Consider the following 128,616-nt stretch of genomic DNA (forward strand, 5'->3'; position numbering starts at 1 on the left):
AACTTTCCAATGAAAGGAATGTCAACAGTGATACCATCCCTCGGGACCCTTGGCCAGAACTGAGCCAAGCCAAAGAGAGGTTGGTCAGAGACTTGGGTGCTTCAAGACCCAAGGTCTGTGGGGAAGAGAAGAGAAGTGAGGTAGGGCGTGGCACATTGCAGTTTCCCATGACAACCCAGGAGCACTCATTCTTCCAGGAGGCACCCCCATCCCCCACCCCTCCCCACCCAACTGAAGTAGGTTTCATAGATAATGGATCTGCCTTTGTAAGCCATTCATGCATTTGTTGCCATATTCTCAGAGAAATGGGCCCAGGCTACGTGTAGAGTAATTGGTGGCTTTTCAGCACATTTCTGTAAGAGTAGAGGGAGGAAATAAAGGGCTGGTGACATAATATACTTCAGGTTCCAGACAAATATTCTGCAACATTAAATCGGAGCTGTTTTACCATGACAGTTGTAAGGGTTAAGTGTTCCCAAAAAAGGACGATATTTATGCCTTTAATTTGCCATCCATAAGGCTATAATTCATATCTTAAAGCATAAGCATCTTTGGCAGAATGAACCCTTTAACAAGCACCCTTTCACAATCAAGTGTAGGTTTCCCTCTGTCATTTGGGTTTCTAGAGTTCCCTGGGTTTTTTTTGTTTCTTCCCCTTTCCCATATAGAGAAGCCAATAACAAATGCATTATATCATAGCTGAGTGAACAAATGCTCTTCATTCCTCCAACCTCCCCATGGAAATCACCAATGAGCATCATGATGAAACGAATGTTCATATCAGGTGCAATTACGCAAGATGTTTGATGGTGCCTGGAAAATACATTTCTATGATAGCCATTAACACACAGCGATGCTAGTAAGGGTCACAACTATTTACACCAATTGTACCAGAATGCTCATTATAGAACCTTGATGTTGCAGGTGATAGTGTCTGTATATGTTTGAATTTACCAACCAGGCAACACATTTGTTGGAAGTGTGAAGCTCAATCCAACATGCAGCTCCAAACTTCACGAGAGCCCTGAAAGGCAATCAGCTGGCCTGACAGTTCCTCACCTCTTACTCTTCAAAATGATATGAGGTCAGAAAAATGTACCAGTGCCACAAGTATAACCTTAAGCTAGTAGCAGCAAGAATAAATGAAAACTTAACCAAGCTTAAAATTTGCAATCTTTCTTTGTTCACCAGCATGTTACACTTAAACTTTTAACACTACTAATCCTTGTTGCATGCAGGATGTGTGTGATCTATACATACATGATTTTCATTTCTCTATGCTAGCCAACAGAACCCATGCTGATTCTCAAATGGGATATAATTAATAATATTTAATAATTGGACTAATTATGTATAAATTATTTCCATTGACTGATTGGGAACAAATGGCCTAATACGTTTTATGACCAGTGCTCACTGGTTTATCCTTTTCAAGGTCGCAGGCTAAGAAAACTGAAAGTTAGGAGCCCAAGCCACATTGCTGGGAGCCAGAATTAACTTTAGAACTTTAGTCTTTATAAAAGACTCACTGAGAGTCCAAGGCATTGCTTTGTATTTGTGATAAACGTGATGTAGTTCAACTGGAAATGTCAGGCAAAGAGTGAATAAACAAAATAAAACATAACATCACTAAACATGTCATGTTTTGATGGCTACTGCCTTCTGGGAAGGTCAGTAGCTACTATGTTACCATGTTATGCCAAAGTCCGTAAATTGGAAGCTTTAGGAATTGCGGAAGTTGTTGGGTCGAGTTCACCACGACAGGTTGTCGAGATCTCAGTCAGCTTTACTTATACGGAAGATCATTGTATTCAATTCAAAATGGATGCCGTGTCTTTTATGCGTGGCAATTTGTGGTTCTTGGAAGGAAAACACAGGTTTTCAATACAGTAAATCAAAAGAACAACTTCTAAGGAACACTCGGCTGCTTGAAAAGAGGAAATCAGTGATTTCCTAGCGAAGAAATTCCTGTTCCAGATTTTGTGTCAAGGCGAAACATGTGCCATCGTAAACAAGATCGGCAAATCATCATGCGAGCTGAAGACGTTCTAAGAAATTTTTGCACGCTCCTGGGAATCCACTCTACAGAATACTATAGGTTTGAATGTGAATTTTATCGTGCTTTCTGTTAAATCGATCAATTTGTGATATTTTAAATAGCTTTCGCAAAATTGTCGAGAAACATACTTCGTTTAAAAGAGTCGAGAGATTGAGCTTTAGTGACTCGCTGTTTGCTTGGATCGGTCGCCTTCATTTGAGGAGAAAATTGAACGAATTTGCTTTTCTAGCGTGAGCACAGGTCTGTCTGAATAACTTTTTCAATTAAGAAAGCTTATTGTCTGTTTATATTGTGGATTGATTCACGGAATTTCTTCACCACGCAATAGCCAAACCATATCTATTACTGTCCCCTGTGTATTAAAGTGTAAGCAAACCAAAATCCTCCAGCGCATACCAAATTCGCCCATGTGACAACACGATCAAATTAAGCTGCACAATTTTGGCACTGACTGGAGCTGTTTATAAACCCCTCTGAATTTTATAAAACATTGCTTTTTTGCTGCAATATTCTACAAAAAACAAAGCAGTAGCCACATGCAGTCATAGACTGCCTTTTATCTAACCATGAAGTGCATATCAGATAATGATGAATTTTGATGAACGGGAGATTTGTGCAAACAATTTTCTACCCAAATTCCCTTATTTCCTGGGCTTTCTGTGACAGACGTTTCAGCTTTTTTACTGGTAACACGATCTGGGTGCATGATTGATCGAAACACACACCTGTGAAATCCAACACAATCATTTTTGCTATGTTTCTTTTCACTAGAACACCATTTTCCTTTGGTAGACTAGGTACAGTTACTTTCATAGTTTTCTCCAACACATCACAATCATCATCAAACACAAGTACAACAGATTTTGCTGACGATGCACAATCACAAACATTGCACTTGTCAACGAGCCAAACTACACGATTATATGTAAAAAACTAGCATTAATAAGACGTAAAAAGTGGAGCAATTGCTTTCCATTTTGCTTTGTTGAGAATATGTCAATTTGTCCATCTGGTATCATTGAATATCTTTCTTTTTCTTAATTTTTCACACCAACCCATTCCGAAAACGTTCAATATCTTTAAGTGTGGGGCTACCGCAAATGGCATGTGTATTTGTATGCAGAATCAGCATACTAGACAACATTTCTTGTCACTTTAATTCAGTCACGCCTTCTAAGCACAATGGTAATGCAACATTGACTTGCTTGAGCATCAAAAACCATCATTTAGTCACCAATGAGGAGCCTCTTCAAACCACAAGGTAAACAACAAATGGTGTCTTTGGTGTTATCACTCCAGAAATCACGCTTCAATTACATTTTGTCTCAGAAATTCAACTTACTTCAATTCTTGAATTTTAGGTATCCCTCACTGCAATATAACTAGCTTAAATTCATAAAAACAAGCAAAGGCTTCCTGTTCAATCCATATTTGACTGCTTTGTGTGCGCTCGCTATTTTTAGAGAGTAAACGTGAGATTCACTGTTTTGTTTTCTTAAAAAAATTAGTACATGAACAACAATAGTGCAAAGTAATTACCACCTTTGATGCTTTGAAATTGATGACTGAAAACGGACTTGAAATATTACTTGTTTGTGAAAATTATTCTAGGTTTAGCCCACAAATAAAAATTATGTAATATGTATGTCTTCTGCCAAAACGTTTTCCCCACAGATCAAAGTACGGGATATATAATTGTATTTGCTTTAAATGGTGTTAACTGTGCAACATAAGCTTGTACTGGTAAAATGAAAGCAATTGCCTTCTGAAAAAAGAAATAGGTGTTACATTGAAAGAGACAGTTCCAAATAATTCATCAAGGATTGCAAGCCTGAAAATGTACAATCTGCACTGAAACACCAGAAAGAGTTGAATGCTTAATACTTAATGAAAGGAAATGTCAAAGCAAGAATGTACTTGTCAACACTGCATTTGTAAATTAGGCAAAACAATACAATAATTGAATGAACCTTCTTGAGTTAGAGACCCACATGAATTGTTCTTTTGACTTCCTATTAAGCAAAACTTGCTATGCCTAGACTGGCTCTCTAAAGACACTTGATTTTGCAGTCTCCCCTTTTCTGGGAAAACAAATTGACAAGCAAACTGTGTCTGCGGCAGTGGCTCCTGTGAGATTTTTGAGTTTTCCCAAATAAACCGAAATGCACAGTAAAGAAAGAAAAATCTTAGACTTCTTAAATTAACTTCTGTTTACATTTGAATCGTTAGACAAACATTTTCTGATATAAAAAGTACAAGACTACATGCATTTATCAAGTATTGACAAGAAGTAACCTTGTAAATGTAAATTGCTAAAATTTCATGCATATTGATGTAATCCGCTTGTATACCAAAATAATTGAATTTCAACAGGTTATGGAAATTAGTCAATGTTTACACGACAGCACTTCCCAAACACAGCTACGAATAATTAGCAAAGACAGAATAAATGACAAAAAGCTGCCCAGTCAAAAGATTTCTTGCATTTGCTTTCAGAAGCAAAAACTTTCAAACACACACAATAAAATCTTCTTATCAAGTCCTCTTTTTCAGCGATTGGGTATTCTTGAGTGTTATTTCTTTCCATTTTGAACTCTGAAAAGATGTATGTTACATAGGCGAAAAACGTTATTGAAAATTCATTACCAGTGTGGCAAGGTGCCATTTTCTGTTTGTGTAATCCCACCCCATAAGACTCACAAATGTTTGCACAGAAGACACATTCTGATTGGTTTAATTGTCTTCTTAATGATTTACACCTAAAAAAAACAAAATTTTTGTGTTTTTCTTGCTAAACATACAGTATGCATGGTGCTGCTGGTTTTGTGCATTAAGGAGCATAATAATTCTTCCTGTACTACATCCCATGTTGAACACCTCTAACATTTTCCAGTGACAGCCCTTATCACATGGGAAGTATGCAATACTTCTTTAAAATAATAAAAAAATTATACTTGCTTAGTATTCCTGACTCTCTAAAGGCATCTGGTCTGCTACTGAAGAAACAGAACAGAATACATATTGGTGACAGCTTTCACTGAAAAAAAAAGAAAAAAACAGGATTATAATTATTATTATACACGTAGTATATCTGTTCTAGGAGGCTCAAAATAAAATGTCAAATCCTCAGAATTTCTTTAGCTAGTTTTTTTTGCTCTCCATACAAATATTGAAACACAGCCTCATGTTAATTTGCAAAATTATGACTACATTTTCCAGACATTTTCCACTCCACATTATTGTGTTTCTGCAGCATTTGCTGTTGAAACAATGTAAAAAATGTTTTTTCTTTTGTAATAAGCCACGCTCATTTCGATGGAATACAGACGAGTCTTATTTGAAATTGTTGAATATGAAGATTGTCTTCACAGAGAAATTGCACAACAGTGGGCAAGCAAATGAAGGAGAATATTCCATTTGAAGGGGGAGGGGCCGTGGGGGGAGGTTCCCCCACTTTCTGTAAAAATCATATCCTATAACATCCCTGGACCAGGCTATTATAGGCGCATATACTTCGAAGCTATTGACTTGATAGTAAATGCCATTGACCTGCGTTTTAACCAGCCAGGCTATATCATGTATGTAGCAAATGCAAAAATAGTTGTGGTTACACTAGCCTTTTTAACAGCATTTTATTATAAAAACATCGTGCAGGAAGCGAACTGTGTAATTACATTATATAAGAATAAACCTAATAAGATTACAGGTTGTCAACTTGATCGGGACTGGGCATCAAATTTTAAAATTATTTTAAATTTACATTTTCAAATTTCACCGAATTTACAGCCTACAATATTTATTTCTATATGATAAAAAGTTCACTACATATAATCAATAATGTTGGAAAATATCCAGCTAGAGACCATGAGCTTTTGAGCACATGTGGGGGAAGAAACTTTTCTTAAAGCGCCCTGTTTTACACTTCATCAGCGATGGCCTATCATTAAAGCGTAGGGAGCGGCTGTGCATGCGTGCCCGAGTCAGTGGTATAAGTTGGTGAAGGCATGACCTGGGATCCTTGATCTTTTCAAGGCTTTAACACACAAGAAATCTCGTTGTGCGCACAGAGTCGTGCAGCCAGACAGCTTCAAAGCGTCTTCGAAGCGGGAGGCAGGAAAGATGATCAATGCGTAACGCGCGTTTTTGCACACTCTCAATTCTTTCTGAGAGCTGGACAGAGAGAGGAATGCCACACAGGGCAACAGTACTCCAGTACCGACCTAATTAGTGCAATGCAAACTCGAAGGAGATTGTGTGGAGGTGTGCCACTGCGCCTTAGCACCCGTAATATATAGAGTCGTTTGGAAGCTTTGCCTACTATTTCGTTGACATATGAATCCCATTTTAGGTTACTTTGAATAGTGACTCCCAAAACTTTGTGGGCATCAACAGTTTCAAGTGCATTGCCAGTCACAGCTAGATCTGGAGGAAAATGCTCAATATGGCGGCAAAAATGGAAAGTCAGCTCCTTACATTTCTTTCACCCATAGGTAACTAGCATTTTCCCACAGGTAAGGATGTTTTTGTGTGTAACGGCTTTTATCAGACTGAAACTGCTTTTGGGTTATTTCCATGGACACATCAAAGGGGACCAAAGAACTTCCAAAGACAGTTCCTGAACTGAAAAGTATGGTTTTTTCTGCTCTCTGAGGTGGCTTCGCCAATCATCATGAAAAAGGTAGCTAACCCAGGAAATTGCCTGCTATCCTCTGAGTTGACCTCTGATATGCTTGGCTAATTTTGGGCTTACTGGTAGCACAAGGTGACTTGGCACAGTTTTGTGCATAACCATGAGTACTTTTTTCTTTATTTTCACGAGTTCTCTCTTCAGACTATCAGTTATGAAGTTGCTCAAGTTGTAATCTTTTCTTTATCTGTTTATAGGAATGCTAGTCAAAACGAAGATTTCTACTACAACGGGTATTTCCTTGCAGCAAGAAACCAAACAAGGGACAGGGAAACCATACCGGTAATCCCCTGTATGATGTTGGCAGAGCTCAAAATCAGCCTCTACCGCACTATCCAGCAATGCTTAATCCCTACGCGATATACCAGAACCTGTTGCCTGGTACTAGCAATCACCTTCAGTTTGAACCAGACAGGGACAGTACTAGTCCAAGTCCAACAAGTGAAACCTCGCACAGAAGTGACCATCCCAACAAGCGCAGTAGCAGAAGCGCTTTCTTCGCTGTCTTCTCGCAAAAAACTGTTAGATTGCTATATTTATGGAAGACTGTCGAATAATTAGCAGGAGAATCACTGAAATCAAGCTTAAAGATCTTGGTTCGTGTCATCCATGTTGATCTGTACGTTTCTGCCAAACTGCATAGTCAGTGTGAAATCATTTCTAATTATATTTTACCCTGAGGGAAGTTCTCTTACTGTGTAACCGCATCTCCAAGGGTAACATGAAACTTGAGCTAAACCGAACCCAAGGCCTCAAACCCAAGGTGTGTGTGACCACAACTAACGCAGTCTTTTTGTGGCTACTGCCTACTGGGAAGGCGTAGCCACTACGCTATCATGTTGGTAAGTCTGTAAATCGGAAGCGTTCGGAATTGTAGAATTTTACACAAAGTTGGGTTGAGTTCACCACAACAGGTTGACGATACCTCAGACGGATTTCAAAATGGCTGCCGCGTCTCTCATGCATGAATTTTCAAGGTGGCAGTTTGTAGTTCTTGGAAGGAAAACACAGGTTTTCAATACCGTAAATCAAAAGAACTACTTCTAAGGAACACTCGGCTGCTTAAAAAAAGGAAATCGGTGAGTTCATAGTAAAGAAATTCCTGTTCAAGATTGTATCAAAGCGAAACATGTGCGATTGCAAACAAGATCTGCAAATCATCATGAGCAGTACACATTCTTGGAAATTTTTGTGTTCTCCTGGGAATCCACTTTACAAAATACTACAGGTTTGAGTGTAAATTTTACCGTGCTTTATTGTAAATTGAGCGATTTGTCATATTTCAAATAGCTTTGGCGAAATTTTTGAAAAAGGTACCCAGTTTAATTGTTGAGAAATTGTGCTTTAGTGACTTGCAGTTCACTTAGATCGCCTTCACATAGTTTCACTCGAGGTGAAAAATGAATGAATTTGCTTGTCAGGCGTGAACACAGGTCTGTCTCAATAACTTTTTCAATTAAGGAAGCTTATTGTCTGTTTATGTGTGTCTTGATTCATGGAATTTCTTCACCATGCGATCTTATGAAAACCATGGGAGAGCTAAACTATATCTTTCTATTACTGTCCCTAAGTAAACAAACCGCAATCCTCCAACGCATACCAAATTCGCCTATATGACAACACGATCAAATTACGCTGCACAATTTTGGCACTGACTAGAGCTGTTCATTTACCCCTCTGAATTTTATACAACATTATTTACATTTGTCACTAGAATTATGCAGCTAAAATATAAGATACCATACTGGTTAAAAATGAGTTGATAGCCTCTACTCCAGCCTCACAAAAACGTAGTATCACAATCAGCGCTCCAAGCTACGACTGGTTTCCTCACCATAGTGAGTAGAAAAAAAAATTGGCAACTAAAATTATCACAAAGGTCTCCAATTTGGCGAGTGTTGCGGTGTTGAAATAATAAAGCACCAAGAAGTCTCTGTATTGTGAACAGGCCCTAAAGGAGATGAACTGGTATGGTCTTTGCATTACATAGCTAGGTTTTCCCTAAACCACAGGTATTTCAGAATGATATTCAAACCCGGAGAGGTTTGCATGCCTTGATTTGTTAACAACCTCTCAATAAATATAATGAAACCTTCAAACCAACTTACCACAGTTATAGGATTGCTCCAGTCCACAAAGTGAAAATTGTTTCATATCTGATGTAAGCTTACACTGTAAAGCTTAAGTTTGGTTCCTGATTCCTAGATGATCCTGGATAGCAGTCTGTAGATAGAGTTCATGGGAAGTTCATCACAAAGTTTAGTCTTTCTCTGCAAACTAAAATGGATTTAACGCCAAAAATAAATTTCCAACTAGGCTTAAGCTTATATAAGTGACGTCGAAACAAAACTGCGCTCAAAACGAAACAAATTTAAAAAACAGCACGTAAACGGCGATAAAACTGCACAGTGCAGAGGCTGTTCGGTCACAGAACTTCAAGATAATCAAAGTCACATGTACCTGTGAGTGTCCAAGAAGTGTTTGAAAGAAACAATGGAATAAGGTTATGGCCGATGAATAAAAAGAACATGCAAAATCACGGAAAAGAACGGCACATCACAAGCAACTACCATCAAACAACAACAGCAAAGATTCCCGCGTTTTACACAAGGCCAGGCTACTACGCTAGGCAAACTGACGTGACGTCACTCGACTCGAAATAAGCATCTTCGGTTCGTTTTCGGGTCATTTTCGGGAAATAAATATGGCGGGAAAATAGCAGAACATCCAGAACACTCGACTCGAAATAAGCATCTTCGGTTCGTTTTCGGGTCATTTTCGGGAAATAAATATGGCGGGAAAATAGCAGAACATCCAGAATTGTGTACATTTCGTGTAGTGGTTTATCTGGTAAGTTTAAAAAAAGATCATTTACTTCTTTTTCGAGTCCTTTGCCTTTATTTACTACAAACTATGACAGATTTAATATATACCAAATTGATAGGAATTGTTGCCATGTACTCAAACATGTGCATGTATATAATAGACTTTTCAATTCTTTTCAAGAGGGATGATTGGCTTGACTCTGAGACTCACACCTAAGGGGTGAGAGTCGGCAGGTGAATAATTTTAGTCATGTTTCAAAAACTAATGGAAATATATGAACATTCTTTTTTTTTTTCTGGAGGTGTGTAGATTGACTAATTTTGTGATGGGAATAAATGAGCCTGTAGAACCATAAAAGTGTTCTGTTGGTTTGTCCAAAACTAATGTAGTAATTAAATTAGCAAAGTGCATCCAATAAATTCTGGCGCCCTTTAAGAAGGTGTCAGTAGAGTACTTGTCCTGTTTCTAAATTATTTGTTAAAGTTTTTGGTCCCAATGAACCAATTTCAATATACTAAAATTCATACTTGGCTCTGAGGCTTCAGGGAATAAAACAGAAGAAATCACATTGAGGTCCATGGATCAAAAAGTAATTCCTTTTATTTATTACCCATAGCCTCCGAATTAAGTTTGAATTTTCTTATATTAAAATTGACCTATTGTGTGGCTCTTAACTATCGTTTTCCTGGAGGCTTCACTAGCCTTGCCATGAATTGACTATCGTTTGGAACTATCAAATGAGATGTATTTACCATTTAAGAGTCTATCTGATACTTTCATGGCTCTAAACTGTGAGCAGTTTATTTATTTTAAGTTTTGCTGCAGCTTCCTTGCACTTGTCACAATTCTAGTTTCTGCTGGAGTTAACTGCCCATGCTAGTATCTACAATTTTCTGGTTCCATTCATGAATTCTTGGCTTTTTTGGTGGTACTGAAGATTTCAAATCATTGCTCTTAGTCTCATTCTTTATTTTTATCTTCATTCTCGCTTGCCTTGATGGAAGGGGCTCCATTAAGGACGGTGCCTACTATTGTTACTGCGCATACGTTCTGCGCATCTCGAGATACTCGGGTTTCCTATGGGTGGTGCCTGCTAATACAGGAATATTTTTGCGCGGTTTAAAACTATGCGGAGAAACCAGAACTTAGCAAACGCTTTTGGTATCTCGAAAGAAAATTGGGGGTAACCATGCATTTTTAAGAGATAATTAAGCTTCAATTTAGAAAAAAAATCCCATACATTGCTTCATATTTTGGTGCTTTTCGGAGATATTATTGCTTAATTATCTCTGAAAAATGCGTGGCTACCCCCAATTTTCGTTTTGGATTCCAATAGGCCTTCTTAAGATCTGCTTTTCCTGCATAGTCATAAACCGCACAAAAATACTTCGATATTAGTAGGCACCGTCCTTAACAGGGACATGAACTTTGCAGTGCTTGTTCATCATTGAAGCAAATGACCCAAAATGTTTTGCAAATCGCTGTTGCTTGGGGCACACGGGCAGTGAAAGATGCTCCTTACTACTTGATGAGTCTTTTCTTTTGGCTTGGTCAGTGCATTTTGCTTGTGTAACATTTTCCTTTTCATCAGTGGCCTGGAAAAGTGAAACTCATTTAATGCTCACGCAAGGGAACTGTTCAGTTCTTTAAGTGCAGTTAAATTTTCCACATTATATGTCAGTGACAGGAGGGCTTGTAACCTTTCCCTGCAGGAAGTTGCTTCTTTTCTGCTCTGCATCTGTTGGTCATGTTTGTGTTCATTCATTTTTTGTTGTGTGGGTGCTTCTTCATGTAACAGATCTCTCTTATCATCATCTGCTGTGTTAATGTCCTTTTTTTGTATTTCATTAAGTTACATGTAGGAAAGACATGTGTCGTATCAAACCTCATGAATGAATTTCACAGATTTTTTAGCAAATGACTCCCACTGCTATTCTGGACAGTGTTTAAGCACTGCAAAAAAAAAATGCTTATATGGTAGGCCTGTCCAGCTTAAGTCCAAGCAGCTGCATTTTGGCAAGCCAAACCACATGATCAGTCTCAATTTTTAGTGAACTGTGCATGTGCTGCATGAAACTGTCTTAATTCTAAAAACAACAAAGACAAAAATTATGTTAAACAGCTGGGATTTGTGTAACCTGAATTTCTCTATAAGCTGAGCAAATTAAAGTTTTTACCTACATCCTGTAGACTAGCTGAGTGTTTCATAATTTTAAAAATAACTTTATAATATACATGAGACAAATAAAAGACTGCTAGTTTTGTTTTCCTTAAACCATTCATTATTTTTTTATCGATTTTCTGTTTTTACGGAGATCAAGGGCAGATGATTAAAACTGGCATCAAGAATAAGCTCAACAAGTAAGCTCAAAAATGAAAGCTAAGACAAAGTAGTCAGATCAAATAAACAGTAGTTGAACGCTGTACATGTAAGTGTTCAGGGAGAACCTCCCATCTAACAAAACTACTACAGATACATTGTAGACAAATATGGGGCTATGTCATGGTGATTTTTGAGTGTTTTGAACAAAACTGTGCTGAAACTGAAACTAAGTACAATCAACTCCCTTTATTGCAGACACCCTCGGGACCACGAGTTAGTGTCCTTAATAGCCAGAGTCCATAATAGCAGGAATTCGTTTCAGTCAACATCTGCAATTTATTTTTGCCAGGGACTTAACTGCTGTCTGTATCACTGGGGTGTCCATAATAGCAAGTTGTCTGCAAGGCAAGAGTTGACTGTACCTATTCCTGTCCATGATTTGCCCCTCTTAAATTTCAAGAGAAAGGCGTCAAGTGATTTTATCAGTTTTCAATTTTTATCAATTTTTTGAAGACATAAGAGAATGACTTGAAAAAATTGGCCACTTTTACAACTCTTTTCTATCTTTGCCATCTGTTGCCAGACCTGTAAATAGTTTAAAAGCACAGTGTACATTAGTGTTGTAATTTTTAACAAAAACTGGACCCTTTACTTTAAGGCTTGCATCTGTGAAAGTGCATCTAGACTTATTAATGTGTTACTTGAAGTTGACATAAGAACAGTCCTCCCTTCTGTTAAGCTTCCTCAATTTGTATTTTCATCAAGTGTTCATTTCTTAATTGTGTTTGGAAAGCAAAGCCTACATATGATGTGAAATCATGCTCAATTAAGCATGAGCTAGCTGATCAAAAAACTACATAAACAATCACAACTTATTTTCAATTACAGTGACCAACTTGTTATTTTATGGTCAAAAAGAAGAAAATGAAGTCAGTCTTACACAACATGATGTATTGAATTGTAAAGTTTATCTGAACTTTGGTTACAGGTTTAATCTTCGTGTAATTACTTTCAGGTTCTCCCAAACAACATCAACCATTAATTTTCCTCAGTGACATGAATCATTCGAATGCGTTGTGACAGCATACCTGGGTATATGTTGTGGTTCAACTTTATTTTGGTTTAAATTTTATCTTTCTTTGTTCTTGGTTATGGTGATGTATCGTATGATAATGAGCTTGAAACAATGGAAAATAAAATTTAAACCAGGGATCATATTGAACCACAGTATACACCACATAAGCTTTGCTCAAAATGGCAATGCAACTACAGTCGAACCTCCATGTGCGACCACTTCTCATAAGTGACAAGCTCCCATAAGCGACCACCTATCAAAAACGCCATATTTTTCCCAGTCAAAGCCCTAAAGTTGGAACCTCCGCGACCAATTTTTGAGCTGATGGCATTATAATTTGTCATTGTTTTTAACCTCTTGTAAGCTACCACTTGACACATGGTCTGATTTCCATGTCCTCTGTATGTACAGTACTATGCTACTCCCCAGAGTTTACAAGGAACCTTTAGTGGCGACCTTGCACTGCTCGTATTGGAACTAGGAAAATGCATGTATTCAATTCCCTTTGAATAAGTAGATAGGTCAGACCTGTTCCCGGTAGAGTCCCCTTCTGGTTTGACTCTCGTAAGCGACCACTAAATCTTGGCATGTTGGGTGGTCGCTTACGGGAGGTTCAACTGTAAAATTATTGTCAGGTTCCGCTTGGTCAACATTACAGGATGGTGTACCAGCCATTACCGTTGCTGAAGGGAATGATAGACAAAATAGACATTACCTCTATTTAAAGAGCGTTTTCCACTTTCGGGACTAATACACAAACTGTAATTTTCACCATCCCTCCAACAACTGCCATGTGGACTATTAACGTACTTCTCCTAACTCAAACACCGGTTGTAAACTTATACGTGTATGTAGTAACTGAAGGGAGATTTTTAAAATACTTTTTTTTCTGAAATAGCAGCAAAACTGGAGGTATAATTGGATGAAGCACCACAGAAGACACGTGAGAAGAAGTAGAGGCAGATTATGAAGGACATGATGAAAAATATAAAGGTTTGTTGAAGCAAAGTGAAATTGAATGCCCAGCGTCAGGTTGAAGTAAATCCATCATACCATTAGAGAATCACTGGTTGTAAACCATTTACACTTTTAAAAACAGATTTGAAACATGTTCAAAAGGCATGAAAGCGTTTGAAACGAGTTTTAACCATGCCCATCCAAAACGTTTGTAAATGCGTCTGGAACGTGTCCTGAATGCTCTAAATGTTTTATATGCAACAAGTTTAAATGTGTTTGGAATGCATTTTGAAAATTGTCCGAAACTCATCCAAAACTACTTTTAAACGGAAGTCACATATTTTATCCTTATTTTACGCACAAGTTTAAAACTTGTTTGAGATACATTTGGAAAGCGGTTAAACACGTCCAAAAAAAAAAAGGAAAAGGAGCAGGAAATATAATTGAACTGTCATAAATAAATGTAATTTGTGCACAATATTCCCCTGGGGAACGCAGACAGGTTATTTGGCCCTTCTGATGCAAATCTATTTAGTAGACTATTCACAGTCCCCCTATTTTTCTGTGGGATTCTCAAGACTGGTACGCTTTGATGGAGCTGACGCCATCTTGGTTTGTAAAAGCGAGCGCGACCTGGAGAGAGTGTCTTAACTACCAAGGGGAGGGGAGCGGAGTTGTAGTAGCCATATCAAGTTAGGATTCCCATATAGACAAATTTGTATTTCCTACCATGTTTGCCTGACTGCCCATGATCATTACATAATGAAAAGTTGTCTCTTAGAAAAAGTTGTTCACAACAATTCCTTTGGTCATAAGCTGAGAAACCAATCTTTGTGAAACCTGCAAAAAAGTTACAGAATATATTAAAATCACTTTTTCACTCATGAAGTTATACAAAAATAAAATACATAAAAATACTGTAGAATTTGTTAACAAAGACTCCCCTCCCTAACCAAAATATTAGCCGTCGCCCCACTTCCCAAATCTTGGATGATAAAATCCTTCCAATAATCTCCCCCCCTCCCCCCTAGCTCCCCCAAAATGTAATAGTAACCATGGACTGCCATTGTGACATTGTGCTTCAAGCTGCTTTTATTACTTACCCAACAATTCCCTCTACTGGCCCAGGGCTTTATTCAGAATTTTACAGTAAAAAAATAAGAACACTTAAATGACATGAAAGAAACTCAATTCCCTGGCTACACAATTGCATAGACTGAACCCAAGTTTCTTCTAGCTATTTTATGATTTGTCTAAGGTAAAGGAATTGAGGTAGGGGCAAACACTGGAAGCCAATCTTTGAATCAAAGATGTTGTAGGAGCCCAGGCTGTGAAATGTGAGAGGTCCTAGGCAAATGCTGGAACCCCTTGCATTTCAAAAGGTTAGTTGCCATCAGTTCCTTGGGTGGCACGGACTACTGAGAATCTGTTTGACAATGGTCCAGACTTTTACTGCAAAAATGAACTATGGCCAGAACCTTCAAACAGTGAATGGCATTATTGCTCCCCAACAGAGTTCTAAATCAAACTAATGATCAAAAAAACAAAACATTTTCTTGTTGAGGACACAATCGGCCATAATCTTTTGAGGCCTGCCTTTTATCGTAACTTTTAATCTTTTGAACAAGGATGCATAAATTATTTAAAGGTTAATTGATCAACAATACATTTATACATACTTTATTGTTACCTCCCCAATGGGGCTTTTCAGCTGAGAGGTTGAGAAGTCTTAATTTGAAAAGTTTTAATTTGCATCTGTTCCCATTCTTCTATTAGTAACCTATGTGCCTAGTTGCTGTACCTTGTTAGATGTATAAAATTTTCAAAAAGCACTCGGTATCCTGTACCACCACAGTTAGCAGAATGGACCTCCCTTATCACAACCAGAGCTGATTTTATGGCTCGTAGTGGCTCAAGGCTACATCCTGAGCTGAGAAGGATGGGAAGTGCTTACTTGTTTACAATCATTATAATAAGCACACATGGCCATGTAACTACTTACTCTATTGCAGCTCTTGATCCTGAGAAGTTTTAATTTGCATTTTGAGGACAGAAATAATTTAATACTGTCATCAGTGACATAGTAGCACCAGCTAACATCCAACTCTGTCAAGCGACAACACTTCTGAGCTAAACTAGTAATGCTCTTGTCTGTTATCCCATAGCAGCTGCTCACATGCAATTCTTGAAGGTTTGAACATCGCTCACTCAAGGCTATTATGCCTGCATCAGAAATCTGAAGTTAAAATAGCAATTCATGTAGTGGAAGTATAACCAAAAGCTCTTTCAAGTACCAATGATCACCTGAACAGTCAATTAACAGTGTTTTTCATCAAAAATGTTACATGTTATGATGTGATTATGAATTCTGCAGAAAGGAGTGAGAGTACAAATTCAGTAATCAGATTTAAGTACCGTATTTATTTGATTAACCACCCAACTTTGAATAAGCGCCCACCTCGAATAAACGCCCACCCTGAAAGCCTAAAATGTTAATCGCCCACCCTTGAATTAGCGCCCACCCCACCCCCATCCCAACAAAAAACATTTCTGTACTAGCCCAGCGTGGAGGAAGATGAGCATCAGTTGCGTTCCCAAATTGCTTTTATTTACAGTAGTCAATGAACTTTTATATTGTTTATGCTAGATTTTGCACTTTGTTTTGTCTTGTTGAAGCGAAATAGACTTGTTATCCCTTGTTTTGTTATTCTACAAAAATGCCCTCGCTTGCTGAAAATGTTGGGAAAAAATAAGTGCCCACTCTCATGGGCCCAAAACTAAATAAGCGCCCAGGGCGGTTAACCGAATAAATATGGTATATGGATAAGGGAGGAAAATTCTTTTTACGTGATTACTGTAAGTAACCTGACACAAAAATCGCTGAAAATTGATTGCTAAAAAGCTCATTATGCTGGAAAAAATGTCACTTCTACATGTGTTTCTTGCTGAAGCTCCATAGGTATCATGTGAAATGGCTTTCTGAATGGGTGGACATGCCTTTTCCCATCATATAGTTCCAGAAAATATCCATAACTCCACCCCCCCCCCCCCCCCCACAGAAGGGATTTGAAATTGCAGGGTGGGAGGGGTAAGGGTTAGGGACTCTCAAAGACCAAAAAATTAATGTTTTGAATTTATCAAGCTAAGCTGGAATTTCCAGAGGAGTATGGGGTCTTGGAAAAAATTTCTCCTGTGGAAGGAGTATGGCTGTTTTCCTGGAACTACACAGTCATTATAAAACACCCCATCATATGTTAATAAGTTACAATGCTACAGTTAATATTTAAACATGATCACTAGGCTAATTTACTAAGAATTTTACGTCTATTTTAATATAGTGACAGTTTAATGTAATGAAATTCTTCAAAATTCAGATCTACATTTAACCCAAAAAATCTGCCCACCCTAATCAAATTACCAACTTGACGGTGTAGACCAAATGACTGGGGTATGCCCTAGGTTGAAGGTTCAAATTGATTGGCGCATAACATGGGGACTAGAATTCAAACTAGAATCTGTAGTTTTTGCAATGATCATTAAATGATTATTTGTCTAATACAGCACCTTAAAACAGCTGCTGAGATCCACCTCAGCTAAATATCTACAGTGCTGCGCTACTGTTTCCAGTGCAACATCAGTGACCCCTTTACACTTGCTTGCTGTGAGTACATTCAGCTTACTGCAGTTCTGAGCAATCACAAATAGGTTCTCTTCAGTCACACTCGGCCAACATGCATCCAGGTGAAGAACTTGCAAATTACTGACATATCTTAGCACGTTCTTTAACCCATCCTCTGTCAGGATAGACTCGTAAGGGACAAAATCCAAACGACCCACGCTCCTCAGGTATTGATTCACGCGAACTTTCCATGTTTTAGATACACGTCGACACAAACAAAGACATGGCAAATCTAGCCCATGAAGAATCTTGAAAATAATCTCTGTTGGGAAAACTTGAAGCAGATCAAGTCTCGTTTCATTACAAAGACGAGTATCCACCATACTTAAGTCCATAGGAGCAAATTCTTATATCAGCTGACTGTTTTTGGTTGCTTTTGGTGCATAGTCTGCCGCCATGGGAGAGTCTTCATTGAATACGGAGACGTATTTAGTTAAAGCCTCCACATTTTTACAACAATAACGGGCCACACAATGCCGTCAGGTTGCAAAAATTTCCCTTCTCGTCGTAGATCCAAGAGTTTGAGTGCGTTTCTCAACGTCAAGCACACAAAGTAACAGGCGATCACCGTACAGCGGAAAAAGACTGGGCGTAAAACTAGCACCCAGTACTGTGCTCGCTTGAAGTGAAGGAAGAAGTCTCAAAACGCCAAAAAAGTAATTCGGTTCCGAGGTTTGTTTTCTATCGATGCTCAAAGTGTTTCTTAATCTTACAAAGTTTTCAACGTGTTAACGTTCAAATTAAATCAAAAGTGAAAATTTTAAGTGGTTTTCGAACTTTCAAACCGAAAAAACCAAAATACAAACATATTTTTTTTCCTTATTTTCTCAAAAATATGCGCAACTTTTGCAAAAAAAAAAAATAATAATAATCTTTGATAATAATTCGGGTAACTTTTGTCGTTTTTTTTTTTTGGGGGGGGGGGGAGGGGCTTCTTTTGAGGAAATTTGGAGCAAATTGTGGCTTTTTCACATTTTAAAAATGTTCAGACGTGATTTCTAAGCTAATAACCTTGCCGGACGGTCACTGCCAATTAGAATTTATGAAGTTGAAGAAATAGACGCCATGTAATTATATTAAATAATAATAATAATAATAATAATAATAATAATAATAATAATAATAATGATGATAACAATAATAATAATAATAATAATAATAATAATAATAATAATACGTAGAAGAAGAGATTTGTTAAACAATTAATTGACAAGTTTAAAAAATGCGACGACGTTTCAACGTTCGCTTAACATACGTCATTATCAAATTAAACCTGTCTTTCAGACTAAGAAGATTGGCCAAGTTCTCGCTCTAAAAGAGAAGAAGCCCCCTATTGTCAACAATCAATGCGTGTTCTACAAATTTGAATGTGATCCGTGCGACGCAGATTATGTCCAGTACACCACCCGACATTACACCAGCGCATCAACGAACACAAATATTCTGCGATCAGGAGGCACCTTTAGCAACATGGTCTATCGAAGACTGATTTGGATGACAAACGATTCTCTGTTCTGAAGAAATGCAGATCAAAGTTTGATTGCCTAATTTTTGAAATGTTGTAAGTTTTAAATACTCAGAAAGACTCTATTCGCGCCAAACTCTTTACGTGACTCTGCGTGTGAATACCTTATTGCATTATCTTCATATATTTTTGCTTTTTATTTGCGTCTCTTAGGAGTTGTTTTTACATTTATAGTCGTTTCTACTTGTGGTGTAAACGCGATCTTGGTAATTCTACCTTTTTAAGAACAAAGGTCGTATCTTCGTTTGTCTGGGCGGCTGCAAATACAAGGGCTAAGGTGTCTGGATATCGGGCATTAGGGAATAAAATGTGCATGGCACGCTTCTGGACCATTTCTAACTTGATTCTTAGGTATTCCGGGAGGCTGCTACTCTAAGCGACACAGCCGTAGTCGAGCACTGATCTAATGAGTGAAAAGTATATACTTCTTTTTGCCGAAAAGCTTACAGCTTATTATGGTGACGGCTGTTGGCTTACTGCTTTCAAGAAGTATTACATCTAAGACTTGAGATTAAAGTGTACATTCGTTTATTATTAGTTGTTGATTTATATGGTCATCCAAGGAACAAGAAAGCTGTAAACACGTTCTTATCTGTTTTCAAACTCTTTCCTTTTTTCAAGTTCGCAGGATAAATTTCCTCAACATCAAACTAGCAACTTTTACATCAAAATAAGCTAATAATTCGCAAAATGCCTCCGGCAGAACTTAAAAATTGAAGAGGTGAAACAAAACTACTAGCAGACAAACGACAAGTTTTCATGCATGTCCGTGGGAGTGAAAATGAAAGAAGGAATTTTTTACTTTATTTTGAAGTACGTATCTTGAATAAAATCCAGAAACGAATCCAAATGTTTCAACTCAGTGTCGGTCACAGTCAAATGCGTCCCCCACTGTTTTATATCCCGGCATCAGTAACTGAGGCTTTGTTTATAGCCAAGAAACCGGCTGCAGTTTTAATTTACGAATGTGAGAAGGTATAATTTTTTAATTTTTTTTTCCTGGTTAGAAAGTCCACCCATGTAGCCGGTTGTTGTTTTGCTTCTTCCTTTGCATAGCCACGGAACTTGATTACAGGCAGCAAAAAGCTCTTTTTCCAATTCAACTTGAGCAAGAAAACAGTGAAAGCTGACAGAGCTCAATATGGAGGTTGCGAAAACTGCGTAACAACCATTAGCAGCATCATAACTTTCCACAACTGTTTAGACTTTCTGCAACAAATAACTGAGCTTTAGACATTTTTCGGGTACTATTTGAACCATATCATACTGGCAAAAGAGACACGGAAAGCAGCCGAGAAAAAAGTCACTTATATACGTTAAAAAAAGCCGTACTTACGTGTCTGAGTACAAGTGGAAGCTTCAGTTTCATCCATTCAACTGTAGTAACGCACGCACCGCCACCGTTTTGGCGCCCTTTTGACTTTACTGTGAGAGTCATGTGATCAATATGCCGCTTATTCCAACTTTCCCCGTCTATGGCGCAATTTGTTTTTGGCACAACACATGGGGACAAGCCAGGGGCGGGGGGGAACACTCCATAGCGCCTGGCACTTTTTTTGTATCTGAATCATCCAACAAAAGTTGACGTCACATCCGGTCAAATTGGCGCCCAGCAGCCTCTCTCGGCGAAGTCGAATGATGGCGTCTGGGTCGGGCCTGATTTCTTCGGATTTTTGAGCCATCAGTATCAGGAATTGTGAACTGTGGATATGAAAGATGTTGTAAAGATATTGCTTCGACTTCATGAGCAAGGGTTTTCCAAAGGAGTCATTTTTTCTATTGTTTTGACGGAAAATACGAGACAGCTAAGCGTCGTGTCATGGCGAAAATTTCACACTCTCAAAACGAGTGGTGTTCAGACTTTTGGCTCTTGTGGCTTCTGATCGTTCGAAAGCTGAAATTTTAATAGCCTATCCCGAGTGCAACATAATGGAGGAGACATCGTCAGTCATAGTTTGCCGTGTTAACATCGGGAACCTAATTATCTCTCGACGTGAAGTGTTGGAAGCCTGTATCATTGAAGCTGTTCCAATTGTTTTCGTTGTAAGAGACTCGTAATCTTCCAGGTGAGTAAATGTAGTTATCTTCATTTCCAGTTCTTTGCTGCCGACGTGAGTACCTTTACATGTGGGCTTTAGAGTAATAAGTCGGTTTTGTGCTTCGTAGTTCTTTAATAAAGACGCAAGTGACGTTCAATTAATAAATAGCTATAGTAATTCTCTTATCTGAAATGCATTTCATATCATGTTGTCCTGCCAGTGCAGGCTTGAGGAGGGGCTTGAGTCAGAAAATGTATCTGTGTAGCCTGGTTCATATTCAATTGCTAGTGTGAGACAGTTGTTAAAGTTATTGATGTCAAGCCATCTTAAACAATAAATTAAATAGCATTATTGCGAATGACATTATTTCTCAAGTATTGAAAGAAACAACCCCTTCATCCTTTACCTGATCTGCACTCTCACCACTTGCCGGGTGCTCATGGGTTAAGGCTTTTTATACATTTGCACTATAATTATGCACCTGTGACATCAAATTGTGGTAAGAACAAACAGTATGCCACAAGCCACAGACAAGTGGCATGACTGATGTTCTTACCTTGTTTTGAAGTCCTCTTTGGGTTATCAAAGGACACCTGGAAGGCCAAATGGACTTTGAAAACTCTTTATGGCTGACAATGTCATTTGTACATCATATAATTATTTACCAGTTATTTCAGTTATGTTAGTTGGTGCCAAATATTTAAGGGTGGGGAATTGTCCCTTTCTCTGTGTCCAAGGTTGGGGAGGAGAACTTAAAGTAAAAAATATATATATATCTTTGCAAATTCCTGGAGGTTATCTATCAGCAGTAATTGGCCCATACATTAAGTTCAAATAACATTGTCTCCTTTGAACCAATGAAATTCAAAGTTCATTTTGACAAGGAATATTGAATTCTGTTCAATTCAATGAAAAATCAAAAGTTCAATAACCACACAGTCAGTTCAAAAACCACACATCAGTTCAGTGACAGTTGACCTCAATTGTAAGAATAACTATAGGGGAAAGGTTTTTTATTCCAATGGGACAGATAAGAGGAGAGGGGAGGGGAGAGGGTTTTACGGGAGCGTGGTCCATATTTGGAGTAGGCAGAAAGTACAAGTGAAACTAATAAGTATTCATGTATTACAAATAATGGTAACAGGCTTACATGCATTTAAAAATCTATTGCCCACTTATCCATTGTTTGTCTTTGTAATCATATTTGGCAACAGCTGTCCAATAATGTAGCTTTTCTTGGACATAGTTCCACTTCCTTCTTGTCAATGATGCAGATTAGTGGTCCGTTGGTAAATTTGTAAAAATCTAGAAGTCCTATGGTTCATTGAAAATCAAAAAGTCAAATAACCATACCAAAAGTTCAAAAAACACACATCAGTTCAGTGACAGTAGACCTATGTAAGAAAAACTATAGGTGATGTGTTTTCAACTTTCTCTTCTTCATGCTTGTCAAGGATGCAAATGAGATTTCATATTAGTTCAATTCAAAGAAGGCTTAAAAATTCAATCACCACACCAAAACAACAAACCTCCCACCCCTCCCCCCCCCCCACCCCACCAAAAAAGGGAGGATTATATAAATGTATATATTTGTTAACCACCTGGGTGATAGCAGACCTCAAAATTAAGAAAATTTACTGGTGTGGGTGTTTTTAGTTCAATGGGTCTTGCAGGTAGGGAAAGGGAAGGAAGTGGACAAATATGTTTGCATTATATTAATAGGGTTTATAAGTTATATTACCATAGTTTAGAATTTTCCTTACCTACATGAAATTTTTAGGGATTTAATGTTTTTAATTTTTCTTTTAATTATTTTATTTTTATAGATTTAAACAAAAACTCAAAAGGAAAGAGACCGGCAAATCCCCCTGAGACGGCAAGAAAGGAAACAGACAGCGAACGGAAGAAAGCAACAAGACTGGAACAAACTGTGTTGCCCAAAAAGTTAGCAGAAGACAAGGAGGAGCTTGTAAAAAGGGAAACAGGGATTGTGGCACTTGAGAGAAGAGTCAAGAGACAAGAAGAGTCAGTTAAAAAGTAAAGCGAACAAATTAAAAAAAAATAAAACAGTAATGGAGGCCCAGTGGGTGGCTGCACAGCTAAGGCATATGGCTGGTCAGCTTGACAGCTTGGCTGACCAAATTTTGGATCATAGGAATACGTCAATGTAATCAAACATGATGCTGTACACCAATGTGAAAATTATTGTCAGCAGACATTTATTAGAATTTGACACAGTAAATTATAATAAAATACACTGTAGCTAAGTGGCCATTGCAGTTACTCCCGGTCTTGTCGCATTCTTCCTTTCGCTGTCTGTTTCCTTTCTTGCCGTCTTAGGGGGATTTGCCGGCCTCTTTCTTTTTGAGTTTTTGATTAAATCTCTAAAATAAAATAATTAAAACGAAAAATTAAAAACATTAAATCCCTAATAATTTCATGTAGGTAAGGAAAATTCTAAACTATGGTAATGTAATATAACTTATAAACCTTATTAATATAATGCAAACATATTTGTTTGGAATTGGAATTTTGTATAAACTTAGATACTATGTCTCTATGAATACGCTTAAACAACTATACTATACGCTCATATATCCGTATCGAAATTACGGGTCAATGAGCTGGGGTACTGCATGCCAAACAAAATTAAAAAAGATAAAAATAAGCCATATTACTGCCTTCACTGCATCTTCTATGCACACAAAAGAGATAATGCAACATTTTACTCTATTCGAAATCCTTAAGCTAGAGAACATTTTTAAGTTGAAAATTGGTTCCCTTGCGCATAAATTACAATACAATAAAAAATCACCCCCTGCACTCCATGATCTTGTTTCCCTAGCTTCTGATATCCATAAATATAATACCAGATTTGCCACTAGTCAAAACCTGTACAGACCATTTTCTAGAACTAATTATGGTTTAGCACGGTTTAGAGTAGTGGCATCACAAACCTGGGAAACAATTCCAATGGACGTTAAGTGTCTGCGCCACAATGTTTTTAAGAAGAAATACAAACTTTTTCTACTTGATAGCCAAACATTGATAATATTAAAAAAAATTAACGTGTACTATATAGTTATATATTTGCTATAAACACTTTTTTCCTTACTGTTGTATTTTCATCTCCCAAGCCTAATTTAATTAGCAGAGCTCTTCAACCAGTATTATAAATTCTACTTTCCCCTATTTTATTTAATTGCACGAAGGTATTTTACAGTAACTGTCCAAATCTCGGCACGCTGATTGGCTGTAATGCGCGCGCTTTTTCAACGAAAAAAAATTGCCAATTCCGCTCATACTTTTTCCATGTTATTGTAAAAAACAAATTGGCAGCAGTTTTCTATGGTCTATACTCTTATAGACCATAAAATGACGCCATAAAATGTCCAAAACTTGGCAGTGAAATCACTCGCCTGTGGCTCATGGTTCCACTTGGGTTTTGAACATTGTTTGATGTCATTTTATTGTCTATGAGAGTATAGACCATAGAAAACTGATGTCGATTTGTTAAGTGGCCAACACGAAAGCCTCGCTCCTTTGACCACTACGCACTTCTTCCGTAGAAGGTAAAATCCTTCAATTAAGTGCTCTGCACGTTTCATTTTTTCTTACTATAAAATATATTGTATTTCGTTGTAATGAGTGTGAATAAAATTGAATTGAATTCAATTGAATTGTCCACTTCCTTCCCTTTCCCTACCTGCAAGACCCATTGAACTAAACACACCCACACCAGTAAATTTTCTTTATTTTGAGGTCTGCTATCACCCAGGTGGTTAATAAAATAATATATATACATTTATATAATCCCCCCCTTTTTTTGGCAGGGCGGGGGGGGGGGGAGGGGTGGGAGGTTTGTTGTTTTGGTGTGGTGATTGAATTTTTAAGCCTTCTTTGAATTGAACGAATATGAAATTTACAAGCAGGCCTCTCATTTGCATCCTTGACAAGCATGAACAAGAGAAAATTGAAAACAAATCACCTATAGTTTTTGTTACATTGGTCTACTGTCACTGAATTGATGTGTGGTTTTTGAACTGATTGTGTGGTTATTGAACTTTTGATTTTTCATTAAATTGAACAGAACTCAATATTCCTTGTCAAAATGAACTTTGAATTTCATTGGTTCAAAGGAGACAATGTTATTTGAACTTATTGTATGGGTCAATTACCGCTGATAGATAACCTCCAGGAATTTGCAAATATATATATATATTTTTTTACTTTATTTTCTTCTCCCCAACCTTGGACACAGAGAAAAAGACAATTCCCCACCCTTAAATATTTGGCACCAACTAACATAACTGAAGTAACTGGTAAATAATTATATGATTTACAAATGACATTGTCAGTCATAAAGAGTTTTCAAAGTCCATTTGGCCTTCCATGTGTCCTTTGAAAACCCAAAGAGGACTTCAAAACAAGGTAAGAACATCAGTCATGCCACTTGTCTGTGGCTTGTGGCATACTGTTTGTTCTTACCACAGTTTGATGTCACAGGTGCATAATTATAGTGCAAATGTATAAAAAGCCTTAACCCATGAGCACCCAAGTGGTGAGAGTGCAGATGAGGTAAAGGGTGAAGGGATTGTTTCTTTCAATACTTGAGAAATGATGTCATTCGCAATAATGCTATTTAATTTATTGTTTAAGATGGCTTGACATCAATAACTTTAACAACTGTCTCACACTAGCAATTGAATATGAAACAGGCTACACAGATACATTTTCTGACTCAAGCCCCTCCTCAAGCCTGCACTAGCAGGACAACATGATATGAAATGCATTTCAGATAAGAGAATTACTATAGCTGTTTATTAATTGAACGTCCCTTGCGTCTTTATTAAAGAACTACGAAGCACAAAACCGACTTATTACTCTAAAGCCCACATGTAAAGGTACTCACGTCGGCAGAAAAGAACTGGAAATGAAGATAACTACATTTACTCACCTGGAAGATTACGAGTCTCTTACAACGAAGACAATTGGAACAGCTTCAATGATACAGGCTTCCAACACTTCACGTCGAGAGATAATTAGGTTCCCGATGTTAACACGGCAAACTATGACTGACGATGTCTCCTCCATTATGTTGCACTCGGGATAGGCTATTAAAATTTCAGCTTTCGAACGATCAGAAGCCACAAGAGCCAAAAGTCTGAACACCACTCGTTTTGAGAGTGTGAAATTTTCGCCATGACACGACGCTTAGCTGTCTCGTATTTTCCGTCAAAACAATAGAAAAAATGACTCCTTTGGAAAACCCTTGCTCATGAAGTCGAAGCAATATCTTTACAACGTCTTTCATATCCACAGTTCACAATTCCTGATACTGATGGCTCAAAAATCCGAAGAAATCACGCCCGACCCAGACGCCATCATTCGACTTCGCCGAGAGAGGCTGCAGGGCGTCAATTTGACCGGATGTGACGTCAAGTTTTGTTGGATGATTCTGGTACGAAAATTTGAGGAGTCTTCTCCCCCGCCCCTGGGACAAGCCCACAAGTCAAAATGGCATCTCGTTACGGTCTCCATCCCTGATTATAGCTCCTAGACTTACAATACAATATGATTTTGTAAGCTAGTAATTTACCTCTTCCACACGCGTGGTGCCCAAATCAACTGGAACGGACTAATACTCATCTCCAAGGGTTTCAAATTTTATGTTTCGGTCCAGGCTCGATTGACGTTTACCGACCACGCGGTACTTTGTCGAGTTTTCTTTGGAACTCTGTCTCTTTCTCTTTGCTCAGTTTCGTTCACTGTGGTAGGCTTTTGAAAACGTGCACTTTTATCGAATTCATCCCCTAAGCAACCCAAGCACTCGGATATTTCTACGCTCTCAAAAGCAAGTAACTCTTGAGTGGCAAGGACGGCCTCAAGTTCCTCGAGCTCTGTATACTGGCTCATAGCCGGAGCAAATGAGCCATCAAAACAACAAAGAATAAACAAAGTTCCAAAGAAAGAAAAGCATTGTTATTCATAAAATTCTACCAAGATTACGGCGACATCCAAAACAAAACAACAACGTGATTGCCAAGTGTGAATGGCACAATTGAAATACGCAAATAAATAGAATCCGTGCATAAAATATGGTTTCTTCGCGGATGTGACCATGTTCTAAGACGGTTAGACAATGAACGCTCGTGTCCCATGGGATATAGCGTCCCTAGCATTAGATAGAAATGCCACTCGAGATACTCCCCCTGGCCTTCTATCTATGCTCAAGGTACTATATCCCATAGGACACTCGCGTTCATTGTCTAACCCTTACATCTGAGCGGTTCGGAGTTGCAATCATGCCCGAGAAATATTGCGGTGAAGTGCAAATAGTGCTTTTTGGTTTCCTCTCTACCCAATCCAGCTTCAACACCTGAAGGCAAAACCGGGCAACACCCAATTTCAGTACAAAATTTCACCGTTTCTAAATCTGTGCCCTGGTTTGTGTCCAAAAACCATGTATCATCCGTTGGACGACACTACCTACATAGCTTATGGGTAGAAGTCCGACTAAATGTCCTTGCAACCAGTGATCTCGTGTATACCTTGAGTCCCTGTACAAGGCCCTCTTCCGATAAAATGAAATACGCGTAGAATTAACAAATCGATGGCAGTTTTCTATGGTCTATTTAACAATTAGACGGCGAGCTCGAGGTTTCTATCGCCCCTCGCCAACTATCAAAGGCGATTGAAACCGAGAGCGAGCCGTCTAATTGTTTTAGCATACCTCAGTGATCGATCTATCAGTCAAGCAAAAAAATATTTTTATTTCATTAATTTTGATATATTTGTCCAATGATGCATGCTAAATCGCGCGCGCTCTGACAAACTGCCGTCTATCGATCGATAGACGGCATCTGTGTAGCCAATCAGATCGCGCGTTACGCGATAGTCGGTCACTGAGGTATGCTAAACTCTTATAGACCATAAAATGACGTCAAAAAATGTTCAAAACTCAAGTGGAACCACGAGCCGCAGGCGAGTGGTTTCACTGCCAAGTTTTGGACATTTTATGGCGTCATTTTATGGTCTGTAAGAGTATAAACCATAGAAAACTGCCGTCGATTTGTTTTTTATAATAACATGGAAAAAGTGCGAGCGGAATTGACTATTTTTTTCGTTGAGAAAGCGCGCGCGTTACATCTGACGTCATTTTTGTTGTCTGTACTCTTATAGACAATAGCTACGAGCCAATCAGCGCGCGGGAATTTGGCCAGTTATTGTAAAAACCGCGTTGCATGGGGCTCGTTGCATGTATGTTATCCCACCAGGAGCCATAATCGGGATCCCTAATTATGGCTCCTGATCTACCTATGATGCAATTTCCCCGTCGAAAAACCAAGCTTTGACCCCTAGGTCCCAGGCTATCCCTTCTCAAATCAAGGATTTTGACTCAAGTGCTAAGAAAACGTCAGTTATATTTTGATGTCTCAACAACGATTAAAGTTTTTAAGCACACTGAAGACAATGTCATTGAATCATTATTAAAATCACTTTAATTCGCAACACACAATCGTAAAACAACGTGCAGAAAATAGTCCCTGACAAATCAATGTTGTTGTTTGCTAGCTGACAGATGTTAGCTGTATAAAAACTATGATTTTAGAAACCTTAAATCAAGCTGAAATTGTCATAACTCTGCTGTTGCTCGCGAGGAATGAACAAATAATATATAAAATTTAAACATTTTTTTACTATTTCAGCCGAGTTCTACAACGCCAGGATCAAACTTGAAATCTGCTTTATCCCCATGAAAAGAAGTTGGCAACGCGGTTATAGGCCTCGGTAGCCAAGGACGAGTAGTCTTCTTCATTATCATGATGTATGTCGACTGTGTGAGCATACGCCTGAGCTGCATGGGTATCCTGTGCAGGCTCAGTGTTTTGCGCAACCTGTGCTCTCATTGGTTGCACTCCAGTCTGCATCTGATCGGCATATGACGCATAGATTAACTCGTCCGTGTCTTGTGCTGTGGTACTGCCGCCTGAATTATTAAAACCTGAAAAAAATATATATCTTGTATGTAATTATGTAATGCTACCCCAAGTGATTGTACTACCGAACGCATGGAGGGCTGCGACCTCGAGTTAGCTTTGAGGTTCCGACACAACTTCAAAGAGCAACGTTGATGGGAGTAGCTCTCAAAACATCAGCTGTTTCATTTACAGGTATTTGGAGACAATGGTTGTTTAAAAGGCTTAGTTCCAGTTTACTAACTCTTAGCTGATATGAAAACAAGGGTTCCTATTTATCCGCTGTCTAAACTGTCTAATCCACCTACGATGTTTTACGATGAACTGCAAGTTGATATAACAACCGGATTTAGGGCAGCCTAGGTATAAATGAAAAAGAAAGGGACAGGTTTTCTCGTTGTAACTAATTTTTTACCAGGTTCCTATTGAAAACATTGTTCAAGATTGACGGGCTATCCTGTTAAAATAAAAGATAAAAGAGCTGTCAATCTAAGAATCAATCTGGGGTCAGGAATAAAACCCGAGCGTCTCGAGATGCGCAAAACATATGCGCAGTAACAAAAGTAGGCACCATCCTTAATCGGGCTTTAAACAACTCAGACCGGGAAAAGACCGAGAAAAGTAATACATTATGCACTTTTTCAAAATTATTTTTTTAAAGTAATATTACCTCTATCAAACTGTGGTGCATTGTAGTTTGTATTTGCCCCTTTGTTTCTCTCATTGCTCATGGAGCTACCCCATGATCCAGAATAGCCGGTGTTCTCTATTGTGTCGTAGATGTTCTCATCATTGCTTATGCTTCCTTGAAGATTTGTTTGCTGAGCAGTGTTGTAGTTATGTTGATCACTGTCATATCCATGGCTATAGCTCTCACTGTGCCTACCTCCATCGTAGTCACTTCCCGCATTACTGTATTGCCGCTGCCCTGTGTGCTCGTAGTTGCTTTCCCCATAATGCATCTCAGCATCTGAAGTTCAAAGTGCATCGTTCTTACAACGCTGTTAGCCTGGTTATCGTAAGCTTTAACTTTTAAAATCAATTTATTTAACCCCTCGGAGAAGAAGTTTGTTAAACTTTGTTTGCCCTACACATTTTTAATTTACTTATCTCAAATGTAATCTTAATTTAGCAGAAAAGAAATTTCTCTAAAGAAGACAAATTGTGCATTATCCTCGCTCAGTGTTAAAAGGCATCTACCGACTGAGCTCTGGTGAAAAAACTGAAAAGGCACTTCGCAGTTTGATTAATTCTTCATTTTGCACTTTTAATGAATGGCCGTAGCTCATTTTCCCGATTGTCTGTGGTCGTTTACTCTACGGAGAGGAGGAAAAGCGTGCACCGTGAGATTGTGCTAACCGTATATAGCCTAGCACGCTGCCTCCTCGCGTCGGTTCCATAAAACGAGCCCAGTTATTAATGCTAAGTCAGTTTCAATCAAAAGTGAATAAATAGTACCATTCGTAAAGGGACAGTAGACTGAGCAAAGCACATGAATGCGCGTGAAAGTCTCTTGCACATTTGAAAGCATATTACGCTTCCGAAGTCTTACGATGCCATGGCTAAATAGACCACATCCTTGCTTTTTCGAGTAAAAAACTAGAGACGCATGTCTTAATTTTCTTGATAGCATGGAAATGCAACACGCTTAACAGTCGCGCGTCGCGGTTTCTTTCAGCTGGATGGAGAGCGGAAATGCTATTTTTTTAGGTTCTCTTTGATACTATCTAAAGCGAATTGCTTGTCAACTGGCAAAACTATCGTTTCATATAAACCGAGGCCTGCGACTTACAGTGGTGTTCCGGAGGTTGTGTCGATTCCTGATGATGACGCTGGGCACTTTTCTTTCCATGTTTCATCCCAGTGTCGTAGTCTGGCATCTCGTCTGGACTGGAATCCCCATCTGAATGCCAACTCCACAGAGAAGCCGTTCGTCCACCGCTAGAAAAGCACGTTAATACATTTAAGTGATAAAATGGATCAATGAAGTCTTACCAACTTACTGACCCTTGTTTCTCGTAGGCGGAAGCGATGTACGGAGAGAAGTTGTCCCGGTAAGGGGGGTCACCCTGTTTTCCGTACCAACTCTTACAAAACGTTTATATGAGAAAAACGTTTTTCCCGGCTGACCGAGTCAAAGCCTTCTTAATGATTCAAAACCCCAGCACGGTTCTTTCCTTTGGATTTCTTTATTTATTTCGCTTACTGTGGTCACTGTTTATTAAATTTATCATCTCTGATAATAACTGTAGCCCCATGCAATTATAAAGCGCGGGACTTAACGCGTTTATATGAAAAAAAGTTGTCCCGCTTAGCCGCGTCACCCTGGTATTGCAATAGGATAACTCACCCGGATGAAACAGGACAAGTTTGATATTCACATGTAAACAGTTGGTAAAGCTTTGTAAGGAAATATGTATGTAAAGTTTTGTCATGGGGTGTTGGTCCATGATCTCCGTGACCTTTTCAGAAAGAAAGGTTGTGAACTCTGAATAAATTTATAGATACAACTAGCATATCCACTGTCTTCTCTTTATCCTTTGGGATCTTGGTTTTTTTTTTCATAATTTAGTCTCCGTTCACTCGACTGAGCATTACAAGTCAATGTACAACGTGCTGAACTCAGCTGTCAGTTTAGGCAAGCTTACCTGCCCCCGTTCTTTTCCGGATTATGGATGTGAATTTCCCTGGTAATTTCTTCGACTTTTTTCTTTTTCCTGCAATAAAGTGGTACAAATTTTACTACAAATAAGACGACTTAAGCGCTTTTTAAGACTGCAAACATGTACTTCTATAATGGCTGAAAATGGCAGCGAAGTATATGCTGTAAGCGCCGCACCACTTGTCAGATTTTGAATCAAAACATGGCTAAATAATAATATTTCACATCAGTTTTGACGACAAAACGGTTTATGCATATTGACATCAATTCAACTTATGCCAGTGAAGATCTCTGCCCCAAAACGCGATATTGTTTACGATGGAATCCCCAGGGGGGGGGGGGGGGGGTACTCGGGTATATTAGTGACGGGGACGTGCGAAGACCTTTTTTGGGTTTGAAATTCTCGGCTTGGGACTTTTTTTGGGTTTGAAATTTTCTGGTGGACTTTTTTTGCCCTTAAGATTTTGGCGAGGACTTTTTTGGGGGTTGATGAAAATCGTGCCCTACCATTCTTGATTGTACGCAAAACGACTTAAATGACTGCACTCTGCCTAAAGTTTTGTGACAAATGCACGAGGAATGAATAAAGTCGGACGCATGAAATATCTCGCATTCTCTTGGTGTTTTGTACTTTTATTGTTTTTGATGCTTAAAAAATTTGGACTTTTTTGGGGTTACGTTTTTGGCTGCTGGACTTTTTTTGGGTTTTCCTTAGTGTGACGGACTTTTTTTGGGTTTCAAAATTGGGCCTCATTCGCACCTCCCCGTAACTAGTTTACCCGAGTACCCCCCCTGGGATGGAATCTTGCTTGTTGATCTAGGTCGACGTGTAGGTCAACACACAGCATTGAACTTACTTGAGGGATAAGTATTCACACTTGTAGACTTGTTGTGGTGAATGTACACACAAAGGCAAAGTTTAAAACAAGGGGACGCTGGCCAGCAACGAAGCGACTAAAAATGTTTGTTTTCTTCGAATAAGGCAGCTCAAACGAAGTAGTAGGGTCTTGTTTTTGTATAAGCCCCACCCACGAGTTTGGCAAGAGATGCCTCCTAATACTGCAATGTTTTCGCACCGTTTATGACAATGTGGCAAAAGCAGAAATAAGCAAGGGCAGTTGGAATAAAAAAACGGGGTAACCACGTATTTTTAAGAGATAAGTAAGCAACAATTATTGTAAAAAGCGTTAAATAGTAGCATTTTTTTGTTCAAATTGAAGCTTGATTATCTCTGAAAACTGCATGGTTACCCTAAATTTTCTTTTTGTCTTCAAAAGCCCTTCTGCATCTACAAAGATAATTTGCAACGGGATAAACACCTCACCGAGAATACAAAAGGAAAAAAATAGAACTAACGAACTAAAAGGCACTGTCTAAACTAAGGGGCTGTTTACATGGAGGGAGGAAGATCCTAGCACTAGGAAGATCCTATAGAGGGCGGATCATTCTCTATTCAGCTTACATGCAAAAAGTTGTACTTGGCCCTAGCGCTAGGGTCTTCCTATAGCTAGAGATAGGGTCTTCCTAGCTGAGAGATGGGAAGATCCTAGCACCATGTAAACTACTTTCGCTCGGAAGATCCTAGTACTAGGGACAAAAAAAATCGAACATAGCGGTAGCCGGGCGTTCAGCTGCTCAAGGCCGACAGTTAGGCCTTCTTTTCCTTCTCCACTTAGTAACCACTTCGGCCGAAATTTTCTGCATGTAAAGCAAACGAAACGTTTTTCCGCCTTCACGGATCTTCCTACTGCTAGGATCTTCCTCCCTCCATGTAAACAGCCCCTAACTAAACCACTGTCGGGATAAAAAAGAAGTGAGACAAATCTTGAATGTTTAGACCTTCGTTTCCCGTACAGTCATAAAACGCGCAAAATATATTTGAATTAGTAGGCATCTCCCTTGAGAAATTAAATTTTCTCGTACCATCCCGAGATACGCAGATCGTATGAAGACCATGAGCGGTAGCAAACAGAGGCAACGTCCATAAGAAAATGGGTAGTGGTCCGATCGAGATTTCAAGTTATTCCTAGGAACAATGATCAACACTCACTCCTTAGGAGCTCCTCCTGATCCGGCTGCACAAGCAATGGCGATGATAAGAATGATGACAAGCACAGTAGGAATCCCTAACAATCCGTATTTCTTTAACCATTGTTGAATAAGTCCTTCATCTGAAAAGTGAAAATCTCTTGATATTTCACTTGGAACTGTTTAAAACGAACAAGGGTACACGGTAGCGAGAGCTAACTTTAGGGAGGAGCAAAAGAAGTCGCGACAAGAACGCATGCTCCTCGTTATGCTGTGTCTCAATCTTTTCAAATTTATTAAGACTTTGATTGCATCTACTCAAAGATACCTGGCTAAGGGAATAGGAGACTTAACTTTAACCAGGAGACATTGCTTTAAACCGTTAATAAGTAATACACATTTTTGATTGCTAGTCATTTGTTCTAACTATCTCGAAACTATCAATTACTCTCTCGGTGTTTTGTTTGGTTTAGAACAGACTTACTCACAGTTAAGCAGGTGAATTGTGTTTCTTTCAATGCTAGTCACTGATTCATCTTCCATGTCGTGAAGGTTTGGCGGGAAAATTTGACGAAGATTTGAACAACCGTTGCCTTGTAAATGTTTCCCGCCCGTCTCAAGTCACAAGGGAAAGCCCTGGGAACTAGGTTGAGATTTGAACTCAACCCAAGTTAAAAAAGTTCGTGCATTTATTACGTGATTTCAACGTTTCAATTCACGTGACAAAACTTTAAATTCAATCTCTAGAGCAAGATGGACAGCTGAAAGCTAGTGTGTTGAGTTTTAAGTCCTTAGGAGAGAACTCATTTTGAATTGAAGAAATGAATCGTTTGTTTCTGTTGTAGTTGATCATGCCTAATGCGTCTCCGTGCAAGAAAAAACTTCAACCTGTAATTTCCCCTTATTTTATTTCATACCTTGTGTTTCATGCCCTTCCTTTAGAATCATCTCGGTATTATTTCGTTTAACTGTAAGTGACGAGTAACAACACATTAAATAACACGCAAACAGACACTTTGGAAGTTGCTAGAGCTAAACATATCAAATTTTCAACATCTATGTTCCACTAAGCTCTGGTTAAGTAAGTGTTTAGCGCGCGATGACATCGAATGGCAACTGATCACAGTCAATCTCAACATATGCCGCCAACAAGGTACAAGATACTTAAATCCTCTCTTGTCGAACTGAAGCCGAGTCTTTGTGCTGTACTCGAACCTGACTACAATTCTTTGTTGAAAGCTCGAAACTCACCGTAAAACATAACCTGGACTCCTTTTACTGAACATCCTTTGGAATTGCACGCTGAAACACTGTAAGTACCTGAGTCATCCTCAGCAAAAGGCGGGTCTACTGACAGCTGCCGACCTATGTCAAATGTCTTGTACCTACTACCGATCATAAGCTCACGATCGTCCTTCTTCCACTGCATCTTGATAGGTTGAAGTCCTTTGACTGAGAAACTCAATTCCAAGGGTTTGGTTTCATTGACGTGTACACGCAGTGGGGACTTTTGTTTAAAGTAAAGATAGGGTTTGCTTTCAGTCAATTTCATGGCAGCTGTCTTTTCCATTGGCTTCTGAGCCCGGAAAAACGAATCGAGAGCGTTCGGTTGTCCTAGAAAAAAACAAAGACGAGATAAATTACAATAAGTACTTGGGTGTTTTACTAGCAGTCGTTGCAGACATAGCCCGGCTGAGGTACGCCAAAAGGACACCTGTGGAATAGTACAAAGTGCTTTAGAGGATAAATTCTCTGTATTTCGGGGTAAGAATTATTTCTTTTGCACAGAACGGGAGGCCCGAGTCTTTTGGCCCCATCCACGTCCATCCCCCGTCCGCTCAAGCAGTAGTGCCTGTTATAATAGTATTACTACGAAGTTTGAGCTCAATGCATCGGCTACAGTGTTACACGGGCAATACGGTCATGGATACAAACACACAGCTAGTTTTATTTACATACTTACGCGGGATAAGAATAATTTCTGCCATTTGCAACACAGCATTTTGAAGTTGCTTGTCTTTAACCAAGCATGTGTAAGTGCCATTATTCTGCTGTGTGACGTTGATTATGGTAAAAATCTGTTTTTTTTGTACGACTTTCTTTCCATCAGGTGCCAGATAAAATGGTGGCACTGGACTATGGTGAAATTCGAGCGCCGTGTAATACGCGGGTTCCACAGTTGAGCAATCTATTGTAACATTCTCTCCCTCGAAAACCTTGTAGGAAATGAAAGTGTTGTCTTTAAATCTTAACGAAGAGCTGCTGGCAGATCCTGCAAATGATGAAAGGACAGTGAGTAAAGAAATAATTAATTATTTAATTATTTCAGGCAAACGTCTAAGAGCTAGTGATTATCGTCCTCAAGAGTGTAAAGCAAACGTTCTCTTTCAAGGTCGTAGATTTTTGAAATTCTTTACCCAGAAATATCAGACGATCTAAACTCTATTCTGTTTCAAAAAATGATTAATTAACTCCACTCTAAATAATTAAAGAAAAAAAATCTCTGTGAGCTCATGAATTGAACAGGTGAATGAAATGATATTTCGTGTTGTGTCTAGATTTATTTGCTTTTTTCGTTTTCATACCTAGAGTATGAGTAGCAGTTGTTCGCTAATGTAGCAAAGAAACATCGCTGTGGCCGTCACTTTTACGCGCTTTTTTTTTCTTCAATCTTTGGACAGTGTTTGCTGGGTAGGTGTACGTCCCAGGATCGACTCCCGGAGGGGGCATAGACTGTGTTCATTTATTCTTCATTCTCTGTTTTTTTGTTTTTTTTTTTGACTGAGAGGTAATATATTACCGTATTTATCGAACTGAAAACAACATTAACCGTAATGTAGCGTTCTCCAGTTTCAGTATTTAAATATTTATCTGAAGTCCACACTTTGGTTTAATCGTTCGAGAGCTTGTGCAGTTCATCGAATTGAGATCCTCAAAATCCCCAATATCCTCTTCTTCACTTCCCCAATATCCTCGAGTGTTCTTTAGGCTATTTCTTTTAACTTCGTCAGACCCCTTGGCTCACTATTTTTTGTTCAGAAATCATCATTGCGGTGAGGAATATTTAAGAAAAGCGTTTAATTAAGAATGTAAACAAACAAGTTAAATCCCTTCACGGTCTACACAGAGCTCGATCACTTCGCAAAATACAGATCTTTAAATTTAGAGACTCCGCAATTCTGATGTTTTATTCCTCTTTTATTAGCTTATCACACGCAGAAATCTGAATGGTGTGGTGCTTGATAGCTCCAATTCTACAAGTTTATTCACCGTTTCTATTCGTTTCGTTTCGTTTCGGAAAATACAGTAAGCCCTCATATGTTTGAACGATGAACACGCAGTTCCGCGTGTCGAAGTTGAACTTTTGGAAAAATACAGTTATGTAAGCCCTCATAATTATGTTTGAACGTTGAACGCGCAGTTCCGCTACTTCTGGAAAATATCTGTCCTGAAAAGGAAAGTTGTGCCATACTTTCGGCAAATGGAAGGATTTATCAGACAACACCTCTACTAACTGTTTTCTGTCCAGAATAATTTATTTGTTGTGGTGATTTTTGTCCCGTTATGCCTGATGATGGTGGATACATAATACGTAGACTGATGAATGATTTGTGATTTTGATTAAATTCCGATGAAATAAATATAAAGTTTACAGCCCATCGAGCGACCGATGGAACGATCGAGTGAGTCCCTGCTCGGTTGATAACGATAACTCGTTCATTGTGCATGCGAAATTCACGTGTTAAAAATGAAGTACCAAGTCGTGTCATTGCACGTTTGAAATCATGTGAGGATATCTCCCTCGTATGAGGCTGGTGGCATCTGGAGGTCTACTTATTATCCTTATTTATATTATTTCATGTCATAATAAATGATAATCACTAAATAATTGTAATTATTAATAACAGCAATAATTGTAATTATAATTGTAATTAATTGTTGGTTCCGAGGGTTTTTCTCCAGGTACTCCGGTTTTCCTCCCTCCACAAAAACCAACATTTCAAAATTCCAATTCGACCTGGAAAAAGTGAAGAGAAGAGCCACTCCGTGGATTCCACTGAAATTCCCATTTATTATTATTTTATTCATTAAACTTTTCTACTTTTCTTGTAATTTCTCTTGTATGGCAAAACTAATAAGTAAATAAATAAATAAATAAATAAATAGCGGCGAAGAGTTTCAGCGCAACTGAAGTTTTTTTTTTCGTTCTTCAGTTATGACGATCAGTAAAGTTATGATCTTAGAGGAGCCAACTTATTTATTCAGTAGGAAAACAAACCCAGTTGACAAGGTATTTAGGACGAGCGATCATACAACCAAAATATTTAATCTCCCAGGAACCGATCCTTACCTGAACAACACAAAATAACGCATCCAGCCACAATAACAATGAAAACGAATCTTTCGAACAAGCTTCTTGCCATCACTCACTCCGTCGTGAACATTCCATGTGGCTACACAATCTACCCCATTTCAAATTGTACGAAATATTTCCTGAAATAAGCGACAAAGTTATTTTCGCTTCGACTGTATCAACAATATTCCCATTTCATTGTGAGGTCATTCGCGTCGGTTCCTTCGATTCCTACGCGCGTGCAACATGAGCGCGCGGAGAAAGAAGGCTTTTGCTGCCCAACCAAGGCGAGGCAGCAATAGGACATTTTCACTATGGCGCCAAACAACTACGAAAATCCTTCAGTTTTTTGTTTCCTTGTGCAAATAAGAGTTATTGTTCTTTGTTTTCCACTGAGATTACAATAATTGTATTTGCAAAGCAAATCGAAATGAATTCTGGTAGTTGTAGTGCAATGACTCCATCACGAAAAAGGCCTATTCTTTAACATTTGTCCTGCGAAATCGCGCCGAACATTGCCTGATACTAAGCCGACGAGGCCGTAGGCTCAGTTTGCTAAAATCAGGGGATATTCCGCAAGATTTAGCAGGATAATTGTTGTATTATTCAACACATTGATAACAAAGCACAGTTTAGTTGCAACAAAGCTGGAGACGATCTATAGACGATCTATATTTTGTCAATTTTTCGGCGCCTCGACACACGAAATTACGTATATCGCAGGATATCTGTTGACTAGGAACAACGAATATTCAGTGCACCATGACCACATTTGGGCAGTGTTAAAATGTGTTGAATAATAAATGTGATGCTATATAAAAAAAAAAATAAATAACATAAAGTAATAATAATAATAATAATAATAATAATAATAATAATAATAATAATAATAATAATAATAATAATGATAATAATAAAGAAAACAAAAGACTTTTATTTACAATTCATCAAATATTTACAGAGCAAAAGCGATACAATTACAAAAGCAGATTTCAAGGGCATGTCGACCTATTAATCTCGTGTCACAGATTTGTGAAATGAATCCTGAATGAGTATAATGGAACGAATCAACTATAAATATAACGGAATAGGCCTTATCACGGTTTTCGACGCCATTTTAACGAGTAGGCAAACACGCGTCTGAAATAACAGTGTTTGTATGGGAATCCGATGTCAAATAATTTTCATAAAACATCGCTTCTGAAAAATTCATGAATTGGAAACTTTTGGCACTAGGAAAACGATTTTAAGAAAAAAATTGGAGGGATGTAGCTGTGCCTGAAAGCGTCCAGTCGAGTTCTGAACTTTCCATACATTTGTCTTTAAAGCGAACCAGCCGTGAACTGCTATTAAAGAATAGTTCGCGGGAAAAAAAATACGGGGAAATGTATGGAAAGTTCAAAACACGACTGGGCGCTTTCTGGCACAGCTACATCCCTCCAATTTTTTTCTTAAAATCCTTTCCCCAGGTCCAAAAGTTTCCAATTTATGATTTTTTCAGAAGTGATGTTTTATGAAAATTATTTGACATCGGATTCCCATACAAACACTGTTATTTCAGACGTGTTTGCCTACTCGTCAAAATGGCGTCGAAAACCGTGATAAGGCCTATTTGTTAAAAAAGTTAAATGAAATTCGGCATTTCAAAATCAGCTCCACTTGACTGAAAAAACATAAAAATAAAAAAATATATAAAATAAAATAAAATAAGCATCTCTCAAATGGCCTCTTCTGCAATTTCAGTGTCAATGTCCGCGTTCTTGATGTCGCGTTGAATTCTTCGTATTGCCATAGGACCTCTAATAATGATGGTGATAAATTTTATTACTGTGTCAAAGCCTTCAAGCAATTTTTATACACTCTAATATAATTTCCTATGCTTCCTGTGCTAGAAACTTATCACCCATATCATTAATTTATTTTCTTCCATAAAATGCGAACGAATTATACCAGGAGCCATAATGAGGGATCCTGGACATCCTGATTATGCATTTCACCAAGAAGGCCCCTCTACCTCCCGCAAAGGAAGCTGTCTTGGCGGGAAACAAAGAATGCTTAGGTCAGCGGTACCTACCTACCGAAAGTGAAAGAGAGTGTTGTGGAAACAGGCGGAAGAAGGGAAAATCACCGAGAAATATCTCCAATCAAAACCGCTACGCTCGACAGAAAGTGAAAGAATGTGATCAGTAATGTAATGTTTCCAAAAAGGAGTTTTTGACGCCTCTGTGGAAGACCGGAACATCGTTATAAATTCGCGATTTTAGTTCTTGTTTGTTCTTCAATCACCGGGAAGACGAAAAAGTGTTTTGCGAATTTACGACTGTTTCTTCCCTGAAAATGGAAGAGGAAGTCGCGGAAACGGAATATTGTTCCAACTGGTAAGTTTTTTCACGGTATTTAATCGTCAGTGGTTAAGATCTAGTCAATCCCCAAAATACAAGAGCATAGAGTTTTGATGTTTTGAAATGCCGTTAAATTCTTGCTTGGTTAAGAAACTGCAGTGTCATATTTTGATTTAGTTTCTTTGTTATTTATTAAGTTCTTATTTAATTCTCTCAGTAAGACTTGTCTCCTGTGCGATTATTTATTAGGAAAAAGTTTAATCTTTGTGCTTATAACTGAGACCATGCATTGTTTCGCAAGAATTGATAGCAATCAGTTAAAAGTAGTTAAAGTGAGAGCGTCCGATATTTGTCATATTTAGGTCGAATAATTTTCAAACACTTTATTTTTGTCAAATGAAGCTTGTGTCCGATGATCTCACATCCTTTCTTTAAAATGTTTCTGTTTTGTTCTCACAGAGGTGTGTGGCTTGGTTAGACTTATTACATATTAATAATTACTCTGAATATTCAGTGGTTGGTACACCCTTGTACATCTGCCCTATTTATTAGCACCACATTTTTAAGATATCTTTCCTTTGTTGATTGTCTTACCGGTTAGTCAATGGAAATAAACTTATAGTATCTACTGTATTTCACTGTGTTGAAAAATGTGTAATTCTTTAGTCCCTGTTGACCTGGGATCAAATATTCTAAACCTCAGCAGGGTCCTTTTTCCTTCCTTCTTTTTTTTTCCAAGCTATCTTTTCATTTTTTTGAAGGTGAATTAGACTTGGATAAAAAAACCCTTTTGCTTCATCCGGAATATCCTTCTCACTGGCTACATTTTATGTAAATAAACCCAGAAAATTGATCACTGAGCTTATGAGGACATAAACAGCATTGGAAAAAGTTGTAAATATACTGGAGGCTCTCAAACATTTACTGCACCTTTCAATAACATGTGAACTCTGATTTTTGAAACCAATAATTAATAATTTGTGTGTTGCACTGCCGTCATTCAAAAGTACTGTGACGCAGATAACAGACTGACCACAAAAAGACAGAAATTTTCAAAGTGGATTAAAATCCACCGATCATGTGCCATTGCGATGTGATGTTTTGACCCTATTCAGCCAAATTTTTTTCTAAGAGACCTGCTGCACCAATTGATGGCAGAGAGAAACACAATAGTTGTCTAAGTCGTGGTCTTCATGTGTAAGACACAGTAATGAGCTCATTAAAATGTAGACTTTGGCTCCATACTGGGGTTATGTTAGTCCATATGCTATGTAAGATGGCTATTCTTGTTCTTGTCCTTGTTCTGGCTTACTTTAGAAGATGAGGTCATTAACCCATCCCCACATGTTTTTCAGTATTTCACAAAATTAGCAAATTGGTAATAATACAACCCCATATGCAGTAAAAATAGACAACTTACAGGATAAAAAACAACACTCCTTTGATCTAGAATATATAGTCAGAATCTCTAAAATTATAATATTGAATAAAATGCACTAGTTGTAAATTAAAAATTTCCAAAAAAAACAAACTTGGAAGTAAAAATTTTGAAAATTGAGCCTTGCATCACAGGGGCAATTATTTTATCTGCTTGCAGGGACACATATTTGTTTACATAAGATTGCGTAGTTACAACTTTTCATCAATTAAAATGTACAGAAAAACAGACAAAATTTTTTGCTAAATGAAACAATTATTCAGATAAGCCTTTGTTCACACTTGAAAAGCGAACGCACACAAGTTTTGATTTGATGCGAGCAACATGCAAGCGATTTGAAAGAATTGCAAGTTGATTTTGACTCAAATTAATCCACTCATTCTCAAAAGTTTTTCTATAACTATTAGAAATACACGTACAAAGAATCAGTCAATTAGAAATTAGCATCTCAGTGCAAATTCACAATTAAACCTGTAACTTTTGTGAGGTAAATTCCCAGAAACCCTCAAATATTTTGAACAAAGACTGCAGGTGTAGTGATGATTAATGCAATGGCCAATTGCTCTTTGCTTTGGAAAAAAAAAAAAAAAAAACCACAGCTTTAATGCACATTTTGTTGCCACAATGGAGAACAAACAGCTGTTTTTTACAGCTTCTTGGAAGTCAGGCAAAAGCATCAGCTACATAATTTATACACTCTTGTTTTTATTAGAACATCTAATTTTGAACATTCTTCTTGTTTGGCAATTTTAGCCTGGAAATGTTCTTAAGACGTTGTTAAGTTACCTGTTATAGTCACACGAGACCAGGGACCTATCAAAGAGCATTATTTGCTGTAATGTGGTATCACGTTACCTGTGATATGCTTGTGCAGCTTATTATAGTGCTACGTACAAGATATCGTGCCGGCCAAGTCTTGGCATTTGGGATAATTATAATGACTGTATTACACAAAAGGTTTTACATTTATTTTATTTTACCCGTATTCAACTGCCTGGGGTGTTCAAGAATTTACACATGTATGTCTGTTTAAATAATATTGATGACACTAAAATTTATCCAATCATCGCATGGGAAATTTGATTAGAAGTTATTACAAAAGGTTGTTTAAATTAATTAACTATTATTTTTTATTTTATGATTAATTTTATGTTGTTTAAAACAGCCGGAGAGACATTCCAGCTGCCAACTTTGTGATGCACGTTACTCACTGCCAAAGGAATCTTACCTTATGTAAGAAGTGTGGTGAACCTGTGCCAACCTCACAACAGGACGAGCACTTTGATGAATACCATGTTGAGGTAAATCATCGTTTGTTAAATTGTAAAGTATTCAACTTCAAGTTTAATAAATATTATTGCAGGTTGAACCTTGAGATGAATAAATAAAGAAATGGTCTTAAGTAAAAAGAAATCTGAGTGCTCCCAGCTAGGATCAAACTCATTACATAACCTTCCAGGTGCTGGTAGGTAATGCTGTACCAACCCAGCTAGCACTGACTGCTCTTGACTAGCACTAGAACAGCTTGGTCATAGAATATCCAATCAGCGCCTTTAAGGTCATTTAGGTTTGACTCCCAGAATATTTTCTCATTGTTTGAACATTACTTAATTTGTACATGTGCATGTATATGTTGTTGGTTAAAATGAATCCCAGGTTAAAATGATTTCAACCTAGGTTGATTTGTATTTTCCTTTGTTTAAGATGTAAATTACCCAACCTTAACAAAGGAAAATACAAATCAACCTAGGTTGAAATCATTTTAACCTGGGATTCATTTTAACCTACAACATATACATGTATCATACGGGTCAATATTTCACTTTAGGTAAATGCACTGTTGGTACATTGTGACTTACTTTTTGAAACAAAAAAGGGAAAAAATATATTTACAATCTATAAAATCTATGTACTTTTCAAGTTCACGCAAATCTAAACTAAATTTTGTCTGTATTAGGGCTGTCTTTCATTCCCCTCTTATATCTTGTTTAATTTACAGGTCAAATGTGACTGTGGGCAGCTCTTGGAGAAAATGAACCTTGAGGAACACAAGGTTGGTATTAATGCTAGAAAGTAAATTAATCCATTGCTTAGCTAGCAGGTAGACATCATAACAACCGCCATGAATACGAGCATTTAAATGTCATCAGGTAAAGAATTGTATGGTATAAATAACAGTGATCATGTGTTTATACAATATTATTATTATCTTGAAAAGTCCTCAGATTTTAAATAATCAGTCAGGACCTTGACAAAGTATTAGATAAGGTTATTAGTTTCTTAAGAAACTGTGGTGCTACAGCTATACATCGGTGGGTGAGTGAAAACAAATATTTTGTTTTATCATCTGAGGTGATCAAGACAGGTAATTGGCCACTGTAATGAAATTTGAGAGGTAATGTTTCAAGCGTTAGCCCTTTGTCAGCGTGAAAAAGTAGTTTACTATCTCTTTTTGAGAGCACCCATTTCCTCGTTCATCAATTTTAATTAGTGTTTGTCATTTTATTGAATGTATCGCAGAAAGGCATGGGGAAAAAGCATGGGAACTGACAAAATCCTGTTCAGACCAATGCTCTGCCTTTGAGGCAGTGCACTTGCTTGGGCACAGTGGCGAGATGTTTGGTTGGACACCAACAAAAGCTACGTTGAGGCTACTACCCGGGCGTGAAAAGTGGACCTGGGCACCTAGTTTAAACTAGTCTTCAAACACCCCCAAAATTTGTAACAAGTGCAAGATCTTTCCCCAATGCATTTAATAAGTTATTTATACACTCTCCAACTTCCATAAAATTAATGTAGAAAGAAAATATGTCCTGCCCATTGATTTACTTCTATTGTCTGTTTTCTCTTGATGGATAGGAAAATGCTTGTCCAAACCGTCTTGCGGATTGTCAGTACTGTGAGATTCAGCTTCAGTTCTCTGAATTAACTTCTCATGTTGAATACTGTGGTAGTAGAACTGAGAAATGTGAACTTTGCAACAGATTTATCCAAAAGAAGGACTTTGATGAACACATGAATACTGGATGTCAATACCCTGTAAAGGAAGAAAAGAAAAAATTGTCATCCAAAATGCCAGATGATCATGACTCTTACTCTGAAATGCCACTTAGCATGTTGCATGCTATGGGGTTGATGGACTCTACAGGTGGCCCTTTGGACATGGAAAGGTTTCCCCCATTTTTATCTGCAGGGATGCGTGAATTTGAACGGATTCTTCACACTGGGATGGGTATACCACCATTTGGTGGAGCAAGCTATTTTAGTGATGTTGATGGGGAAGATGCCGCCAGGATGGATGACAGAGAAGTTATTCCTCGGGGAGCAAGGGGGAACAGTGGTTTTCCAAAGCCCAAGTTTGATCAGCACAGCTTCCAAGATTTTGAATATGTTGACAGTGATGATACAGCACAGCAAATTGATGATGACCAAATGCTTGCAGCAGTATATCAGGCTAATGAGATGGACAGCACCACTGGTGATGGTGTATCATCTGGGATGGTGGACTATCCTTTTCCAAATGTGAAGTCTTCACTGATGTCTGACTTCGAAAGTGGTCTGTATTTTATGATTATTACAAAATATTTATACTCAATATGCTACCACTTAGCTTAGAAGTTGTTGATTAACTGGTCAGCAAATTTCTAGTACACATTTTTATAAGCCGTTCTGTCAAAGATAACCTTGGTAAATTTTCCTTCATAGCTTTTACTTGAATAATTTACATTCTAAAAGGACAAAGAATGTGTACAACTAAACATAAGCAACATTTGAAGAAACAATTGTGTATGACTTGTGGCTGTAGTCAACCTAGTCAATGATAGATGAGCATCGGGGTGGAAGGGGGGGGGGGGGGCACCATACAGTGGCTTGATGCAAGCAGAAGTCCTTCGGTGCAAGGAGGTATCCATGGCATTACCCTGTCACCGCACATCAAGGCAACTGCCACAGTGAATTTAAATCAGTGCAAAGAACCACTTACTTATCATAACCTTGTACTTACCAGAGCAGATACAGCTGGCTGGGTGTGGGGGGGGGGGGGGGGGGGAGAGGGAGAGGACCCATGATCTGCAAATTATGAGTGGCAGAGCAACAGTGAACAATGATACACAACTATCAGCATAGAATTACAGCTGTAGCAAGGAAACTGAGCAAAACATTTGAGGGTGCCTATTAAGCCCCTGCTGAAGTGGAGGAAACACCCCACTTTTCCTGGTGGGAGAATACTGCTGACCAGCAATGATCTTGAGTTTACTTTGCTTAAATAGGCCATTTCCAAGTTGCTTTGAACCTCGTTATGAAAGTGAGGCTAAGTGCAAAGCTTTTCATATGAAAATTAGTTTTCGTTCATATGCAAACAAAACTAATTTTCTTATGAAAAGCTTTGCACATAGCGTCGCTTTCATAATGAGGTTTAAAGCAACTCGGAAATGGCTTATTTCATTTTGCACCCAATTATCCATCATAAAGTGATGATGATTTTCATAGCAGTTAAGTGATCATCTGTATGGCTTGATTGTATATACTTGGATCACACAACAGTCTTAATGTTGTTTCCAGACCCTGGTGATCCATGGAAGTATAGTAAATATATTCCACAAGCCTGTCCTAGGTGTTTATTCTTGCATTGCTCAGTCACCATTAGCAAATTATGTTGTTGTTGTTTTTGCCACTGTTTTCAGTTGCTACACAACCTTTGAACTGAAGGTTATGTATCAATAAAAACATTGGTATGTAACAAGATGTGCTAAGTGGGCACTGGGGACTTAATTGATGAGCTCGCTTTCCTTGAATTATTCTGAAAGCCTGCACTGACATTTACAGTGTTTGGTTTGGTCATTCATAATGTCCTACAGTTTTGCAGTATACCGGTAGTCTTTTCTATAATATTATTTCACTCTGTTCTCAAACTTTTGAACCTGCAGATACAACTAGGCTGCCTTGTGAGTTTTGTGGCAGTTTGTTACCAATGGACGCTCTTATACTTCATCAGGTAGGATTGAAAACAAAATCTGAAAAACAAAAAGCAATACTTTGTGCATGGTGATAATTACATTTCATTTTGTCTTCAACTTGTGTTGAATTATTCAACGATTGCTGAAGTTTTCCATAAAAGAGCTGAAGATCTAATTAATTTTATATCCAATGATTTAAGGCTAAAATGATGACAAAATGACAATTTTGATATCCTTACTCATTCCAAGCAAAGATAAGATCACTGAGTTTACAATGTGTTGAGATATGATTTTCTCGTCAGTGGAAATTCTTGTAATTTACTGATGATCAATATGTTGTGAAAACAAATCTCAAACCTCGAACAGTAAGCTAATTTTTGGACACTGTGAAGAACTATTAAAATGCAAGGAAACCTGAAATTAATAAGCTGCCACATGTGCATTACATACAGGAAAATAAATGTCACTGTACAGTTCTGTTGTGTCTGTGTGGTGTAGTCTTAACTTAAGCATTGAGCTTTTAAAAGTGAATTTAATCTTTAGTTAGTTTCTTCTTTCTTGTTAGTTTGTGATGAACAGGATTCATTAAATCATTCAGCACTATATTCGCAGTATCATTTTTCTTTTAAAGTAAATAATTATGAAATTCATTCTCAAATGGATACATTTTGTTTCAGAGTGGCTGCCAGCTGAAATCACTTGACCCATTCCCAACCAGTGCCTCCAGGGTGCCTCCTGCTGATAGCCAGGTACAGTAAGCAGTAGACACACCTGACTGCCATTTGCAGCTTAAGGACGGTGCCTCCTTTTGTTACTGCACAAACGTTCTGCACATCTTGCAATGGTTTGAGAAACTCAGGTCTCCTATAAGTGGCACCCACTAGTACAGGGATATTTTTTGAGTGGTTTTTTAACTATGCAGGAAAAGCAGATCTTAGCAAAGGTTACCAGTATGCAAAAAAAAAAAAAAAAAAAAACAATTGGGGGTTACCATGCATTTAATTCATGGATAATTGACTTTAAATTTGACAAAAAATGCCATACTGATACATTGATTTGTATTCTAGTTTTTAGAAAAAAAATTCACTGCTACCCCCAATTTTCTTTTCGGATTTCAATAGCCCTTGCTAAGATCTGCATTTCCTGCATATTCATAAACTGCACAAAAATACTTTGGATATTATTAGGCACCGTCCTTAACAAATAATTAAAACTGAAATCTCTCTTATCATCAGTCCTCATGCATATTGTTCAGATGTTGTTGTTACATTCCAGGATCTCATTGAAGGAGGAAGAGTTTGACTATGTGTCTTAGTGAACCGGAGAGTTATGACAGTGAGGGGGGAGGGTGGGGGGAGTCTTGTCCCATTAGATTTAATGGCACTGTCCAGGAAGGTTAATGGTGGAGAATATACAAAGAGGAGAAACCTAGCCCTTCATGCTGAGGGCAGCTGTTTTAGTGCGTACAACAGTGCAAAGACATACTGCACAAATGAATACTATCCTTGTGTCTTCGTCACATGTGTCGATATGTTCTGTCATGGTAACATCTTTCCTGGGGGTAGTGTGTGGCCAAACCACTAAAATTTGGTTTTCTTTTTAGTATGGAGAAATTCATGAGAATGAAACAGAGTTAGAATCTGACGACACTGAAGGTTTAGGTCGGTAATTTTTTCAGTTTTTACTTGATATCTTATTTTTTTTCTCTCCTTTGTGAAAATGACTGGCAGTCTAAGAAAACCCTTTGAATTAAATACCTGAGGGTGGGGGTACTCCCTATTGTTGCCTTAATGTGGTAGAGGGGGTGTGTGCCTTTTTTTAAAGCTCTTGCTATATGAAATGGGTGGAAAGATTCTTATGTTAGTAATTTAGAAAGGAAAAGCAGTGAAAAGGATTGTAAAATCTTGGAAGAAATTACCTGGGGAAATTACAACTTGAAGACAAAAGCTTGGGGCCTGTGAGTTACTAAAAGTTCACAAAAGAAGCAGTAATGTTACAATGTTTTAAACCAGTCACATCATAGCATGGATTGTCAAGGTATTTGAAAGGGGCGCCAGGTCAATAAAAATACGTTTTTAAAAGTAGAAGGGTTTTGAACATTGGAGTGGGAGCCCCATCTCACCGAATAATTAATGCTCTCTCCTGATGGAATAATCTGCATTACTTGAATCTACACTGACCCTTTAAGGATACTTGAATTTTAATGAAAGTCTTGGAAGAGTCTTGTTGATTCTCTGCAACTCAAACCTCTAAAACAAACAATCCACGTTGGAAGTAAATGTGAGTCAAACAGCAGCTCCATGTAGAATTACTGCTAAGTAGCTTCAATCTGGTCACATTTTAGGATTTCATCAACAGACTCAAAGTGAGACCCATCTCATGCAACATAAATGCAATAGGAAAAAACTGCCTAATAGCATTTTAGTATTTCAACCGTAAGCTGTTGGAAATTTTTGGGTGTTTTTCAACTCTGTAACAACTTATTATTAAAACTCCACAATGCACGAAGAACAAGTTTACTTCTTTTATAAACAGCATCACAGGAAAGTACTGCTCAGTTGCTTACATTTTGAATGCATTGTAATACGTTAGGATTTCATCCACAATCAGAACTCTCAAGTTTGAATTAAGGGCGGATAGAGTTAAGAAAAATCCCCTTTTGCTTTCTTTTATTAGACTTCAAGTTATTGCAAGCTTTCCTTGTTTCTTGGCGATGGTATAGCCATTGTAAAACTTTTGTCATCACTCTAATTTATCGTAAAACACACGACTAGTATAACTTCTTATGAGTAACCGATTTATTCCGAAATAATTTTGTTTTCCACAGCTGATGTCACATTTTTGCCGTGTGAATTTTGCCAGGAACTGTTTCCCTGTGATAACCTAATTGTACATCAGGTTAGTTGTATTGTTTATAATCTCAGGGTTAGCCACATGCTTCAGTGGACCAATGGGCAACCACAACCCAAGAGATCCCCTCAACCTTTTGATGAACAACCCTAAAAGGTTATGGGCACCGACATTCTAAGTGAGTTTTAAAAAATCGATTAGTTTGAAAAACTACGGTCACCACTATTTTGGCAAGAAGTTTATTTCTTCAGCCTAAAAGCACAAGATAATTGATAAACAATGAAACCAAAAGGACAAAGCAATACAAAAAGTCCACCAGAACGGCGACGAGAAAGTATAAAGAAAAAATGTTTAATGAGCAAAACAATGTCTCTGCACATGCATTCAAAATTTTAGTACATTTCTTTGACGTCCTCTGAAAAACAAAAACGTGAAATGAACCAATTAAAAGTTTTTAAGAGAACGTGGAAACACGACGGGGAAGTTTTTTCTCCTGCTGAATTTGAACGTCATTGCATCCAACTACGTTACTGGATAATTCGGCCGCACTGGACAAGTGGATACGTATTATTTTTTCAGTGACGTTTTCGTTGGCGTTGCCGTCATGGTTGGGTAAAGTCCATGGTACCTTTTTTTTACTTCTGCGCATCTTGGGATGGTCCGACAATCGATCTTAGCAAGGGCTATTGAAATCCAAAAAGAAAATTTGGGGTAACTACGCATTTTTCAGAGATAATTAAGTTTTGATTTGAAAAAATACCACACGTTATTTTGTATTTTTAAAGCTTTTAGAATTATTGTCGTTTTAATTTCAGTCAGTAATTTCTGCACAGTTTTTTATATCCTTTCTCATACTTGGATTTATTTCCTACCCGTTCAATTCACAGTCAATTTTTGCGGCCCTTTAAAATTTCTGTCGAAGCCTCTCCGTATAGCTCGCCGTCTGAAGTGCCCCTCCCCTCCGTATCGCATGCATCCTGCACCCCATCGCTTCAAAATCGCATTCAAATCGCGGTCGTGAAATTGCAGCAATACAACCAGTAACTCATTCAAATGTTTTCACATTCCACTTCTCCATGTTTTTAGGCTGTCTGTGATGCGGGCCCGACAAGTCTTTTACCTCCAATTGTTCATAATGGTTCTGGACCAGAACCTCCATTGAACAATGCCCGGCAACCAATCAGGAATGGAGCAAAAAGTCGCCCCAGTAGACCAGTGTATGAATCAAAGAAAATCCAAAAGTCTGTTGAGAGTTTTATCCCGAGTGAACTGGACGAGTCCCCCTCAGATTTAGACTTCACACCCAAGGATACTGGTCTCAAGCCACAGGAATACAATCATCATTTTGGCGAAAAAGGCGCTGCAGCGATGAATAATGAGCTGCACAGACGAGAGAGAAAAAGCAGTGATGATCGTGAGTTTTATGGACCGACGGTGTTCAGAAATAATAACTTGACTAAGAGGCAACCCAGTAAGGATGTAGCACGTGTGAAAAACAGAACGTTTGATCAGCCTAGAAAACCAGAACTAAAGACTGCGATTACTGGCACTGGTTACAAAGCTCCACCGGTCAAGTCAACAGAGGAGGGAATGGCTCGGAAAAAACTGAGTACTGGAGCTAAAAGTAAACCACTGACAGAGATGCCAAAACCTTTTCGTGTGCCACGGACCAATGACAGCAGAGGCAGTAGCCACATTGTAAGTAGAGAATGATTAACAAAGAATTTCTTCTTATACTCAGATATACTTTCATTTCCTTTCGGAGAGATGAAATGACCTACAACCTGGCCAATATTTTCTGGGACAGATACAAAAATAGCGTTTGCAGTGTACATTTGTATTCTGGATGTCTATAACCAGTCGCCATACTGTCATTGCGAATTTTTGGAAGCTAACCTTAAACTGTACAAAAACACCTCCGTATTAGAAGGCACCGTCCTTAAACAATTGCGAAACGAAAGCCTGAAAAGAAATTCTGCCTTGAACGGGATTCGAACCCATGACCTCTGCGATGCCGGTGCAGTGCTCTACCAACTGAGCTATCAAGCCAAATGAGAACTGGTCATCGGGTGAATTCCTAAAAAATTCCGTGGAGGTGAAGTGATCGAAGTGACATATATATTGCCTGGGGATTTCTCGTTCATGCTACCGATTAACAATCATCTCTTCGACTGCGCCACCTTTTCTTTTATCAGTGTACAAAACTCCGCATATCACTAATCAGTCTAAACAATGTATGCTGCATTTCAAGACTTATTTTCTGATGCGTGTTATGCTTTCCAGAAACCCCAACAGTCGAGTCTGGCCTCTGATTTCACTGAACGCGTCAAGAGAGAGTCGGATGTCACAATGCCCGTGGAGATTCACCACAAGTTAGAAGGTCGATCGAGCAGGCCGCCACGAACTGACAGTGTCAATTCGGAGTCTCCGTCAGCTGTGCGAGCAACTGTTCCTCGAAGCAGCCAAACGAAAATTCCGGATCGACTTCCACGTGCGCCTGCCAGTCGTCCTGATGGTCCTGTTACTCATTTGGCGTCTTCAAATCCTCGACGAACTCCTCCGACAGTCACTTCGGAAGGAGTTCGTTCGAACAGAGGGAACAGAGGCCGAGCCCGAGTGCATCAAGGGTCTTCTTCGGAATCTCAGCCAAGCAGCACTCATGTTGCGGCTCCCACAAAGAAAACAACGAAAAAGAAAATCGTGTGATTATCTATTATTTGCAAGGTTGGGTGTCCATATTACAGATTTAAACCATTTTGAGCCATTTAGTTTTAAACCAGATTTAAGGACGGTACCTCCCTTTTGCTACTGCGCATTCGTTCTGCGCATCTTAAGATGGTCTGAGAAACTCCAGTGTTCCAGCAGCTGTTCTAAGCTCACTGGACCTTGATAACCTGCAGCTCTATGACTTTCTTGTGTCTAGACGCATTATTTTGTTGTTCGTTCTTTTGTTCTCTCGGCCAATAATGTGAGACGTTACAAAGGGCGCAGGTCGCCCCAGAAACTCGGGGTTTTTAAAGGACGGTGCCTACTAAAACTAAGATATTTCTGCGTGGGTTAGGTTTATGCGGGAAAAGTCTATCTTACCAAGGGTTATTGGAATCCACAAGGGAAATTGGGGGTAACCACACATTACCATACATTGTTTTTTATTTTATTGTTGCTTAATTATCTCTGAAAAAAAGTGTGGTTATCGCCAATTTTCTTTTTGGATTTCAATAGCCCGCCTATACTAAGATATGCTTTTCTTGCATAGCTATAAACTGCGCAAAAATATCTTTGTATTAGGAGGTACGGTCCTTAAATGCTAGTTGACAGTTATTCTTTGCTCAACGGTAGTGGAAGCAATAATTAGAAGTTGGCTAAGATTTAAATCTGACTCAGACATGCTAGGCTCGATTCCCACCCGCAAACGGACTGTTCTCTTGGAGGAGTACGAAAGAACGGCGGAAATCAAGGCTCATGTGTATAAATATAGGTCTCTTTGAAACCAAGTGAACTTATCAACAATACCAAGAAGGTTTCCGTATTGTGGACGGTTCGACGTCCATTGTATGAATAAGAATTCCACAAAGAGCCTGGAATAAATTAGTCAGGTAGAAATAGTGAATGCTATTAGTGCACTGCACACTGCTCCCAAAAGAAACTTCCCAAAGTGAGTGTGCTTTGTAAGAAAGAAAAAAAGTGAAGGCGCAAGGCGCAAATTGTAATTTGTAAATATTTTTTTTGAGAGCTGTCAAACACGCAACTGTAAATTTCTTTTTCTCAATGTAAAACAGAGTTCACAGTAAATGGTAATGAACGCTCAAGGCATTTGGTCTTTTTGTTTCTGAGAGACGTTTGTTACAGGCGTTCATTCGATTTCCGCGAACAAGCATAATAATACAACTTCTACTTGATTAAGTTAAAGCTTAGGGGTTTGTTAGAGAGTAGGTGTTTGTCAGACAATTTACGGTATATTTTGTCGAATGTTATTGTTAATATTAATGACAGGGAGCAGGATTGAGTTAAATCCAGTTTTTTTTTTTTGTAACGATAGTGTATTCTTGACAGAATTCAACTTTCAGTTACTCCTTCCTTGTACCGTCATAAATCAGCTTTATTTCTTTGCATTTTTCCCTATAATGTACACGAGATTGTGTTAAATATAGTGTGGTATAGTAAATTTATCCGTGAAAGCACGGTTGTAAGAGGGGTGTGTGATGTACGTAGAATCTTATGTTGAAAATATTCGTAGTATAGATTTTTCTCAAAGATAACAATAAAAGACAATTGTCTACCCAAACTACTTAAGCATCGTTATTATTATTAAATACAACAGCCCCATTATCCGTTAGTTTTACAAATTTCAAAGCAAGATTATAGAACTTTGCATGGAGAAATTATTGCAAATGTCAGCGAAATTCAGCGCATTGTTCTGTTACCTTTTAATAAAGTTCTACAATGTTTCTAGTGGGCCTGGGGGATACTCCATATAGCGGGTTAGACGAGAAGGGGTACTGTGGTTTTACCTTGGTCGCAAAAGTAGACTGAACCGTAAGAGAAACAATTAAATCTTGGGGCTCGGTTGTTTGAAAGCCGATTGACGCCGAAGTTTTCGTCTCGCCTGTTAAAAATAAATGCTAACCTTAAGCTAGTGATAAAGAAAAGTCTACGTCAAAACTGAGGAACAAATTGTAAATTCGACTCAAAGCTCACGTTAGCCCAGAATTAGCTGACTCGGGCTTTGAACAACTGGGCCCAGTATCTGAACAGAAATTACAAGGCAAAGATTGGCGTGAATAGTCGCGCTTTATCAATAAGGTCTTCTGTCTTTGGCGCATTTTTTTAGGTTTAAGAAAGAGGTGACATTTTTTGTGCTATGTATGTAAAAGGAAGACACTTCGGTGAAATAATAAGGGGTTGCACCTCTGGTCGGAACCTCCCCGTATGAATCTCAGTAGCCCCCTCCCCCTAGGGCTTGAATCACTCATCGACACAAATATGCGATGCGTTTGGAGAGTGGGCCTAACTTGAATTGTATTGGACTCGGAACTCGACGGAAAATCAAGCTGTGTCGAAGTACTTTCTTGTGGTGCTCAGTGTTTGTTAAGGTTTTAAATGATTTGATTGATTTCGGTCACTGTTGGCCGAAAGTTAGGTCAGTCAAACCAATTAACTAATTGGACTTGAATTGGAGTCGCACATGCATGGTATACTATAGAGACCGTGAAGGTGTCCCAAACAGTGTCGATACCTGCACCACCTGTTACCATTGTTTGACGAGCAACTTTTCAAGGCACAAAAAAATGAATTTTTGTCTGTAGCTTAAAACACGCAGGGATTGTTTGGAGGATTCCTATAATGTTAAGAAACTCCGAACGTGAATTGTTCAACGCTTTGTGAAAGGCCACGAAAGAGGTTGTTTTGTTGTCCATGGCCACTACCCGTCAGAATTTATTTCACTGGGCCATCAACCAGAGAAACTAGACAACCAAAAGCGACCTCCTGAATCATAACCGGACATGGCAGCCACTGACGAGAATTACGAATTGAAACATCAAAGAAGTCAAGGGCCTTTTAAGACGGTGTTGATCTCAAGCAGCCTCAGCTGTTTAATTACAATTGTTATCATTTCGTTTTTATTACGAAACACGGCGTTTGTCAACATTTACATCCCGAAATCTGACGAAACTCAAAACAGTAAGCATGTCCCGGAGCGACGATCCTACGCCAAAAATGCCGAGTTGGTGATGTTGCCATTCGCTGTGAAACAAGGCGCTGTGTGCTTGGATGGTTCCCCCCCTGGATATTACTTCAGACAGGGACATGGCAGGGGGAGTGATAACTGGATTATTCACTTTTTCGGAGGCGCTTGGTGCTTCGATGAAGAGTCTTGCCTTCAACGTAGCAAAACACGGTTAGGATCAAGTAAGTTTTTCCCTCCCCACCCGCCAACTTTGCAAGGAATTCTTTCTGAAAATGAAAAGGTGAACCCGGATTTCTACGATTGGAATTTAGTGCTGCTGTGTTATTGTGATGGCGGTTCATTCACTGGTTACAGATCTGATCCTGTTAATGTCAATGGACAGCACCTCTACATGCGAGGGAAAAAAATCCTTGAAGTCATTTTAGACCAGTTACTGCGCAGTCAATTTCGAAATGCGAAGCGTCTGCTTCTTAGCGGAACCTCTGCAGGGAGTTTAGGAGTAGCCATGAATGCCGACTTCATCCGAAGCCGGATCCCCAAATCGATATATGTTCGTGCATTAGTTGACTCGGGATATTTCGTAGATGTGGCCGCTTTAAGTGGAGATGACATTATTAACAGGCATTTTCGGAAGATGTTCGACGTACATAACTCTGTTGGCGGTGTGGATGAAGACTGTGCTCGCGGATTCCGTCCGTCCCTTCGCTGGAAATGCTTGTTCCCACAGCACGCCCTCAGGTTTATAAGCACACCGCTATTCGTGTTGCAGTCGGCTTACGATGAGTGGCAGCTGATTCACATTCGTGGCATCAACTGTCAAGTTCCGGAATACAACGACAATTTTACCACGAAACGAAGTTTGTTTCGGAGATCAACAACAGATGCGAGTGCTGTGAATAAGCTGAACCCTGAACGGAGCTGGAGCTACAAGCATATTCACGGTATTTATTGCAGGCCGCCCGAATGCACAGGAGACGAAATGGCTGCAATATTGCAATTCAGAAATGTTAGCCTTTATGCCCTGCGTCCTGTAATGCAGTCGCCAAGTTCAGGGCTGTTTGTGAGCTCGTGTTTAGAACACTCACAGAGTTTGTATGACGATACATGGACTGGAATCTTCGTAAATGGGTTTAGCGCTGCTGAAGCTGTGGGAAATTGGATGTTTGACCGGACAAACCAGCACCAACACGTAGACTGCGAATTTCCTTGCAATCCTTCTTGCGCTAATGTGTGGTGATGAATAGGCACAGAAACTGAGCTGCTTGTTATAAACCACCTTACATCCTAATTCCCTCGTTGGACAATCAGTCGCTTTACTTGCATGTGATCCTCGCAAAACGCCGAGAAGGGAGTGGTTTCTTGTTAGTTCTGCCGCTCTGACGTTCACTTCCTAAAACGCTGACATACATCGGGCCCGAATCTCGAGCATTTTTATTGAGTTTACACATTATTTTAATGATTTACTAATTTGATTTTGTGGAGTATTTACACTATACTTCTGAATATTAAGGAAGAAATTTAGCTTGTTTCTACTAAAAGCAGCCACCACTGAAAAAAAAGCTGTAAATAACACAACGTTTGCAATAAATAAACTTTACTGGCCACATTTCTGTGGTATCCAAAATTCGTTTATATCGCTAAGCCAACTGAAAAAGCTACAAGACAAAGCCCTAAAAACTTCAAATACGTTCTAAAAACAACTACGGCTCAGGAAATAACTTAAATAAATAGAATTAGAACTAAATGCAAGGTCCACAGCTCTACGATAAACGACCGCGTCTGTCTTTCTGTGTCAAATGCGAGAATTCAACACTTGTGGCCACACAAGTTAGATAATAATTGTGTACACAGGCAACTGAGCTAGTAAATCTAGTACACAAAGCAACGATCAAGAATATTTAACATTTCAAAATATTACTTCAGTAACAGCGAGGGGTTCTGAGGTATCTTTGGAAAGGCCTATATTAAACGTCGAAGCATCTCTCTTGAACTCTCTGTATATCCTCAAGATATTTTGGGAGGCTACTCCAGATTGACGCTGCAAGGGGGTCTGATCTTGGCGTAATAAACAGTAAGGCCTCACAGGTTCGAACGGAGCATTTGAAAAATTAGGGGTGAAACGGCAAAGACACTATAACTCCCCCCGTGAGTTTCTTCTTTGATAAAGATTGATCACTGTTAACAGTCTTGTGGTGATACATTTGCGATTTACTGTCTGCTTTATTCCAAGAAAAACTGCACCAATGTCAAATGATTTCACTGTAATCATACGCAAACGCTGTGCGGAATATGTTCCCTTTGTCATCCTCAACCAACAAAGTTGAAGCTTTGTCCTTCACCTCTGCCCTGGATAGAGTGAACACGCGTGGTGGGTCACACTGTAGGAACTCCCAGTGATGGTACACTTCACTGTGTTTCTTGTCCCATAGTTCAATGAGTCTTATTCCGTGTGGGGCGTGGACGATGAGTTGCTGCTCATCATCTGCTTCGGCCGTCAACTCGTTTGAATCACTAAAAAAATAAAGGGCTTTTGCTTAGGAAAATAACTTGTAAGCAGGAAAACTAATGCTTATCATTCACTCAGAGAGAACAGAGTCGAGACCTGTCGAAGCAAGGGCGATTATTACGATAGACATTTCATAAGACCAAGTTCACCAAGAAAACTAGACAATAAGCAAAACGATTATATTTTCGCCATATTTGTACCTGAATGAATAAATATCCTTTCTCTAAACTTATAATTCACAAAGCGATAATCACATCACAGCAGATTAAGCATGCACCATTTCTTGGGAACATAAGCAAGCACGAATATCTAAAATCTTGGCGGTATTGAAAATTAAAACTTCTGCCTTCCCTTCATATACTGTACAGCGAACGTGCTATTCTCTGGAGGATTTACTGATGGAACCTCTCTTAATAAGCTGTCTTCCAAAGAACTTGCCCTTTACAAAGTGTTGTTTGTTTGATATTGACTGTGAAAATTTTTGTGCTCCTGAGAATCAAGGTGTAATTCGTGGCATGCAGCACATCACATAGGCTCGATTTCCGCCGGGGTCCGGCTTTCCTCCCCGAGGCAGGAGGGGGGGGGGGGTTCATTTTCCCGAACAGCGGCTGGTAATCGAGCCTGCACATCACACACAAATCGTTACTACACCTGCTCAGGAGGAGTCCAAATGATCCAACAAACTTCCCACTTGTTCCCATGACGCCCAGAATGATTCTCCCTGGGGGAGCCCTGAGGTGGTATTCATCCCCACCCGTCCCTCCCATCCATATACTGGATTTTTGGTTCGTATGGAGTCTGATAGCGTCGATCCATCCTCCAGCTCTGACGTCAATAGCCGTGATGTATTCATCCGGGGAATTGATAGTGAAGGTATACCGCTTACCCATTCCACCTGTGCCCTGAGGCTCGGACAGGATTTCCTGGCACTCTCCTGGGTGAAAAGAAGAAGAGCAAATCAATTGTTTAGTTTACCCAGGATGCAGTAAAACCAGAGATAGATAGATAGATAGATAGATAGATAGATAGATAGATAGATAGATAGATAGATAGATAGATAGATAGATAGATAGATAGATAGATAGATAGATAGATAGATAGATAGAAAGATAGATAGATAGATAGATAGATAGATAGATAGATAGATAGATAGATAGATAGATAGATAGATAGAAAGATAGATAGATAGATAGATAGATAGATAGATAGATAGATAGATAGATAGATAGATAGATAGATAGATAGATAGATAGATAGATAGATAGATAGATAGATAGATAGATAGATAGATAGATAGATAGCAGTTTATTGTGAAAATACGCTTAGCTTTTGTGAGACCAGCAAGCTAGGCTCACCAGCTAGTTTACAGGTATTTCACACTAAAAGATTAGAGTAACTAACACAAATTAAAAAACATCAAATGGCATACTAGGTAAAATTTAAATTTCTAATACAAATTAATGATCATACGTAAAACAAAAATTTACAATAGAGAAATAAATGGATATAATTATGTACCATTAGGCTCCATTGGTCACGGCACGAAAATAAAGGTTTCGATACTGCGTAGGTGTTGTGTGAATGTCATGGCGTAAAACTTGGCTACTGTCAAATGTACGTGTGCAAAAATGTAATAGAGAAAAGTTTGAGCCCTGGTTAAAAAGCATGATGAGTTTGTGAATAAAACAGAACTTTGGCACTCTTTCTATGTACATGATAGTTTCATGGGTTAGCTAAGATATGGTGGTCAAATGAGATTGAAAACACGAATTCCTCTCGCTATACTAATGGAAATTCAAGTCTTCTCAACCTCTTGTGATTACACGAATTAGGCAAACAAGAGTGTACAATGATAACGTACATTGGTGTACAGTATTTGCACATCAAACAAATGAGGAGGGTTGGCAGGGAGAGTTTGAGAGCACCAGTGGGGAGGGGAGTGGAGGTCTCAACTTCCTGCCTTCCACCCCCTTCCTTACTAGAAGCCACCTCTTGTTTTTTCTTTGCTTCTTTTTGTTCCTACATGTATTTCTTCTGTTTCCTATCACGCTCTGTTTCTCTACACCAAAGACTGCCCACCCCATTTTCCCTTGGCTTTCTGCCCTTCTCTCTCCCCCCCCCCCTCCACCATTGACTAACTCCAAGACAGTAAGTGCGCTACTTATCAGCACTTTATAACCTTCTCCAGCCAACATACCTAAGTCCAGTTGTTCTTGATTTCCTATGATCTGTATACAATTGACATATTCACCAGTGTGGACAACAAAGCCTCCCAGAGATGCACCCTGGGACCTCAGCCACTTGAGGCTGTTGAATGAGCTCTGATCCTTCTGGTGGCTGCCACCGCAGTTACCCACAGGACCACAAACTGTGTGACACCAGTGCACCATGGGTTTGTTGAAGGCAGTTTCGTCATCTGTTAGATTAGAACTGGAGAGCCATCTAGAAATCACAAAAACAATAAACTGGCAACTTTCCTTCAGCAGAGTTCACTCAGACCAGGCATGGACCCAGACTGGTTCCTTCCATTTTATGGAAAACAGTCAGCTTTGGGAAAATAAATAGATATTCTTAGAATAAAAGAAAATTCCCAGGTTTAAGTATGGAAAACGCCTGGCAGAGTGACTTGAAAACTCAGGAAATGGCACTCACAGGAATTTCCTGGGGAAGCATGCCCCCAGACACCCTAGCTAGAACCTTGTGCCTTAGAAAAATGGTCACATTTCTTCCTGGAACGGAAGCTGCAGATGTAATATAATATGTTCAGACAAATATGGAAATAATTTCAGTCAATAATTTTGTGTATCAGTAATTTCAGTCACAACTGATACACAATATTTAAACCAAGATTAAAATTAGTTTTGCTTCCAAATTTCCATATGGATCAGAACACACAAAATGATAATGATTCATGCACTGTATTTAGTATTTGATAGTACCAACAAGCAAGTCTATGGATGATATTAACTTACTACTAACTTGATAGAAAACACAAACAAATAATGATTACTTAAAATTATCTGTATCACAAACTTTGTCCTCTATCAACACTTAAGTTTCCACCCTCAAATTATGGTAACATTATACTTGACCAAATGACAGTAGTATAGTAACTCACTTGTGATAACTAAGCAGAACAGCAGATGATCTGTACCAGTGAGCCCCATGGGACCAGTCGTTGGGTACAGCAATACAAGACTGATTTCTTTCAACACAGGCCAATGATGTGGGTACAAGTCCTTCTGCAACTGGGTGCCCTGTGGTTGACACATCAACTGTAGTCACAGCTTTGTTGGCAGATTTTTCTTCTGTAATTCCAGTACCTGGGTAAAACAAACAATACTTTGTTTGTTATCATAAACAGCAGCTGATATGGTTGATGTATGCCTGCTAAAAATTATTAAAAATAACATTTATAGCAATTATTAAGTCTTATTAAATATAAATACCCAAAGGAAGACATTTAACATAGACATTCATTTTTTTATAGAGCCACGTCACTCACAATGATAGAACTGATAAAATGTGGAAAACACAACATGATTGTTTTTAAATGAAATAAATACAGATTTTGATAGATGTATTATTTCAATCAGTAATACAGGCATACTTGGAAAAAGAAAATCTGAGTTCTCCCAACAGGAGATGATCCTAAAGCCTTCTGATTGCTCTACCACTGATTTTCTATCATTGAGCTACAGGAGACTCATGAGAGCTACTAGGCCACTGAACTAGGTTCATGTGACAAACATTCTGTATGTGAACCCAGTTTAATGGCATAGTCAGTAGCTCAGCTTAGAAGCTCAGTGGTGAACTAGTACAAGAGTAAAACAATAAAAATGGTAGTTTGTCACCACATACATGTAAAGTCTCTGCAATTCCTAATAGCGGGAGTTATTTCTTTGTAGTTTCGGCTGGGATTAAGCTCCCATCATTAATAGCACTGGCCCTATGCGCCACCTTGGCACCAGGGGACATGTAAAATTAATAGCACTGCGTATCCACAATAGCTGGGTGTCTAAAAGGTAAGAGTTGACTATAACTGGAAGGCCACAGGTTCGACTCCTGTTAGGAGAACTTGCACTTGTTGGATATGAGATGATTATAGCCTCATATCCAACATGCACTCGTGGTATAATTGTTAAGTAAGTCACAGAGACCTGTATCTCCTGGTATTGACTGCAGATCCTTCTGTGAAGAGGGTGGTTTTCTCCACATGGTCCATACACTGTGCATGTCATCAAATCCTCTGCCCATAATGCCTTTAGGTGTATGCGCCAAATCAAAGCAATGACCAAGCTCATGCATAGAGGCACCAAGACCAGTGGCATAATTTGCCCAGTATGTACCCCTGGAATACAAAGTCGACTCTTAATTAACACACAAAACTGATTTTTTTAATCATCACTTATAGCTGTCGAAAAAAAGACCACATTCAAGAATAACATTAACTCCCAGAATTCTTGTGGTATTCAACTCTTAGCAGTCATCATATAGCAACTAATTTATTTTTGATGTAAAATTATACAAATTTTGTTTCCCAAGCCCATTTTATATCTTGTTTTGTTTTCTATGTGGTCTCTTCCTTCAAACATACAAACTAGACACACAGTAATCACCAATAAATTGGGACAAACCTACCTACTGAGTCAGCATGCTAAGACCATTGGTATACAAGCTGTTTACCTCCTGAGTCAGCATGCTAAGACCATTGGTATACAAGCTGTTTGTTAAGCAAAGCTCAATCATGATATCTTAAACTAAAAAAAAGGAACTAACAATCCCACAAACAGCACTAAGGTCAGTTGAATTCAGGGCTAAAAAAATTCGAGAAACAACTCCAGAGAGTGGTCAGAATGGGACTGCAACCCAGGAACTCCATATTACAATTCTGATGCCCTAACTACTCGGGCACACTGCCTCCAAATGGGAATTAAATGGAAATCAAACTCATGCCCTTCTGTTTACTGGTCAAATGCTCTAACCAGTGAACTGCTATAGACCTAATGAGCTAGTTGCGTCCTCTGATTTCGGTTGAAGACTCAGACATCTTTGAACTGATGAACATTACATCTCTCTAATTTCATTACCAAGTTCAAATTTACCATCTTTCCTCATTTAGTATCCCCAGGTTGCTTTCAACTTTGCTGATCCTAGCTGTACACAAGAAACTATCAACTTACCGTCCACCACTGTCATCAAAGAGCTCTAGTTTGTTTATCAGCCGAGTATCAGTAAAACATGGCACCAATTCTTTGATACTAGACGCCCAAGTGTGGAGCCCTCCAGTACCAAACAGTGCAAGGTGCCCTCCTCCAAGAGCTGTGTGAGCCTTGATATACTTAGTAACAAGCTTCTCATCGAACTGATCAGGAGGCGGTGGATCATAATGGGTACATGACATGAAGGTCCAGAACTTACACAAGGGATCATAAAGGCTTGAGCACTTCAGTTCTAAGAAAAAAAAAACAGTTTTAATATTAATAAGCTTCTTCTTAATGAATCAAATTTGGCAAACAATCATGATGGAAGTTTGGGAAAAATTGAACCAAGTACATTAATTGGAACTCTCACCCCTGGCTCAACTTTTCACACACGTTTACTTGTTCACCCAAGCTTCTCATCATGTTACCAAACAGACAGATCAATAATAATTAACAATTATTGTGTACAACACTGAGCTAGGCCACCTTGATCAATACCTTGGTTAACATGTCAGCCAACAGTTCACTGTGAAACGAGTCAAGTATAGGTCAAGTTGGCTTATATTTCTGTTACCATGGTGGACAACACTGTGCTGTCAATAATTAAGTTGACTCATAGCCACCAGTATAGTTCACAACTTTACCAATACATGTATGTATTAATAGCCAAGATTCAGAGCCAGTTTATTGATACTATTTACATTGACTGGTGTACCAGCAAACATTGGCTGCCAGTGACAGCCAACACCCAGTCAATAAATTGCAAGCTAGTTAATACTTGACAGACATGTCAAATGAGTATCTAATGACACTTGATCAACATGCCAACCAATATGTCTACTAAGGGATCGGATCAACCAAGGCCGGATATTGAAATCTGTGATCCGCTTAGTATAGTGCAATATTTATCTGCGACTAGCTTTTCAGACTTATAACTTTACCATTTTGCTTACCTTTGCTAAATGTATCATACAGTTGATCCCCAGTCATACCGAGAGCTTCAGAAGAGGTTAATTTGCTGGTAAATATGTGGACCTTGGGTGAACCTGATTCATCTTCCTCAATATGGAATGTTTTGTGCCCTAAACCATGTTGGTAGAGACTTTCAGCTGTGAAACTCTGTAGAACTCGGGCATTAAAGGAAAGCTTTTTTACTGCAGAATCTATATCAGAAGGGGCATTAACAGGAGCATCAAATGATCCATCACTATCAGCACACTTCACGTACACCACACGGACAAATCTGTTGAGTAAATTAAAGGTGACAATTAAAAGTAGTTTAGCTCAACACGTTCAAAAGGTCTAATATAATATTATTTGTACACTGTGATTAGCAGATTTTGATTAAAGACATGTTAGATGTTGTAACTGATCTTTCAAGTATATCTCAAAAGTATGGAAGATGCATATATTTCAGAAACATCTTTTCCTGTATGCTCCAGTTTTGTAAAGTATCTCTGTCAGTGATTACTTTCATAATATGTTTCTTGATGCAGCCATTTGCCTTCAGGAGAAATATCTTATATTACCATTTAAACCAAAACTAAAACCTCTTCTTCTGAGCAAATATTTAAACTCTGGTCTTGCATTAAAAATACAGGATTTTGAAGGCTTCAGTTTTCAGCGATTAAACCCTCATGACAAAGTGCAACCCCACATTATGGACAGTGTTGTTGGTCCCGAAAAGGCTCTAACTTATAGTTTGTCTTACTTTTAAGCCCACTTAATCCGGGCACCGGTTAATACTGACAATGGACTACTTTCTGTGACCTGAGTGACACGCTAGCATACAAAGTTAACCTCAAATAATTACAAACACTGGTTATCTGCACACTGTATAAATATTCAGTTAGTCTGAACCACCAATTGAAAATGTCAGCACACTCAGCAAAGTCATGGACTATTTTAAATGATTAGGTTGTCAGTTACATTTAAAGCACTATGAGAACATGTATTTTAATATGGGGCTATTTGAACGAGTGTAAGGTTCTTCAGTTTGAACTACATGTAAGTTACAGTTAAGATATTAAATATATACGGTTCTGTTGCTTAATAAAACTGAAAGCTTTAGTCTTTGTATCGATACAACATGTCCATGATGTTTATTCAGAACGCCTGATTAATATGGACACCGGGATAATGTGGACACTTTTGTGTGTCCTCTTGGTGTCCATATTAAACAGGTTCCACTGCACAGTGTAATATATAAAAGCAAACTTACCTTGATAGTGTCATTGGTGTATACATTAATTTCAATTCCAGAGCACAGATATCATCTCTATTAACTTCTTCCAATATTATTGTGTTTTCTCCAATGTCAAGTGAAACAGCTACCTTAAAACCTGTTCTAATTATTGGCCAAATCATTTGATGACTTCCACATTTGACTAATAAAGGTGATTCCTCTTGATCAATTTGAGATGAATTTCCAATGTTTGTATCCAACACTTGCAGTTTTCCAGGTCTTTCTGATCCAGAATCAGTTGATGTTTGCAGCAATCTCTTATGTCCAAAAGAATTGACGTCTCGTGTTGTTATTATTCCTTCTAACAACACTAAAGGATAGGAAACAGTTTCCCCTTGTGCATGGTTTAAAATTCGAATTTCGGGTTTGTGGCCATCCCGCTCCATTTTGGCTGATATCTTTCAAACCTTTGCCCCAAGATGATGTTATCAAGCTAAGTAGCTATGGCTCCCAATAACGCAGTTGGCAAAGAGAAATTTACTTCCCTGGAAGAAGCTGTTTCGATCTGCAAATAAGCCTGTCTGATATTTTGACAGCTCAGTCCTAGCTCAAGATCACTTTGATCAAGGTTCGAACCCTCATTACACAAACGAAAAAGATGCTCTAGCTAGCTCTCGTTCATTCGTGACGTGTCTGAGACCACGCTGTTCAAAATGGCGTCAAAATCAATTGTGATTATTCTATCGATTCGGTTTCTTGGTAATTTTGTGCAGAATGTTGATCGCGATCGTTCGCCATGTTTGTTTTCGTTTCCAGTCTCCGCTCCAGCTCAGTTGGGACACGTGATCAAAACACGTAACCAAGTCCGCCATTTTGCATTTTGGCGCTGATCACAGCAGCCGAGAAACTCCCATTTGCGACTAAATTTGCGACTGCAGAGTCCCTATCAGGGACAAAACTACAATCCTACAAGGGAGCACACGTTCCCTTGTTGTTTTTCGTACATTTTTACCCAAAACTTTATCACCAATTTGAACAAAACGACAAAAACACCAGTTTATTTTCTCGTCGGTTTCAGTATGGCTTTGTGATAAATTTTGCGCCATGTTTATGCAAGAATTGAATGAACAAGTATTTTCTCCTTTTGGAGTGACCGTTTGTATCGCTTCAGTCTTAAATTCTAAACTTCATAGAACAGTTATTTGGGCGGTGGATGAGCGAGTGTGGAGCAGAGGATATGGAGGGCAGGACAGCTGTTGTTCCTTCCCAGAATGGACGAGAACCTGCAGGTAAGCTTACAACCTCACACGACACCAATAATGTATTGTACAAATACAAATGTTAGTTATGACGTATCTAAGCTAGTGGAAATTCAAATCAATTTAGCCGGCTAATTTTGGGCAATAATTGCCCAAAATTATTTGAAACAAATTATTTGTTTCAAACAGATTGACATGAAAATGTTCATATCCAACAGTAAGGGAGTGTATTGGTCAAAACTGAAAGAGATTATTTAGTTCAAACATGGTCACCCTCTCAGTGATTTTCAATGGCTGTGCATGTTAAATGAGGCCAAAGGTTTGAAACCAGGAAGTACTTACCAAAATGAAACCAAAGGTACTTACCAAAATATCCACCTAGGTGGAGATACTGTTCTGTATTGTTTCCTTGTCTAAGGAAGCAACATTGAATGTTGAAAAGACTATGTTATGCTCCACCCACTAAGCTTCTGTTTGAAATGCCAGTATCCTAACCACTAATGGCTGGCTACTGCTATTTTTTAGACAATGGTGACGCACTTTCAAGTTGATGTGTAATTATTGGGTTTTTTATGTTGTAATAGCACCGAAAAGTAAAGGGCAGTGGAGAGGTAGAAGTAGGAGGGGACAGAATTATGGCAGATTTCCTAGTCAGGAACATTACAGACAACAAAGAGACTCCTCTGACAGAAAGGGTGCATACAATCAGCCTCATAGACGTGGAACTGTTGCTGATAGAAGACCACCTGCAAGGAGTCCTTTTCAAACCAGTGTGGATTCTAGAAAGGTATGGTATGTTTTAGTCTTACAGCTAGATCAAAATATAGTACCTGGACCCAGTTGTTCAAAGCCCGATTATGCTAATCCTGGATTAATGAGGACTTTGATTCGAGTTTAATTAATTACTAGACAATAAAGATTTTTCAAAAAGATTTCTGTTCCTCAAGTGCTTTGAGAAATCCACTTGCCCAAGATAAAAATGTATGTGTGTCTGACAGGCAGATGAATGGAAGTTTTTTTTATCTACTCATAACTAACTTTATGAATATTGCAGCAGGTTCATACTCTTTTCACCATTTCTGTGATTATTAGGATGCTAGGTCTGATGCCATTCAAGACAATCCAGTGACTGGTTCTAGCACGGGCTCAAAAAAGTATGGCATGTCCTTAAACCACCTTTTGAACTTCAAGTACACCCCAAGGGAAAGGCCAGTTGTGTATCATCCAAGGAGTAGCAACAAAAAATACATTCCCTTCAACAAAGAGCAGTTCATTCAGGCCAAGTAAGCAATCCTTTTTTGTTATCAAGAGTTATATTCCATTTGAGTAAGAGAAAACAGCAAGCACCAATCACAAGGGACCATCAGTGATCACAGTAAATTGAGAAATGATCAGTGGAGTTCTTGACCAATCTGTAGTTATTATGTGTTTATTGACCCCTAAAGGAGATGCCTTAGAGTTGCGGTTCTGGAATAGTTAAGGGCCACCAGACAAGGAATCCCCATTATTTGCACCACAAAGCTATTTGCAGTATTGCTGAATGCCTGCGAATTTGACAGTTGTCAGTACTCCACTTGCAAGAAATTACCACGCTGTCTTTGATTACTCGCATACCAAATGGTCGCTATTTCTCTTGTCTGTTGAGGACATAAACTTTGTGTCCAGTTATCTCTTTGATTCAAATGCCCCGTTTCTAAGCTTAGTACAAAATTATGTGAACTTAAAAAAAAGAAACATAAATGGGCTTTTGTTGAGGAGTGAACAGTAAAACTAAGTTAAACAAAAACATGCTGGTGAAAAAGTTAGGAAACACTGTTTTGCTCCCAAGTATGTAGACATGCCCAAGTCATTTCAGATTTCAGACCTCAACTTGCATGTAACTTATGATTTTGTTCAGACTTACATCCATTTAAGGGCAGTTCAAATTTCTTGTGAAAGGACTGTGAATTGTTTGGGGAAAAAATTGACCTTCTAAATGTGGGTGTAGCTCAACTACAAAATAATGCATCTTATCTAAGGGTTGGAATAATAACTGTTTTTGAAGTCAATACAATACTACTCTATGTGTGTTCTCTAACAGTTCTGCATTTTTGTCTTGTTAGCTTTCAGTTTGTTGTTTCTGACTCTGGTGATTACACAATTCATGCCATGGATCCTGATGTACTTGTGGAGTGGGATTTGATTGAACAAGTGGTGAGTGTCTTACCAGTCGTATTTACATGTAAAACATTTCCCAGTGATGCAGTAAATAATGAAAAAACAGGCAGTCTTAGAACGTGCTTACTACTATGGGTGCTGGAGTGAGTTTGCCATGTTAGTCAAGCAGTAACGACAGTTGGTTGGTCAGTCTAGTTAGTCAGTCAATACTGTAGGTCAGTCTTTCAGTCAGTTTGTCAGTTTGTCAACTCAAACACAAGACAGTCATCTTCGGTAACGAAGGACAGCCATTATTATTATTATTGTCAGTTGTATCTATTGGTCAGTCATGTCTGTCAGTGTGCCAGGTTTAATAGTCAGTCAGATAAGTCAGTCAGCAGTGAGTCAGTCAGAGTACCCTTAGCAGTCTTTGCTTATCAAAGTGTTTTACTGTTTCAGCGAATCTTCAGCCATGAAGTGCCATCATGTCCAATCTGTTTATACCCCCCTGTAGCAGGTATGTTTGAATTACATTGAACAAAAAATTAGGTGCAACTGTATTTAATATCAATGTTGAAGCCAGGATTGCTGTCTAGTACATGCATAGATGTATGTGTGGATAATTTCAAGTGCTTTCAGTTCTAACATGGTTGTACTTACCATTTTTTATTGTGCTCTATGTAGCCAAGATAACACGGTGTGGCCACATCTACTGCTGGTCTTGTATTCTCCATTACTTAAGTCTGGTAAGTGCAAAGTTAACTTTGAGTCTTGAGGTTTAATGATGTTTTACTGTTTTGCTTAATGTTAAAGAAGTGGTGACTATGTTTATACCTTTCTCTGAATGGAAGAAGATACATGTACAGTATTGTATCATTTTTTCCTGTATGACTTTGTTTCAACAGACTGATAAATCGTGGCACAAGTGTCCTATTTGTTATGAAGCTGTACATAAGAGAGACTTAAAAAGGTACGTTGCATGCAACTAATAACAGAAAGTTAACTTTAGAAGTATTTTAGTTTTGTTGTGAATGCATCAAGATTGCTAAAATTTTTAAAAGCATTTAAAGTTTGCACAGCAGCACTTTTTAGGAGATGATGTTAATGGGATATAAGATGAAGAGTGCAGTCTAGACAGGGCTACATACTGTGTTTTATTTATTGTAAAATAAAATAATTGATAATCAGTGTTTGTCTTGTTGCATCAGTGTTGTTGCCCTGGAGTCACACCCATATTCAGCAGGAGACACTATCACAATGAGGCTGATGAAACGTGCTAAGGTATAGTTAAAAGATTTACATTAGTGCTTTGTTGACATCTAACTATAACTCTAGGCATTGTTTGTAGTTGTAGTTGTAGACTAAAGAAATTGACAATCAGAGACACTATGGCATCTCAGTGAAAAAGGCATCTTGTGCATTGATTAGACAATGCAATGCTGCAATGTTTAATAATCTTAGTAATTTTTAATCCAGCGTATACATGTATAATATTTTATCATTCTGAAGTAATAGAACCTGTTTATTATGTAACCTACACATGAAAATGAATCAGCCTTGGTACATGTACATTTGCAATGTGAAACATTATTATTATTCATTTGTTTATTTATCAATTTTTCCTTGCAGAATTCTGTGCTGGTTATTCCTAGAGCTCAGTGGCATGAGAGGGAATTCAAGCCTTTTGGAATCAATGGTATAGATCACTTTTAACTTCAAATCTTCATACATTGTACATGCTGTTAATAATTACTGCTGTTACTTGTTGGATCCAACTTACTACTTTTCTATGTTTTATCTTGGCACAGATGAAGAGGATACATGTTATGCTAAACTCCTGCTGGCTTCTCGAGAGGAAGTTTTAAAAGAGGTGATTTTGTTTCTGTTACTGACATTCATGGATTTAGTGAGTGTTGCTTTGTGTTTTAAATGGCCATTTATGTGGGTGACTTTAACTGTGTCAATTCTATATGCAGTTTAAATTTTCTGATTTGAAGTTACCAGCCATTCGTAGAAATTACATGACATTTTTTTCTGCAAATTGTGTTGGTATGGTAATCAATAAGCTTTATTTGCCTTGGTTGACCACCCAACAGTTTGAAGGCAATTTGAAAATCACTTAGAAAGCACCTTGCTAAAGAGATTTTTAATAACTGCTCTCATCAGTAAAATGTTTGAATCATAATGCAGATTGTTGCACCTGAAGAAACAGCATTGAACACTCAGCTTATGGAAGCCAGAAGTGAACAGGTAGATAAAAAGATAACCATGTTTTCAAATATTACAATTGGCCTTTTAATAAACATACAGTTTACTATACAATAAATTATTGTACAATAAGAACTGTTTTGGTTCAGCTATATTTCTACACAGTGAAAATCACAATGTCAGTATGATACTATTGAGGAAATAAATCGTTTCCTGATCCTGTCGTTTGAAGTTTAGAATACAAAATTAGCTTTCAGGATCCAAAAAATAAATTTCAAGCTTTACAAACTTTTGATTCCTTTGCAGAGTCTTTTTCAAGTAAGTGAGATGTAAATTTTTGTCATGTGACTTGAGGTAGTGTTCTGCGAAGGAATTGAAAGCTTGTAATGCTTTAAATTCATTTTTTGGATCCTGAAAGCTAATTTTGTTTTCTAAATATGTTATTTTGTTTGAGTGCATTTTTTTAATTTTCCTACTCTTTTACAGTCAGAAGAAGTCTGTTACATTGAAGTGGCAGTTGATGAAATCAAGGTAGGAGAGTACAGTTAAACGCTTCATTTTACAAGGACTGATAATGATTGAATTGCTTCAATATTATACACATCTAAAATGTATAAGGCTAGTATTCAGGGAACTCTTCAATCAGTCCAAAGTAGAGCAGTTACAAGGAGACCTGCTGATTATTTCCAGTTTTAACTGGTAATAATGTGGTTGACATTATACAATAAATACTTCTCCAATATGCTGATAACTCTCATGGTCTCCCTTTCCCACTCAAACATAAGATGGTGTTGTCTTTTAGGCACGTCGAGAGAGTTTGAGTGAATCAAAAGATGTTGAAGAAGAAGTGAGAAATATTTTGGAGAGTGAGTATACTTTGCTTTCTGTATCGTTGCCTTTCATGTTGATGTCTATTTACTCACTTGTGATAAAATAATGAAAATTGTGAGCTTGTAACAAATCCAGTATGAAATAGCTACTATGTACCATGGCTAGTGCAGTGGTCTTTGCGAGTTTCTGGGTACTCAATCCTCACTTGTGGTGAAAATGGCAGTCTAATTAATGACTTTCTATTGAATTTTTTCTTTTGTTTATTATGTTTTTGACTGTTCATTTGATCTTACCTACACAGGTGTTAAATTTGGTGAAGATGATGATCACAAGAATGATCAAGAAGGGACCAGCTGGAAAGTGCTCTCCCCAGATGCTATCCAAGTAAGCTGGCTTTCACCAGTTTGTCCCATGAACCTAGTTTTATGACCTTAGCTCCCATGAGTCTCCTGTAGCTCAGTGGTAGAACATCCGAACTAGTAATCGGAAGGTCTTAAGTTCAACTCCTGATAGGAGCACTCTGAATTTTTTTTCCTAGTTTGCCTGTGTCATTCACTGAATAATACATCATTCTCATTATCTGTCCTGTTTACTGTAGTGTACAATAATAGACTGAAATAGTTTAACATGTTTAAGTTCATATCTCCAGAATCAGTTCATATATTTACTGTGCCTTTCAGCACAGGACTCTGAACTTCAACCCCAAGTTATGATTTGCCTGTTTACTACTGAATACAAACAAGCTTGTCAAGACCTTACTTGTATTCTGTTCTTTAGGGTGTTGGTGACTATGAAGCAGCATTTTCTGATGACGAAGGTGCTGAGGGTGAAGAGCAAGGCTCTACAGCATATGACCTTCCTAAACCAGCGTTGGAAGACACGTGCCAGGTAGCAGAGGTAGCAGAGGATTCCCATGGCTCTAATGAACGTACCAGTGAGAGTGCATCAGGGGATTCAGGATCTGAATCATCAAGGCCTTTATCACCTGGCCTTCCATCAACACAGTATTACTACTTCTATCAAGGTGCAGTCAAAATGCTACTGTTAATTTTTTGTCAATTGTGGTGCACAACTGACTCTAAAACTAAAACCATTTTTTTTCTTGCCAGTCACAACAGATGCAAACATTGCAATAAACCAATCAGGCCTTGAAACAAATTTATATGCACACAAAAAAACTATGGTTGGTTTTGATTTTCCAAGTGGCACCACAGAGCACATGAAGTGAAGGAAAACTAAAACAAATGCAATTTCAGTAGAACCATACTAATGTGAACAGTAGGGTTGGTGTTCAATTTTCAAGTATCAGGTGTTAATAATATTAATAAAATATTGTTTGTCAGTCTTTCACAAACACAAGTCACTTTAGTGCAACAAGTTTGCTTTTGATAACAACATTTAGTTTGGGAAATCAGGTTTTGTTGGAGCTAGGAGGGAGATCAAATTAACCGTGTTCGAGCTAGCGGGGTTCTACTGTACTCTCAGCCACTCTAACATCCAAATAATTTTTGTCTCTGCAGCTGATGATGGTCAGAATATATTTTTGAGTCCCATTAATGCTCGTTGCATGATAAAGGTGAGCCATTATTAATGTTCAAAATGCAGTGAAAATATTGTACCTATTTTTTTACTGTGTTCAAGTCGGGATATTTCGAATTACATTTTTATTAATTCCAGGAGTATGGAAGTTTGGAGAATTGTCCAGACACAATCACTGCACGGATTCTTGAAATGGATGCCTTGTCTCAAAGTGAGGTCAGTAAATGTCCATGTAGCTATAATGTAAACACACTGACGTGAAGTAGATTGTTTGCAGACCTTTGCATCGTATAGAGTCTCTTTTCTCATACTGTCAGGAAGATAAGTGTTTAATGAATTAGTGGCAATCAAAAATTCTAAAGTTCTTTCAGGGATGTATTTAACAATTAGATTATGAGCTCGAAATTTCTATCACGTGATAGTTGATGAGAGCAAAGCCCACATCAACTGTCATGCATAGAAATTGAGAGTGAATAATCTAATATTATTGTTTTACATGTAGTATAAATCTACTTGTCCTTCAAAACTTAACAAGACAAGCTCATGTTTTTAGTGAATATAAAAATAAGTAGGTCAGGCCACATGCTACTCACTCTATTCAGAAAAGATAGTGAGTAGCATAGCCAGTAAGAGAACAGCATTCATGATAGAATGCTAGTAGATTTATACTAATCTGTTTTAGCATTATTACTCAAATGACATGTTACTCTATTCTCATTCAGGCTCTTCGGAAAAAGTATCGCTACCTGAGCCATCTTCCACTTACTTGTGAGTTTGTCATTTGTGAACTTGACATCAAGCCACCCATTGTATCACAAGAGACACTCAATTTCTTTAGAGGTAAGTAGTTGTGCTGTTTTGGTTTTCAATTCTTTTCATACACAATAAGGACATCACTCAGATAACTAGTCTTAGAGAGGTATGTGGTTATGGATTAAGTGGCTGTGCACCTTGTGCTATTTCTTTCAATACGTTTTTTACAGAAAGTAATGGACCCAATTTCCTAAGTTATTGCTAAAAGGTATCTTTGTCATCAGTATGAAACACTGGTAGCAGACTTTGCAAAGTCCTTGTCTTGTAGTGTACAGATGTTGGTGTATTAGTTTAGCTTTTGTTTTTCTTTACCCAGGAGAGTTACAGCATCGAAAACAGCAGCGTCAAAAGAAGTTACGAATGGAGAAGAGAAGAGAGCAGAAAACTGTTTCCAGCGGTTCTTCTTCATACAGCTCTGGCAGATCTGCAAGTAAGTATAAATACATATAACTACACATTATTTTCTTTTTCATGTATGCTAATTCTGTGATATAGACCCTATGCAAAAATGGCTGACATTTTAATATTCTTTTGTTTTCATTCAAATTAGCCCCACAGTTGTTCTTGAGTTAACAAATCATAAGACAAGGCTAGTAAAGCTAATTTTAATGCAGACAAAAGGTCTTCATAAGGTCTTTTCTTTGAAAATCTATCTTTTGGGATAGCATGCAAGATGTCTGCTGCTGGATAGTTTTTATGTATTCCTCCCAGCGATGAGTTCAAATGCTGGTATTACCAGTAATTCTACTCATTGATTTCCAGTTTGTTTTGAGAATTTGAATAAATAAGTGAACATTTCACGGTCTAACACAGTGTAACATGACTTTTGATGTACATACCACACATGAAAAGAAAACATGTTTTCCCCAACAGAAATTGAACCCTTGTCTTCCCGGATGCTAGTCGGCCATGATGGTGTTTCATCAAGACAGCATCCCTTTTTAATTTTCTTTTTCCTTGTTACTGTCTTTTTTAATACATTGATACTTTAAGGAGAAACTATGTCTTGATTGGTGTTTGATATGTACACTGTAGGTAGAAGTGCGGCACCTGATCACCTGGACCTGGCCAGTGATTTGGAGTTCCCCGCTCAAGCAGGACAGCTTGCCTTCTCCCCACCCAGCAACTCTTCACCTAGCCCGTTTATGCAATTTGCTGCTTCCATGGCTAGCCAAGGTAACATTTCAAATCAGTATAGAACTAAGAAGTATTGTTAGTGTGTAAGTTTTTAAGTCAATCCTTGTGTACACCTAGGGTTTGTTACCAGGATAGTGCCTTGCTTTCATAGTGCATCTTTTGAGGGCTGTTATGCACCTTGCGGAGGGGAGGGAGCCTGGACAGATGTAGCAATGATCTATTGTCCCGTCTCCACCCAAATGAGGGAGTAGTTTGGGTCCCAATATTTCAAAAATGTTGAAATCAAAACACTCACAAAAATAAAAGCCAGCATGGTATTCTGGTTGCAACATCCTTATGTTAACATTTTATAATGAGTGAAAGATCCTTGTGATCATTTTAGTGCTTTGAAAAAAGCTGTCACTCATAAATACTTACATGAATACTTATTTGTTCATAAGATGAAGGGTATGCGACAGTGACAGACGCAGAGGGAGCTAATGTGCAAGATAACCTACCACCTAGCCCTCCATCGTTTGCCCAGGTTGGTAGATAATTGCAATTCCAAATTAACGGGTTCCTCGAAATAATCTGACAATTTAGAATAGCAAGATTATAAAATGACATTCCAGCGCTTCATGGCATCGTCTTTTCGTTGAAAATGTATAATTTTGAAGTTTAAACTGGCCAAGGGTAAAATAATTAAGGATTTGGCATGGGACAAATGTTGGTGGAGGAAGGTTGTGATTGCTGGCCTGCTTTGCAACCAACCGATGATGATGATGATGATGATGATAGTAAGAAGTTCAGTGATAATTATGGTGTAGCAAGTAGTGGGCTGGTGTTTGCTGAAATGTCGAGCAAGAGCTTCAGCTGAAATAGCGCAACATTTCATAGGTCAAGCAGGTCTACAGTTTGCTGTAAATTTCAGGTGTGAAAACTTGTTATCATCTGATGGTCAAATATCGAGGCTATTTTACAAAATTCTGATGCGCACTCTGATTTGTTTGACTGTCGTGTAGCCATTTTTGATCAGGCTATTCAATTGTGTGTATTTTTACACGACTTCGTTACAACCGGGATGCAAAATCCGAGGTTGTTTGGGAGAGTTCAAAAGTAGTTGTAAGCCTTTCTCTTTGTCTGGGGCTCATTTCCCACACTCCCTCTCTTCCTTGTTTCAGGTTACGTAAGCCCACGCACAATTTGAAAATGGTTTGGTCGCTTTTTTTCACAGGCACTGAGATCCAAGAAGGCAGTTGAGACAACAACGAAACGGGTGGAAAAACCCCAGCAAATAGGTATGTCATGGATAATGACAGCCTGCACCGCGCAGACGTCTCTCTTATTTCCTTTCCGCTCTGGGCACAGGCTAGGATAATGACAGATTTATCCAAACTAACTCAGGAAAAATCATTTGTTTTTAGGGATAAGTTTCTTGAGGACCTTCTCGCCTTTTCCAATTGTTACTCGCACTGTATTGTCAAATGACCTAAAAAGTTTCCAATGCTTGTTATTCCCGACGCTCCTAACCATACCGTAGCCTGACACTCCTGGGGCCCATTTCTTCAAAGGCCCGATACCTTACCTGGACCGAAAAGTATTTTTCCAATTCATTTCCAATTTAATCGATTAGTGGTAAATTTTAGTGCAAAACCCTCCCTGATATTCAAAATAGTTTTAATTTTAAAACATACTCAACATTGATCGCCCAAATAACACCTCCCTGGTATGCTCCATAGAACTATAAAGATTTTAAAATCGGTTAAAATGCGTCGTTGTTGAGAAACATCATGCAGGTAGTCTTTGGGCCCGGTAATGCGTGGTTCAATTCTACCTGTTACCATCTCCCCCCCGGGCACACCCCCGGGCATTTGTGTACTTGACGTCCTATTCCCCACCCCCGGGCACACAGAAAGAGACAATTCCCCACCCCCGGGACTCAAGACATGGACTAAAAATAAACTGCTTCGTTTTGATGATTTATTTCTTTATTTAAACAAAACCAGGAACCTGAAAAATCCTAAACTTTTAGAACGAACGCGTATACATATTTAAAGAAGTCAAAGCTGATTGCCGCAGATTCGAGTTGAATTCGAAGCGACGCGTACGCATTGCATGTAGAAAACCAACTGTAAAATTTGAGAACAAATCTGGGAACCGAAACATTTACCCAAAGCGTATACCTAGCCTTTAATATAAAAGTATAAAAATGAAACAGCCTTGAATATACGAAATAAAGCTACTAAATTTGGATACTTACGTCAAATCAAGCTCTGGGATAAGCTTTTAAAGTAATGAATGAAAATATAAACCACATCGCCTCCATCCGATCGATAAAATAAAATATATTTTCATTTTATAAACTGCAGCAAATTACCAATAACACTTAAATTCAAACAGAGCTTTCAGCTTCGACAGATTACTCTGGTTCAGCTATTCGCTAACGTACTCAATGGACTTGCCAGCGAAAAACGTGGCCTTTTCCGCGTAGTTAGCCGCCATTGTCACCCCATAAGTCCTTGCGTGAGTAGTTATTTCGATTTGCCCCGCCCCCCTACCCCCGGGCAAGACCGCTTGAGGAAATTCCCGACCCCCGGGCCAGACGGGCCGAGTTTTCCCGGGGGTGTGCCCGGGGGGGGGGATGGTAACAGGTAGAATTGAACCACGCATAACTTACCGGAACAGGCTTTGATAAGTAGGGGATGCGACTGCTGGTGGGAAAAGGCGAAAGACATGTTCACTGTCATGCATTGTTACAAACACACGACAGAAGATAACACCAGACTCTTAATATGGGATCAGAGGTTGCCAGGTGACTGGATAACACCTTGCTCCTCCTTACTTTGCAGTGGTGGTAAGGAAACCCGCTTGGGCTGAAGATGATGAAGAGGAGGACTGTGCTCCAGTACCCACCTTCCAGTCGGCGTTTACTGAAGCCTTAGGTACAGCAGATTGGAGCAGATATGAGGCTAACTCCGGAGAACAAGGTAATGCCAAGCTCTGGATTATTGTGAAAATTATATACAGTCACCGTGTAGCGTGAAATGTTTGCTAGATTTTTGCTTTGTGATGTGGCGATATTGTGTTTTGCGGAACTCAGTTTTGCGATGCGCAGCAAGGTAAACTTTGAAATGAAAATGAAAATTATAAGACGCATCATCCATTTTTGTAACCACTTGTAAAAGCAGCCCAGGAAACAAACTATTTGCAGCACTGTTGTGTATGTCAAGCAATACTTTAAGATTAAGTGATAGACTGAATTTTTGCGGAAATAATTTTTCTCGGAAATCTATTTTTAACGATAAAGTTTAGCGATAAAAATGAACAACGTTTCGACCCCTCTGAGGTCATTTTGTAAGAAAGCGAACCTTGTAAGGAAACGAAAACGAAAGTGACCTCAAGGGGTCGAAACGTCGTTCATTTTTATCGCTAGTTTTTATCGTTAAATGCTAGTTTGCCACGCATTTACCGAATATCGATTGATTCTTCAAATATGCAAATATGCAGCTGCAGTTTGGTAGATTTCCCACTTCTCAGCCAAATTGTTTGAGGTCTCGCTGACTGGGCGGGACGCGTTTCTAGTCAGTCCGGGCGGCCTTTTCCAGCGCACACGGGGCCTTACGGGTCACACACATAAAGGTCGTTAATTTCTGCTACCATACAGTCACTTGTCGAGCTGTTGTAAGTCCCGCTGCTGTCAGTCGGGTACACTATTCCAACCAGCTGTATAATTGTTTCCTCATCAGGCGCAACAGGCGAACAGAACAGTGGAAAGAGGCAGAAGAAAAACAAAAAGAAACTTCTGTTCACCACGGGAAGCTTCATGAAGTACTCTTAAACCAGTTACAGTCGAACCAGTGTGTTATTGATGTCAGTTTAGGGCAATGTGCTTTGAATAACTCAATGCTTTGAATAACGTTAGACTAAATTAGCCGCCGGAAGTGGCGGATGTTTGTACATCTTTGGAGGTTTATCTGCAATAAAAAAAAAAGAATTGGAAAAACGGTAATGATGTCTCAATTTTATGATCATGTCGAATTTAGCTAGGCTGTAAATTCTTGTCAGAAAGGAATTTCCAATTTCTGCTGAATGTAGTGGAACTTCTCTACTATAAAATGCGTCGAAGGAAGTTACTAAATGTCGACACTGCGAATGATTTTGTCCTATCTCTCCCGTGAGTAAAGATCGGGAGGTATAAATTCGGAGAATGAATTTAACTGAGTTTTTGTTTTGGTTAAGACGTTTAGAACTCAAAGTAGATAAATTGAGAAAGTTTTTGCAATGTCAAAACAATGTAGATTTGATGAGCCGGGTAAAACCTTAGGTGTCCATGGATGCTCCCCTGCTGATGCGCTGACCAATTATGAATGCATGCTCAAAATGAAGCAGCGCTGTGTGTATTTACCAGCCGCGCAACTGACTGTTTGTTCATACGATACAAAAGCCATGCAAAACTAAAGCATAATGGCTAGGGAGCTCACAGCGCTTCAACAACAGCTGCTTACAGCGCTGGTAGAGAGCGGCCTTTCCAAAGACGCTCTGCTCAGCGCGTGTGAAGCGCTGTATGATAAACAGGCAGAGATCGCAGAAAGCGCAGTTTGCACGGCGAGTGAGGTGGAACAAGGAGACGAGCTAAAATCATGCAGCGATCGACAGCAGACTTCACCAGGCAAACGTGACGCAGTCAAAATCGAGGAAGCGCCCAAACGTATGATGACAAAAGAGACACGCTTGGAAGCGGAACAACAAATGAATTTCCTTGATCATATGCTCAGGTATGTGTAGGTATATAAATAATAATAGTGGTAACACACACATCAAACCCATGTCGATCATGGGTTTTCTTGTAGAATCCCGCAGGAAATCACTAAATCATCGTGTCCACTGTTACACTATAACCGACTTGACTAAGTTATGTTTGACAGAATAGTATATGAAAAGTTTTCATTTCTAATACGTTACTTATGCCTTGATTTTATATTAAACCAGTTTCTTGAAGAACACCCTCACCTCTGCCTTTCTTCTCCCAGAGGGCGAGTCCGCGTTTTGTGATTTCACGCGTTGCTTCTTTGTTCTCGTCTCGCGTACTTTGGTCGATGAATTGTAATTCTCTTTAACATGGCACGCGACGAAAAGTATTCTTTTGTATTCGAATGTTCGTTTCGGGTCAGTTGCTTTAATTTGTAATCTTGACTTGCTTGTCGCGTATTCGCATCGTTTAGTTTGAAGTCACGCCGAAGCACTGATCCATCTTCGCTTCACTGACGCCACCTCCCAAAAGGTGTTATCGATTTTCGATCCAAAGCTCTGTTGCAGTCGGGAAATCGCGTTTTTAAATCGGACCGTTTCAAAAGAGTTCTCACTTGTGTGAAACGAACATGTTACAAGGTCGCTTTGCATTATTTATGAAATCTACTCCCTGGTTATATTGCGCTTTGTGAATATAAAATCCGGCGCGTTAATCATTTGCTTGGATCCATCATAAAAGAAGGACAATTAAATATTAACCTCAAGAACGTCAAGGAAGTCATATTTTAGGACATGAATATTCTAGTGTATTTAGGCGAGCACTGTTGAAGCAAGGCGTATCATCGCTGCGGTTTCTAATTTGAAGTCTTGGCTTTTTTGGCGTCGCTGCGCTGTTAGGTTTCTTCATAGATTGCATAATCGTTGACAGACGAGAACAGAGAAAAAATTGAGCGTTTGGTTCGGCTTGCAACCATACGTTAAACGTCACTTATTGATCACCAGTTTGCTCAATGCAGTCAGTGATGTACTGGGAATATATGCAACGTTTCCTTTGCTTTCGAGAGAGGAATAGAAGTAGATCTGTTTTTTGTAAGCTACGGATTTTCACACCCTTTGAAACATTATCTCACATGGCCATGAGAGAATTCCACGGTCGTCAAATCGACAGGGAGCAATAATTTTCGGAGCTTATGTACAACATGTGCCGTTGTCTTAGAATTTCTATGTAAACATCTTTTTGTTTGCCTGTAAATGTTTTTATTTTTCGCGTCTCCTTATATAATTATTTCCTTCACAGTTTTAAATTTATAAAACCACGAAAGTCATTTTCTGTTTTTGTAACCGGAAATAAGGATATTTTCATTATCTAGAAAGGTCTTTTGTCTTACCAGCAATTTTAAGATTACCAATTTTCATGCATCCTTATCAATTTGAATTGAAAATTTGTTTTAATTGTGACATTTACCGTTAAACGGTGAAATTCGAAATCTGCTGATGGGCCTTCAAATTACTTTCCCAGAGCTACACAAGGTATTTGTGAATCCCTTTCTTCATTGTATTATTCTGGGAGTAATTTATTCCATTTAGTACCCTAGACCATTAAATAAGCAGGCCTTACATCATGGATTGGTACCAATCCGGTTGGCAACCTTGCAAGACTCTCAGGGGTACTGGAATTTTTCATCACAGAAATCCTGTGGTAAAAAAAATTATGCCAAAAAAAAAATGAACACTCTAAGGTTAATAACTCAAATGTTGTATTTGACTTTGCTGGCACATTTCCGTGGCTACTGATAAATTAAAGCCTTAGTTTAAAGGTCATTGTAGGTTTGAATCACAAAATAATATCTTTGCTAATGTCAATGATTTCACGCTCAACAATACTGAAATTATATTTTGATGCAAAATTATAAAAAACAAATAGCAAATTGCTTTGCATTAATTTTGTACCATTTACTAGATCGTTAAAATTTGAAATACCAGGTGTTTGCTTGACTTACCTGCAGTGCCGTGGTTTTTTATTTTGTGGTTGTATCAGACATTTATTTCACAACCTGAAAATGGCTCTCACTACATAAATTGAAAATAAAGCTACGGAAAAAAAACACTGTACTTGTCTTGTGAACCGTGACGCAGTAATTGAATTAAATTTCCCTTATGCCTGGTTGGGTTTAAAATCTAGTTCCCTATAAAAACACAAGTCTTGAATTCAGTGATCATGAGTTACATGTGCTTTCACCTACTATGTTAAGACTGACTTGATGGCTACTTGGTGAGAAAAAATACATTCTAAAATTTTGTGAAATTCATTCCTTATTTCCTCACTCCTGAGCCTACCCATATATTTGGAAAACTTCATGAATTTACAACATTTATAACTGCATGTAGTAGTGCTGACTGTTCTTGAAATATGATGATCTCCACACTAAAAAGTGAAAGGGATGCTTGCCATAGAAACTTATTTTGTTGGCATGATGGACTGGTTTATTATTACTGCCAACAGGTTCTGTGATAGCTTTTAGGACTGCTACAATGCTCTTAGTGAGATCAAAGTTGCTTTATAAGCACCCATGGTTTGCTTGAGTTTCCTCCCCCCAGTTCTTCCTGTGTAAAACTTGTTCTTTTTTTCTTGTGCAGAATGGATCCATGGCAAGCAGCCAAGATAATCAAAATGTATATGCAGCAGCACAACATCCCACAACGAGAGGTGGTGGAATCCACAGGACTGAATCAGAGTCATCTATCACAACATCTAAACAAGGGTACACCAATGAAAACTAACAAAAGAGCTGCCCTTTATACTTGGTTTGAAAACAAGAGGAAAGAAATCATAGAACGTAAGAACCTATTTAAATATTTTTAATAGACTGATTAATTAGTAAGCTCTATGTTCTTTGGGGAACACAATTCCTTTACTATGGTAAAGCTCCCAAAGTATTAACAACCCTTGAAAGTTTATCTCCCAAAATTAAAATGGCAATAAAATTTTAATAAAATCTCAAACATAGGGAGCTTCTGAAAGGAAGGACTCCCAGATATTAATAATCTCAAATATAAGCTGACTCTCTGTAAAGACGGTACAAGAGAGTGAATCAGGCCTGGCTCAGACCAATGATAATTTTATTTGTGGATGTAAAGACAGGCTATTAGAAAAGAATAATAATTATTACTGGATATATTAAAGAGAGGGTATAATTATTACAAACCAGTGGGGTGTCTACAAACCGAAGACCGAAGACTACAAAACGAACACCCTCGCTAAAACGCTTTATTTGACACGAAAACATTGAAATCAATGGGGTCTTCGTTTTGTAGTTTTGCCCGCCTCAAACTACAAAACGAAGACCCTTGCTAAAACGCTTTATTTGACACGAAAGCATTGAAATCAATGGGGTCTTCGTTTTGTAGTTTTGCGCGCCTCAAACTACAAAATGAAGACCCTCGCTAAAACACTATATTTGACGCTAAAACATTGCATTCAATGGGGTCTTCGTTTCGTAGTTTTGTCCTCCTCAAACTACAAAACGAAGACCCTCGCCAAGAACGCTTTATTTGCACTAAAACATTGAAATCAATTGGGTCTTTGCTTAGTACTTTTGCCCGTTTCAAACTACAAAACGAAGACCCTCGCCAAGAACGCTTTATTTGCACTAAAACATTGAAATCAAGTGGGTCTTGGTTTAGTAGTTTGGCCCGTTTCAAACTACAAAACGAAGACCCCATTAAATTCAATGTTTTAGCGTCAAATAAAGCGTTTTAGCGAGGGTCTTTGTTTTGTAGTTTAAGGCGGGCAAAACTACAAAACGAAGACCCCATTGATTGCAATGTTTTTGTGTCAAATAAAGCGTTTTAGCGAGGGTCTTCGTTTTGTAGTCTTCGGTCTTCGGTCTTCGGTCTTCGGTCTTCGGTCTTCGGTCTTCGGTCTTCGGTCTTCTGTTTGTAGACACCCCAAACCAGTGCTCATATATAAGTCAAAATAATAAGAAAAGAATAATAAGTGGATACATTAAGACCAGATGCTTAAACCAATAATTTCGAATACAAACTGACATAATATTACAAGCCAATAAGAAGTGGATTTGAAGACAATTTCTTAGAAATGAATAATTAGTGGATACTGTGATTGATAATTCCATCAAAATTCAACTTGAAGTGAATGTGATTGAGTCAGTTTGCTACAACATGTACGAGGGAATATCTCACAAAGAAACTTTTTGCAGTTGATCTGTCGGTAGCCTGTCGGTAAACTGTCGGTTAGCTGTCTGTCCACTGTCGGCCGACAATTTACCGACAGTCGGCTTGGGGAGCTCTTCTTCAAAATTACCTAACAAAGTACATTAGTTACGTCAGCTAGAAGTGCAACCATATATAATTTCAGTTCTCAGCTTGATAGCTTGCAAGCTATTGAAATGGATCAAAAGATTGGTTGCTACTTTAGATTTGTTAGGCGTGATTTTTTTATAAATATTATTTCGAATTAGATTATTATTGATACTTTTATATAATATACTTGTGAATTTTTGAATTTGAAAACTTTTATTGTAAAATTGCTTAATCCATCCCTTGGGCTGCAATGTGATTTTGAAATAAACTATCTCTCTATCTGTCCATGGTTATGGAGTGGAATCTATCATTTTTGTTTAAAAATAGAATACAATTCTCCTGGAAAGCGGCAAATGTCTGAGGTAGAAAGCACTGGAGAAAGTCCATCCAAGAAAACAAGAAGAAATCGCTTCAAATGGGGACCAGCCTCCACAAGCATCCTTTACCACTCATATGAGGATCAAAAAAATCCCTCAAAAGAGGAAAGGTATGCAATTATTACTCTATTGTCTTTGTGTAGTCTGCTGTCAAAGGGGTTGCACGGAGAAGTGACTTAATAGATCTATAAATTACCTAAAAATATACCCATCATACTTTAGAATTTAGTCTGATCTATTCAGCACCTTTGTGCATGCAAGAGCAATTGGTTTGATTTCTGTGACTAAAAGAGTTCTGTTAGAGCTGGAGTTAATTTTCAGTGTTCAGCCCAGTCAAAATGTTCCAGAAGCCAGTGATTTTGCCACCTTCAATTAAATATCTGCCGCCTGTTTCACACCAAAAATTAATATTATATCTTAAAAATTAATACTAGGTGTCTACTAGTTGCCTACTACTCAAGCCAAAACATTTTTGACTGGGTTGTGTGTTAACCTTTTTTGCTTGGACTGCCTATTATAACCTGGTGTTTGTGATAGTAAGGTGCCTTCAAGGTGAGAGATGAGTATGCTTACATCTCAGTCACAATGTAACAATTTTTTTGGATATCAACTTACATGCACGCTTTCATTGTGCGATGATGATGATTCCATTCACAGTCATCAGCTACTCTATATATTGTGATTTTTTTCTAACAATTTAGTGTATTGCCCACACAGACTGCAGACTCAGGTTGAGAGTTTAGTGATGACTTTAACATTTTAGTTATCTGTATCCTTTGTCCTGTAATGTACACAGACATCAGCTTGGCTTCCTATACAAGGGTGGGAATTAAAAAAAACACATGGGAATATTGAAAATAATCAGGAAAAGAACCTTTACTTAGTAGAATATGCAGAAATTAAAGGATTTATTTGAATGGCCAAACTTGAGAATTTTATCTTTGGATTCAAAAGTAAAAGCCAAATTACATCACTCCAGTTATTACTTCAAAAACAAAATGTTTGAATTTTGTTTACATTGTCCCTCCCTATCCATGTGTGCATAGATAGTCAAGCGAGTGATTTAACTGAACAAAATGCTACCTTGGGGTAACATTTAGTGGACTAGCATCCCATCAAGAGATTGAAGAGAGGGGAGGGTGGCAATACTCGATCCTAGTTACCACATGCTTTAAACTTAAAACTCATCACTGGGAAATGTGGAACAGACTTACCTAACCTAAATTTATACCTGCCAATTTTTTCTGATAATGTGTGAGATGTTCGTCTTGTCATAACTGGGATTTCCGAAAACATCCCAGCCACTTCCGAAGATTTCCGATGATTTTCCAAAGACTTCGGGACGTTGCCGAAAATGTTCAAAGATGTTCCAACGACCTTTAAACACTTCCAATTTTAGCATGTTGTGATACAGTTATGCCTTTTCTGGGAAATTGAATTGAATTTTTGTTATTAATCATGTGTTAAAGAACAACTTGTCCAGATTTGTGAGTCCAGTGTGAGAAGTTTTACTCGATGTGTGAGATCCATGTCTTTAGTCGACAGGTATGAGACACGCATAATGCGTAAGAGTTGGCAGGTATACTAATTACCTATATACATCACCTTTCAGGGAAGCATTGGTTGAAGCTTGTAATCGAGCAGAGTGCAGCCAAAGAGGTGTTCCATATGACAATGTGGAAGGGCTTGGTCCAAACCTAGTGACTGAGAGCCGTGTGTACAACTGGTTTGCCAACAGGCGCAAGGAGGAAACATTCAGATTGAAGCTGGCACTTGATGCTGCAAACTATCCTGAAACTCCTGTTACTGCTCAAGGTGGGTACATGCTCAGCTAACTACGAGAGCAATGTGTCAACTGGGGTGCTTTTCTAAATCCATTTGTCATCAATTGGTATTTTTTGTAAAGGTTTTGAAACCTGTAAAACCTCTATTGAATCACTGTTCAGGAACTTTGTGTCAAGATATACTTTTCAGGCTCAGTGAATTAAGAGGACTTCTGAGAAACAAAGTGCTAAACAACCTGTTGTTGTGTTACAGGACAAGTGGCAGTAACTCAGCCATTGGGGTCTCCAACTGTACAGACGGTGATGTCACCAGTAATCCCACCTCCCACATCTACTACTACAGTGCCGTGTATGTCCAAGGTAGCATCACCACAAGCAGGGCCTTCAAATCCAGATCCGGTTACAACACAGCAACTGCAGCAGATGCCATTGGGTGTAAGCCACATCAGCCATGGTCAGCAAATGGCTCCTGCACAACAAGTTGGGACTCATCTGAGTCAACATCAGGGGATGCCTCAGGGAATGACTGCAATGATGGGCAACTTTGTTCCTGCATCTGTACCTCCTCAACAGATGCCTCTGAACATAACTATGATGCCTCCACCAGGCATTCCTGCTCCTACTTGCCAAGTTGCTATACAGTCACAAATGATGCCGGTTTCCAGCATGGCTAATCACCAACATCCCATTGTGCCAGGTATTGGTCAAATGCCAGTTATTGTGTCTGTGCAGCCAGGGATGGATGGATTACCACATGGCATGCCACATCTCCCAGAAAATGTTACACAAATGCCTGGAGCACCCCAACTAGTCCAGATGCACCCAGTTCCCATGACAACACTTCCTATGGTGCCATCTCTGCCACAAATTACATGTAGTGAAATGCCATTACCTCCATCACTTCAGCCAATCTCTGTGATGTCACCCATGGTGCAGATGCCTCCTGCACAGACATCAGTTCCTGTCAGCATCCCATCAAACGGTGGCAATATGAGTGGCAATATGAATCAACCAGAGTCCCCAATTTATGAGGTGAAACTGGATGCTTCAGTTAAAGATGTGGTAATTGAGAAGGCAGAATCAGTGGCATGCAGTACCTCATCTGTTGCTAAAACTAAAGAACAAACCAAGCCTGATGGACTGAAAGTGGAAAATGGTGATGATGTTACAATCATAGCTGAGAATGTAACGGTGACAACTGAGGGTGAAGAGCAGAGCAGTGAAGCCTCAAAGCTGAGTGACGATGGGCAAAAGGATAGTAAATGTTCTAAAAATACTCAAGTGCAGTCTGTAGAGGGGACCTCTCATCACCACGGTGTTAGTCAGCATAATGGAGAAAGGTAGTGATGGTAATTCAAGGCTGTCTTCTCCATTGGCTGAATTCTGTGGTTTAATTTATAAGGTTCCTTCACATTAGGGAAAATGCAGTTGGCTAATACAAGGGAGCATGTGTCAATTCATGACTTTTATTTTAGAGGTATTGAGAGTTGCACTGCTTCTTAATAGACTTCTTAGCCTTAAGCCTAACCTGAACAGCACCCCTCTGATGTGCTAAAGCTTCTGTAGCTGATAAATTAAGTCTGGCAAAACAGCGGCATCTGAATCTGTTTGGTATGTGTGGCAGTTTTAAAGTGTGGTTCCAGAAAATATCCATACCTCCCCCACGGAGAGGATTGGAAATTCCAGAGGGGTGGGGGGGTCAAGGGTCCAGGAAATTCCTGAGGGGGGGGGGGGGGCTGTATCAATAATATATTTGTTTTTTTTGTTTCTTTTTTTTCAGACTGACCGGTATGTTAATTTTTTCGTTTGTTTGCATTTTGCTCCTGAGCCACTGACGCAAAAATAAATCTTGCTCAGCACAAAATGAATATTTTCATTGTGGTTCGGCTTGATTTCTGTCGCCGCTCGAGTCCAGTCATTTTCCCGAACAGCGGCTGGTAAGCGAAGCCCATGTTGTGGAAATAAGGCGAGTAAATCCTGTAAATTACACTCGCTTAATCTGCCTCACATATTTAACTAGATACTTCTGTCACTTCGAATTATATCGTCTCTGCTGGCAGACATTTACGTCGCATTTTTTCGTTGCCATTCGCCAGCATGAAAAATATTGTTTTAACTGAATTATTGCGTTATCAACATTGAACTACAGTGACTGTAGTAATTTGCTGATCACAAAATTTTCACTGTTTTTGCAAACGCCAAATGCAATTTTTCCTCGTAGTGCGAACGGGGCCTTATTCACACAATTTGGTTTACAGAACATTCCATCGTGTCATTCATGTGCGCTGAAATGTTTCGAACGCAGGCGTGCTGCTTGCAACGTCATTTTCCGGCTAAACTTTGAATGAAAAAAACCTAGTGTAAAGATTTTCTAGCTCTGCCAGGTCTCCAGAGTAGGCAGTGTACCATAGTCAAACAGTCATAAATAAAAGAAAACTTATCAAGTTCCGTAATCGGCGACATGTCAAATTTTGACCGTTACACGACGCTAAATAATGTCGCGGGAAAAGATTGAAATACACTGTACGCAACTCCGACAAGATCAAAGATGGAAGGTTTTATTTCGTGACACAAAAATAACAGTTACTATAAAAGAACGTCTTGGAGAACCTTATCTCATTGGAAAACATTAAAAACAGCGGAATCTTCATTAAAGGCCAAGAAAGATTAGATTTTCCATGTAATCTGAGACATATTCTTTCTGAAATATGTAAATATTTGGCACGGAAATTTGATACTGTTTTGATTGTTTTGTTTTACTGGTGCAGTGTAAAGTGTTTTTTTCCCCAGCGCCCTTGAATGTGAACTTGCATTTTGATATCTGTTCGTTTATATTGAAGTGTTGCTGTTTTGTCAGGATAATGAAGCGGAATTGGTTGTAATGAAGATATGATTTTTGATAAGTACGTTACCACGCAACTTCTGCTCATATGTTGGTCACAGTGTATGGTAATTTACTAGAAAACACACGTTAGCATTAATAATAATAAGCTTATTTCTTGCTTTTACTAGAAATAGAAATATTTCCAGGAGGTGTGCGGAAAAATTGGAATTTCCGGAGGGGAGGGAGTGTATTTTGTGGGCTGATTTTGGAAAATCCAGAGGGGAGGGGGGGCCATACGAAAAATCCCTTCCATGGGTGGGGTATGGATATTTTTTGGAACCACACAATTAATTTTCATGCAGCAAACAGAGTGTTGTTTATTATGCAATACTGGTGCAGTGGCAGATTCATATGCCACTTTTCTCATGTACTAAACAACTTTTATTGCTCATTGTTAATTATTGTGTGAGAAGTGATGAGTGGAGCTTTAACGGCACAAATGTTCTTAACAATACGTAGTACATACAACAATACAAAAATGCTAAAAAGGACTACTGCTTGGTTCTTGCAGATCTTGTCTTTAACCTGATAATTCACAGCCGGTACTGTGTTCTTTTCTATGGGAATGCTTTGGAATATATTTTATTTGATTTTGAATTTCTAAGTAAAATTACAGGGACAACTCATGCGAAATCGTGCTGATAAATTTGCTTTTCTCTAATAATGGCTTTATGCTGGATTTAGCCATCTAACTGTACAGAATTCTTGTATTTGCAAGACAGTGAGAACTGTTTACTGCACCTAATAATATTTTTGTAAGGCATGGTGAATTAGTCCCACTCCTGCTCTGTCCAACTACTTGGCCACAGTTGTAAATAGTCAGCTGCTCTGCCTCCTTTGAGTTGTAATTTTTTTATCTGACATGTTTGAATTGTCAATTTGATCATTTGTTTCAAGGGGTGGGGGTTAGAAACCAGCTTGTGGTGGCTAAATTCACTTCCACTTCAAGCAACACTTTCTTATTTTGTTTTTTAAAGTCAGTCCAGACTGGAATTTAAATGTGTTACATTCAGCACGTGAGTGGAATGGCATCTGGAACAGTCCCTATGTGAAGTTTGTTCCTGTAGGATCAGCTAATTAAGCACCTAATGATTAATTGATATTTTTCAACAATTGTAAATACAGTGAGTCATTTTTTGCTGTCAAGTTAGTGTTGTGCGTATTTCATAATTTTCTGTGGCTGGCTCACAGAATCCTAGATTTAAATAATGTTCTGTGACACATTCAAAAATTCTATTTACTTACATTAAGTATGAAAAATGCTCAGTTCAATTGTCCAATGGAGAATATTTTGATCCTTTAATGCATGCATTTTATTCATTCGTTTATTGGTTAGAGTAGAAATATTGTCACAGAGAGTAATATTTGATTAATTTTACTATTGTAAATACTAGGGAATTCTGCCAGAAAGTAACATGAATTTAATAACCTGTTACTGTTATATTGAGAATGGAATTACTTATTAGTGATATAGATTGAAAATGACTGGAAATACAGATTATTTATGTTTATTTTTAGCAGATTTTGAACAATTTACATAATTTATTATTAATTAGTATTTTTATCAAATGATAAGTAAGAGGAAAAGAATTCATGGTTTATCCAAAAGAAGAAATATATTAGATATATGTCTCTGGCACTGCCAAAATTACAATGCAAACCAGTGGATTCTAGTGATTAAGGGCCTCTTCATATGATCCCGGTTGACCGGGCTAGCCCGCTTACCGAGATCTCGCCTCATTCCTATTTCTTTTGTAAAAAATTCGATGTGTTCATATGAGAAGGCGGGCCAGCCCGGTTACCGAGATCTCGGTCTCAGCGACCGAGATCTCGGGAGCCCGGGACGAAAAATTTCTCATATGAACACGGTATCCCGGTTACCGGGATGAAGTCTATAACCAAACATTCGCGTCTTAGAACGGATAGATTTGATTATTACGGCTCATTTCTGGGATGTTCTAGTTCAAAATAATTCCTTTTCGTAGAAGAGATAAAGATATTATACTTTTGAGGTTTGTAGAACCGATAAAAATGAAAAATTCTTGCCGGGCTTGTTCGGTAAATGTCACGCTCGATTGACCGCGTCACCACTTTTCATCTCGGTAACCGGGATGAAATTTCCCATATGAACGGACTGCAAAATTCATCCCACTTACCGAGCCATCCCGGTTACCGGGATCATATGAAGAGGCCCTAAATTTATTCTTTTCATATTTTTAAATAATTGATCAAATGTTATTTTCCTAACCTTGATTTATAATGCACAAAATTAAAGAAATGATTAATGTTAAAACCGTTCCAAGCAAAACATTTTTTTAGTGTAATGGTAAATCTATTGTGTTAGTTTTGATTGAAGTTGAATTGAATTGAGTTATTAATTAACCCATGGAGCAAGGTGTAACGACTGGTATCATCATCATCATCATTATCATAATTCCTGTCTGTCCTGGTGGAGAGGCTTCTCAATCCGATTTCTCTCCCAGGCTGCATCCTCTGTTTCTCTCCAAGCAATCAATAATCGACTTCATGGGCTAATTAAAATCAATAGATTAAATTACTTTTACTGAATCGAGTGTACTGTTAAGGAGTACTACTGTATGTTTTGCGTTGATGACTTTCTCAAACCAGTAATCTTGATTTTATTTTAAATTTAAAAAGGAGAACTTTTATTTTGCTGAAATGGTTGTCTGTTCTCTGAAGACAGTAGTTAAACCACAAGGGATACCCGTGCATAGCCAGCACCCGCATGTATTTTGTAGTCTTACCGGAAGATTTTATGGTGTCTTTCACAACATCTTTCCGTACCCACTGAAAATGTTAGGGACTTTTAGGGGCTGTTTACATGGAGGGAGGAAGATCCTAGAGGGCGGATCATCCTAGCGCCATATTTTTTCTCTATTCAGTTTACATTGAAAAAGTTGTATTTTGTCCTAACGCTAGGATCTTCCTAGAGATAGGATCTTCCTAGCTAAGAGATAGGAAGATCCTAGCCCCATGTAAACTACTTTTGCTCGGAAGAGCCTTGTACTAGGGACAAAAAGAACAAACATGGCGGCAGCCGGGCGTTCAGCTGCTCAAGGCCGAAAGTTATTCTTCTTTTCCTTCTCCACCTGGTATCCACGTCGGCCGAAATTTCTGCATGTAAAGCAAACGAAAAGTTTTTCCGCCTTCTAGGATCGCCCTAGTGCTAGGATCTTCCTCCCTCCATGTAAACAGCCCCTAAGAAACTACGACGGCAACGCCAACGAAAACGTCACTTGAAAATCTAAGTTCGCGTTACTTTAACCACTTTGCGATTATTCCAATAATCGTTCAACTTATATGTGACCCCCTAAGAAACTACGACGGCAACGCCAACGAAAACGTCACTTGAAAATCTAAGTTCGCGTTACTTTTACCACTTTGCGATTATTCCAATAATCGTTCAACTTGTATGTGACCGTACTATCCAGTATAAACAGAACAGGTGGGAAAGACGTTCAAGCTGAGATGGAGAATGAAAATTTACCGTCGTAAGCTCACGTTCTCCACAAAACCTTCAATTTGGTCATTTCACGTTGTTTGGCCGAGTACGGCGAAGAAATGTACCAAAATTTAAAACGCACGTGCAGGACCTTTGTTTTTGCTCATTAAACCTATTGTTTTGAGGCGTTGTCGTTGCCGTCGTTGATGCTTAAGTTCCCCATTATTAAGCCGCACCCAAACACGTTTGGCGCTTTCGACGTATTACCCCGCCCCCTCCGTACCCCCCTTACAAAATGTACTGCTGGAAAGGGTAAGGGTTGTTTGCTGTTTTGATCTTTCAAGGTTTATGACAAATATCCTGCAAACTGCAATGAACAAGTTGACCTTGTTGCTTCCGGCAACCATATGACGTCATAAGCCAAAATGGCGGCGCGCTGGAAATTTAAAAGCGAAAATTGATATCCAATGTTTTGTTCAGTTAGATTGTATTTACACTTTTCCAACTAAATTTTGGAAATTTACAGTTATTTCAAACAATTCCAGGTCTACGTTCCTTGGTTTCCTTCAATACTCCTAATAATTGAATAGAATGCTATAGTAGCTAACTGCGGCCTTATACCTTACTGGGACGATCAACGGATGAGTGAGTGAGTGTGAGTATCTAACCGGAAAATTAGAAAAAAATCTTCACGAAATTTATCTTTTTATTTATCGATTTTTTCTTTGTGTTAAATAATTATCTGTAACTAATTACGTATTATCTGAAAGCAATTAAGGGGGACTTAACCCAAACGCCATTTTCCCGCCACTTGACATGGCTTTAATGGAAATATCTCGTTTACGTTTTAAGCAATCCAAAAACTCTATGATCATAACGTGAATCTATGTTGTGGGGTGTTTTGTGAATTTTTGGGTCATTTTTTGGGTATATTTGGGAAGAAATAGTTTTTCTTGAAGGATTGGGAAAATTAAAAGAAATAAGAAATATTGAAGATTTAGTGAAGTTTTAAGATTAGAATTTGTAGTAAATAATTATTATTAAAAACTGAACCATTGTATAATGCAATTCGATGGATTTGATTGGCTTAGCGGCCATAGTATATGAGCTATTATACCATGGCCGAGAAACGGCAACCATTAAATTGCCTTCTGAATAGACGGACACCAAGTTAGTCAACTAGCAACCTGGGGTGCTCTTGTGTGGGTATCAACTGTCTGGTAGTGTTCCAAAAATCATTTTCGTTCTTCTATCCATTCTTAAAACCTCTTCAAATTTCATTCAAATTTAGGTTAATTGCCCCCTTAAGGCATACAGGGAAGAGATTCACGAAGCCCTCCTAGTTAAGTTAAGATATATCGTAAGTATTGTTTCTAAACAATTCTCTTTTGTTATGTCAACAAAAGGTCATGATTATAAACAAACAGTACTTAGGACATTACGATGTCAGTTGCTGCAATAAAACAAAACGATTGGCGAAAAATTTGATTTCTATAGTAGTCAAAACGTTGAAAAACATTTGTCGTCATTATTTCAATTTATATTCAGACCGCATGCGTTTTAGCCTCAGCCACATAACATTTCAAAATCGTAATCAAATAGCCGTGACGTCGCTCTAATATATCACCACTAGTTAAAAGACGTTTTACACAAGTGATTTTTGATGCGTTTTCAGCCAGCGGTACTAACTTTCAAGCCTGGTCGACGAAATCGTAAACTGTGACCATTCAAATAAAAGCTAACGAGCAGAACCTCCCTGTAGACAGGTTTGTATTTCAATTTTAACCGTGAACTTTGTAAAACATTTGTGAACCTTCTAGACAGTCTCACGTCAAAACGTTTCTTCGTCCATAGTAAGGAATTATTCGGGTAACACAGTTGAGCTCTCTGAATTCTCAATCTCTTGTGAATCACTATCTCCCTCAGTCAATTCCTTTTCTTTTTTCCTCGCTGCAGCTGTTTCTTCTTCCTCTGTTCCTTTTTCAGCTGTTTTCCTCGCAGCTTCCTTGCACGACTCCCAGAATGTCTTCAGCAGACCATTCTTGTCCGCACAAAAGTCTTCCAATTCACTCCTCAGTTTGCTGCCGGCTCCTTTATCCCCAGTAGCTGATGATCGCCAGCGTCTTGTCAGCATATGATTTGGCATCCAATAAAAACCCCAGCCGCTACTACAGAGTTCGTTCATTTCTGGCCTAGACTGAACAGTGCTAAATGGATCTTCATCATCTTCCCAATGCGAGATTCGAACAAACGCCACACCGCTCGTGTGCACGTAATCATTCGCGCGACACTGCACGGGCGTCACTTGTACCATCGGTGAACTCACGTGCATCGAGCCATATGGTGAGTCCCGGATGAACCCAAACCTTAAATCAAAACACAGTATTATTTTAATGACAGTTTCTACTTATATGCCTCTTACATTACACCTAAGAAAGGAACTGAGGCATTCTGTCAGAGATAAAATTGTAACTGTACGACAGGTAACGTTTTTGGTTGCCCCGTCTTTCAAAGAAGTTAGAGTGAACGCAAAGGTATGGGACGACATAATCTATCTCTGTGTACCCAGAGTTTTGCCAAGTGTCTTTAGTTACCGGGAACAGGGTAGGTGGAGTGGTGAGGGCACTCGCCTCTCACTAATGAGACCCGGATTTGAATCTCCGGACTTGCGCTAAATGTGGGTTGAATTTGCTGTTGGTTGCTGCGCCTTACCCCTTAAAGTTTTCTCAGGGCTCCCAAGTTATACTTCTGACTCCTCCATAAAAACCACCATTGTCACACTCGATGTATAGCGCCAAATGAAAACCACTTCCGGTTCTCAAAACTTTCCTGTACAATATCACAAATCATTTTTTAACTCTCCCGTCAAACGAGGTACCTACCTTTGAAGTATGGCTTCCAAGAATAAAAACATTCTTAGATTTCGGGTAGATGGATTAAAATCTGAAATATTAAGATGACGTACTATTACAAACTGTCCTGTTCCTAGAGGCTGCCTCTCTTCAAAGGAATTTAACTTTACAGCTCAATTTTTGTGTGAAAAGAAAGGAGGAGGAAAACCTCTGGGACAAGTGTATTGCAATTTGTCCTAGTGCATGAAAGAAAAAACCAACAATCACACAAACAACAACCACCACTTAAATTGAAGAGAGGAGAATATCACACTCGAAGTCGTTCTATCATAGTTCATAAAAGGCAATGGCAATGGGAAACGTTTTTGTTGTATGTTTTTATATGGTTCCATGAATGATCGTATATGAAAGTAACAAACAAGCGAGGAAACAAGCAAACAAACTAAAAACTAACAAAGGACAACAAACAGATTACAGTGGTAAATAAGTCATTTACTTTTGATGAGGCCAAGTGTTCATTACAACGGCCACGGGAACGTTTCATTACTGTTTTCAGCTAACCGTGCACAAACCACAATAGAATTGGAGCAACTGACCAATAGAAACGTTCATGTTAAGATATGCAACTGTAGTGTGAACGTTAAAACAAAGGACTGTGCACAGTCGCGGCCCTTCCAACATAAATTGCAGCACCATTGTTTTCATGGCAAGGTTTTATAACCAGTCCCTCGATTTACTATGCGAAAGGCTAAGATGGAAATGAATGCCAACTTGAAAAAGTCGGGCCGACTTCTCAGGTTCTTCCCTTTTGTCTTGCATGAAGTTGGTTGTGACTTATTATGGCTTATTCTTTCCTTTTCTAAAATTCATTTGGAAATCTAAAAGGAATTCATGTATGAGTAACGTATTTAACCAAATCCAAACGGGATAATCACCACGACACTTCCCCTTTAATGTGGACAGGGAATTAAGTGGATCAGGTCGACGGAACACGAACACGTGGCAGTTTACAGTGTCCTTCACTCCAACCCAACCCCCCCCCCCCCCCCCCACCCCCAACCTCAATCCAACATGATCAAAATGCTCTCGTACCTTGGAACAAACTGCATCCTTCTCCAGTGCAGTTAAGCAAGTTGAGTGAAATGAAAACAGGCAAACGAAAAGGGTCGACATTTTTACCAACTGGATCGGGGAATGGACTTACAGGAACGGGGACTATGTGAAACCCACAAGACGGGGCCTTCCGAGTCCAGGAGTGAACCTGACGAGATCAATTAAAAAAATATATCAGCAGATTTCTATATTACTCTCTACGAACGAGGAATATTAAACATGGCCTACTTTAGTCTGAATTCCCTTTGAATCTTATGGTAAACGGAGCACCAGAGCCGTTTTCCATTTATTTCATCATCACCGTGCGAGTCCAAATCACCTGTGTAAATCCGTCACTCGCTGTGATTTCAGGATGACTACACTGCCATTCTTTTCTGCAGCGGTGATAGCATAGCGCATGCCATGTGAGCATGACGCCCTTTGCAGTTCCTTTAGGTGCCTCATAGCAGCTTCTTATATTGACATCGTACGCACTCGGCTTCCTCTGTTGCAAAACATTTCAGAATCCCAGTGAACCCCAGCGAAGTCGCGACCAGCTTACACATTAAGGCGATTTGAATAAACATTTTTAAAAAACCTCCGCAAAATTGGCTGTGCAAACCTTCGAAAAAAGAAATTACGCGTCCGATTAATCCTATCTGTTAGTTTTGTCCTGCAAATCTATCTGAGGGATATATTTGATTATTGTACCCTTAATAAACGGTCACAAAATGTGCCCAACGCTGTTAAGACTGGGTTTAGACAAATCTGCCATAAAAGCAACTGCAATTCTTTGCAATGCTTGGTTGTGCTTTTACTGTGATGCGCTTTTGATCATATTTAGATGTAAAAAGCGCAAGATAAGCATTATTATCATTATTATTAATTTATTATTATTATTATTATCATCATCATCATCATTATTATTATTATTATTATTATTATTATTATTATTATTATTATTATTATCACCATACCATGTCATTCACAATGCCTCCAGTTGCTGCTATCCAATGCAGTTCTATCTCAAAAGCATGAAGTGGGCAAAAGTTGCCATGGTAACGTACAGTGCAAGTTTCCGGACGTTGGCTCTTATGATGCGGATCAGCATCCAGTGTAACAAACTTGTAGGCAGGGCCACAGCTGCAGTCTGTGGGTGCAGAAAAGGGCGGCAATTCAACTTAGAGAACCATTTCAATAAGAAGGCGAGGGAATAGGCCATTTCCGAGTTGCTGTGAACCTCATTATGAAAGCGAGGCTAAGTGCTAAGGCTTTCATATGAAAATTAGTTTTGTTTGCATATGAATGAAACTAGTTTCCATAATAAAAACTTTGCACTTAGTGCAAAGGTTTTCATACAAGAATTAGTTTTGTTTGCATTTGAATGAAAGCTAATTTCCATAATAAAAACTTTGCACTTAGCCTCGCTTTCATTATGAGGTTCAAAGCAACTCAGAAAATGGCCTCTTGGATTGAGACCCAATGACGACACGGTGACATAATGAAAATGGCTACCTGTGGGGAAAGGGGTGACGAGGAAAAGGAGGACTGTACAAGTAGAGCGAAGGAAGGCAGGATGTTAGGACAAGAATAGTGCAACTGGTGCGAAGAGAAGCGACAGAAGGGCTAAGACAAGCGTAAGCAGCGATCGAGTCCTCTCTTGTACTTCTCCAGTGCTGCTTGAAATTGAAAAGCACTAACATATTTACCCAACATTGCACCATCAAATTTCTTTATTAAGTGTACCAGGATTTGCGCGTACCTAAGACTCGTGACATGGGATATATCGTGCATTACTTGATAAAGAACACCAGCGCAGCGCTGGTTTGTTTCTGAGTAAATCATGTCAAATCAAATCAAATCAAATCAAAAACTTTATTTCACCACGATAAGAGAAATCAGCAGAGCTGGTGGGGTCGTGCATAAAACAAATGAGAATTACTAAAAGCGTACATAAAAATTAGAATTAAGAATCCGGCACTAAAACACATATTCACATCTTCAGAAATCTTGAAATCTGTAAAAAATGTGTGTAACTAGTATCTTTGTTTTTGATCGTGGCTGAAATGGGATCCAAGTAAATTCAACAAGAGAACGTTAAAAATTCAGTTAAAGTTTTAGCCGTTGATTTCAATCTCAGAAGAGTTTGAACAGAAAAGGGGAAGGAGAGGGGTTTTACGACAGGGAAAATCCGCAACAAAATGTTTTTAATTCAACTAGAAAGCCATCAGAGAGCTATAAGCGAATTAAGGGACGAGTATGAGTTCTCTCCAACTCTAATTCTCATTTGATCGCGCCTCAAAAACTAAGGCAGTGGAGAATACAAACCGCTTTCTGAATGTAGCCGTCCAGAGCTTCGCTTGGCTGACCTCGTTCTGCTTCGTTCCCGGTTCGGAGAACCCGCCGGAAATGACTCAATCACCTGATCGGGTGCCAGGAATTCTGGGAACTCGTTTCCAGTTTTACGCGGCCAGATCGCGACCTCGAACCATTCGGTTTGAAAGGTTCGTAAAAGATCGAACTCGAATCGTTCCACGTCCACTGAGCTTCGGTGAGGCACTGGGAACTTGGAGGTGTCCAGCATGTCTACGAATAAATGACAAAGACACCGCTAATGATGACTGATACAACTCAACAAGAGGTAGCGAACCTTTGGTCAAATCTGAAAACTAATTTCAAACTCACCATCCGTTTTCTCTGCCCAAGAGGACTTTGGGATGAAGCAAAATATAATGAACCCTTCGACCAGTTTCTGCTTCGCACTTTCTGAGGCGTGTTGGATGATACCTGCCTCGATCATTTTCTAGGATTGAAATAATTAAAAAATCACAGTTTGAACAAAAAATAAAAAACATGGCTTCCGTTGTTCAAAGAGTGTATATTCAGCGCATAAATCACTATCCTGCGGACAAAATGTAGTCCAACTAGAAAAACAGATTATATTTGCTGGATAGCCACTTATCCGCTGGACAGAGTTATCCCCTCTTTGAACAACCGGGGCCAAAAAAGGAATGCTACTATCGAAAAACAAACAGTGCGTGTAGGAATACACCTTATTCTAATAGATTCTTTGGTGTGCAGTGTCACTACATAATTTCACTCCCCCGTATTTGTTATCCCTATTAATCTATTTTATAATGAGTTAAAAGAATTTAACATGCACAGGATGAAGGCGCGCCCGCTGTCAAACCAGTTTTCATACCACACAAACAACTGCCAAACTGAACCAGCTTGTATTTTTCTCTTACCATTGTAAAAAGAACTAACTACGCGAACCTCGCGGTGTATTTGTACTTGTTGCGCGTTCTTCGAACAGTACTAAATGGAATTGGCTACTAAAAGAAGGGATTAGCTGCGAGGAAAATGAACCGTACCCAGCTGTGCTCTGTAAACGTTAAATGAAATAATGTAGAGAACTAAGAGCGAAAACCTCTGCGTCACTGTTTTTATTCTTCACTTTAACTATCCCATGATTCGACACAACTGGAAGAGAGTGCCCACAGTCTGAAAACGTTTTTAAAGGAGCAATGTTGCCTATTTTTAGTGTGACTTTGAAAAGCCAAAAAACTTATTTGTATCGATGGAAACGTTAAAATAACGGTTCAATTTTGATAACAATAACCCTACTAGTACACAGAAACACGAGTTCATTATTTCTGGTTGCTGATGGCCAGGATTGAAATGGATTGCATTTGAAGAAATCACTAAAAAACTGATTATAGTTTGTTCCGCTTCCCAGGAGAGATCAGTTAATATTTCTTCTCCGTGCTCTTATAGCAATGTGATGTTCCTTGTCAAATATTTGAGTAGTTCTGACCAAAACACAGAGTAAGCTTGGCTGTAGAATAGTATGTACGAAATAATAATGCATTTGAAACACTGACGTGTAGGCTATGGTAAAGAATTATAACGTAAGACCGAACTTTAGAGAAATTCCAACATTATTGAGTGTTTGAAGATGCAACGATTGAAGAAACAAATGCGACAAAGACTCCAATAAGATGGCCATGTTTCATATCCTCTAGTCTTCCAAGTTCCAGGTTAGTGAACCCCTCGGTTTTATAAACAAAGCATATATTTTAAGACAAACCGCTGACCTGGCACAGTTGAATGGCTTGCTCCTTAGAAGTGACTCCATCCACGTGTTGTGTAATCCACGTGATCGCCTCAACACTGAGAAAGCTGTAAGGCTTCAATCCCTTCAACTCTGGCAGAAATGACACGCCTTTGCTGTCAAGTAAACAAAAGACCCTCAGTCACGCAGGCTAGTAGAGAGAATTCTTTCTCCTATGGTTTTCTTGTGATCCCTTTGTGTGTGTAAACCGTTTCAATCAGACCTGAGGAGACACCTCACTACACAAGTACTCTACGGGTCTCCATGAACTCACCATAATATTGACCTGCTCCTGGCATACAAGTCTCCATAGTTCAAATGGGAGAGCATCGCATTGGTAGTGCGGAGGTCATAAGTCCACCAAAATCCGGATGAAACCTTAATTCTTTTAGGGTGAATCTGAAATCGCATTCTAACCATTACGTTCCACATTCCATACTACACAAAGGAGTCACGTGTATAAGAGTAAATAGTGGAATTAGCATCCTCTTTCAAAAACGCGCCGCCTTTTCTACGCGCTTTTTTTAATTAATAAGTACCCTTATTCCAACAAGCGCCCGTCCACCAATGAGCGCCCCTAGTGCGTAAGTTCCCGTTTCCCAATAATCGTCTCTACTATAAGAAATTGGTGACTGATGAGAATAACTGCGAACCTACTGAGGAACAATAGGCGTATCAAACTCCTTTCTCATCACATTCTTGCATTACAGTTCCTGACAAGTCTCTTTCAAGATGGTTAGGTTTAATAGAAGTAGATGCCCTGTCTCAAATAAGACACCTCTGTTAAGCTTTAAAAACAAAATTTGCGCCCAGGGTGCTAAATCGACTCTCTACTCACCCCGTGTCCATCATGGCCTCTGCTATAGTCTCCAGTGGTGACTGCAGGCTAAGCCTATCCTTATCAGAGGTCGCTGTCAGCTCGTCACTTCCATTGTGCTGCTCGCTATTTAAAGTAAAGGAATCTAGTTATCACCTTAAAAATGGCCATAATAGTCAGTCATTACAGGATATTTTAGAGACTCGTTATCGGGAAAAATGATCACTTAACCCATACAACTAAATAACAACCAAGCAAACTTTCCAGGTTAGTTAGGGTTAGTTTCGAAAGAAACTGTGGTGCTGCGTCGGTGGGGAGTGGAAACGAGTGTTTGGTTTGTTATTGGTCAAAATCAATTATTACCTCCAGTGTTTCTGAATTTTTTTTAAACAAGTAGCCAAGTGCATAATTTTGGCACCAGAACAGCCAACCACTATCGATCGCATCTTGACGAACAAATCTTAAGCAATTTACAGTCCTTTACCAGGGTCCCAAAATCTGAAACTCTCCCCCAATATCAATTACTTCTTCATCTAGTTTTTTCACCTTTAAGAAAAAAATGTTGCAGTTTTAACTACAAAATCATCAATTGACCAAGCCGCACATACGCAGCACCATATTTTCTATTTATTAATGACAGCCGAGGTGGCCTCTCTTATAAGCCTGGTGGTTTCTTGAGGTCTCCTCGCCATTATTGTAAATTCTATCGTTTCTTCTTTTTTTGTAAGACAAATAAATAAATAAAATAAATTAATTAACAGAGTTGAAAACTAAAGGTAAATTGGCCACCGTAAAGAGATTCGACGAAACGAAGTATAGTATGACAAAATACTATCCATGCCGTAAATACCCCTCAGCGAAAACTTTTTGATCTGTAGTTAAGTTAATCACCCCTTTCATCTGTAATTACTGATTATTTCAAACGTACCTGCTCAGTTCACGAGAGGGACTGGCACAAGAATCCGAAGCAGACGATTCTTGGCCAGCGGCCGAGGACGATCGTGATCTACTGCTCAGCGGACTACCAGGCAAAGAGCTGTTATCCTTCACCACTGTTAACTCAGAGGGGAGGGGTGCGGCTGCTTTTGTGTCATGCTGTTTGCTATGGCGACGGGACGGAAAACAAGGCTCTGATTGTCTTCGTTCCTACACAGATGGGTAACTACTATAAATAACACCTTTTGGTGACTCACTTGATTAGCTATCACTATTTGGATGATTCACATCACTGTACAACTCAAATCTGTTGCTAACTTCTAGAATAAGCGCCGCGTTCTAATTAGTGTATTCAGGTTTTTGGAATTTCATAACTCAACTTGAAATGGATAATATTTTGCTCTTATTGCGCGCAAATTACGTGTCTGATGGCACCATTTTTTGGCGATAATGAGAAAAAGATCGGACGATAGCTTGTGAAGCAGCTTCAGGCAGCTGCTATCACTGAGCTCATCTAATTCATCGAGTCCATGAATCAAGACATGACACCAAGGTTGGTCATAGACCCACATGTAGGCCTGACTAATTGAAGATATTACAGAAAAGGTACTACCTTCGTGATCAGTCCAGAGTGCTGGTTCAGCCACTGAGCCGAGCAAGCGCTCATAAAAAATGACGTCTTCCATAGTTATCTTAGACCGGACGACAAGCTGAAAACGCTCAAAATGGTCCCCTTTGCTAGCCGTGCATTGCTTTTCAAAATGACGGTTACGTTTGAAGGGTTTCTCCAGACTGTATCGTTGTTTTAATGGTTAAAATTTCCTTGGCGCCGTTGACGGTAACGAAAAGGACATGAACATCGAGTATTCAGTTCTATAGACATAGAGACAATCAGTTGGACTGACTATTCACTAGCGTTATTGGGTTAACATATGTGGTTTCGTGTCCACTTCATCTAGATCTTGTTATACGGTTGTACGAACCGAAAGATCTTCCGCCTAGAACATTGCTTTTTTCTTAATAAATCAAATTGCCAGTCGTGCAATTTTGTGGACTAATAAATGGAATAAATTCTACTGCACATACCTTAGGTGTTTGTGGTGCTTTCTGAACCTGGAATCGTTTTATGCGATTAAGGAGCTCAAGAAACTTCAGAAATCCTTCCATGGGATTTTCCTCTGGAGTCAATGTCGCCTTTTTCTTTTCTCCTCCTGTGTTCAGTTTACGCTGCGAAAATGGCAGCAGAAGAAACCGAGCCTTCCAGTAATTCAGAGACTAAGAAAAGACAAACAAAAATTACACGCTGCTCCTCGGATACTAAAAGTACTAGTTACACAAATTATTTTCAGAACACTGGTTTACACTTAGTTTGGATGATTAGTAATAAAAAAGTCTCCCACCCCCTTCCCCATTCCCGTCCTCCTAACCACTGTCGTTGTTCTGAAATCATATTGAAAGGAGAGTCGGGGAGTGGGGGGGGGGGGGGGTGGTGATCATGAGCGATCTATTTCAAGAAGATTGAGAACTTTGATTGCTCTTTACGTTCGTCTCAACAAATTCCGTCGCTGTAAAAGAGTTACAACCGAAACGTCGCTTGAAACTCTTTTACAGCGTCGATTTTATAATCTTTAAATTCTCATGAATTAACTACGCTGCGCAGGATTTCAATCTTTATTATTCAACTCATTTCGTCCAGAGTTGTAATTTTATTTCACGGTTATCAACAGCAACTTCGACGGAATAATATTGCGTTCCAGACGTTCACGGTAACATGATCGAAGAAAGGAAGGCCGGCGAAATGAAAATAATTGTGAGCAAAGTAAAAAGAAAAAAGGAAAAAGTAGGGAAAAAGTAAGACCCGTTTAATCCATTCTATCATCTCCACATCAATTCACCTCTATAAGCTCATCAAATTCCTGATCTCCACAGATATGTTGGTCCAGGTAATTCCAGTTGTAGCTGTCCATCTCTTCATGCAGAAATCTGGCTTCATTTGGTTCAAACACCTTTCTTTGTGGGATCCAAAGGCGATAACTGTGTTCGAACAAAGAACACAACATTTGAAGTAACAACAAAACAAACAACTACTTGTCCCTACAACGGTAATAACTGCCATCACCTTACAGATGGTACTCACTGAAAAGATGCAAAACACGGAAACAAACAAATAAAAAATCACTTAACTGGATAATGGAAGGAGGATTGGCAAGATCCAATAATAATAATAATAATAATAATAATAATAATAATAATAATAATAATAACTCTTTAATATAGCACAGACTAGATTACAGTGAGATGTCGAAGTCAGGGGCTTATATGGCACAAGTGGTCAGTTCTGAGATCACTAGCTCTACATCTCTCGCGTCCTTCTAAAATAAGTCAAATTTCTTTATTAAGAACTATTAATTGTTTTTAACATATAATTTGTTCTCCGATCTTTTCCCTCTTGCTCATCCATAGCCAATGTACCTGATCATTCGCTCTTGCATTTTGTGAGGAAACCTAATTTCTTACAAGCCTCGTGGTTTCGTTTAGATTTCCTCGGCATTGTTTACCTTCGACTCGAAAACCTGTATTTTGTATTGTATTTTGCAATGTGTATAGTATGACAAGATGTGCTGCTACGTTACAATTCCAAACATAAATACAATTATAGATACTACATAACAAAAGCCAGCTTAGTTAAAACCCTAAATTTAAAACGGTACAGTAGATTCTACATAAAACTGTTGCCAATCCTACCTGTAGTTCTTTGGTTGAGTAACTTGTAGATGCCGTGGTCTGTACTTTGTGACTGTTACTTCTGGTGACGTCAGGCTTAGTTTGTGTGAGTTACGACCAATGCTTAGGAAGAATTCCTGATCATCGGACCTGATTGGAATGGCCGCGATGGACTGGGGCTTATCAGAAGGCGTTACTTTACTCTTTCGTGTGATCAGTTGAAATCCCTAAAATCAGGATCAGATAACAACGACAGTTAATGCGAGTTCAAAGTCATTGGGGAGTTTAAACAGCTACTACGGCAACGACAACGAGAACGTCACAAAACAATGTAATTTAATGAGAAAAACAAAGGCCCTGCACGTGCGCTATAAATTGTGCTAAATTTCTTCGCCGTCCTCGGCTAAACAAGAACGTAAAATGACCAAATTCAAGGTTTTATGGAAAACGTGAGCACACGACGGTGAATTTTTCATTCTCTGTCTTGAGTGCCGTTCTTACCACTGTTCCGGGATAGTTTAGCCACATTGCACGAGTAGAACGAGTTGGAATAATCGTGGAGTAGTTCACGAAACCGGTGAACTTTTTTTTTCAGGCGACGTTTACGTTGGCGTTGGCGTTGCCGTCGTAATTGCTTAAAGTCCCTTTGAGAGAACGTGCGAGCTGGAGTCGATCAAAGCGAATGAAAGAAACTCATTGACTGTAGTGAAGTTTGAAAATACTCAGTCTTTATGGTAACGCATATCGATGAGGCTTGGCAGTCAAACGAGAGCGACATTACAAACTCTTGTGGCTTTAGTGAAAACTTGAATAGATTCAAAGTTACCGGAAGGGCAAGAAGTTGAACTCTTCTTGATGCCAATGGTTTTCAAGTGAAAAGAAATCTCTGCCTTACACTTTCAGTTTTGAATATTTCTTGCCACTGAAATCAAACAGGTTCCTGTGGTTGGAGAACTAAGGACGATGTGTACCGACTATTGCCGATGTAGAGTTCGTATTAAACCCGTGCCAAACAAGAACCAAGAGACAAATGTTTGGTTTATCAACAGAGTTGATTAGTAAAGGTAAATTGGCCACCGGAAAGAGATTTGAGTGCTGACGTTTCGAGCGTTAGCCGTTCGTCAGAGCGAATCGAACCAAAAGACAATAAAACTTGACGTCTTAGCCTTGTTCGAACTGAAGTTTTCTTATGCTCTTAGCGAATCTTTACATGGTGACGATTTTCACGATAAGAGATCAATTTTAGCTCTCTCTCATATGATCACTATCTCTCATTCGCTCTCGATAAACTTTGAACCATCCTCAACTCTCACGTTGTTTGTTCCAGCTTAAAAAGCGAGGAATTCCAGATTTTTGTATCGTTGCGGGGTGCGGTTGATCGAGTTATACAAATTAAAAAAAAAAGGTTTTCTCTGAGCAGTTACCTTTCGAATTCTTTGCGATACAAGTTCAATAAAGATCATCTCAGCACTTAAACGACGACATGCACCATGGACATCCTCTTCTTGAATGCTGCGAAAGATGAATTAGATGATTACCGGTATAGGAACGAGGGACATAGCTTGTGCACCTTGAGCAGCGCTTTCAAATTCAAACTGCCAGCAATTTTGTCCAATTATCGAAATCTATTCTTTCAAGTGTAAAAAAGGTAAAATCGCACTTCGGGCCTCGAACCACCACCCTCCGGCCTTCTGACAGACTAACCACTACACTACCGTGCCTCTACAAGCCTCTACAGACTTTCAATTGTCTTTAGTGCAGACATTGCTTGCGTCAGCGCCCCTGTACGAAAAAGCCTTTCCATACCTAACTTTATAAAAAAAAAATTCGCTCCATTTTAACAGTAAGCCAATTGCAAGACCAGTTAATATCTTGTTGCAGCACGATTGAACAAACTGTGTTATGAAATCTCCAAGCAGAAAAAATCAATCACCACTCACACGGTGTTTCCGTACATGCCACATAATTAAGCTTGTTATATGTTGTGGTTCAGCTTCTGATTTGATTTTACGGCAGCCCCGTCTCGGCCAAAGTTGCTCAGACCTTACCTGTCCTGTTTACCCCAATCAGAATTCTTCTTTTCCTCCGTAAAATCCTCCTCTTCTTCAATAAAAAGTTTATAGTTATACTCCAAATAATCCGACTCTAGCGTCTTCTTGTTCGGGCTGAAATTCGTTGTCAGGGGTAACAACGCAGGGCAAGTCAACGACTTCCAATCCACGCTTGTCTTGACAGCCGCTGTCCAGTCATGCTCGACAGGCGTTTCCACCTTGCGGTACAGATTGATCCGCGGCAGTGTTCGTCTCCGGGGGGTGCTATTCTGAGAAGTTTGTGCCCCGTGAGGTATTGGGCTGAAATATCCGTGATGTCGAGCTGGTGCATCAAGAGGGAAGGCCGTGTCCTCGTCTGTATCTTCGCTTCCTTCACTGGCAATTGGCTCATCGAATAGATCGTGTTCTTCTGATAGACCCTGTGAAGCTTCGGACATCTCTCGCTTCCGAGCTGCTACCACTGCAAGGGCGGCTTCTTCGACATTTCGTGACTGCAAAAATAATAAAGATGATTTTGCACAATTAAGGCGTTTGCCGTCAACGTGTTGCTTAGAAAAACTGACCCAGCACATATACCTTTTCAAGTTTTTCTTGGGTCTCGTTTTCAGCTGTTGAAAGCTTATGATAATGTGGATGAAGAATCTCTCCATCTGGTCCAGTAGGAAAAACGTGTGCCCACCGGTGTCTGTTACAAGTCCAGTTGCAGGGGATCTCGTTTGGTTTGAAAGGGTTGATCAGGGTCCTCTGGGGACGGCTCTGTACGGTAGAAAGAACTCCAGAAGGTTCTGCACCTGCGCTACCGACAGCAAACCGCTGAGGTACAGGTCGGATGAGGTCATGTTGGGTGACATTTCTGATAGCATTCTCAGACAACGACGCTGTCACAATATAAGGAAAAAATCCTAACGTTGGTATTTTCGACCAGTTCTTTACTTCCGAAGATCTACAATCAAAAATGAGATATTTGACAAGCTACAGATATATTGAACTAATTATAACATACCGAGGAAGCCGTGAGAAGTGCATTCCACAGATGAAGACCAAAAACGAGTTCTGCTGTTTACATCTCTCACGGACAGAGCATCGCCGCCCTAAAATAAAAATCAGATTTTCATCAAGATAATGGTTCATGGTTCATTTATTTCACACTATTTACACAACATTAACATAGAAAGAAAAGTATTACAACAGATGATTACAAGATAAAAATAAATACAGTACAAATTATAATATGTGTGTGGTGGCCAAAGTAGCAAAGGCTTTCTAGTTGACCACCATAAGCTATGCCTCTAATATTTAAGTATGGTTAAACGAGAACCAGCAAATGCTATCTGTGGGCCAGTCCATTGCAACTAACAATTCAAAATAAATCAAATTTAAGTTGAAGTTACTAGAGTCGCCCAGAGTTCAAATTCTTGTTTGAGAGTTGTTGTACACTTTCATCACCTCTCATGTACTCTCTGTCGTGCACCGCCTTCAGCAGGTTTTCACCAGTCTTGTCAAATCTCCCTCTCTAATGTCTCTTATATGTAATGACTAGATAACAATCTGCTTTAGAACCAAGTTAACGTCACTTTCCTGGCGCCGGCATATTTTGCTTACGAACTAACATAAGCAGTGTTTTTCAGTAAAGTTAGTAGTGTTACGTTATTGTAAGAAATACTATTTTTGTAAATAATGTTAGAATGGTAAGCAGTGTTAGTGTTGTAAATGATGTGTGGTACTTAAATAAAGGTAAGAAAAAAAATATTTTGCTTACGCATTATATTTCCCAGTTTAGCTACATTAAAGTTTCCTGGTTTGACCAAGCCTTAAATTCCACATGTCAAATCACAGGGAACAGCGTCCAACACGAGCCGAGGGTAAGTGTATCTCTGGCCATTTTGAGTTCTCCCAAACTTTCATGATTGTAACCATAACCCGGCAGTAAGCCGTGCAGTAAAGTGTATGTATGTGTGTAAGTGTATGTATGACATTTTTTTTCATCTGCTTGATCAAATCTTCATGTTGTTCTCGTATGAAAATCGAAAAACAAAATCCCTGATGATTTTTCCTTCCCTGCATTTGAGGCATATAATAACGTGAAATTTCTCTTCCAGGTTGAATACAATACCTTGCAAGATGGGAGACTGGAGTTAGTATCGTGGTTTCTCTATTCTTCAGTTGTTTCGTTGTGAGCATTCATCATTTCCAGTCATAATTTCGTCCACACAGTTTTTTCCGCCGCACACAAAAAACAGCCGAGGAACAGTGAAGCCTTGAAAAAAGTGATCCTATATTGACGTCACAGCTATACTATACCCAGTCTCCCGTCTTGCGCAGTATTGAAGTGAAATTTCACTTTTTAAATGTCTCAAACCCAAGTATGAAAAATTATTAGGGAAAATATTTTCGATTTTCATACAAGAACATGAAGATTTGATCAAGCAAATAAACAAATTTCTGTCATATACACTAACCAATCTTCATTAGTGGGAGTTTTATGCACACTAGAAGCATAATACACAGGGCAGGCAGCATGAGAAGATCCACCGGCACACAGGGAACGCAGTTCGCCAAATCAACTTACCACTAACATGCTCGAAGAGGATGAGTTAATGTCCAAGTCTTCAAAGGAGATGCCCCTTGGAGGTGATGATGTCCTGTGATAAACGAGTTCATCCTTTGAGGCTGATTTGGCCATCCGCTGTATCTCCATTGCACTTCTTATTCGTCTGAATCCTGAGCCAAGGGGAGGATATCCCCGTAGTGCGGAGTAACCACTGGGATTTCTAAACACTTTAGCATCATATGCATCATAGTCCACCAAGTCTGGCAGCTGATTCTCAACTGCTTCTGTGTTACAATGTTCTGTAAAACTCGTGTACACTCCTGCCAGATGAACCAGAGCAATGAATTATTGCTTTATATGCCGGGTGTAATGAGTAATTGTGCAAGTTTTCTCATAGCAAGGAAGCTCTCGGGGAGGGGGGGGGGAGAAGGAGCCCTCTTCTCCCCTCCCTCTCCCCCCACCCCCCCCCCCCCCCACCCGAGAGCTTGCTCGCAGGCTAGTTTTCTCAATGACGTCAGTCCATGTCCTTAGTCTGTTCTGATGCAAAATTCTTATCGGCACGGGTATACGGGTGATCTGGAAAGAAAATTACTAAAATTTCTTATCTTTCATTTAATGTTATTATAACTAGGAGTTCCAATGTGAAAGTAAGTGCTGGCATTAGAGCTCGAAGAAAATACTGACAATACAATATAAAATGAGATAAAGTAGAGTAAAAGCCCACGAAAGATGAAAGATAATGGGTGTCATCCATATTCATGAAATCCTGTCGACGTTTTCCACATTAATTTTATGCTGAAAAAGTCAAACCTATGGTTGTAAACTTTAATTTTGCCTTGATGGACAAAGAACAATATGACTCAAAGGTTGAATTGTTTACCTCAAAGTGCAGAGATTGACTTTAACGGTCAAATTTTTATTGCCTCAACGGGCTAAGAATACTGTGAATGATCTGCATCAATGGGCGAAGAATAATGTTTTAAGTGACGTCATCGCAGGCGTGGATATCCCGGATAATAAAAACCAACCAACTGTGCATGCTTCCGAATCTTACATCCGACAAATTTTCGATTTTTTCTGCTATTGTTAATAGCAATTATGCTGTGTCTGCCCAGACATGCATGACTTATTTTGATTTGGTTGTAAGCTGCTGGGAACCTAATGAAGTAGATGTTTTTCACCTTTTCCACCATTGCTACTTCTTCCTAGAGAACTCAACACAATATCTGGAACTCTTATACGTGGCACATAGTTGTCTTTCTTGTTTCTTCTCTTTGGTGAGGTGTAAAAATTATGGTTCATCCAGTGTGGTATGTTGTAATCATCTCCCAAGTGAGCGTCTCTTTGACCCAGTATCTTATTAAAGTATTTCAGGAGAGGCACTGTATGGAGTGGTTGCTCAGCCAGGCATACAAGATCAATGGATACACCTAAAAAAGCATAAAACATGGAAAAAGTGATATAATACCAAAATATACTGTAATGTTGGGGCAAGTTCCCCTTGGCAACTTGGCGATCAAATTTTTGTGATTTAACAAGGGTGAGGTTTCTGGAGGAATTTCATTTTTCAAGCGTTTTGTGATTCAAGTTAAGTGGCTGGTTACGAAGGGTCTAGTTATGAAAAAAAATACCAAGGATTTCACAAAGAACAAAGTTGTTAATATGTACACTGGATAATAAGGTGGAGCTATTTTTTGCGCTGGCATCGTAGAGAGCTGTGAGAAAATCGAAAAAACTAAAACCCGCAAAACTTCCTGAGTTGATAAGGTAACTTGTCCACCATAAAGAGATTCAAGTGCTGATGTCTCGAACATTAAGGGCCGTTTACACGACAGGTAAAAAACAGTATAGACCTGTAATTAAAAAGTGGTCCTTTTTGTAAAGAAATACCTGTGCTGTTTTTTGCTGTCGTGTAAATGGCCCATTAGTATCAGAGCGAATCGCTTATTTCCACTCCCCCACCAAAGCAGCACCTAAGTTTCTTTAGAAAGTAACCCCTTATCATTTCTTCCAAGCAGCTTCGAAAAACAGGCTAAAAGTGACACACGTATCTCAGTTTCTTTCCCCTATATTTCCAATTTTCCTCCGTTGTCTTTTTTTTTTTTTGGGGGGGGGGGGGGGCGTTGGAGGTGGAGGAAGCCAAGGGGAATGATTATAGGCGACAAAGATGCAAGGCAGATGTACGGGCAGATTGTTACACTCATCATGAACGACAACCCCCCTGAACATATGAACACAGGGTTGTGCTAAAAAACTGTTTACTTACAAGAATATTCTTTGACATCGAGCAGTATTAAGGTCCCTTTTACGTACTATATTTCTATCTAGTTGAATTTAAATTATATGTTGATTCAAAGATAAAATTCTTATCGGACTGCTGTAATTGTGTGGAAGACTGATTTGCACGATTGCAATTGTACAGAAAATTATTCATAAACAGTAACCGTGTATACAACCAAGGGATTTAGGTTGGTTTTGAACAAGTTAAGGATTACACCATGACATTGCTGTCTGCTAACTGATCCTGCACCCACCCTCCCCCCTCCCCCTCCAGCTCCCCAACAAAAATGAGGTGCCACCCTCTTAACTGCATTGCATAAACAAGTCAACAACTTTAAAAGTGTGGAAGTTTGTTTTAAATAAAGGTTATACAACCAGAACAGTTGTGAGACAGAAATTCCAAAGCTGATTCAGGTGACGAGTTCTGCTATTAAATAGGTTTAACAAGGCACTCAACTAATTAAGGAAGAAAACAATAATGTATTGTATGTTGAGCTTACCACTATCAAGTAGCCTTTGTTTTGTGATGCTCGTCATCTCTCGATCAACTTCAAAAACTCCTGACCCAGGTGAAACCACAATAACAGTCTGACCAGTGCGCTCAAAGTTACGATCAATATGGTGCCTTTCAAATGCTGCAAAAAAGAAGGCAAACTTTCAAGAGTAAAATATCAAGGGGAGTCTAGGTGAACATTGGGAAAATGCTTAATTTATTTGAGTTTATTCTAGCAATAATTATTATAGCTTTCTGTGGGACCAGTAGGATCCCTTCAGAAATTTTTGGAGGGTCCTTTTCCACAAAAAGGTCCAAGATATTTCAACTTGTCATACAGAACATGTATAGGAATGAAAGATAAATTGATGGGAGAAAATTAATATTTTTAAGTATGGAACATTTTAGAAGTTGCTCTGATCATGACAGACTTAAATTAAAATCAAACATTCATTTCCAATTCCCCCCCCCCCCACCACCGCCCCACCAACGCTGCATCACAGTTTCTTTAGAAACTAAACCTCTTACACTGGACCACAGTCTTCCTTGCTGAAATTTGTGCACCACATTTGACGCACAAGTGCAAATTTTATGCACCAACATATTTTATTTGTTTATTCACTTGTTTTTTTTATTATGTTCATGTTTTATATATTCTTATTTTAATAGTATATGTAATATTATTAATATAGTTTCATTCTAGCCTCTGTGATTTAACACTGTGTAATCAGGGCTGTCATTAAGTTTTGAAGCAGGCATAACATGGAAGATGTCACCCATAACATCCACAGGCCCTCTGGGTCTGAGCTTCTAGGGGGGTCTGGGGGCATGCCCCCCAGAAAATTTTTAAAATTAGGTTCCCGGAAATGCATTTTCCTGCACTCTGGGGCAGGAATTTTTTATTTTCTCAACCATAAAGTAATGCAGATGAGAGAAGTAAAAAACATATGCACTGCTGCGAAAAACGTGAAATACATGATCTAAGTGCTTTGTCTGACAAACTTCACGATTGGTCCTTTTGCTGTATCTGCATTCACTGGTGTAAATATAACATTCTGCTTTTAATTGCCGGTAATATATTTATAGGCTTTACAGAGACAAATGAAGTTTTAAATTTCGTCAACAGTTTTCAGCGTGTTAGTGTCAATTGTTTGAACATATGCATTTGAAACTGAGTCGCTGACCATAAATGATGAGTCATCTTCACTTTCACAATCAGAGCTTAGCTCCTCCATTTCCTTCTGTCCGTTGAGGCTTGGAAAAACAACTGTCGATTCCAGGTTGCCTTGATGCGGAATCCTTTCTTTTATTCTTAGCAAAATCATGAATAAAGATGAACCACCCACGTGGAATTGGTCACGCAATAAGTACAGACCTCCATACCGCGAAAGTTAGTCAGCGGAATCCAATTCAAAGTAAGCACTGCGCATTGCGTAATGAGTTTTACTGCTGAAAATGGCGTCGGGAACATTGTAGATCAGATTTTATCCGAAGGTTTTTGAAGGGAGGTTTGGTTTGTGCTGAAACATGTCTAGCATCAAGGACACAGAAGACGCAAAGCAACAATTATATTTATTTTAAAATTAAGGTAAATGTTTATAAATAAATTTCAATTTATCTTGTTCCGTGACCATGCTTATTTAAAAATTATTTCACGCCGCCGCAACCATCAGCCGTAACATCTACTGAGCTCAGCCGTAACAGGTGTTAAGGGTTACGGCCCCTAATGACAGCCCTGAGTAATACATACATAGTTTCTATATTTTAGTTTGTATTCAACTCTGTGATTTAGCCTTACAGGCTGCAATGAGTTCTTAATAAACGGTCATTATTATTATTATTATTATTATTATTATTATTATTATTATTATTATTAGTTCCTATAATTTTATACATCCTTTTTCTTGTTTCTTTTTACATAATACAAGATGTTTTTTAATTAGGTGAAAATCAACAAACGAATGATACTATTGTAACTTGACAAGATTTGTTATTTTTTCCCTTTTTCTACAAAAAAAATTGTGCTAAAAAATAGTCTCTTTTTTAATCAAAAAAAATTGTAAATAGGTTTGAATAGCTTTTTTCTCTACTTTTAACCTGTAAATAACATTTTACTTGGAATATTTTAATAAAGAGATTATATTTTAATTTATTATTACATGTATTATTATTATTATTATTATTATTATTTGCAGAAATCTCACAATGAATAAACCCTGGTGAATTCATTCTTTACTATCTTGTTAGAAAGTCCATTGCATGTTTCAATATCCACCAAGTTTACACCATACAAGCAAGCAGCAGTTGTAAAACTTTGTTGCCATGACAATCAGTACAAAGCCCGAGGAATTATTAAGATGAGCAGACAAAAGTGTCTGCTCTACTGCATCTTTTGAAAAAGGTTCGGTTCTCAAACCAATTTAGTTATATTAGCTAATAATCATTATTTGTTATTTATTCATTTATTATGGCTGTATCTAGAATTACATTAATTTTAATTCAAATAATGCAAAATATCATTCATGTAAACAAGTTCTGAAAAACCCTTTTAGTAAAGGAACAAACTAATAAATTGGAATAATTATTATTATCTCGGAAAAATGCATGGTTACCCTCAATTTTATTTATGGATTTCAATAGCCCTTGCTAAGATCAGCTTTTCCCGCATAGTCATAAACCACGTGCACAAAAATACCTTTGTATTAGTAGGCACCATTCTTAGTAACAGTATTAATTCCTTCTTGTAGGCCATACACTTCCATAGGAAATTCAAACATTACAAGAGATATTCAACCACTAAAATTTGCCTTTATTGCACTCAATGGTTGAATGATCATAAGAAGAAACAAAATTATGGCAGAAAGCTAACTACTTCTGTGGTTGACAGGATAAAATAAGCTGCAAATATTGAGCAAATATAATTATTATTTTTAACTCATACATTCTTAGACCACATGCATACACACATGTATTTCCCTCAATTCAACTTACCATTCATTGACAAATTGATTGCCTCTAAAAAGTTCCCATCAAAGGCACTTGAATTTGTCCCAATAATATTGCTGCCTTTGAGTCTCTCACAACAGTTTGTAATTCTGGGGAACTGATTAAAACACTGCTTTAGAGTCACAAGAAATGGAATCCAGTCTTCTTGCCTCTCTTTTAATGCAACCACTTGATAAAAATCTTCATAGAATCTACCATATGGATCCTGCTGGATGCACATTGCAGCTTCTTTGGGAAAGTCCCCTGTAATTAGACATTATTGGTTACTGTAAGCTACAGCTGTAGGTGAAGTTACCCACTGGATAACATTATTCCTTCCTTGGAAACGGTGGCTTAAGGTTGCAAGAGATAGTATAACTTCAGTCAGGGGAAACAACAAAATGGTGGACAGCATGAGATCAACACAACAATCTTCAGTTGACCTGTGACTAATTCAACTGGAAGAACAGACAATTGGTGGTTCATGGTTTTGTGTTGTTTCCTTTGATAGGAAACTTTGCTCCATATTTCTGTTCCTCTCCAAACAAGTATTTCATGTTTACTAGTGAACCATTGAGATTTCAAGCAAATGAACAACGTACATGTTAAATATTAGAGTAACTGTACAATGGTGAGTGACTCCCATTCATGGAGTAGTAGTGTCTGTAATATTCCTAGTTTTTCTTTCAGTAAGTGAGTTGTTTGAGTAACAACAGAGCACTGTCAGCAAAGCAAACACAACATTGTTTTTCTAAGTATACAGTAGTGCACATGAAGCAAGAGTAATATAGTACACCAACCTATGGACTGAGAATCATAGAATGTTCTTGAAAACAGAATAATGCTGACATCATGGTTCACTTTAAGCTCCTTCCATTTGGTAAACAGCTCATAAAGAAATCCATTGATGGCTTTCTCAAAGAAAAGGTCTCCATTAAAATCAAAATCCCACATTTCTTTGCTCATTTGAATGAATAAATAGAGCTTTGTACTGCTTGATCTAAAAACCACCTGCAATCAACAATGAATGTTTAAAAAATGCCTTTCTTATATAACTAGTAATAATCAAAGATTAGGAAGTGGGCTCAATGATCTCAATCCCAGGCTCTCTCTCCTCCAAACGCAATTAGGAGTGCGTTCTTTCTACTTGTCAAACTCATTAATAATTCAAAAGCCAAAGACAATGGAAATGCACCGTGACGTGTTTGGATATCTGATGAAAAACTCCTCGTTTTTGCATCCTTAATTTCCCCTTCAAAATCAGTTTGTTTAAGAAGTCATATCAAACACCCGTCACAGTGTTTCATCACAATATCAAAAGCCTCAAAGTTTGTCAAAAATACTCTGCTACTTGTTGTATTTTCAACACTCTTCTCAGTGTTTGATTTGTGATGAAACACTATGTCTCGTGTTTGATATATTACATCAAATGCAACAACCTACAATAATATTGTGGACATTAAACTAGTCAAAACAAATGCAAAATGCCCATGTATTTCCTATCTTCCAGGAAAAAACACACCCTCAATGTTGTTTTGAAGGTTTAATGATTTACCAGGTTTCTTTTTGGGGCAACTACAACCACACTGATTGTGAGCGATGGAGGAGGAGGGGAAGGGGGAGGAGAAGAGGAAGGAGGGGGGAGAGGGGAGGGAGAGGGAGAGGCACCCTGAGGGAAGATCCCCTCTTGACTCTCCAAAGGATGAGAAAGAGAGGCTCTGCAGAAATTGTGTCAAGTCTTTGAATCACCATCATGCAAACTTTTGGCCTAGTCACCCCAGTTTTCTGTTGTCAAACTGTTTTTTAGAAATAATATTACTAAATGTACAGAGATTAATTTGGTTGATAAACCAAATGTCAAGACAACCCACTATACCAAGGCAAAATGGTTTTGAGGGATTGTTTAGGAGTGTGCAATTATCTACTGAGTACAGTGTCTGAAGAGACTCTGCACACCTTTTTAGAATTATAAACCAAAAGAAGCCTGTGGAAACCTCAGTGGTTTAAACAGTGGAGTTGAAAGCACACAAATTATTCTTCAAGAAGAGATCATTGTTTAGTCAAAGGTTGGATAACAAATGCTGCCATCAAAATCCATCACTCAGACTGTAGCCAGTACTAGGAAATGTTCAAGCACAACTGGTACTGTTTGATATTTGTGAATTTGTGTTGAATCATTTTTTTATTTGCCCAATCTTTTGTATTTGTAATTGCTTTTACATGTTTAAAAATAGAATGGAGTTTGGGTCAATACATGCTCTTCAAACTACTCACATGGAAAGCAAAATGGCTTGCATGTAACAACCCTTGAAATGAAACCTGAACATGTTTGGTTTTCAGACATAAACAAGAGGTTATCAAAAGAAAGTAACTTTTTATTTAGAGACAGCTTGCTTATGTTGTTGTTGTGGGGCAAACCCTATTTTGAGGCCATGTGATTCAGCCTAGGCTTGAAACTGATCCAAGTAAAAGCTTGCGCATGCTCAGTAAAAACTTGACATGATCTCCACCTAGTCTTTCTTCTCTTGAGGAAAGAAAGGTTTTGCCAGCAGGATGTGGGCAAGGTGAAGTGTTTTGTATGGAACCTGTTGCAAATTTTAGGGGCATGGAATTCACTGGTTAATTAAGACCCAGTGAGAAAAACAGTTTGAATAGCTTACCCTTGTGTCCTCTGATATCACTCCACATGAAACTTTCTCCCCTTTGCTCCAGAGCTCATTTACCTGCGCACGCACCCCTGAATGCTTCAACTTCTTTGTAACATAAACACATGAGCCCACCAACTCTTTTGAGAATCGCCACATCTCACTTCTGGTCACGAACTGGTCCTTAAATAACAGTTCTACTACATCAACAGACACGTCGTTAGGTTCAACTTTGGTTACCTCCACATCCCAGTAAGTCCTTAGCTGAAAGATATTAGCCACCGACTGTTCGATGCTGATTGTATCTTTTTGTTGGAAATCAGGGCTGATAGATTTAATTTGCAAGAGAAGGCGTGTGTTGTCTTCATCTGGATGATGAATTTCCAAGATGTCTCCTACATTTTCGTTCGGGAATTCCTTCGGATTGAGTATCAGTTCATCTTCACTGAAGTTTTGTTGATGGACCCATAGCTTGAAAAGTTTCATCGTTTTACACTTCCAACTCCAAAACCAAAAAGTCTTCTTTTACAACAATACTACTGAAATCACCTGAAACTGTCATGACCCTCCTGTCCCCTCCTGTCCCCTTCTGGCTTGACCCAAATTGCTAGTAGGTATGTGGTGTATGGGTACATAGATTGTACCTTTCATTACTGCTGACCAGGTACTCGCAACAAACGGCTCAAACACAAACGCGGCAAATAAACCATTTTCCAAGTTGCTTTGAACCTCATCATGAAAGCGAGGCAGAGTGCAATGTTTTTATAAATGAATAAATTATGAAAATTAGTTCATTCAAAAAGCAAACAAAACTAATTTTCACATGAAAAGCCTTGCACTTAGCCTCATCGCGTGATCGAACAAAGTACAATGTGATAATAAATACATCTTATTCGATGGTTTTACATATAATACGCGCGGATATTTTGCGAGTTGCGTAGTATTTTTCCGAGCCCCGAAGGGGCGAGGAAAAATACGAGCAATGAGCAAAATGTCCGCGAGTATTATATGTAAAACCATCGAATAAGAGATTTATTATTCCACTACAAAAAGATTTTGTTATTTTGGCTTCTCTGTTCTGGTAACAGTTCATCGGTATATGGCGCGTACGAATAACGTAAACAACACAGAAAGCCAGTTAAATGTCTTTAATTTGATTGGATACAATGAAAAGATAAATGACAAGTGACTGACATGCTAAAAACTTGTTTTCGAGCTTGCATCGTTTCAAAAACTTTTCTTCGTCCAGTCCGGCCATTGTTGCTCCTTTTTTCTGCCTTTCCCGTCCATATTCGCTCTGTTGTAAACCGGTCAAACCGGGACATTACAGTGTATTACGGTCTCATATTTTGCGCGTTCTCTTGACCTTATTTGGTGAAATGACATAATAGTAGAATAATAATAAAACTTTATTAAGCACAGAATTCAAAAAGTTAACACTTATTTACATTGAAGCTGTGCAGATCTTCTACAATAAACTGGATAACATCAGAAACTACTGAGTTATAATATTAGAAACTACTACGTTATACATACAGTTATAATGAATCAACTAAAATATATAGATACATAACGAAAAAAAGGTTTCAAATACAGTTTACATTAATATCTTGACTCCAACCAATAATCGGTGGTGAAGGCACGAATGTTTTTTGAGGTCTTGATTGCTGGACTAAGACTATTAAAAAGTTTGGCAGCTGAACAAGATACAGACCTAAAACCAGATTTAGATGATGTTTTAGGCATGTGGATATTAGATCTACTACGGGTGCTATAATTGTGTACATCTGAATTGAAAGAAAATAAATTCGTTAAATAAGGGGGGCACAAACCTTTAAGGCATCTTAATCAGGCTGTTAGGCATGTACGAAAATTCCAGCGGTCAATTAGAGAGATCCAGTCTAGTTCTCTAAACAGTTGTTCTGAGCATTCTTCTCTGATCTTTTCTCTGAGTATTATCCTAGCTCCCCTCTTCTGCAATCCCAGTAGTCTATCAAGGCATGTCTTATCTGAGTTTGACCATATCTGAGTTTGGCCACTGTTACACATGTACATGCCGAATGTCCAACTAGAATAAATTAAAATAAGAGCTTTTGTTTGAAAACCTTCTGCTGGTTTGTAAAGTTAGTGAACGACTATAAGCGAAAATTACATAAGATAAACAGCTAAATATGAGGCGGCGAAAGCGAAAATAAGTAAAATACCGACATACCCTGAAGTCGATTAAATATTCATTTCAAAACATACAAGCTATTGCTCAGTCCTATCAGGAGTCGAACCTAAGACCTTCCGATTACTAGTTCGGATGCTCTACCACTGAGCAACAGGAGACTTGTGGGAGCTAAGGCCATTAAACTTGGTTTTTTTTCGAGTATGCCTGTACGTGTCACTTACAGAATAGTACATCATTCTTATTTATTCACCAGGCTTAAAATATTCCATCACATTTATTCCATTGCGCATATGCCACACATGACAATTCCAATCCTAGCAGTATACAGGATGTTCGTCCCATGAACTTAGTTTAATAGCCTTTCGCTCCCACGAGTCTCCTGTAGCTCAGTGGTAGAGCATCCGAACTAGTAATCGGAAGGTCTAAGGTTTGACTCCTGATAGGAGCACTAGGATTCTTCTTCCGAGTATGCCTGTGTCACTTACTGAATATTACATCATTCTTAAACAAACTATTGTTACTACCTGATTAAATATTTTATTTCAATCAAAGCTATTGCAGTGCGCTTGCCAAGACTGGTTCTTAAAATGTCACATTCAAATGATCACATGTGCAATAATAGACTGCGAATAATGTGGTTAAATACTGATAAGCTAATATAAGAGAAAGTGGTCAAAATGTCCGGCAACTGGTGGCTTTGGGTAAATGCGAGTAAAAAGGAATGGCTTGATACTAATCATGGCTAAATGTTTTTTTTTTATGCGTGCTAAACGATCCAAAAGTACAATTCGTTAAACTATACTAGAACTTTAACAAGCTATTGATTTTCTCTCCTAACAAATAAACACAAAATTAATAAAAGGTTAGAGCTCTGATTTCACCCATCACTTTTTTTCCTCTTCTTGAGCTGCAACTTGAATAATGATTTTCCCAATATTCTCATTAGATTCCATTCTCTTGTGAGCGAGCTGGATTTGATCCATGGTAAAAACAGAATCCACCACAGTCTTGAGCTTTCCATTTCCAAACTGCGGGACAATTCTTTCTGTGAATTCCTGTACTATTTCTCTTTTATACTGTAAAATAATACAAACAAAACACCAATTTGTTAGCTTTCAAAACACTCTGTAATATGACCAATCCTTGCTAGAGTCGTCGACTGAATCACCGTATACGGGAGGTCCCCTTTACAGCACTTGGTACGTGGCGTGTTGTGGCACCGAAATTGTTTTTCAGTAAAATACATCCTTCGTATCAATTTAGGATGTAACATATAACTATTCAAACACAAGCAATACTTAAGTATTCCTAATGTCATACCAGGAATCGTTAAAACTTTGCTGAAATTAAACCACGTTGTCATACGCAAAAATGCTCCTGGAACGCCAATGGGAATATATCAAGTGATTTTCTCAGAGGTTTGACGATTTAACAGGCAGTTTCTCTTTAATGGATTCCATGCCCTTCATATTTAACCTTTGGGGTGGGGTACACCAGCGAAAGGCAACTTTCCACCCTGTAAACTAAATACCTGCTCGTATGTACAGGCTCCTTTACATTTGAACAAGTAAAAACTGAAGATAAAAAGAACTGAAAACTTGTCGAGGAAAAAGTGCTCGCGCGCAAGAAGCGAGAAGTCTTTTAAATATTTGAGAATACTAAATAGTAACTTACAGCAAGTGATCTACTCCTCAGAGTCGTTCCGATAAGAGAAGCTCTCTTCTTTAGTACGTAGTTGAGTAGGTCACCTGTGACACTCCCTCCCCCTAACAGTCCATACAGAATCCAGCGACCATCAACAGCTAGGCTCTTGGCATTCTGTTCCCAAAATGAACTGCCAACACAGTCTTGGATCACGTTTGCGCCCTGACCTGAAAGAATAAAACACGCAAGCTGGCACACAAACCGCTTTGATGAGTCTGAAATTTGACCTGTAAACGCCCTTAGCTAAATATATACAACTGTTTGGACATAGGTTGTCCAAAAAAAGCGTAAAAGCGTACGCGACAACGCCGAAAAGTAGTCTGGGAAATACCCAATAAATATCAATAAAAGCTCAGAATCCATAATGCGTCGATCGTACAGCGAAGACTTGAAATGGCGGGCAATATGGATTCTGAGCGTTTATTGAAATTTATTGGGTATTTCCCAGACTACCTTTCGGCATTGTCGCGTACGCTTTTACGCCTTTTATGGACAACCTATGTCGAAACAGCTGTATATTATTTTCAAGTGACGTTTTCGTTGGCGCTGCCGTCGTCGACGTCGTTGCTTACAATTTCAGTTTACAAGTCTGGTTTACGCTTAGACGAGGCTAAAATATCGAGCAAGCGAAAGAAAAGCACTGAAAGAAGCAAAACGACGGACGCTTTGAAGCGAAAAAACGCAGCGCGGTGTTCTTTCAACTGATTAATTTGAAGACTAGATCAAAAAATTAGAGATCTCTTGAGCAAAACAAAGAATCGGCATATAATTAAACATAACGACGGTTTAATACGCTAACAGCCCTTCCACTTCAATTTTGTAAAACACAAAAACAACAAAAAGTACCATTAGTGACACTCTCCACCCAACTAGAGAAGTTTCCTGTTTTGTAGTTGAAGCCTCCTTCAGCTCCAAGTGATTCAGCCATTTTGATCTTCTCCTCTGAACCAGCAGTCACAAAAGGCCTTGCTCCAGCGAGGCGAGACAGCTGTACCAGGGCTGTACCAACACCACTGCCTCCAGCATGAATCAATACTACCTCACCACTCCTGACTTTGCCGAGGAAGTGCAACAGTTGATATGCTGTCAGCCAGTTTTCTGGAATGGCTGCAACATCAGAGAGTTTGCAGGAGTCGGGAACAGGCATCACGAGGGCCTCTTCAACAGTAACGTATTCTGCATAACCTCCTCCTGAACATAGAAAAAATAGTAAACAGTGCTGCATGTTTTACCAGTGCCATAATTATTACAAAATTTTAATTCATTTTTTCAAATATTTGACAGTGCGGGACTCCACATCCCACCCCACCCCACCAAACTCAACTTTGACCGGTTTTTTTTTTTTTTTTTTGTGCATGCTCCCTCCTAGAGTGAAATTTTGGATCCATCAATTTAGTGCCTATTGTGACTTGTATGGAATAAAATCCACTTTGATTACCAAGGGTGAGTCTAAACAGTTAGAATTTTACTATAAATGTGGAATGAGAAGGAAAAAACTGAAAAACACCATCAGAGTAAGAGAGAGAGAACTGAAACCTGGGATAAGAATAGGTCACCTTGACGGAAGATGAGCACAATGACACGATTTAAGCAAAATAACTTGAAATGTCAGAATTGTTTCTCCAATCGTTTTACAAACAAACTGACAAAGTTTGATCGATCTGTGGATTTTTCCTGGGTCCAGTTGTTCGAAGCCCGATTAAGCTAATCCTGGATTAATGTGCGCTTTGATTCGAGTTTAATTACTAATCAACACTGAGCCTTCCAAAAGATGTTTGTCCCTCAGTTTTGACTTAAGCTTTTACCTTTAGCTTGAAATTAGCCTTTGAAACCATTTTTAACGGGCGAGATGAATACCTCGATTAACTTTTGCCCTGGTATTGTAATAAAAGTCATTTGCTGATTTTCCGATGGTTTTATTTTACTACTAGTATACCAGAATCCTGTTTGGCTTTTCCTTCTTATCTAAATTCTGTAATCCCACTGCAGTCAGTTTTGCTCCCCCTTCCCCCCCCCCCGGAATTTCCGATGACCTTCCATGAGGTGGGTATGGATTTTTTCTCAGGAGCTGCACATTATTATTTTGCACTCTAAAGAGCACCTTGTGTCCCCCTTTAAACAAATGGAATTGATTTTCTGTCATTACATCAGTCTGAGGTCACAAAATGGATTATTGGCCCTTTGAACCGTTCAAGGTGCTTTAAGGCTTGATTGCTAAGGAAGTAACTGAAGATAAAAGCAGGGGAAAAGTAACTGCTTACCTCCTAATAAAGCCATAACTCTGTCACCTTTCCTGTAAAGAACATTAAACAACGAACAACAACAATAAATCCTAGTTGTTATGAGTCTTATAAGAACATGCTTCCAGCTGACATCAACAAATCTATGCAAATTATACTTGTTACTTGTAAACTTCCTTACAAGAGTGTATTGCATCAGTTGTTCAGTCAGTCAATGTATCAATTCGTCAATCATTTATTTGACCATAAAAAACTTTGAAGCAGCCAGGCAGCAGCATCTATCTCCTCCGCAAAGCCTCCTTTTATAAAAAAAAGGAACGAAAAGTTGGAAATGGGAAGAAAAACGGAAATGGAGAAAAAGTGGCACAGGGCACAACGGGAAGAAAACAAGGGGAGCCTCCTTTCTTCCTTCTCCCTTCCCATCATCCTCATTATTTCACTCTCTCCAGTCCTTTATAATTTGTCTCAGTTCAACTCCCGTGTTCCTCACTATTTTACTCTCTTATTTGTTTCCACTCAAGTGCGAAAGAAGCCTGTGAAGAGGAGAGACTGTACAGCACACAAAGCCCAAAAGTGACTATAGTCCTTAAAAATCCTGAAAGATTTTCTAGTCATTGTTGTCATTTGTCTAATGATTGTGTACCAAAAGTGTTGATTGCTATGATTCTGCAGACTGCTGTACAGCTGGCCTTTCTCGGAGAAGACGTACATGTATTTAAGAATTTAATATTTTGAGAAGTCTGTGTAAGTATCTCAGGAAGTGGTGTTTTAAATTGGTGCGGTGGCCCAAAATGAAATTATAACTTAAGGGAGGCATAAGTGGCATTAAGGGAGGAAGGGGGGAGGGGTTGGGTAGGGGGAATGTGTATACCTCATCCACAAACTATTCTCACCAACAGGTCTCATTTTTAGACCAAACTGCCCCACAGAGGCTAGTTGAGGGATATTTGTCTCACAAAGGGAAGCAATGCGAGCATCTGGGTGGCCATGACGGAGTACTAGGAGCTTCCAGAACCCGCTCGTGAAATATTCTCTTAAAATGAAAAGACTGGATGGTTAGCCAGATAACAAACTACTTCATTAGAAGAAGAAACAGGGCATCAAACCTGCCAACGAAAGAGAGTCCCCTGAATCTAAGAGAAATCGCGACGAAAGTGTTAAGAAGAACAACAAGATGGCAACGTAATAATTGATGCCCCAGAGATGACGGGAGACTGAGATAGCGGGAACTTTAAAACTGAGACTGAAATACTCGAGAAGCTGGGAAAGCTAGACACGATTAAAAGCAGTATAAATAAAATCCAAGAGACTTTGCAAAATCTTCAAACCAGGACGGCAAACCGGCCTTGTAAGCTTTTTTGAAAGCTTGATGGATATACGAGTTAAGTCTGTATCAAGGAGAACAGTGGTCTAATGTCAAGAGCAGAAGTAGTGGAAGAAAGAGGCAGTTGGCCAGACTAATTAACGGGGACGCTTTCTTTCCATTGAAATCGTGGCCAAAGGAAATACGGCTGATCTTCTGGAAACAACGGACGGGTGATACCGAAACGTTCAAGTTGGTTCTCTTTCTTCTTGGTAACGATTGTGAGCCAAGTCTTGTTAGAACGACAGACAATGCTGGCGTAACATTGAACGGAATCAATGGCCAAGGCAGAAAAAAAGGGCAAGACAAGTCGAATATGTCCTCAACAATGCCGAGCAGCAAAAACAGCTGTGGTTCTACTCTGATGTAGACTACAACAAACTTCTGTACCTGAATGGGTTACCAAAAGAGAGCATAACAATCTCTCACAACGGTACTTTTAGGAGCAAAAGTTATTGACCAATAGAGAATACACCACGCCGCCGTAGAATTTCTACTTTCTCTATAAAATACTAATTTTATTCTATAGTATTCTGCATTAGTCGTCAGGAAAACATGTTTCCTAACTTCAAAATGAAAACATTGAAACCAGCCCAGTTAATAGTATACTGTATGTCTCAATTTGCTGTGCGCTCTGTGACTGATAAGGATTCGCCGGGGCGTCCACTTTTAAGTTTCTGTTTCTCCTTCCCTTTAGTCCAGTTTTATCTCCAGAGAACATTAACAGCCAATTGTAATGTAATTGTAATTACTTTCCAGTTCACATGCTGTTTCGCTAGACACGCATTACTGATTTGGTCGCCGTCATGTTTAAAGAACGAGGTCAACATGCAGGTTTCCGTCGTTGGTGTAGGAGCGGCCCCAATTGCCATTTCCTTTTCACTTTTAGCTTTATAAAAAAGCGAGGTATACATGTATGTTTAAGGTTTTTGTTTATATTGCTTGGCAAGAAATGCATCTCATTTGTCCTGTCACGCCTAAAGAACGAAGTAATCTGTATCCATGCTCCATTTGTTATGGAAGTGGCCCGAATTTTAATTTTGATTCACTTAACACGCACCATTTGCTCGGTCACGCTTTAGAAAAAACGAGATATACATGTATGTATGCCGTTTTTGGTTATATTTTGGTAAGCAGTATCACACTGAAGAACGAGGTAACGAGGGGATGTTTGCCCCATTTGTTATTGAAGTGGCCCCAACTTAATTTTTTTGTTTTACTTAAAATGCATCATTTGTTCGGTCACGAGAAGCATGCATGTATGTATGGGTGTATGCGGCTTTTGGTTATGTTTTTTTACCCGGTGCCGTCTCTAGTAGTTTCGATAATACATATAATTTACGGACCGTAAACGGACCGAGAAGTGCATTTACGATCTGTACAAACTGTACGGATTGTCACACCGTTTCACCCTCTCGCTCGTGAACAGGTGACACGTTAAAATATTCAATTACCATTATGAGTTGTAATAATGCATATAACTTACGGACCGAAAAGTGCGTTTACGATCTGCACAAACCGTATGGATTGTCAAACCGTTTCACCCTCTCGATCAGGTGACAGGTTAAAATAATCAATTACCAATAATGGGATGTAATTTTTCCGACCGTATACGGACCGAAAATTGTCTTTACGTTCGGTCAAACCGTACGGATCGTGAGGCTGTTTTTTTCAGACCGTAGTCAGTTTGTCTATATTGGACATAACTGACACTTCCGCAAACTTACTTCCATTGGCCAGCACATTCTTCGCCCACTTCCTGTATCACACCAGCAACTTCTAGGCCAAGTATATCTGATTCCCCTGGTGGGGGAGAGTACAGGCCTCGCCGTTGTAGGGTGTCCGCTCGATTCAGAGCCGTGTAATGTGTTTTGATCAGCACTTGCGTTTTTCCTGCAGATGGTTTAGCTACTCTACCTATACTTAGATTCTCCACACCACCGGGCTTATATAGAACTGCTTTCATGTTGGAATTTCCGCAGACCGACGCGATTTTCAAAATAAACTGCGCGAAAGAAGAACGAATACTTCAGTCAAGAGATTCAGCTCGGCGGGGTGCGAAGGCGTTCATCCAGGATCGAACACACAAGTTTATAGGACAGCGGTCAAAACGTAAGATAATAAGCTGCCGGACTGCCGGACCCACGAAAAGACACCGAGTCGATGGCTATCTATTATCTCATTTCCAACGCGCGCTTCTGGAATTATTGTTAATTACTTACAAGAGAAAGTACGATACTTCTATTCTAATTCAATCATATGCAGACAGGCTATCAATGGCAATGAGCCCAGAGACCTGTAATCAAAATTGAAATACTAAAATAATACAACAAGTTCCTCACCTTTGAGGAATCAACCTATATCTCAGTAGATATTGCAAAGCTGAAAACATGCCGTTTGAAGAAAGGCCTGCAAACGATGCAAATTCAGTTTTGTCTGCCTCTGACCCTCGGACATTTCCAGCCGTTCACAAGATCCTCGCCATTCTTCTGACTACACCCGTGGGAAGTATCAGTCGTGAATTGGCGTAAGTGATGGAACCTTACGTTTCGTCTGAATTAAGTCTGTACAGGCCCGCAAATGATCCCCGGACGGGAAATATCTTCAGATTGGACCGCAAATGATCCCCGGTCCACTCACTGCTACATTATAATTTTATAAAGTTTTGCAATTTGCATGCAGATAGTTTAATATAACGACTGGTGTTATTAAGAAAAAAAAAATGAAGTGTATAAAATTGAAACCCACTGTC

General features: G+C 38.8%; 9 protein-coding genes and 3 long non-coding RNA genes across 21 annotated transcripts; 5 read left to right on the forward strand and 7 right to left on the reverse strand.

Annotated features, from left to right (window-relative positions):
* Positions 1–4,041: 4,041 nt before the first annotated feature.
* On the reverse strand, positions 4,042–9,344 carry LOC146468980 (uncharacterized). Its single transcript, XR_014867396.1, has 3 exons — positions 9,207–9,344; positions 8,855–9,023; positions 4,042–5,096 (listed from the first exon to the last, which is right to left on the reverse strand). It is a non-coding gene; the product is annotated as an uncharacterized LOC146468980 (long non-coding RNA).
* Positions 9,345–10,343: 999 nt separating this feature from the next.
* On the reverse strand, positions 10,344–18,169 carry LOC146468981 (uncharacterized). Of its 5 annotated transcripts, XR_014867357.1 has the most exons (6): positions 17,492–18,169; positions 15,930–16,163; positions 14,657–14,767; positions 11,458–11,525; positions 10,978–11,167; positions 10,344–10,579 (listed from the first exon to the last, which is right to left on the reverse strand). XR_014867357.1 is itself a non-coding variant. In XM_085124033.1 (4 exons), the coding sequence occupies exons 1-3, from the start codon at positions 17,939–17,941 to the stop codon at positions 14,705–14,707; spliced, it is 747 nt and encodes a 248-aa protein (XP_084980159.1). In that variant the 5' UTR covers positions 17,942–18,169; the 3' UTR covers positions 10,344–11,525; positions 14,657–14,704. The 5 variants fall into 5 exon arrangements, 2 of the variants coding, with proteins under 2 accessions (XP_084980159.1, XP_084980160.1); XR_014867356.1 differs by lacking the exon at positions 11,458–11,525; XR_014867355.1 differs by having other exon boundaries at positions 10,978–11,525.
* LOC146468982 (uncharacterized) lies at positions 12,478–19,663 on the forward strand. The gene is made up of 2 exons (XR_014867358.1): positions 12,478–13,963; positions 18,891–19,663. It is a non-coding gene; the product is annotated as an uncharacterized LOC146468982 (long non-coding RNA).
* LOC146468983 (uncharacterized) lies at positions 19,643–20,506 on the reverse strand. Its single transcript, XR_014867359.1, has 2 exons — positions 20,468–20,506; positions 19,643–20,340 (listed from the first exon to the last, which is right to left on the reverse strand). It is a non-coding gene; the product is annotated as an uncharacterized LOC146468983 (long non-coding RNA).
* A 7,370-nt stretch (positions 20,507–27,876) lies between these two features.
* On the reverse strand, positions 27,877–38,400 carry LOC146468984 (uncharacterized). The gene is made up of 9 exons (XM_085123991.1): positions 38,191–38,400; positions 35,803–36,111; positions 35,091–35,453; positions 34,757–34,807; positions 33,862–33,982; positions 31,798–31,866; positions 30,942–31,090; positions 29,820–30,119; positions 27,877–29,175 (listed from the first exon to the last, which is right to left on the reverse strand). The coding sequence occupies exons 1-9, from the start codon at positions 38,261–38,263 to the stop codon at positions 28,919–28,921; spliced, it is 1,692 nt and encodes a 563-aa protein (XP_084980117.1). The 5' UTR covers positions 38,264–38,400; the 3' UTR covers positions 27,877–28,918.
* Positions 38,401–40,288: 1,888 nt separating this feature from the next.
* On the forward strand, positions 40,289–52,627 carry LOC146468985 (uncharacterized). 2 transcript variants are annotated; one of them, XM_085124036.1, is made up of 10 exons: positions 40,289–40,571; positions 43,139–43,274; positions 43,973–44,026; positions 44,833–45,529; positions 46,899–46,966; positions 47,606–47,677; positions 48,532–48,589; positions 49,756–49,826; positions 50,865–51,476; positions 52,062–52,627. In XM_085124036.1, exons 1-10 carry the CDS (start codon positions 40,531–40,533, stop codon positions 52,482–52,484), a joined length of 2,232 nt encoding a protein of 743 aa, XP_084980162.1. In that variant the 5' UTR covers positions 40,289–40,530; the 3' UTR covers positions 52,485–52,627. The 2 variants fall into 2 exon arrangements, with proteins under 2 accessions (XP_084980162.1, XP_084980161.1); XM_085124035.1 differs by having other exon boundaries at positions 40,386–40,571; positions 46,884–46,966.
* A 2,186-nt stretch (positions 52,628–54,813) lies between these two features.
* Positions 54,814–56,736, forward strand: LOC146468986 (uncharacterized). The gene has a single exon (XM_085124043.1). It carries the CDS (start codon positions 55,283–55,285, stop codon positions 56,702–56,704), a length of 1,422 nt encoding a protein of 473 aa, XP_084980169.1. The 5' UTR covers positions 54,814–55,282; the 3' UTR covers positions 56,705–56,736.
* Positions 56,737–57,044: 308 nt separating this feature from the next.
* LOC146468987 (uncharacterized) lies at positions 57,045–66,148 on the reverse strand. Of its 2 annotated transcripts, none has more exons than XM_085124039.1 (8): positions 65,399–66,148; positions 64,131–64,420; positions 63,157–63,427; positions 62,095–62,324; positions 61,092–61,296; positions 60,171–60,415; positions 58,625–58,907; positions 57,045–57,978 (listed from the first exon to the last, which is right to left on the reverse strand). In XM_085124039.1, exons 1-8 carry the CDS (start codon positions 65,806–65,808, stop codon positions 57,714–57,716), a joined length of 2,199 nt encoding a protein of 732 aa, XP_084980165.1. In that variant the 5' UTR covers positions 65,809–66,148; the 3' UTR covers positions 57,045–57,713. The 2 variants fall into 2 exon arrangements, with proteins under 2 accessions (XP_084980165.1, XP_084980166.1); XM_085124040.1 differs by having other exon boundaries at positions 62,134–62,324; positions 65,399–66,147.
* A 72-nt stretch (positions 66,149–66,220) lies between these two features.
* On the forward strand, positions 66,221–79,273 carry LOC146468988 (E3 ubiquitin-protein ligase RNF10-like). Its single transcript, XM_085124038.1, has 24 exons — positions 66,221–66,651; positions 67,206–67,408; positions 67,714–67,904; positions 68,724–68,814; positions 69,217–69,274; positions 69,442–69,503; positions 69,663–69,727; positions 69,966–70,038; positions 70,387–70,453; positions 70,566–70,627; positions 70,948–71,007; positions 71,452–71,496; positions 71,768–71,831; positions 72,098–72,180; positions 72,574–72,820; positions 73,317–73,372; positions 73,474–73,551; positions 74,058–74,175; positions 74,465–74,578; positions 75,184–75,324; positions 75,726–75,808; positions 76,499–76,562; positions 78,114–78,251; positions 79,011–79,273. The coding sequence occupies exons 1-24, from the start codon at positions 66,576–66,578 to the stop codon at positions 79,100–79,102; spliced, it is 2,331 nt and encodes a 776-aa protein (XP_084980164.1). The 5' UTR covers positions 66,221–66,575; the 3' UTR covers positions 79,103–79,273.
* A 135-nt stretch (positions 79,274–79,408) lies between these two features.
* Positions 79,409–91,056, forward strand: LOC146468989 (uncharacterized). 4 transcript variants are annotated; one of them, XR_014867360.1, is made up of 6 exons: positions 79,409–80,039; positions 82,651–82,850; positions 84,664–84,823; positions 86,326–86,528; positions 86,751–88,128; positions 89,684–91,056. XR_014867360.1 is itself a non-coding variant. In XM_085124042.1 (6 exons), exons 1-5 carry the CDS (start codon positions 79,729–79,731, stop codon positions 87,839–87,841), a joined length of 1,965 nt encoding a protein of 654 aa, XP_084980168.1. In that variant the 5' UTR covers positions 79,409–79,728; the 3' UTR covers positions 87,842–87,859; positions 87,915–88,191. The 4 variants fall into 4 exon arrangements, 2 of the variants coding, with proteins under 2 accessions (XP_084980168.1, XP_084980167.1); XR_014867361.1 differs by having other exon boundaries at positions 86,751–88,112; XM_085124042.1 differs by lacking the exon at positions 89,684–91,056 and having other exon boundaries at positions 86,751–87,859; positions 87,915–88,191.
* Positions 91,057–93,314: 2,258 nt separating this feature from the next.
* LOC146468990 (GATOR1 complex protein DEPDC5-like) lies at positions 93,315–118,972 on the reverse strand. Its single transcript, XM_085124045.1, has 22 exons — positions 118,400–118,972; positions 116,540–116,750; positions 115,746–116,003; positions 112,762–112,896; positions 111,163–111,411; positions 110,000–110,301; positions 108,434–108,521; positions 108,007–108,308; positions 107,428–107,921; positions 106,804–106,891; positions 105,401–105,606; positions 104,551–104,689; positions 103,742–103,930; positions 102,648–102,865; positions 101,741–101,845; positions 100,886–101,018; positions 99,474–99,591; positions 99,117–99,374; positions 97,766–97,938; positions 96,789–96,957; positions 95,727–95,787; positions 93,315–95,210 (listed from the first exon to the last, which is right to left on the reverse strand). Exons 1-22 carry the CDS (start codon positions 118,868–118,870, stop codon positions 94,706–94,708), a joined length of 4,872 nt encoding a protein of 1,623 aa, XP_084980171.1. The 5' UTR covers positions 118,871–118,972; the 3' UTR covers positions 93,315–94,705.
* Positions 118,973–119,779: 807 nt separating this feature from the next.
* Positions 119,780–127,947, reverse strand: LOC146468991 (quinone oxidoreductase PIG3-like). Its single transcript, XM_085124053.1, has 5 exons — positions 127,592–127,947; positions 124,523–124,554; positions 123,108–123,452; positions 122,232–122,428; positions 119,780–121,633 (listed from the first exon to the last, which is right to left on the reverse strand). Exons 1-5 carry the CDS (start codon positions 127,828–127,830, stop codon positions 121,442–121,444), a joined length of 1,005 nt encoding a protein of 334 aa, XP_084980179.1. The 5' UTR covers positions 127,831–127,947; the 3' UTR covers positions 119,780–121,441.
* Between the last annotated feature and the right edge of the window lie 669 nt (positions 127,948–128,616).

Source organism: Pavona decussata, unplaced genomic scaffold, assembly GCF_977016875.1.
Source record: "Pavona decussata unplaced genomic scaffold, jaPavDecu1.1 SCAFFOLD_128, whole genome shotgun sequence".
Lineage (NCBI taxonomy): Eukaryota > Metazoa > Cnidaria > Anthozoa > Scleractinia > Agariciidae > Pavona > Pavona decussata.

Bases quoted from the DNA above. Each gene is read 5' to 3' on its own strand.
- LOC146468985 (XM_085124035.1), top strand. From the start codon at position 40,531: ATGGAAGAGGAAGTCGCGGAAACGGAATATTGTTCCAACTG. The intron at 44,027-44,832 runs GTTGGTATTAAT...CTTGATGGATAG, and splicing joins TGAACCTTGAGGAACACAAG to GAAAATGCTTGTCCAAACCG. The intron at 48,590-49,755 runs GTCGGTAATTTT...TGTTTTCCACAG, and splicing joins TGACGACACTGAAGGTTTAG to CTGATGTCACATTTTTGCCG.
- LOC146468986 (XM_085124043.1), top strand. From the start codon at position 55,283: ATGGCAGCCACTGACGAGAATTACGAATTGAAACATCAAAGAAGTCAA.
- LOC146468981 (XM_085124033.1), bottom strand. From the start codon at position 17,941: ATGGACTTAAGTATGGTGGATACTCGTCTTTGTAATGAAACGAGACTT. The intron at 16,164-17,491 runs GTGCTGTATTAG...TTTTAACTTCAG, and splicing joins ATCTCAGCAGCTGTTTTAAG to ATTTCTGATGCAGGCATAAT. The intron at 14,768-15,929 runs GTAAGTAGTTAC...ACTTTTTTGCAG, and splicing joins GGATCAAGAGCTGCAATAGA to GTTTCACAAAGATTGGTTTC.
- LOC146468990 (XM_085124045.1), bottom strand. From the start codon at position 118,870: ATGAAACTTTTCAAGCTATGGGTCCATCAACAAAACTTCAGTGAAGAT. The intron at 112,897-115,745 runs GTAAGTTGAATT...TCTTTTTTGCAG, and splicing joins AATCAATTTGTCAATGAATG to CATTTGAAAGGCACCATATT. The intron at 101,846-102,647 runs GTACGTTTGAAA...TACTTTAAATAG, and splicing joins CCCTCTCGTGAACTGAGCAG to CGAGCAGCACAATGGAAGTG.
- LOC146468984 (XM_085123991.1), bottom strand. From the start codon at position 38,263: ATGGCAAGAAGCTTGTTCGAAAGATTCGTTTTCATTGTTATTGTGGCT. The intron at 33,983-34,756 runs GTATGAAATAAA...TTCACTTTTCAG, and splicing joins GGAAGGGCATGAAACACAAG to ATGAAGGACTTATTCAACAA. The intron at 31,091-31,797 runs GTAAGCTTGCCT...GTGCTTTTCTAG, and splicing joins CCGGAAAAGAACGGGGGCAG to CGGTGGACGAACGGCTTCTC.
- LOC146468991 (XM_085124053.1), bottom strand. From the start codon at position 127,830: ATGAAAGCAGTTCTATATAAGCCCGGTGGTGTGGAGAATCTAAGTATA. The intron at 123,453-124,522 runs GTAAGCAGTTAC...TTCTATGTTCAG, and splicing joins AGTTATGGCTTTATTAGGAG to GAGGAGGTTATGCAGAATAC. The intron at 121,634-122,231 runs GTAAGTTACTAT...ATTATTTTACAG, and splicing joins TGAGGAGTAGATCACTTGCT to TATAAAAGAGAAATAGTACA.
- LOC146468987 (XM_085124039.1), bottom strand. From the start codon at position 65,808: ATGGAGCGGGATGGCCACAAACCCGAAATTCGAATTTTAAACCATGCA. The intron at 64,421-65,398 runs GTAAGTTTGCTT...TTTACTCAACAG, and splicing joins ACACCAATGACACTATCAAG to ATTTGTCCGTGTGGTGTACG. The intron at 58,908-60,170 runs GTATGTTGGCTG...CTTTTCACCCAG, and splicing joins TCAAGAACAACTGGACTTAG to GAGAGTGCCAGGAAATCCTG.
- LOC146468988 (XM_085124038.1), top strand. From the start codon at position 66,576: ATGAGCGAGTGTGGAGCAGAGGATATGGAGGGCAGGACAGCTGTTGTT. The intron at 69,275-69,441 runs GTATGTTTGAAT...TGCTCTATGTAG, and splicing joins TTTATACCCCCCTGTAGCAG to CCAAGATAACACGGTGTGGC. The intron at 74,176-74,464 runs GTAAGTAGTTGT...TTCTTTACCCAG, and splicing joins GACACTCAATTTCTTTAGAG to GAGAGTTACAGCATCGAAAA.
- LOC146468989 (XM_085124041.1), top strand. From the start codon at position 79,729: ATGGCTAGGGAGCTCACAGCGCTTCAACAACAGCTGCTTACAGCGCTG. The intron at 82,851-84,663 runs GTAAGAACCTAT...GTTTAAAAATAG, and splicing joins GAGGAAAGAAATCATAGAAC to AATACAATTCTCCTGGAAAG. The intron at 86,529-86,750 runs GTGGGTACATGC...GTTGTGTTACAG, and splicing joins AACTCCTGTTACTGCTCAAG to GACAAGTGGCAGTAACTCAG.